At 46.8% G+C, this 121,896-nt stretch overlaps 6 protein-coding genes and 1 pseudogene across 26 annotated transcripts; 3 read left to right on the top strand and 4 right to left on the bottom strand.

Moving 5' to 3' along the window:
- Positions 1–6,850: 6,850 nt before the first annotated feature.
- Positions 6,851–36,575, bottom strand: LOC308224905 (nucleolar protein 8-like). Of its 9 annotated transcripts, none has more exons than XR_013957608.1 (21): positions 36,486–36,575; positions 35,818–36,001; positions 35,527–35,589; positions 34,498–34,576; positions 34,041–34,188; positions 33,233–33,301; positions 30,982–32,913; positions 30,576–30,692; positions 29,162–29,281; positions 28,811–28,895; positions 27,832–27,976; positions 26,116–26,199; positions 25,409–25,686; positions 24,412–24,538; positions 23,897–23,967; positions 23,174–23,256; positions 22,665–22,855; positions 21,005–21,043; positions 10,442–10,524; positions 7,063–7,895; positions 6,851–6,971 (listed from the first exon to the last, which is right to left on the bottom strand). XR_013957608.1 is itself a non-coding variant. In XM_080625239.1 (17 exons), the coding sequence occupies exons 1-17, from the start codon at positions 36,510–36,512 to the stop codon at positions 22,802–22,804; spliced, it is 3,666 nt and encodes a 1,221-aa protein (XP_080481365.1). In that variant the 5' UTR covers positions 36,513–36,575; the 3' UTR covers positions 15,619–22,801. The 9 variants fall into 9 exon arrangements, 3 of the variants coding, with proteins under 3 accessions (XP_080481365.1, XP_080481366.1, XP_080481367.1); XR_013957609.1 differs by having other exon boundaries at positions 6,946–7,038; positions 7,152–7,895; XR_013957610.1 differs by having other exon boundaries at positions 6,949–7,895.
- Positions 36,576–39,873: 3,298 nt separating this feature from the next.
- On the top strand, positions 39,874–43,915 carry LOC308225068 (DALR anticodon-binding domain-containing protein 3-like; the record flags this gene model as incomplete). The annotated part of the gene is given in 13 exon segments (XM_080625528.1): positions 39,874–39,895; positions 41,340–41,399; positions 41,402–41,409; positions 41,509–41,631; positions 41,850–41,920; positions 42,266–42,324; positions 42,633–42,721; positions 42,805–42,925; positions 43,030–43,055; positions 43,059–43,088; positions 43,177–43,290; positions 43,511–43,579; positions 43,799–43,915. Coding segments are annotated over 13 exon segments (909 nt in total).
- Positions 43,916–44,239: 324 nt separating this feature from the next.
- On the bottom strand, positions 44,240–49,030 carry WDR6 (WD repeat domain 6). Of its 3 annotated transcripts, none has more exons than XM_080625890.1 (6): positions 48,962–49,030; positions 46,470–48,891; positions 46,040–46,135; positions 45,751–45,867; positions 45,452–45,570; positions 44,240–45,337 (listed from the first exon to the last, which is right to left on the bottom strand). In XM_080625890.1, the coding sequence occupies exons 1-6, from the start codon at positions 49,026–49,028 to the stop codon at positions 44,847–44,849; spliced, it is 3,312 nt and encodes a 1,103-aa protein (XP_080482016.1). In that variant the 5' UTR covers positions 49,029–49,030; the 3' UTR covers positions 44,240–44,846. The 3 variants fall into 3 exon arrangements, 1 of the variants encoding a protein (XP_080482016.1); XR_013957700.1 differs by having other exon boundaries at positions 45,200–45,337; positions 45,452–45,607; XR_013957701.1 differs by lacking the exon at positions 45,751–45,867 and having other exon boundaries at positions 45,200–45,337; positions 45,452–45,607.
- A 124-nt stretch (positions 49,031–49,154) lies between these two features.
- LOC308225137 (transmembrane prolyl 4-hydroxylase-like) lies at positions 49,155–64,982 on the bottom strand. 4 transcript variants are annotated; one of them, XM_080625654.1, is made up of 9 exons: positions 64,719–64,982; positions 64,285–64,645; positions 56,189–56,379; positions 55,552–55,648; positions 54,001–54,163; positions 52,197–52,382; positions 51,254–51,344; positions 50,691–50,814; positions 49,155–49,466 (listed from the first exon to the last, which is right to left on the bottom strand). In XM_080625654.1, the coding sequence occupies exons 1-9, from the start codon at positions 64,962–64,964 to the stop codon at positions 49,246–49,248; spliced, it is 1,680 nt and encodes a 559-aa protein (XP_080481780.1). In that variant the 5' UTR covers positions 64,965–64,982; the 3' UTR covers positions 49,155–49,245. The 4 variants fall into 4 exon arrangements, 3 of the variants coding, with proteins under 3 accessions (XP_080481780.1, XP_080481781.1, XP_080481782.1); XM_080625655.1 differs by having other exon boundaries at positions 64,564–64,645; XR_013957673.1 differs by lacking the exons at positions 49,155–49,466; positions 50,691–50,814; positions 51,254–51,344 and adding exons at positions 52,493–52,742; positions 52,835–52,980 and having other exon boundaries at positions 52,356–52,382.
- On the top strand, positions 56,437–61,127 carry LOC308225138 (secreted frizzled-related protein 5-like; the record flags this gene model as incomplete). Its single annotated transcript, XM_080625657.1, has 4 exons — positions 56,437–58,728; positions 59,130–59,302; positions 60,232–60,318; positions 60,793–61,127. The coding sequence occupies exons 1-4, from the start codon at positions 58,403–58,405 to the stop codon at positions 61,125–61,127; spliced, it is 921 nt and encodes a 306-aa protein (XP_080481783.1). The 5' UTR covers positions 56,437–58,402.
- A 242-nt stretch (positions 64,983–65,224) lies between the features above and the next one.
- Positions 65,225–99,966, bottom strand: ARIH2 (ariadne RBR E3 ubiquitin protein ligase 2). Of its 7 annotated transcripts, XM_080625358.1 has the most exons (16): positions 98,475–99,757; positions 96,162–96,233; positions 95,720–96,066; positions 82,804–82,871; positions 81,047–81,110; positions 78,671–78,818; positions 77,882–78,003; positions 76,928–77,037; positions 75,824–75,941; positions 74,994–75,044; positions 74,870–74,891; positions 73,212–73,363; positions 72,002–72,145; positions 70,799–70,867; positions 69,566–69,649; positions 65,225–69,112 (listed from the first exon to the last, which is right to left on the bottom strand). In XM_080625358.1, exons 3-16 carry the CDS (start codon positions 95,966–95,968, stop codon positions 69,041–69,043), a joined length of 1,473 nt encoding a protein of 490 aa, XP_080481484.1. In that variant the 5' UTR covers positions 95,969–96,066; positions 96,162–96,233; positions 98,475–99,757; the 3' UTR covers positions 65,225–69,040. The 7 variants fall into 7 exon arrangements, 6 of the variants coding, with proteins under 6 accessions (XP_080481484.1, XP_080481480.1, XP_080481482.1 ...); XM_080625354.1 differs by lacking the exons at positions 96,162–96,233; positions 98,475–99,757 and adding an exon at positions 99,830–99,966; XM_080625356.1 differs by lacking the exons at positions 96,162–96,233; positions 98,475–99,757 and adding an exon at positions 99,777–99,910.
- Positions 99,967–100,256: 290 nt separating this feature from the next.
- Positions 100,257–110,451, top strand: LOC308224959 (mitochondrial carnitine/acylcarnitine carrier protein-like; annotated as a pseudogene). The gene is made up of 9 exons (XR_013958969.1): positions 100,257–100,389; positions 101,298–101,390; positions 103,347–103,474; positions 105,639–105,729; positions 106,462–106,579; positions 107,671–107,743; positions 108,307–108,416; positions 108,857–108,982; positions 109,497–110,451. The product of XR_013958969.1 is annotated as a mitochondrial carnitine/acylcarnitine carrier protein-like (transcript).
- Positions 110,452–121,896: the final 11,445 nt, after the last annotated feature.

The raw sequence follows: 121,896 nt of genomic DNA, 5'->3' as shown, positions 1-121,896 counted from the left end.
GTACCCAAGCTGACATCCCACTGAGATCTTTCCACATTTGCCTCCTCTTACGGACCTGCAAAAGGCACAGCTCGTCACAGCTAATAACATTAATGAGACTTCTATTGGGGTTGCAACACATTTTTGTATTGAGAACATTTGGGCACTACTATTTGCCTAATTATTCCTCACCTAATTAATTATACTGGCAGTTGTAGATCTTCAGGTACATAAATACTCTCCTGTGTTTGTTCAAGTGGAAAGATTCCCTGTAACCCAATATATTGACATTAGCATAAAACCAGCTGCATAACCTCCACCCAATATGGAAAATACTGGAGCTCCCTAAAAAAAGTGCGTTAAAAGCTCCTTAGACTTCTATGCTTTCCCCAATATAAGTAGTTCCTTGTTTTCAAAAGTATATTACAATTCTTATTTGCTCATTCAGAGGGAATAACAAAATTCATCACTCTGCTACGTTACTCAGCACTTACACATACAGCTAGGAATGAAAAGAAAGAAAAAGTACTTGTGTCTAAGTGTAATATTTTGTCTTAATGGCTTTCATTCCAGTGGAGACACAGAGAACTCATTCACCCAACTCTTCAGAGGAGAGCCCACAGCACTGACTACGTCAGCCTTGTGAAATCTGGCCAAAATCCACTTTTAGGGAGATCCACAGAAAAATGGATTTCTCCCAGCAGGAAAAAGAACTTCACTCTGCAAAAGGACAAACCCTCTACAACTGACCATATGCACAATTCCATTAACAGTTAACTGACTATCCAAGCTTCTGAACTGACAAATCACTTACCATGCCAAGCTCTCCTCCCCAGACTATCCATTCCATGCAATATATTCACTTTAACACACACTTCAGACTTGAATATTTTTCGAACAATTACAAATTACAATAGATGAATGTCTTCAGTAACTCCATGTCACCAGTTTCTGTACTTCCCAATGTGTGTACAACCACCTTGTTTGGTTTGGTTCAAGACTAGTAATATACATAAAAATTTGCTTTTGAATGCCAGAACTATATGCGCCAGCAGGTAAGTATTTCAGCACTATGGGCAGAATTAACTTTTATGAAATGACAGTCAAAAATCTGGGGACATATTTATGGCTAGTAGCTCCCTTAAATCCCATCTTGAGTTACACAGAGTGTCTTGGGATGCCTGTTTGTGACTGTCATTCAGTTATATCTCGGGTTTGATAAGTCTAAATATTCACATCATTTTGAGAGTTCTCATTATCACTGTACTTTTAAAACAAACATCTTACGACACAGACCACCCATAATGTCTCTATTGACTCTCCCTTATCACAGACTAAATTCAGGTTTCCAGTTGGAAGCCATCAGCTTTGAAAGAACTGGTTAAGTATTTTAATGAGGTGCTGGCTTAGAGCTCCAATTTTAATACTCAGAAGGAACAACAGCTGATAACTTCCAGCCTCCAAGGCTACATGACACATTATTTTTTAAGAATATGAACAGGATTATTTAATGTTACAAAACAGAATTAGACTTTTCATTCTCTGGGACTGTAAAATTCTTTCAATGTGGATTACCATTAGGTTTTCCAAACACTATAAACATTATCAATTCTACTCAATGCAAAAGCTTCCAGCTGTGTCAGTCTTAAAACTGCAATTAAGAAAAAAACCATGCCAATTAATTGAAGAGCCTCACAAGATAAAGGCAATACAAGGTTCTTTCTGAAGGACACTTCCCAGTTAATATAAGACTCCTGTTTAATTGTCCAGCAGTCAAGAGTATTCTATTACTTGGCATTCTTGCTTAATTGGAGTTGTACAAACAGAATGACTCTGCAGCAGGTTAGGCATGGATTTTACATTAGTCACCACAACATAAATAACGTATTTGAAACCTCAGCTATGGATACAGCAGATTATACGCACAACCAAAAAAAGAATGCTTCCAGAATCATACCTCCTACTATCCTAATTGTCAAAATTAAAGGATACATGTTCCCAGAATGACCCAAAATATGTCCTGTCCTACTCCCTCACCTCCAATGAGCAGAGGCTAATCAGTGGGTAGCACAAGCACTGGTAAGAATGTAGTCTGGGTTAAACTACTATAAACCATGCTTTAGCTAGGTATTTAGCCTGGTAATGAATTTGCTGTAAAACAAAATGTAAGAATAGCCCTTGTACTAAAAATGCTGAAGTGAAAGGTGTATGTCTTATACAAAGCTATGTGGAAGTAGAAGACTACTTTAACCACCTCAACTTGCCATCTTCCTCTCTGCCAGGGTGCTACCATCTCTACTACAGAGTCAGCAGATCATGAAAGTGCTATCTTATCATTCAGGCAAAAATTCAGACAAGTTAGCTCAGAAAACCAATTTATATTGGGAAGCTTGTCTAGCTCATTTTGCCTGAAGCAGGTTACAGGACACTCCCATCACCCTTCTAGGTACCTTGCACATGGCAGCAGGTAACCAGAAGTGACAGGCCATAAATGAAATAAACTACAGTGGATTAAAACATTAGATATTGCGAATTTCTGTTGATATTTTGGGGGTACACATTTCCTCATTTCTGTTCGCAAGAAATGAAGGTGAATTCTACCTGATCTTTTCAAATTCCTCTGCACTCAAAAAAGTCAAATTTTAACTAAAAGTAGTAATAATTATGAGAACTAACAGTGAATTAAACCTAATCCCCCCCAAGCCAAAAAAATCCAAACCAATGAAGCTTGCGAACATCTATCCTCCCTTATGTTTCAAGGTTTGTTATTATTATGCAACAGGAATGAAGGTGCTCCATGTCATCTAAAGACATGTGATCCCCTTCCCTTTCATCATATAAACAAGATAATTCACAAGAGCTGGTTCAAGTTCAAGATTACAGCTATTTCCCAACAGCTAAGCCAGGCTGTGATTTAACCATGCCATGGAGAGCACGGCTTGGCAGCTCAGACACAGAACTGCACACCAACAAGCTCACACAGCTCTGCTGCTGCCATGGCTAACCTGTGCTCAGAAACATGATGTGGCACCACCTAGGGATCCAAATTGCTCCAAGCCAAAGCCAACTCAAGTATTACTTCACTGTCACCCTAAAACTGGAAGCACACTACCAATGTAGCCAAGCTGCCCTTGAGCACAGCCAGGTTGAGCACAGCAAAGCTCTCGAGGTTCTGCTGCCCATGATTTGCCCTTGCAGAACCACCTGGCTGTGCCCATAAAATCACAGTAACAATGAGGTTGGAAAAGACCTTTAAGATCATTCAAGTCCAACCTCTACCTCAGCACTGCCAAGACCACCACTAAATCGTGCCACTAAGGGAGGGCTTCATCTACACAGCTTGTGAACACTTTCAGGGACAGTGATTCCACCACCTCCCTAATATCCAGTCTAAAGCTCCCTTGGCACAGCTTGAGGCCATTATTTTCCTGTCCTATCACCCGTTACTTGGGAAAAGAGAAAAGCCATCTCCACTCTCCATCCTCCTTTCAGGTAGTTGTAGCCCACGCTGCGCTGGTCAGCATTCCTTGCTCCAAGAATGAGGAATCCACACAGCCTAAACACAGGGAGGCTGTTAGGCCTGTTGCTATGGGCTACAACATACAGGATGTATCCTATCCAGATTCTTCTATAATCAGGAATTACAGCCTTATATATGTCCCTGGCAATGGTGAATTCACTGTACATAAATTGTGAGTCAGTCCACATTCTCTCCTAACAAGAACATGAATTTTATAACATTAGAAAGTCTCCAAGAGGCAGCACTTCAATCAATTTCTGATTACATAAGCTAAGTTACTCTTCTGAATAAAGAATAATGATTTAGCACACCAGAGTAGTTCCTAGATTTTGCATGTGGTTTCTTGCCATTTTCTCTCCTGCTAAATGACAGAATTCACTGATTTCTATTTTGTCCCAATTATTTGTTAACTAAAAGCATTTCTTCTTATAAGCTTAACATATAAAACAAACTTCTGCTGTCATATGCTTCACCAATTATGATCTTTAAAAGTATTTCATATATACACATACAGTAGTTAAATACTGCAATGTCATAGAATTTCCTGGCAACCCCAGTATCACCAAAACCATAAGTTCAAAGAAATATAAACAGTAAGATGAGAGCAAAGCAAACTGTAAAGGTCAGAATCCATGCTAGGATGATCAAATGAAGGCAAGTAACCAAAACAAACGATCACATTTCAGAACACTTAACTTAGCAGTTTCCCAACTGTTAACTTCCTAATACAAATTATTTAATGTAGATTAATAAATATTGGAAAGAAAAATGGAAGACACATCACAAAGATGATACGGCAAAGAGAACTGACAGGTCTTGGAACACCACTGAAGAACAAAGTCGCACTGTCCACGGCTGTGTGTCTTTAAAGACATTACATGTCAAAACCCTAGCTCTCCAACTAGTAACACTCTCTGCACCTAAACAAGAAGCTGCCTCTGAGGAAGTATGAGCATGCAGCTTCTTCAGCTTATGGCCCTTCACAGAACACCACAAAACAAATTACTCTCATACAGTGGTAGGGCGCCTTAGGGAAGGAGGCAGCGAAGATTCCAGAGGAGCACTGATAATTTTGCACAGCTCTATTTATGTAATGTTGTAGAATACAATAAACATAAGCAAGAAACAATCGCAAATATCTGGAAGATTTCTGTCAAGTGCTAAACTCTGCAAACCAACCTGCTTCCTTTCTCCCCCACTTCTGTCTTAACAGCCTCTCCCAGCCACCTGCTCCTCCTACATCTCTTGAGCTGTCCCTGGCACGAGACTACAATACATCTCAAATCAACTGCCACAGAACAAGAATTGGCCAAAATCCTGTGGCCAGATGAGCACTAGGCCTGGCACTAGCTACACGAAAAGAGCACATGCTCCTTTAAGCATCAGCAAGTCTTCAGCTTAGTTTCTACTGTTTACAAGCAGGTAAAAACAAATAAGAAAGTGCAGTGCAGAAGAAGATATGACTGAATATTTCCCTAATAACCTAATACAGATGAAATGAGACATCACTAGCAACTGTTAGATGCTTAATTTTAGTATCTTACCTTTTATCAGCAGCACAAAAGTCAACATTTTCACAAATACAGTATTTTACCATCTGAAATATGGCTTTAGATACCATTTCAGGGGAATGATGGTTGCTTGTTGTGTTCAGAGTCAGATCTAGGACAGCTGGTATTCCACAGAATCCTTGAAAGCATCTGAATTAAGTGGCTAATGAACATTGCACCTGGAGGCTTTATAGGACATTTTAAAGCTTGTGCATACCACAGAAAAGCACTTGGACTCTGAAGTGGACTATGACAGTATTTGTATCTATCTGGGTAGGAGGGATTACCCTCTCTGAATATGTTCAGTAAATTCTGAATGTCAGTGTGTCTTAAATGCCAGCACTCATCAGATTCAGCTGATCAACATTTATTTGTGAAATAACCAGCTAGAATAACCCTCCTAGTTTCAGATTGCTACTTCAGTGAGAATGCTGACAACCCGCTCATACACAGAAATCTGCTCCTTTTCAGCACTTCCTTATTTTGCTGTCAGTCACTGAGGCTACTCTCAGTAAACTGGCTCAGGGTCCTGGCTTCATAATCATTTCATACCATACCGAACCTAAATAGAGGAAGCCCTCATATGAAATAGTTACAGCACTTTTGATAAAGGAATGAAATGCAAACTTCACGCTATCTTTTAAGAGGCTGGTGCCTTCTCCGCTTGTACTAGAAAATCTGCACTTTCTGATCTGATAATAAAAAGAGCAGCAGAATAAGATAGGGATCATGGACCTAAGATTGCAGAGAATAATCCTAATACTTATTTTCTAGAACTAAGCAATATGAAATGCTAGGAATATAAGCAGGGAGGTTGTTTAGGTTTTGGTTGTTTGGGGTTTTTTTTCCTTAACAGAGAAACCAAGAAGGGCAGCTGAGCACCAAAGTGCACTCTGGCAGCCTGCAGGAGGCAGGCACCTCATTTTTATTTGTAGCTTTAAAAATTAATCCTGCTGCCCAGGCTAGTGTTGATCTGCCCTATTTACAGCCACAAGGAACCAGAGACAAACACAGCTGAAGTCCTGCAAGACCTGGCAAGCCAACGTAAAGGCACTGCTTTATTATTAGCGGCGTTCTAATGCTTGAATCCTCCATCAAAGAAGAAAATCACCAACGGCAATTAAGTATGAATAAACACAAAGCACATTCAAATGACCACCTGAGGCGCCCGAAGGAGACTGACATTAACCAGCTTCACACTCATCCTCCTCAGCATAGGCCTGAACCACCTTTGCGTCCAACCACATTCGACAGTTGTTCCCTTGAATGTTGCTTGTTTTGTTAAAAATCAGAAGCTCAAAACAACTGTACAATTTTTGAACCTAAAAATAGCTCTCTAAATTGTCTAATATATTTCCCACTGTCCTGCACTAAGGCTTTTATCTTAGGTCAGAACAGAAGAACTCCAGACCCATGCCAGTGTTAGATACAGAGATTCGTGAAGTGACGTAAGGACAATAACAATTATATGTTGGGAGGTTATTTCCGACGAGCAGGAAGTTCGGGGGGGGTGGGTGGGTAGAGAAGTCAAATTGTGTCCCAAGAATAGGAAGGAAAACTTTTTAAAAGTTTTTAAAATGCACTTCTCCATTTTATCTTTCTTTCTCCCCCAAGACCAAAGGCAAAGATCTCGTGATTCTTCTACATCAAAAGAATTCATATCTCTATAGAATTAAAATGTTTTTATTCTCCAAAATAGTCAAACTACAAGGTTTTACTACTGAAACGTAAAAATGAAAATGAAAACATGACCAAAGTATCCCTCAGTTCAATTGCAAGACACATAAAACGCTACCTGACAGCGTCAGTTTTCCATGGCAACGAAGTTTCACAAACAGGAATGGCATGCTTGAAACATTCCTTTAGAAGATTCACCACAGTTGAAAAGCTGAGCAGGTTGTGAACAAATACAGTGATCATCGCTGCAGGAATTGTATAAAGAAATCAACTCCTTAAGCACTCTGCATTGCAGTTTCAGTTAATTATCAACTAGAACAAGAAAATAAAATAGACCTTGGCTATCAAGCCGAGACCGGAGTTTTCAGGAATGAATCATTTTGCCATGGGAATGGGACAGGACTTCCACAGAAAATCCTACCCACCTTCTGCCCGAGCTTACTAGCACAAGTATAGAAGTGGCAACAGCGGTGGCACCATCTCAGGAAGATGAGCTGCTGTTCCCACTGTTGCTGCACATGGTCACGCACTTTGTCTTTTCCAGGCTGCAATTTGAGAGGTTGAAAATAATCATATAGAAGGCTTTTTGTTGGTGTTGTTACATTACACTTCTAACTAATCTAGGAGCCCTAAATAGTTTCATTACAAGCTGGGTTTATTACATCTCCATCATGTAAAACCTACTGTATTTAAACCTAAGTTTAAAGCACTACTCCAATACAGAAGAAACATACTTTTGCGATTACTTTCGAACAAACATTTGTTAGACTACAGAACAGTATCAAACCTATCTTTTGTCAAAGATAAATGAGGCTGTTCCATTTGCCAACACATTTTTCCCACTGCCTCCAACAGCTGTAACCTGACAACGACAGCAGCAATAAGTTAACTGCCAAGTCAATCCCACAAGTTTTTATTCATTTAGAATTAAAACCAGTGACTGCACTTCTTAAGCACTGCTCCCTCTCCTTTTCTTGACAGTACAAAACACATCATGTATACTTAGCATCTCGTATACTCCCACTCAAGCTGTAGAACATGGCAGCATCCAAGCATCCACAATTTTCTGCATTGAGGCATAAATGGATTGTAACTCATCAGTCAGTTTGCTTTGCGAAGTAGGTATTACAGGTCACACACATGGCAGGAGAGTAGTGTGCAGAAGGTATCTAGGAGATAAAAATCTATGTGAATCTACAACAGAAAAGGTACAGGTTTAACCTAGAAAAGAAATAAAACACCACAGCTGTCTTCAAGACACTATAGCATGTCAAATTCAGCTTTGCTTATGCTTAGATGACCTTTCTTGGAAGGGCTGTAGCTATTTTTTTTTAATCCCTTCCAATTTCAGCTTTTTCTAAATAGACTAGAAAAGAACTAAGCCTGCAGATGTGCATTTTGACTAGTATTTTATAGAAAAAATAACTTCATCTGTGAGGCTTATGAAGAAGATATTCAAACCAATGGCTTCTCTGTTACCTGTGCTCTTTCTCCTCACTATGACTGCACTTGGTTACTTGTACTAATGGCACGGATGACAGCCAGCCTAAGAACAGGAATTTAAAGAGCTGCAATGTTTTATATCCCATTACTTTAAGTGTCACATGCAAAATTAAGCTAGTATAAATAGCTCTCTACTACATGCAGGGGAACTAAAATAAGATCTTGCATATTGGATGTCTAGTACCAGTGATCATGTTTGTGAAAATGACTGTACACCAGGTACTGCATCCCTAGTGGCAAAAATGCCTTCAAGGGGAGAATCCAGCAGGGAGAAGACTGTAGAAACTCGCGTTAGGTTTTCAGGTATTGTGCAGTGTGTGGGCATCTGCACCAAGGGAGCAGCCCATAGAAGGAGCAGGAAGAGGAACCCGACACAGAACAAAAGTTTTTATGTGATAAACATACGGACAGAGGTCGTTTGGCATCAGACACACGGTACCTAAACTAGATAACTTGCTTGAATAAAATGCTTTAAGTCAAATAACACCTAAAGCGTTAGAGTCATTTGTCTTGTCTGCTTATGTCTCTGGAACATTAAAAAAAAAAAAAAAGAAGAAAAAAAGGGTAAAAAAGGAGAAAAAAAGGAGAAAAAAGGGAGAAAAAAGGGAGAAAAAAGGGAGAAAAAAGGGAGAAAAAAGGGAGAAAAAAGGGAGAAAAAAGGGAGAAAAAAGGGAGAAAAAAGGGAGAAAAAAGGGAGAAAAAAGGGAGAAAAAAGGGAGAAAAAAAGGGAGAAAAAAGGGAGAAAAAAGGGAGAAAAAAGGGAGAAAAAAGGGAAAAAAAAAGGGAGAATAAAGGGAGAAAAAAGGGAGAAAAAAGGGAGAAAAAAGGGAGAAAAAAGGGAGAAAAAAGGGAGAAAAAAGGGAGAAAAAAGGGAGAAAAAAGGGAGAAAAAAGGGAGAAAAAAAGGGAGAATAAAGGGAGAAAAAAGGGAGAAAAAAGGGAGAAAAAAGGAGAAAAAAGGAGAAAAAAAGGAGAAAAAAAGGAGAAAAAAAGGAGAAAAATGGAGAAAAAAGGAGAAAAAAAGGAGAAAAAAGGAGGAAAAAGGGAGAAAAAAGGGACAAAAAAGGGAGAAAAAATGAGAAAAAGGGAGGAAAAAAAGGAGAAAAAAAGGAGAAAGAAGGGGAAAAAGGGAAAAAAAGGGGGAAAGAAGGAGGAAAACAAGGAGAAAAAAAGGCTCGTTAACCAAGTGTTTAACTGCTGCTCTGTGCTGATGAGCTCAGCACTCCTTTAGCTATAATTTGACATGTTTTGCAAAGCTGGTGATTGTGAGCATGAAGGGGCTGAGCATTGAACAGAACCTGACTGTGAATTTGTTTCTCTGCAGCTGTCTCAGCTGTGCTGCCAGGAGAAAGCAAAAAGCAGCGATGAACACCCCGATGAACTGCTGGTGAACCGGGAAAGCAGAAACTACAAACGTGAAAGTATATGCAATGAGCTTGCATTGTAAAGAAAAGACTATTTTGAGCAATATTCTATTTGTTTTCTTAGCAGGAAGGCTAAAGGGCTCAAAAGCAAGTGCTTGAAGACTTGCATGTATTTTGGAATATCTAAGCATGTCTACACGTGGTCTGATTTGCTGCAGAACTCCGTGTTCAGCAATTTGGGGGGGGGGGGGGGAAGTGTTCTCAATGTATGCTCAGAAAAAACAAAATTAGGCCTTTTATGGTTTTGGGGTTTGATTTGGGGGGTGAATATATTGAAACGTTATTTGGAATAAGAAAAGTTACTGGTGTGGCATTCTCTCTAAAGAACCAGTTCTTGAAATCATGATTAGAAAGAGATCTCCAGCTTTCAGAAGTAAGAATACTAAAATTTTCACTTTTTCAGTTGCAAGGAAAAAACCCCCAAACCAACCCAAACCTTACAGCCAGAAAAATCTTGTTTGAGCTTTACAAGTCTGCAAGCCCATTGCATTAAGGTCTAATTAGTAGCTTCCTGCTATTTAGATTTGTTAGTACTGAAGGGAAAGATAAGTTATCTTCATGGAAGGCAAAATTAGCTTAAGGAGGATAATTAAAATGGGGTTTAATGAGCCTCCTACAAGATACATTTATGGAACAAAGACATGAAATCTTGACACGAAATAGCCAAGGTTATGTGATCTCCTAATTTTTGTCCAACAACAAAGTGGCATACAGCAATAACATACCATATGTAAGGCGGACACTGCAGCAGAGTTGACATTTTTAGATGGCTAACAAACCTCCACTTACCCAATTGACGCAGCTTGTCAAAATTTATCTTGGCTCTGCAGTGGTAGCATTCATATCCTTTAACTGAAACAAACAACTGAACACTGAAAATTCATTACAGTGATTCAAACACAGAGTAGAGGCAGAAATTAAATAATTAAAAGTTAAACATGAACTATAAAGTATGGAAGAGAAAGAAGTTAACAGAAAACAAGAGGGTTAAAATCTTGATCTATCAAAGCTTATATCAAAGCTGCTGTATAGTGGTTTAATTTACCAATCCGCACTCTCTTTTGCCGTTGTCTTCACGACTAAGGTATTACAGCTTTGTATCCCATGATGCCTGTAAGACTATCCCAGCCAATGTCAGTTTTCCAACACATCTGAGACACTGCTGTTACTAGGCTAGAATTATTTCACAGTGACAGCTCAGAGCGGGATATGAAGAATATATCCTGACCTTCCTAATCTTCCCTGTCAGAAAGAATGAACAACAGGTTCATGTGCCACCTATTTTGTTTCCTAACTACTGTTCAGGCCTCATCCAACTTACTCCACTAGCTTGCAAAGCTTGGCAGAACATCAGCAAAGGACAGGTACAGTCAAAACACCAAGCAGGTCTAAACTGTACAGCATTTTTCCCTGGGATACTGTGCAGTTGTCTAGTATCTCCTCGTAAGAGTGGAAAGTAGAAACTGGACAGGGAGAGCACTAACTCTGCTCATCTCATGGACCATGGTCTATCTACAAAATGGCAACTTGATGGTTTAGAATTTTGTTTTGGTTATTTGCAGAATAGTTATTTGCTTTCATAATGAAAGTAACAGAATCAATGTCATATTCTTCTCTCTTCCCCCCTCCTCTCCTGCGCAATTGCACTAAAGTTTTGAGTTTCTTGACATAAGTTCTTCTATTGCTAAGAACAAATAGAAGGCACAACTAATCGGTCGATGACTTTTTTCTGGATGTATACCTACCTACTGCACACTTCCTAAAAAGCAAAAAGTCTCATCTTCAATCTTGTACATGTCTTAGTGATCCATACAGAAATCAATGACAGGTACACTAGTTACAAGAGCAGACCCAAGTACCTACTACATCTACCAAAAAGAAAAACTATAATTCAACACTATTGAAATAGTACAGCATTCCATATTGATGCTACACTAAGAAACTAGTCTTAGAGCCTAGTTTCACTGTATGTTGTTGAAAAGCACCACAGCAAATCTGCATAACTCCCTCATGTACAGTACGTATACTCCCTCATCGCATGGCGCCCAGAAGGGGTAACTATTTCATATCAATGTCACTTTTATAGACTGCTGACTGCTTTATAGCACCTGCAGCAGTTTTCTTTCTAGCTGTGTAGCATGCAGCTATCACATGCGGTTACATCTCTCTGCTTGATGACTTCTTTTGAAATGTACTATACTATGCCTTTCCAAAGCAGAAAAATGCAAAGCATTCAAGTGTCATTCAATGAGTGCTCAGCATATAGCCCATTTCTTCACTTGCCTTACGAGAACCGCAACAACACAGATAAAACTGGACCTTGCAAAAGCATCATGCTTGGACATTCAGTTGAAAAAAAAACCCCACAAATATTCTACTTATGAAATAAGTTCAACATTTGCACACCTGTTTTTACAAAATCAAAAGAGCAAAGGACTTTTAAATGATGATACTTCACATTGTTAAGCAAAAAAGAGTTACCAAATCACAGACTTAATACTGACCATTCAAACAAAGTAAAGGTTCTACTTGTCTTCAGATAAGCACTAGAAACACCACACGTAACACTTCAGTGAGCTTATTCTTTGGAAAGCGGAATGCTCATGTCCCGTATGTGCCACATGCTGTTGTGTGATCACAGATCAGTGTCCTCAGCTACCTGTCCTCAGCCTACCTTACAGCTGAGCAGCACAGTATCGGTTTTTTTGTCTGTGGATAAGACAGCATTTAAAAACCAAATGCAAACAAGATTATGGGATATAAAATACCATAAAGCTAAATTCAGCGACTAGTCAGAAACAGCAGGTCAGGTTACTCAGCAGCACAAAAGGCCTCTGTGTTTAAGAACCTGCCTTTTAAAGAGGTACTGTGTATATCTTCCCTGCAACTTAACTGCTGCTACTGTAGGTTGGACTTCATTACCAAAGCAGGGACACTGCTTGCTACCAGATTGTTAAACAAATCTGATAATTAGGCTGGAGATGGAATTGCCCCAGTTGCCCTAGCAAATGAAAAATTAAGTAAAAGACTGCTTTCCCTCTGTTCCAAAACACAAAGTAGTGGGCAAGACATTTAAAGATCCCTTTCTTCTGTATTTCTATTATCCAGTGCCTCCAAATGTCTCAAACACGTGGAAGGTGGGACCAGAATCCGGTTCCTCAATACCAGCTTTTCTAACTTGCATTAACTCTTAACCTCTCTTTCTTTACAGTGCAAGGTTACTTGAAGGCTACATCTGCATTAGCTGTCCAACCCCCTCCATCTCAGTACAGGAAATGCACTAACGTTAACGGCATGTGATTCAGCAGCCCATAGTACAGCATGAGTTACGCTGTGCTGTGTGCTGCAGCTTTCCAGGACTCCCATTGCTGTAGCCTTGTGAATCAAAACGGATGTTGGCAAACTGCAGTAACTGCCAATAAAGTTTGTTCACTGTCTCCTAAGTCCTCTTGAAAACTCTGTGCACAGAAACTCAGGCATTTTATTCAGCTACACTGTAAAGCTGGCACTGCTGAATAGCCTACAGAGAGGTGGAAGGAACAAATTACAGAACCGTTTCCTGGCAGATAAACTGAACAATTAAACAGAAAAGGCTTGGTTTAACCAAGTTCTACTGCGCAAACCAGACTGAAAGCTTCAGGACATCTTCTTAACGCCTGCAGTTCAGAAGCGGGGCAAGGAAAGAGCATATAAAAAATAAAAGCAGAGGAAGCACTACAAATGCTTCCACTTCATCTGACATCTCTGGATTGGCTTGGGGAGCTGTTGCTACACAAACTCTGCCTGCTCCTAAGTAAGTAATCCTAGTAAGCCTCACTCTCTGCTACAGCAGACTAACAAAGCAGCATGGCAAGTTTTACCAAATGAGAATATCAGTGACTTCCCCACCTCAAGCTAAGAGAAGTAACAAGTTTGCCTCAGAACATACAACTCCCTGAAATGAAACTGTATACAAGCAGAAAACCTTCATCTACACACATTTCATTTGAAGCCATGCAAAGTTCCGCTATATCAGCTCTTGTTTCCAAAGTGATAGAACATGACTCAAATTCCTGCCAGTGTCTTTTCCGATAAAACCTGAGTGATCATTGTAAGAAGGAAAGCAGAGACCAAGGTGAGGCAATTTCCGAAGGTACTAAGCTGAAAGTAAATTAAACTCCCTCCTAAAACAAAAAATTGAAATACCCGTAAAGGTTTGTGGGGTTTACTTGGATTTTTTGGGTTTTAATTAAAAAATGTTTTCCCTTTTTCTATGACCTGTGCATTAAAATCAACTCCCACAAGACCGTACCTGAGACTCTATAAAATCTCATCTGTCCCAGCATTAATTGTTCTTATTGGAAATCAAGGGTGTGCCCTAGCCCAAGAAGAATTGATGCAAAAAAAATACCTGCTGCTTAAAGATATGAAATGGAAAACATAACAAACTACCTCTTCAGCTCCTAATGTAAGGCCAAGCAATGCTGTATTTGGAACAAACCCCAGAAACTTAATAAAATTAACAACTTGAATGTTCTGAGAACCAATATGCTTGAGCCAGCCTTGAGCACACCCTGGGATTCAGCAGTGCACTTGATCATGAAAAAGTAATATTAAAGACCATCAGTAGTGTAATTGTTACAGCTTTAAGTGTCACCTTCAAAAGGAGCAGTAATGTAAAAGACCTTGGATGCAGATTTCAACAGTCAGTGGGACTTGAATCTCCACCACTAGACCTGATTCATTTGTGGTGAAAGGGAGAATTCTTCACCAATTACAAGAAATAATTGGCCAAGAAGTCATGAGCCCTTTGTAATGAGAGTTAAACACACGTGGCAATTAGATATCTGTACTTTTGGTATTGCAACAGTACACATTAGATCCATAAAACAAGTGCATGTACAAACATGTTACTAGTAAGCTGAATTCCTCAGTTCTGCATAATGCAAAATAGCAAACAGAATTTTATTTCCTTCGAAGCTGTGCTTGGACATAAAGCATGGCTTGAACTCCACCAATGCAAAAAAAGGTGGTGACACAGACGAACAGCAAATAAGGCAGGCAGTTACATATGACCCTCCAGCTTCCTTACGGCACCTTCAGGGCAGGTAGAGAAAGGAATGCTGGCACGTCTCAGCTGCTTCCATGCACCATCCAGTGGCCATGGCTGCACAGACAGGAGATTGTGGCAAATGCCCTGTGACCTTAAAAATTCATGGATTTCTGAAGACAGAATCATAGAATAGTTAGGGTTGGAAAAGACTTTAAGATCACTTAGTTCCAACCCCCCTGCCATGGGCAGGGACACCTCCCACTAAACCATGCACCCAAGGCTTTGTCCAACCTGGCCTTGAACACCGCCAAGGATGGAGCATTCACAGCTTCCCTGGGCAACCCATTCCAGTGCCTCACCACCCTCTCAGTAAAGAATTTCTTCCTTATATCCAATCTAAACTTCCCCTGTTTCAGTTTGAACCCGTTACCCCTTGTCCTATCACTACAGTCCCTAATGAAGAGTCCCTCCCCAGCATCTTTGTAGGCCCCCTTCAGATACTGGAAGGCTGCTATGAGGTCTCCATGCAGCCTTCTCTTCTCCAGGCTGAACAGCCCCAACTTTCTCAGCTGTCTCCATACAGGAGGTGCTCCAGCCCCTGATCATCCTCGTGGCCTCCTCTGGACTTGTTCCAACAGCTCCATGTCCTTTTGATGTTGAGGACACCAGAACTGCACACAATGCTCCAAGTGAGGTCTCACAAGAGCAGAGTAGAGGGGCAGGATCACCTCCTTTGACCTGCTGGTCACGCTTCTCTTGATGCACCCCAGGAATCCAGTTATAAATGTGGAACTAAAAGAACAGAGGTCATCAATATTTTAATAATGACATAAAGAATAGTTTCCTCAGCATCTAAATTTCAGTGGTGTGTTGACAGTATTATTAATATTATATTTAATCAGTATTTCTTCACATCTTTTTTTTTTTAAATGAGAATTTTATCTTGAAGTTACTGGTTTTGATAGATGTATGAACAAATATTTTCCTACTCTTTTGAACAAGTAACTTCACCTTGATTTCTTTGCAATAGAGCTGTAACATCTTAGCCCAGTGTTTGCTTCTATAAGGAGCACCATAAGTCACAATTGTTTTCATGTCAATACCATCATTTAATTAAGCTTTATAGTCTCACCCTCCCATTCAATTCGTGCTTTAAAACCCTCTAGTTGGAGGTGGGAGGGAAGTATGAGGATATTTAAAGAAGGAAAGGATTCCCCTCAAAGGAAGGGGAGCCCAAATTAACTTAATATCTAAAAATTAATCCCCAACTACCTCAAAAACAGAAAACAAACAAACAAAAAAATAACAGAGAAAAAAAAACCACCAAAACCCCCCCCAAGACAGCCCCATTTAACTCAGCAGGCACTTGTTTCCTTCCCAAAATGTGTTTATAGGCTATTGGCTACTTTTCCTCAGAGGAATATACATCAGCAATAGGTACATCCATCCCTTTATGTACTGTCTAAGCACTTAGTAGTAGGCTTAGCCTCATCAGACTTACTTTTTGCACAATAATCTTCATTCAGCTGCTTGCTGAGGTCTCTGCCTTGCAGCTGATTTTGAGCTTTCTAATGTAAATTCTGCTTTAGCCTGTGACTCCTTACAGCTTACAGTGAAAGGACTGGCTTAGAATTTCTAAGTACAAACTTCAAACAAAATAAATAGGCTGCCTAATTAAACCTTAACTTTAGGAAAGACTTACTGCAGTGTTTTCTGAACTGCCCTAATCAACTGTCATGTACTCTGGTTTAAAGCAATATCCTGCTAACCCCCATTAACATCTTTATTGAAAATACACAGATTTCAAGTTAATTCAAATTACTGCATCTTATATGCCAGATTCATCTCAAAGAAGCTAAAAAAGTATTTCTAAGGGCAAGAATATTTTTAGTTTATGTATAAGCAAATGTTAAAATAAATAGGGCATGAAAAACATTGTCAAGATTTTTTTCTGGTTTTATTTATTTATTTATTTTTTAACTACTTGGCATAACTCAGTGTTAAAAGGCCAAAGATTGAATCAGACAAACCTAAGCTCTAGACACATATTCCAGCACGGAGACCCTCTTACAATCTTCAAATAACCAATTCATGAACATCTTCACATCACATTCCTTTTTCTTCTTTTAAGCGTAAGAACCTTTTCAAGCATGTATCTGCTTTGTTCTTTCTTCTTTAAAGAAAAGCACCCAAAAAATCCTTTACTTTTTTAACTGACAATAGTCTTCAAGAACACTTACAAGGGACAGGCCCCCCTTTTCTCCTTTTAAAGAATTACTATTTTCATGATGCATTTTACAATGAGGGAATAGATTATCTTTCACAGAACATGAATACTATTAGGATACCATTGTGGAAAGTGGCTGTATCATTCAGTTAGCTATATGGCGTTTACACTTAACAAAGCACAAAATGAAAACAGAGAACAAAAGCCAGACAGCAAGAAAAACAAGGATTGTAGGCAGAGGTGGGGGGTGTCCCAAGTTTTCTTAAAAAGTATCACTTTTCAAAAACAAACTACATCAAAATACATACGTTTGAAGTGAGCACTTGAGAACTGAAAAGCAAAACCACGCTAATCACACAGTCTAATAAAACTGATGTTGAAAAGAGCTGTAATTCCCAGTAGAGCTGCTTCTAGAAACATAGGAAAAATTAAACCTTACTAGAAAAGATATTGACAAATATTGAGAAACTTCCCAAAGCATCCCTTACAGAGATGAAAGCTGTGCATGAAAGGTTTATTATCTGCTGCTCCAGTTGCACTGGATCATAATCACTGATAGAAAATGTAAGCCACAAATATATGGACGAGGAGAAGACACTTAGTATGGCTAGGAAGTTACAAACCTCTCCATGCCAAAGAACAGAGTCATTTGAAGGTATCATTGGTTGTTAGAACAAAAATAATCCTTTGGCTTCTTTGCTCGGAAACCAACCACTGGGTACAACCTACCAACTAGCAAGTTGTGCTTTGGATGGTGCCAGCCTGGTTAACCATGTCCTAACTCTGCCCTCACCTGACAAGAGCTGGTTCTCTGGGAGCTAGTGTGGATTAGGCCCCAAAGGAGGTGAGCATGGTAAAGCTGGCCAGGGGGCCAGGAAGGACTTCAGTACAAGCATGAGCAGCAACCAGGCATTGTGCTGCTTTGTTTTGACACCAAGAAGCTGTAAATCATGGGTTCTCCCCGAGCCCATTTTGTGTTGAGTTGCTTGGTGCTACTACAATCAAAGTGCAAGAGCAAAAAAAAGCCAAAAATTAGGGAGTTGGATCTTTGCTCTCTACCTGAATTCCAGCTGGCAAAAACCAACACAGGACATACCTGCCTCTTTGTACCTGCCATACTGGTACCACTTAGTTCCACAATTATAACTTTATGCTTACGGCTCATTATTCCCATTAGGAAATTCCCATTAGTTTAAGCTTTCATACTTTTTCTCAAAAAACCAAAAACAAACAAACAAACAAAACCAACCAAAAAACCCCCAAACCCCAAAAGTAAAACAAAAAAACCCCCAAAACCCAAACCAAGAACAAATAAAACCGAACAAGACAAAAAGAACCCCAAATATCCTCCCCAAAAACCAAAAATATCCCTCCCCTCCCCAATCTGTTGGTCCTATGATCCAACATGTCAAAAGCTTCTAGATATAATGAGCAAATGCAAATCTAACTTATTAACGCTACCACAGTAAAAGTTGACACCATTTTCACAATCAGATGTTTAAAACAAGGATCTTCTACACAGCAATTACCTACACTGAGATTATGGGCATATTTGCATTCAGAAAGTCCTTGGTTGATAGTAAAAATAACCCCAAAGTTCTTGGTAGACATTTTAAGGAATTTGTATCAGTCTAAGAGTCTGAGACTGCCATTCTCCAGGGCAAATGGATCACAGCCAAATACATTAACATATAAACAAATTAAACGGAAATGATTCTTCATTTTTGCTCAGCAACACTGTAAGTAAACATGCCCAGTCATCTTCTTCTGGTGCGAGCTACAGCACCAACAGTTTTTGCAGAAAGCAGACTGTTAACCATTCTCACAAGTGTGTGTGTGTGGCTTCTTTTTTTAAGGCACTGCTCACTCAAGTGTTTCAGCACTTACCTGCCTGAGATGAAAATAAGTCAGCAAGCCACACAGAATTATCCCTTATCAGCTCAATCATGGAAACTTATGGTGCAATGTAATATTAGTTACCTTAAGCCACTTCTGTGGTTAAGACTTAGCACATTATCTTGCATTGGACATAGGATAAGAATATGCACATGCTCACTACCATCTCATCTGACAAGCATCTGTTCTTTTAAATACAATATCTTCATCAGAAGCAGCAGGATGATACTTTTGTGTTTTCACAGGTAAAGTACATACCTAGGGCTTGAACACAGGACATTAAAGTACAGCTACTGAAGAGCTGTTCTGTATTAACCAACACCAAGCAGACCATTAGTCAGTAACAAACACAGGCTAAAAATACATTTTTACTGGGGTCTTAACACTAATGCATGGTACCTTTCTGTTTCCAAGGAAAGAAAACTACACGCTTTTGCATTCAGTAGCAATATTCTGCTACACTGCTAAATACATAAAAATTTAAATAGTTCAGTAGCACGACCTCAGCAATTTATGTCCTAATGATTTGAACGCTATTTTCACTCCACAAAGTTGTACTGCTGTGCTATATATAGTGCAGTAAAATGACCATAGCAGACAGGCTTGAGCCAGCTTTCACTGCTTCAAGTTTTCAAAGCCCCTTGAGAAGCCTGGACACTTGTTCATTTAAGTAACTCACACTGACCCCTGTGTTACTATTTGAGTACTGTTGTACTCAGTCCAGCTGGATTAAAGCTAACTAGTGATATGCCTTCTGAACATAGCACAGCCATAACCTCAGGCTGCTGGGACCTTTAGGGAGAAAGTCCTCACTCTCAAGTGGAACAACCTATTTCTGGGTTATACCAAATGGATGTTAATAGTTCTGCAGTAATGAAACACCAGTTTACATCAGCACCTGTCTTCAGCAAAGAGAAGGCTAGCGATAGCTTCCACAGTCACTCCTAAAATGCTGCCTTGCTCAAATCACTTTTCAATGGTGCTTCAGGCATCAGGCTGTCTGGTAAAGAGCACAGGGAAGAGTGACATCAGGTGGGGGAGGAGAAGACAACAGTCAGCTATTACATAAACGATAACTGGTTTTTGCTCCTGGAACAGACTGGTCTCCTTTTATCACCATCTTTCACACCTTCCCCCCTTTCACACCTTTCTCCCTACACTGCAAGGTCTGAAAGCACACACAACATGCTACCAATTTTGCTACAGCAAACAAGGAGCAAGGGAGTCAGCAGGCATATCTTTTAGTCTCTGATGGATTTAGTATCAGCTAATATGCACTCAGGTTCAGAAAAACACAACTGCCAATCTAAACAAGTTAGTTCCTTGCTTTGTGTGCATGCAAACGGGACAACTACAGTTTGCTGAAAAGGAAGGCATTGTTCTTCCTACCTTCTGTGTGAACAGACTGCAACAGCACAGAACTAGCTATCCTGAAATACACACAACAGCACCACCAGATGATGAAAGCTCCACACTTCAGAGAAGGGAATACAGAGCTAAGCAGGAAGTGGCAGCTCAATAAACACAGCCCTGCAAAAAAAAGTAAAATGCACACCAAGGAAAGAGCAACGGGGACGATGGAAAACACTGTTTGCCATCCATCCATCACTGAGTCCTCCTCAGGACCAGCCACCAGCCCACTGGCCTGGACACCACTCTGCCGCCCACAGTGCCACAAAGCCTGTGTGCCTGGTGCTGCCACCAGGTAGGAGCTGGCGCGGCGCTTCCCAGTGGGTATTTCTTTAGCCAGTCATATCAATTTAGTAAACTGATTTGATACAGCAGTCTTGATTTTCAAAATATTCCAAGGTCCTCAGTAATCTGAGTGATAAGGCTCCAGGAAAGCACTAATTGTTAGCAAAGCAAATTAGCCATTTACTGATAGCATCAACGCTGATCCACGCGTAAAGTGCAATTTGACTAGAAAGACGATTTTCTAGCAATGTGCCACTGCATAACATTCTCTCCTGCGCAGAAGTAGTAAGGGAGTACACTGCAAAACATTTATTCAAACTAGAAGGCCCTCCTAGCCTTAGAAAGAGAAAGGATCAGCATGACAAGAGTTCAATTAAAGGTCCTCACAAAACAGCCTGCTAGCAACTTTCTTTCCACAAGGATGTCTTGTGGAGGAGAGAGCCACAAAACAACAAAACACAGAAACCACTACCACAAGAAAATAAGAGCGAAGGACATTTACCTTCAGAAGCTTACTGCACCCCGGCTAGGACCCAGGCAACTGAAGAAGGAGATATTTCATCAATTTCTGCAGGTCTTTGGAATCAGTGCTGCAGTACAAGCCTCAGTCCAGTGACAGGAGGAGTCCCCAGGGGACAGCAGACCAGACTGTGGGCTCAAGGTGAGTACTCAGGCAGCAGTCACTTCCTCAACAAGCACCGCTAAGTCCTGAGACCACTTTCCAAGACAAAACACCAGATGGAGCCTTGGGCACAACCAGAGTAGGAGAAAAGGAAGGTGACATCCCCATATTGGAGAACCCAGGTCCAGTCCAGGCAATTCAGGACCAAGACAGGAACCTTAAGCCCCCAGAAGCCCTCCTCCAGTACCAGCCGGCTGACACTGCTGAGAATGACCAGAGGCTTCCCAGCCTGCTTCCTTCAGCTCCTGCCTTTAGAGCGTCCTCAGCCACCCTCTTCTACCAGCCACCTTCCAGGCCAGACTCTGGTGCTCACGGTTCCCTTCTCCCCAGGCTTCCTGACATTTCGCTCAGCCTTCCGATGCCAGGGCATTCGAGAGCTCCGTCACCTACAGAGCTGACCGGTGCCAGGGAACAGAGACCTCGGTTCACAGCGATGCTGTGCATGGCCACAGCCCTTTGACCAGCTCCACTCCAGCACCGTTGCTCGGGAGTGCCTCGGAGCTCACCGCGCAACCCCCTGAAGAGCACGACCTGCTCTGACCATGGCCACATCTCGCGTCTTCCCAATCACAGCGGTCAAGAAGAGGGGGACAAAGTGCTGCCGCCGAGTTCTCTTTTGGGCCCTCGATACCTTCTTCCCTTCCTCACTGCCTTGATACCTCCTTCCCTTCCTCAAAAGCCTCTCAGGTTCCCTCCCAGCTTGCCCTGCCTTCCTCAGAAAGGACACTGCCCCCTACTCCACTCAATCAGTTTTCAAGCTGCATTAAGACCTATCAGGACAGCACTTGGGGTGCACAGCACCTGTAAGACCACCTGTAGTTTGCCTGAAGAGCAAAGGGCTGTTTGAATCTGTACAATCACCCTGCGGGATTTCCTTCATGCCTTGTCCCCCATTATTCTTTGTTTCAGCCTTCCAGCCCTCCACCAACTTGCAGCCGGGCTGGGGCCAGGAAAGTACTGATGGAGCCTCTCTGCTCAGCACATATGTTCATTGGGTGCAGGAATGAGACCTCGTATGTACTAATATCCTTCATTCAACAGCAAGCATACCACACCAGCAAGATCTGTCCTTGATATTTATTGATGTTCACACTAAATTATGAAGTTAAGAAATCAACTCTGAAGAAATACACTTGTGCCCATTTCAGACATATTCGCTGTTATATATGTGTTTTCATAAAGTTTTGGCAATTTTTTACTCTGGAAATAATGCATTCCAAATATCTGTAAAGCAATCTGAAACGGATCTCTATTATGATGGGCAGATTACAGTATAGAGGGTCTTACAGGCACAGAGCTACCTGCCTTTGGACAACACTGCTTGGCACTGGGGGCTAAGAACATAGCAAAATAACCTGGTGTTGTCTCTGTTGCATGATCACAACAGGAAAAAAAAAAAAAAGGCAAAAACCGAAAAACAAACAAAACAAACCAAAATGCCAAAAAAACCCACCCCACACCAAAAAAGTTCACCACAAACCTGCAAAACGAAGTCGTTTCCAATATTATTTCCTATTAGACCTTTCAAAAACAGTTTCTGAAACGAAATATTTTCTGCAACTTCTCCAAAGAAGAAATACAAAACTGGTCTTATCTGACCAGTAAGATAAGAAATATTTAATGTTTTGCTTTCACTTTCCTTCTTGCATCCTTATGCTTCTTCCGGCATTCCTGAAAAGATTCAAATTTGAGCACGATATTACGAGAAGTTTGGAAGCTCATGTGTCCTGTCTTTATACTTTTTTTACATGAAATCACTGGTCCTATACAATACAGAGATTCAGTAATTTACCTGACTGGACATCACAACATGATGTCATAAATACTTTTATTATAAAACTTTTTAGTTCTCCAGCAATCACAAAGCTTCAAGCCCATCTAAAGATCATAAATTATTTGTCAGTGCAAATTAAGGAAATCAACAGCTGTGTTCCCTCATCATGCAGAGCTTTCAGCCAGTTACCAAGTAACAGATGTTAAAACACTCACCTCAAGCAATAATCTACGTCTGTCTTCCCAACCATCTCTTTCTTCACTGAGGTCTACCGATTTACAGAATAACTTAGGGCCCTCTGCACAAAAAGAATAAATAAACGTGGTTACACCCTTCTGAATATGCTCCTCTTTGTAACTCTCATGAGCGACACAGCAACAAAGTCAGCAACAAAGTTCTTCATATTCCTCTCTCGCCCCCACCACCACGGGGGCCTCCAGCAGAAATGTTACCTATTACAGCCTTGCGTCCTAAGAAAAACAAACAGCAGCAGCAGCTTTCCTTGGTACGCTCAAATAGAAACTGCACTGAAACAGCATTTGTTTCATTAGAAGCTCAGCACCACTATCCCGCATCTGCCAAGAAATTGGCTAGAATATCAAAAGCAATTGGGTGCTTGTTGGGGTTTTTGTGGTTTGGGGCTTTTGGCTGGTTGGTTGGTTGGTTTGTTCTTGTCTTTGCTTCAGGGATTGTTTCGTTTTCTTTTTTTTGTTGTTTGTTTTTTGTTTTCACTTTGAAATTCATGACATTCACAAGAAAAACCCCCACAATATTTTGCAACAAAAACCTTGTGGGCATATGTGGCTGATACGAAGAGTCAGTATTTTTAACAAGAATGTCAGAAACACAGAAAACAATTAAGCATCAGATATATGCCTGAAAGGATCCAAAATGTCTAGAAAACTTGTCAAAAAGAGGGTGACTAAGTCGTGTTATACCTCTTAGGCGTTCATCATCTTTGGAGAAGAAGAAAGATCTAGTACGTTCTGTCCGTGGTAAAGAGAAAAAACTAGAAAAAACACAAAGGAAGTTCAGCATCCTAAGAGTTAGTGTCAAATTCCATCAGCCCAAGCTGTAAGGCTCCAGAGAAATAGTATCTCGGGCAGGACATTACGCCACAGTAACCCAATACAACCTCCGACAAAAAAACGTTTCTGAAGAAAACATCACATGCGATTTGACTTTGGGCCAAACCCACTACCCAGCTGAGTTCTCATCACTGAGCTAGAAAGTCAGCTTTTCTACTCAACAATCATGTGTGGTATTGGCCTTTTTGACTACTACATTCTGTGCAGCAAGGAATGGTTTCCACAGACGACTGCACTTGTCCAGAGATGTGGAATGAAAATGCCAGTCTCCCCATGAGCCAGGTGCTGTTATTAATATTCTCATAATTGATGTTATGAATCAACCCACCATAACCAAAGAGACAACAGCTACAAATAAAACTTGCATTTCTTTGTCCCTTTTGCTTTCTGATGCCTCAGGCTCATCGTCACCCTCAGAACTGCTGTCTTGGAAACGTGGATCTTCTTGCCATTTGACTTTCACAGGTTTTATTGTTTCAAGTACGTAGGGCTCTGCAATAATAGCACAATTAAAAAAAACCTAAATTGTCACATTATTCCCATACTTGCCAATACTAATACCTACTTCAGAGTGAAATAATTACATTGGAAATGACAGCTTTAAGAACAGAAACCTCCCCTCCCAGTTTTTCTGTATCCTCAGGGTAGGTATGAACTGAGTTTGCTTTCTCATATGTCACAGATTTCGCCTTCAAAATTTGTAACTCGTGCCATCACACCATAAGCAGAGCGCAGCAGTCAGTCTGGGGCTTGTTATTAGGGTCCAGACCTCTATCAATTCTCACCAACCTCACAATCATCAGCTGATTTGGAAGTAATGGTGCCTCTTCATGTTTTTAGCTTGCAGAAGTTGTAATAAAAGCTGTCTTGCACTGTGATCTATCTTAAAAAGTTCCTTTGCGAAGAAATTCATAATGCCAGAGTCTGTGTTTAAGCTGTATTATTTTCATGTGTGTATTCCTCCCTCTAGTACACACAGCCAGTTGCTGCACTCTGAGAGCATAATTTATTTAAAATCTTGATGGTTTACATGAAAGCGCATTTGACTTGTATGTCACCTTTTTCCCTGTTTAAGAAATTTAGTGGATGACAACAAGTTTATCCACTATTGTTCTAAAAACAGGTAAATTATAGATCCTGCTCAAAACATTCCTCTCAAAATTCCTCGGATGCAAGCATGGATTAACTCTGTTTAAAGTAGAATCTTGACAAGCATCAGAAAAGATTGTAGCAATAATTACTGACTTCTGCCTCTGAAAAGTCACCTGGGCCATGAATTTCTCTGCATGATACAACTCCATGGTATCTGACATAAGCTACCCATCACAAGTTGCACTATTATTATCCATGTTCTGCTGTTACCTCCTTTCACGCCTGACTCCTTCGTATCTCCAAAGAAGGAAAACTTGAAACCACCAGACTCCTCAGCTACGTTACTCCTGACATTAGGTCCCAAGTGGTCAGGTGGGGTAGAGTCCTCCATATCATCTTTGTCCCAGGGTGTTTCTTCATTTTTGTATGATTTGCTCTTTGAAGATCCAAACAACTCTTTTAAATCAACAGCAATATCATAATACGTTTCTTGAGACACTTCGGGCAGTTTCTCACTCTCTTCCCTCTCCTTCTTCCTTTTAGCTTTACTGAAATGAGATCGTTAAAGAATGGTAACACTGCATGTGTACTTTTAAAAGAAAGGTTCCCATAGAGGCAACCTTGCTATTAATATCTTCTTACACGTATCCAAGCAAATGAAATGGTAAGAGATAGTATTTTTTTCCTCACAGATTTGCAAATCTTAGAAGTCCATGACTTGAAGCAAAGGGACAGCCTGAAGGGAGAAAATTAAGACAGAAAGTGGTGTGCAGAAGTAGATGGACTAGAAAGAAAAGATGACATTATATGCTGGTTTTAGTGCTCACAATTCTTACTGTCTTTTGATTTTAGCAATAACAGAGAGAACTGAAGAAAAAACAGAGTGGTCTCCAGAGTTTCAATGTCAGTCTTCTGCTACAGCCATCTTTCCACAGGAAGAAATGTCACAACCCTAGTTACCAAGCTGTAGTATTTACCTCTCTTGTTCTGTAGCACTTCGTTTCTTTTCAAAAACTGCATGGTCCTCTCTTGTGGGATCATAGCGGAGGGCATTAATATCTCTATAAAAGCAGAAAGAAAAACCATGAGGTTGCTCAAGTGAAAGCTACCCTAAACCTTTACAGTCAGATTCAAATTCACATTGACTTCTTGACCAAAATAGCTCCAAATCAATGTAAAGCCTAACTGGCATTTAGGAAGTACCTGGTAGTCAGTGACTGGGTCAGGAAAAGCTATAAACAGAAGTGGCTTTAATCAAATTGATGTATTTACTATAAAACCTAGACCTCAAGTTGTATGTGTTATGCAGTAAGTCTCTACCTGCAGCTGTGTATCGTTTGAGGAGCTACAGCAGTACAGCTATCCATAGCAATAGATCTCAATTTCTTCTAGTACTAAACAGTTCAAAATTCAAATATTTGAGGGGGAAAAAACCCCTAAACGAAAAACAAAACCAAAAAAAGAAAATACCAACCCAAACTCCCAAAACCACACACAACTAACCAAGAAAAACCAAGCACACATCCATTATGCCTACCTTCCAAAACCTAAACAGTTTGAGGACTTTCAGCTAAAGCAGTTCAAGGTTTAGATAAATCCCAACACTAGTGTAGCAAAGCCAATGCTGCCTTACGGCAATGCAAGAAGGCACTCACTTATTTCCCTTTTCTCACCTCTCCCTAAATTAATGCTTGTAGCATAAATTAATGACATTTAAATAGTTACACACTGTACCATTAACTGGGTACTAGAAAACACCATAATTCACAGAACTGTCCTAGAGATCACCTTTGCAGTTGCACAGATGATTCCCCTCTCTTGCTTAGGCTTTAGAGAATGCATTAAAATCTGTACAGAAGTAATTAACAATTAAATACGACTGTACAGTGATCACAATTGGTATTTAGCAGTCAACAATCAACTGATAAAACTCCAATAGTGACTGTTGTTAAAAACTGTGTGTGCTACCCTTAACGCTACTAACTTCTACCAGTTCACTTCACAGACCAGTTTCTGTTAAAGGTCATAGTTAAATCTCACCATACTTCCCACAGCACATTTCCAGACCTCTATCATCATTCTCTAATGAAGGCTACAGCATGCCCAACAGCAACATGTAACAAAGTCCTAATCTAATGAAGAATTAAAGCAGAAATACAGATAAATGAATATAATAATAATAAAAAAAAATAAAAGAAAAAGGAAAAAAAAAATATTAAAAAAAAAAGAAAGATACAAATTCTCCACTGAAAAAAGGCCTAATCACTTTTAGGCCAGCAAAAACAATACCCTTAGACTCTAACTTTGGTAGCACTTAATAACTTACTGACCTACTGCCCAACTCTCATGTTCTTCGTGTAGCCACGTTAGGTTTGTCTCCACAGAGAACAGAAATGTGTCTTACCTAGGCAAGAACTTGAAATGTTGATTTTTCATAATCAACGCTCCGATCTATTAGAAGAAACTCGAGCAGGCATCAATAGTATTTTTGCATAAAATAACAATAATTATCAGTTGTATAATCTATCGAGACACTCAACTTGAGAAACTGCATTGAAGACTAACCTCAAATGCACACAACAGAGAAGGAAACACTTTCCCTAATCAGCTTGGTAGAAAATTTAGTTGTGAAACATGGGCAAAAACTAAGCCTTCCTAAAATTCCTTCTTCATTGATAACAGACAATTCATACTTGAATTTCTTAGCACTCGTGGCCTTCTTTGTCAGCTTAGGGTGTTCCAGGTTGACATTCAAGAGACTTCCCAGGATTTCCAGATTTTTCTTTTTCTCTGCAGCAAGCTCTTCGTCCTCATCTGCCTTCAAGATGTTTGTCTCTGCTATAAGAAAAATACATAATCTTTCCCCTGCTACCACTTGAGTAAGCCTGCGATATCTGATATACTGCATTACTATCATACTACAAGTGCTCACATTTCAAACACATCACCTCCTTCATTTTAAAGCTACTTGGAGGCTTTCTCCCTTGCACTGCAGAAAACCAGATCCATTATTTAACTTTTTCTCTGCTTATATCACATAACTGTACAACTACTTGGCCCCTGACAGATGCTGGACAGATGATCACATTGAAGCAACAAATGGAGTAGCAAGTAGACAAAAATTTAAGTCTCAAAACCAAATTCTAGATCTTGAAAAACTGTTAAGAATTGCAATTTTGGTAGGGGGTGGAAAAAAGGAATATTTTAACATGTTTTCCCTTTTGGCTTTTCTGCCTTGTGCTGTTTAAAAAAAAAAAAAGAAAAAGAAAACTTCTTTCTTTGTAAGGCTACCAAATCAGCCGTTGGACTGCAGGATGAGTACAAAATTGTTTATGTGAGTGTAATGGTCAAAACATTTATCTTAAGAAGTCACTACTTAACTCTATGGAAACATGGATAAACACATTCTGGGATCATCCTGAATTACAAAAATATTTTCAGGTGCTGACTGATGTACTAAGTACATCTCACTCAGCTCTTACAAATACTTCTGCAACACAAACATTTGAGAAAACACCAATGTATACTATGCACAGCCACAAGAGCCAAGCTGGTTTTCTTAAGAAATCACCAAAGTAAAAGTAGTCCATAAGTTGTTTCAAGCATCCAATATTAAGGCTCCATGATGTAGCTCTATTACTGTCATTAACCAGGAAATAGGAGCAGGTTTACCTTCTTCTTCACTGTCACTTTCAAGGAATCGAGCATCCATGCGGAATCTTTCATCTGTGCCAAGTCGTGACTGCAATTTCAAGAGCTAACCAAAATGAAAGACACTACTAAGCACTGAGGAAAATCATCAACATTCAGTAACTTCAAAGATGACAACATCAGAGAAACTCCTCCCACTCCACAACACATATCACTTCCTCCATGGCTGCTGTTTCCTCTAGTTCAGGGAATTCCATTGCAGTTTTGTCAAAATCACATTCAGCAAGCATGCAAACCCACGTGTGATGTACTTCTGAAGCAGCGTAACGGAGACTTAGAAGATGACTAAGTTACAGTAATGGGTTCACTCACTTTTTCACCAGCTTTGCCTTCAAACTGGGGCTTAATCTTGAATCTCTCAGCATCCACATTATCTTGCTCATCCTCACTGCTGTCAAACAGTCTGCTCAACGTTTTAGGAGCAGATTCATCCTTTGATAAACAAAAAGAAAACAGAGAAAGGCAGCAGTTTACATAAATTCGAGAAAATAAATCAGCATCAGCTTTGTTCATGTGCTTTCCAGTTTATCTGAAGAAGTGTATTTCTAGAACATGCAGCTCACTTACTGACCCATGCGCTTCAACTCCTATATTGTACACACAACTCGTACAATTCTGTTTTACAGTTAAGACTATTAAACTCTAGCATAGACAAAATATCTATGTAAAGGGTAACTTGGCTTTTACAATATAATTGGGTATAAAACCCCAAATTTCTGATTATGTCAAGGGAGATACTTAAAGATATGCATGTCAAACTATAACCTTTCTAAACAAGCCTCACTTATGGCATAAACTCAAGGATATAGTTTAAGTCAGTTGATCAAAACCAATGATTGCAAAAGGTAAGTGCTCCATAGCTTGAAAGTTTTCCATTAATCAGAAGTTCTTTTAAAGAAAGGAGAAATTATAGGGCATGGATTCTAAATACAGGGTAAGGATAGACATCGGTGAAAGGAGTGATAAACAATGATAAATGAGAAAATGTTTTAATTACATAGTGAAAATGGTCAGAATCTTACAACATTTATGAAGAAAAAAACCCAACAAAAGTAAACCCAATGGTCTGACCCTTTCGCTGAGATGTGACTAAGAAAATATGGCACAAGAAGTTCTCTTCCAGTGAGTACTTAATTGTGCTGAAAGCAAGGCAGTAAAATCCTGAGGAGTCTGCTAAATAAGGTCACAGGTGCAGTGTATGGAGGAAGTCCCACACAACTTACCTGGACCCCAACATCACTTTAAAAAGGCGACATTGCATTAATACAGTTAATACAGATTCTTCATCCACAGGCTTGGAAAGACCAGAGTCCCTCTATAGTATTCAACCCAAAACTCTTCCCCCTCCTTTGACTAAAAGCAGTAACATTTCAAAACTAATTAAGTTAATTAATGTAACTCAAGCACTCTTTGTCTTTTCATCCAAGTCCGAGTATCTTTCACACGAATCTCAAACTCCTTACACATTCTCAAAGTTCTCCAGTTTTAGCAGATGCATGGTAAAATTCTTTGAAACCTACTCCATGTTACCAAAAAAAAAATACCAACCCAAAAAAAGAGAGAAGAATCCTTCCTATTAATTCAAACCTGACCCACTTTTTCCTGTCATTTCAGTACGAAAAACAGTCTTCAGAAAAAGAGGCATAATCATATGGAATACAAGGCCCAGTCATACCCATATGGAATTACTTTACAGAATACTGGACTTGCTCCCAGTAACACTTACGTCCTCATGCATATTTCCCAAACTGGCATCTTTCTTCAACGTCTCATCTACTTCAGCTTCACTTTCCACATCTGAATGAAATATCACGTGCTTACGCTTGCCTGCTGGCTGGCTATCCTGTGGAAGAGTGAAACTCTCAAGTCAAACTTAGCAAATACTTGCTACAGTCATACACAGCATCTAAAAGACGTTTCCCTGACATGAAAGAAGAAATCTACTATTCCTCTTGCAACTCAAGACACATTCCAGGAATTAGCATTCATCACTTTATATACATTCACAAGAAAAGTGGCGATGTTAATCAAAAATTCCAAACAATGATTTTTAAAATATCTTAAACCACATCTATTAATTCCCTGTTTCTTTTACTGCATAGTATTCAGAGGGAAGTTGTAAGTGTCATTACCAGATTGGAGAGAGCTCCTTGAATGAGTTTCTTCTGTAACTCTCTCTCTCTCTGTCTCTCCCCTAGAGCTGCTAGCCTCCTTTCGTTATCCTGCAACTGTTTCTTTTCTGGTCTACATTCCTTTGGAGCAGTAGCATGAAGAAAAAGCTCTTTATTTTTCAGAAGGCTTCGCTTCCCATCCTCACGTTTATCAGCTTCACATTCTGGATTTTGATTGCTTACATACTGCTTTGATTGTTTTGAAAGTAGCCTGGGGCTTTTCAGTTGTCGTTTAGTGTGTTTCTGTGACACTGCAGCATTACTATCCACGTCATTGCTCTCATCTTCACTCTGATCAGTATGAGGAGCAGCATAACCATGCTCTGAATTTTGCCTGAATCGTGTAGAACTTGCATCTTTGTTCTTTCCTTGGAAGTGTGGCCTGGACACAGGCTGACCTCTCTCATTTGCAAATGACACAGCATCTGACAGTTCCTCGTGCGGTTCACAACACGCAACATTTTGTTGCTTTTTACTGCAGAGTTCAACTGAATATATTTGATGGTTCTTTTGCTGTCTTTGAGATGACTCCTCCCCACAGGAAGAAACACAAGCTTCAAGATCTAATCTTTCTACAGACCTCTTCTCTAAACCAGTGCTGTCACTGGGTAACTCTTTTTCACAAAGGGACCCCATTCCTCTGAATGGCTGATATTTCAAATGCAAATTATTTTGTCCCTTGAAACTTGCTTCATCAGCATCCTCCTCCCCTGCCAAAATCGCAGCAACTACATCTTCAGGACAGATACATTTTTTCCTAACTGCAGGGCAAAATTTTGAAAGGTTTGTTTTATTTCCAACATTACCCTTAGGATATTCTTCAACACCACACAGACTAGAGCTCCATGTACTGTCTAATTCTTCTCCGCGTGCTCCAGTAGCTAATGATTGTAAGTCATCCAATGTAAGATCTAAGTGGTAACAGTTTTGCATCATGCATTCATAATCCAAACTGCTTTCAGACTCCTCTTCCTCAGGATCTGAACAAGAGCTTTCACTATCACTTGTCTTTGTTGTACCGTTACCTGCTGTGCTCTGCAAGGCAGCAGTTTGGGTTTTTTTCTTTTTGCCTTTTTTTTCAACATATTCTTTTAAATTATGAGTTTTTACTGAGGATTTATTTACCAAATCGCTTCTTTTCTCAGTTAAGATTTCTTCATTTTCCACCTTTACCAGTTTGCAATCATCTAAAACTGTAGAGTTCTTGTTATGCAGATGTGGAGTTTTACTTTCAGCAATAATTTCATCTGTACCTTCTGACTGATAACCATTATCACATTCCACAATCTTTTTCTCTCTGAAGTTTCCTTTGATAGCTTGCTTCATGGCATCTGGATTGCTTAAGGACCAGTAACTACTGTATTTTAATTCAAAATTGTCCCCAACAATTTCCAAGTGGTCACTTTCAGCCTCACCATTTTCAGCTTTCTGTACTTCTCTCTCTACCATTGCTCTGATTTTCTCTTCAGAATCAGTATCACTCTCAGAAACACTCGTATTATTTTGAAGTGTAGCACCAGAAACATTGCTTTCATCTGGTAATATGCCTCTCCCAGATACTTTACTATTAAGACTCCTCAATGGAGGCAATTTAGACTTCTCTTTGGGTTTCCATTTTGATCGTTGATCTAGCTGTGGTGAGCTTGTGGTTTTTGAACTTGACTGGCACCCAGAGGGGAGAACTACTGCTTCATTCAGAGCCTCACTGCCCAGCTGCCTCAGTTTTTTAGGTGGCTTCTTCATTGCAGGTGACTCCCCTTTCCGCTTTGTGTTTATGCTGTCACCTCTCTCTTCCAAGTGCCAAGAGAGCTCAGAAACAGGAATGGCATTTGTCAAGTCTGGCTCCAGCTTTCTAAGGTTATGGCAATATTTTGATGGGTCATATTTCATAATGTGAGTCTGAGTTAAGGAACTAACGCAACATGATGCTTTCAGCAAGCAAACTTCCAGTCTTTATGAACAGGCTGGATTCTGTGTGAAAGGACAACCCAAGAGTCCTTTTTCATGTCAGAACCTTAAGCCTTTAAGCAGCTGACTAGCATCTAAACAATGTATTCAAATCACACAAGCCTACTTCAAGATTTACTTAGGGAATCCAGTGAATCAACATTGGCTACTATGTCACACTTCCAGACTGCAAAGCAAATGTTTCCTCGTATGACAAAAGAAAGAAGGGAATCGTGCCTATGCCCAACCAAGAGGAAAAGGATATTTTCTTTTTCTGTTGATTCCTGAGGTGCAGGACAGGCAAGACTCTTCCAAATTTGCCAACAACCCATTTCTGAAAGACAAGAAAAATAACCAGTGTAAAACAAACATGGAATGAAAGTAACCCTGTAATAAAACAAGATGCATATTCTTGGATAACAGAAACGCTCATAAAGAACCATCTGTGACTAGCTCTTTTTTTGTTTACTCTCTTCAGTGAGATTTATTTGTACAGAGCAAGTTAGTCAGCTTCCTTCACAAAAAAAAAACCCCAAACCCTAACCCCCCCATCACCCTCCAAAACCACTCAGTGCTCAGCAAATAACTTTGAAAGCTTTGCAGGAAGTATAATCTTTGTTACCCAAATGTTTATGTTCAGTGCTTCCATTCCAAGTCTTACTTTTACAAGCATGTGCAGACCATGACCCTGAATGTGCAGAAGCACAGAGATTAGCTCCTGACAATCCAGATGTCAAAAATGTATATGCTGTATAAAAAGAAGACACACACTCTGCCTACATGCTTTTAAGGGGGACACAAAGATGTTTCCAACATAAAGGAGTAACTTAACATCACAAAAGAGTCTGATCAAGATGATTTTTAGGTGTTACAAAGAACACCAGGAACATTCTACACAAGCAGTAAGTCTACACATAAGGTATCTCCTTAGACTGCTTTTCACAAGTTGGACATTTCATAAAGGCTTCTTTACATAAAGGGTAGAGATTTGACATAAACACAGATGTAAGAAGCCCGTGCCCAATTCTGGCTTGTGTTTTGCTTTAGTTCTCTTCACACTTGCCCCACCATACCTTATGATCTGGCACCTCTGTACCTGGTACTGCTTTCATAAAGAAGTCCACAACTCCCACCTTTTTCAGCGATTCTAACAGAGACGTTTGGCCATTTCTCTGTGGCTTTTCTTTCTGCAGCTTTGCTTCCTCCCTCTCCCTGGCCAGCCTGTACCAACAAACACATCATGCATGATAAAGTCTGCCCGTGTGCTAAATTACAGCTGGCAGTGACTCTGTTCCACAGAACAGTAACCATTCATACCCAAAGAATTAGCACATCTGCTACCTTTAAGGGAATAATGATGCAAAACATGTTGCAGTATCTAATGAGCATCAACAGTGCACCAATGTCAGTAAAATCTAGAAAGATTAAGAGCATAGCAGTCGAAAGCACAATCATAATACTATCAGATAATCAGAAAAGGGGTAACTTCAGCAGCAACATATATATGTTTTTTTTTAAATTCATTTTTACCTGTGCAAGAAGCTTTCTTTGGCCAACTGAATTTGCAGTGTCCCCCCTTTCCATTTTGTTTTATTTAAAACTGTCATGCCTGTAAAACGGGGAGATGGGAAATGAATATTTTCTACATTAAAAAAAAAACAAACCACAAACCAAAAAAACACACCTCAGGCTTAACTATACCTTCTTCTAGAAGTTTCTTCAGCATATTACTCACTTGATTTAAGTTTGTACATGAAAAGTCTAACACCCAAGTCTTAAACAAGAAAGTCCACATCCAAAATTCAAATTCTGACTTCAAAAGACTCATTCAAGTCATTTAGATACATGTACCCTGATGTTTCCACATACTGTCAGATAGGCTCTTCTTGACTTCACTTCTTGTGCACTTTGAAAAACACAGTTAAGGACTACAGAAAATCAGAGAGGAAAAACAGTGTACTTGGAACTTCAGGATGCAAAGTGTCAAGGGCTCTTAAACAGTCACTTTCCAACAACTTTCCCATTCCTAAGGGTAGCATATCCTACATAAAAGTGCATATTTCCAACTCCTCTCTTTGAGAACAGGCATCTTCACGTGCCATTTTGCTGCTACACATTACACAGGTGGTTTTATAACCCTGCAACTAGTTTTGTAACCCCATGACATTGGGATTTGTAATACTGCTGTAACAGGAGCATGCTTTACATAAACTCTTCTCCTGGGCTTCCTCTCATATCAAGTCACAATGTTTTTACGGACCTGATGCAGGTGTTTGAAGCACATTTCCCATAACTCTTCCTTCAAGGGTTACAACAAATTCATTAAGTCACTCATCTCAGTCACAAGAAGCCTTTTTAATGTGCGTACACCTACTTAGAGCTCCTGTAAAGTAACTTAAATAAAACTGTAGCTTATAGGGAATGAACATGACAATACAAGGAAACAGGGTCCAGCTTGACCACATCCTGATCCGACAACATTAGATGCATTTTCAGTAATGCAAACTGGCTCAAAACCATAAATTACTTAAAAAGAAATGAATAAAATCACATACTTACACTTTCTAAGATCTGCATCTGAAATATTGACAGTGATGTAAGCAAAAGATTTCAGAGGGTTCCCTGGGCAAAGAGAAACACTCAGTTAATTTCTGTGTAATTTCACAGATTCCTTTAAAACTGAAAGCTGAGGATAATGTGTGTCATAAGCAAAACAAACAACAACAACAAAAAACCCAACCCAATAACAAAAAAAGCCCAACCAAAACCATTTCACACACAAATTAAAAACCAATTCGATTTAAAAAGAACGGTTCCAAGTACTTTTAAAGATTGACACAAAGCTGTTACCCTGATCATCTTGTCTGGTAATAATCTCCGTATCCAAAACATGCCCAAACTTGCCAAATCTTTCCTGCAGCTCAGCCTTAGACACCGCATGGCCAAGCCCTCCAACATACAAGCGTTTCGGCACTCGCTGCATCTCCACGTGGGAAAGCCCGGCTGCGCCAGCTGTCCCGAACTCTCCGGTTTTCTGCAAGAAGACCAGCACTGGTCACCAGCACTGACACAGGAGGGATTAACGCGTTCATAGCACCAAGCCGCGGAAAAACTCGTGCACCAGCAGCGCACCACACAGAGCGTCGAGCTCCAGCCCAAGGCAGCCAACGCCGCCCTGTAACGGGAGACCGTGAAACCGGGGTGAGGCCTCCGCCGCCGCCGCCGCCTCAGCACCAGCCACCTCGATACCCGAGGGTCCTCACGGGACGCCACCACCCACCCGAACCTCCGGCAGCAACAAGTAGCGCGACGCAGCTCAATTGATGTTCCCCCTCGCAGTCCTTCCTGTGGCACCGGGGAAAAAAGGTTCCGGCAGCTGCCTTTGCAACAGTGTGGGCAGTACACGAGGTTTGGGTTTGGGGCCGGAGGAAGGTGCGAGAGAAACGCGCTAAAAGGAAAAGCGGAAAACTTTCCGCAAAACACGAATAAGAAACCAGCAACAGAAAACAAAGGGCTACCTGACAGAAGAACGCTTGTAACACCATCTCCAGCAACGACCGTGGGAACCACCGACGCAGGGACTATGCTTCCGGATGGGAGTATGACAGTGAAACCAACACCTCCGCCTGCGCAGCCGCAGTAGTACCGACCGGGCCGAAGCGGGCGATTGGGCAGTTGGAAGCGTGGGGCGGGACTGCTCTAGGCCTCCCAAAGAGACCGCGCGGGACCGCCGGGGCAGCCGTGAGGCCTGGAGCCGCCCCCCCGGTGCTGTGGCTGCAGCACGGGCTGGGCTGCAAGGGCCGCTTCCGGCTTTTGCCCAGTGAGGTGTGAGGGGTAGGAGCGAAGCCGAGCAGAGCTGCACCTTGCAGCTCCAGCGGTTTTACTGCCCTTCGCCTCGAAGTCTGTGGCTCTAATTAGCATTCCACAGTTCCTTAATCACGTTAGCTTTCCCTATAGTTTTCCTTAAATCCTACACTCCATGCCATGTGAACATCTCTTCATCATGAAGACAGCGCTTTTCAATTAATGCATAAAGAATGACTTCAGTGTAAAATTCACCTGCTAAAAAGGACTCTTGCCATCTTTATTACAGGACGACTTCCCTCAATAATTCACCTGTGACACCAGGACAAACACCAGAGCCTGTCTCGGCCACAACCAGAGTAGGAAAAAAGGAATCGCGGAATAGTTTGGGTTGGATGGACCTTCAATGGTCATCCAGTCCAACACCCCTGCAATGAGCAGGGACTTCTTCAACTAGATCAGATTGCCTTGAACCACACCTAGCCTGGCCTTGAATGTCTCCAGGGATGGGGCACCTACCATCTCTCTGGGCAGCCTGTGCCAGGATTTTACCACCCTCATTGTAACGAATTTCTTCCTCACATCCAGCCTCCATCTTCCCTCTTTTAGCTTAAAAGCATTACCCCTCATACTATCACAACAGGCCCTGCTGAAAAGGTCTCTCCTGATCTTTCTTGCAGGCCCCTTTTAAGAACTGAAAAGCTGCAATAAGGGCTCCTCAGAGTCTTATCTTCTCCAGGCTCAAGAAACCCAACCTTCTCAGAGGCTCCAGAGAAATAGTATCTCGGGCAGGACATTACGCCACAGTAACCCAATACGACCTCCGACAAAAAAACATTTCTGAAGAAAACATCACATGTGATTTGACTTTGGGCCAAACCCACTACCCAGCTGAGTTCTCATCACTGAGCTAGAAAGTCAGCTTTTCTACTCAACAATCACGTGTGGTATTGGCATTTTTGACTACTACATTCTGTGCAGCAAGGAATGGTTTCCACAGACGACTGCACTTGTTCAGAGATGTGGAATGAAAATGCCAGTCTCCCCATGAGCCAGGTGCTGTTATTAATATTCTCATAGCATCAACCCACCATAACCAAAGAGACAACAGCATGCCTGGAGGATACTGATGGCAGTGATGCCATCTCCCTGGCCATACGGGTGCTCAGCAACTTACTCCCGCTGCTGGAGGGGGAGACACTCAGCCTCAGTGCCCTTGCCGTTGCTCCCAAGCTCCGGTTGCTCTTTGACAATGAAAGGCTGGGGGAGAGACTTGTGCCCCTGCACCGGGCACCTCCATTCACACCTCACACCCCAGCCCTGTGCTCTGCAGGGGGATGCTTTGCCCCACTGCCCCATCGCTGCCCTTGGTGGCTCTGTACTGTCCCCCATCCCCTCCCCGCATGGAGTAACCCTGGCTTGGCATCCCTGCTGCAGGAGTTGGTGGTGGCAGGATGGCAGTAGGGCTGCTGAGCCCCAGCCTGCCCTGGCAGCATCTCCGAGCCTGCCCGGGGTCTCCTGCTCTGTCCCCCAGCCCTGCTGGGCAGATGCTCTGCATGCTGCAGCTCGCTCCCATTTGAAGCAGGCTGTTTTGGGAACATCCATCTCCACATCAGCCCCCTGTTTGCCATGGGCTTGGGGCTGAGATCCTTCTCCCCCAGGAGTCAGACACTGTGAGGCAGCTCTCCATCTGCTTATTCCAATATGTGATGGGGCTTGCGACGGGTGCTGAAAAGAAGAAGATGAAGAAGGAGATGTGGGAGAGCCTGCTGCCGCTGGTCTTTCACCTGCACGACCAGAAAGAGAACGTGGCCGAGGTGGGATTCCCAACCAGATCGGTCCTTTGGGCAGGGCTCTGGTGACACTGGAGCCTTCAAACCTGTGTCACCATGAGGTCTAGCTTGCTGAGGCCCTAGGACCAGCCAGAGGCCCCCTCACCCACTGCTGCCTTTGTCCTCCTGCCTCCTGGATGAAGAGGGTGGTGGGTCCTTTTCCCACCCAGCTCCCTCCACACAGCCCCTGGCATGGAACATGGGGCCCTGCAGCCCCAGAGACAAGGCTATTGCTCCACAGCAGCCTGGGGCCACCAAGGCCAAAAGCTTGCAGCCCCAAGGGGCTTCCAGGCAGAGAGGGTGGCTGGCCTTATCTTCTGTGGTGCTGAGCCTGGTGGCAGCACCAGTGCCCAACTCGCACATCTTCCCTATGGGGACTGGGACAGGCTCCGAGCCCTGCTAAGAGAGAGGACACAGGGTGCTGTCCCTCCAGGGCTGGTGGTGGCATCTCTTCCTCTTCCCAGGCCACCCAGGAAGCCCCCTACTTCTTTGGCTTGTTCTTGAAGTGGTGGGAACTGACAGAGCCGGTCCTGACTGCGGAACCATGGGAGATCAGTGGGTGCCTGGTGAGCAGAGCCCCAGGGCTGCAGGGATCCACACCGGGAGAGCCCTGCCCCATGCCCAGCGGGGAGGATGCAGGGCTGTGTCCCGCAGCTGTATGCACCTTCCTGGAGCAGGCTCTGTTCCATGCTGTCCTCATCCCCAGGGTCCCTGCCACCAGAGTGGCACCCCAGCATCAGTGGTGAGCCCTGTGCTCCCTCTGAACCCGAAGGCCACACGGTGGAGAGCTGGGAATGTCCTGCTGGGCGTAAGAAGGGTGGCCCTGGATGGAGGAACAGCCAAACACAAGGGGCAGTTCTGTGCCAACCCTGCACCCTTCTCTCTCCAGCTGGAGAGGAAGAGGAGGAAGACCAAGGACTTTCTGCACCAGAGTGAGCTCTACCTGCAGAGCCCACAGGACATCCTGAGGCAGGACGCTGTCAGGTTCATCGGTGAGCCGTGAGCCCCGCATCCCTCCCTCTGACAGGATCCCTGCATCCCAGCGCAGGACCTGCAGAGCATCCCTTGGTCCCCTCTCAGCCACTCCTGCGTGCACACGTTGGGCTGGCAGGAGGCTCATCCCCTCCTCAACACAGCACCCCAGGGTCAGCCCTCCCGGGGGAGCTGTGTGGCCAGGCGGGCTAGGTGCTGGGGTCCCCGACAGGCAGCGGGTTCCCCAACATACTGCGTCCCCCCAGGGCTCATCAGACAGTACGTGGATGAGTGCAGGATGACGGAGTACATCAAACGGGGTGAGTGAGGGCAGTGGGGAAGAGGAAGGACTCTGGCACAGAACCGCCCCAGGCAAGGAGGGCTCTGCTGCCAGCGCGTCTATGGGGAGAGCGTGTTTGTGGAGGGGGGTGCTCCTGACCAGCAGCCTCCAGCTGAGCCACCTGCCCGCTGGCTCCCTCCCGGCCCTGGGGATCATGGGGTGTAATGTGCCCTGCCTGCAGGGGACACAGGGCTGTCACCTCACCTCTCCTGCTTTGTCCCCACAATCCTTGAAGGCCCAAGAAAAGACGCCAGCCCCCTGGTTTCCTCCTTGGTGACTCAGACCGTCCTCATGCTGGAAGAAAGAGGGATGAGTTCAAGGCTTAGCCTATAGTGGCTGTGCTCATTGCTGCCGAGGGCATGGAGGAGGAGGCGCTCAGCCCCCAGCAGAGACTTGCGAAAACCTTGTGAAGTTCAAGAAAGCAAAGTGCAAGGTCCTACACCTGGGTCACGGCAATCCCAGGCACAGCCACAGGTTGGCTGGAGCACCCCCCATACAATGACAGGCTGAGACAATTGGAGATGGAGAAGGCTGCGTGGAGACCTCATAGCAGCCTTCTAGTGTCTGAGGGGGCCTACAAGGGCATCCAAGTCTCTGACTTTTCATCAGGGACTGTAGCGATAGGACAAGGGGCAATGGCTTTAAACTTAAACAGGGGAAGAGACCCACTCCCACCTCTCTCCAGCCTCCTTTTAGGTAGTCGTAGAGAGAGAGAAGGTCCCCCCGAGCCTTCTCTTCTTCAGACTAAAGCCCCGCCAAGCTCCCTCAGCTGTTCCTCATCACACTGTGCTCCAGGCCCTTCACCAGCTTTGCTGCCCTCCTCTGGGCCCGCTCCAGCACCTCAGTGTGCTGGAGGTACAGTGGTGAGGGGCCCAGAACTGAATGGAGGATTTGAGGTGCAGCCTCACCAGTTCCCGGTACGGGGGGACAGTCACTGCCCTGGCCCTGCTGGCCACAACATTGCTGATAGAAGCCAGGATGCTGTTGGCCTTCTTGTTTGCCTGGGCACACGCTGGCTCATGTTCAGCTCCATCAGTTAGCACCCCCAGGTCCTTTTCCACGAGCAGCTTTCCAGCCACTCTTCCTCAGGCCTGGAGCTTTCCATAGGGTTGTTGTGATGAAATGCAGGCCCCGGTATTTTGCCTTGTTGAACTTCATACCACTGGCCACAGCCCATTGATCCAGCTGGCCTGGATAAGGGTGTTCTTCGCTGGGTTGGAAACAGGCTGGATGGCTGAGCCCAAAGAGTGGTGGTAAACGATGTTGCATCCAGTTGGTGAGCGGTCACTAGTGGTGTCAGGGCTCAGTGTTAGGGCCAGTGTTGTTTAATATCTTTGCTGATGATCTGGATGAGGGGATCGAGGCCACCCTTCAGTCAGTTTGCTGATGACACCAAGTTGGGTGGGAGTGTTGATCTGCTGGAGGAGAGGAAGGCTCTACAGAGGGGAAGCTGCAGTCCATGGCTGAGCTGCAGCAAGCTTCTCTGAATGTACAGTGAGTAAGCCTGTGGCTCTGCGGGTCCCCCATTTCACAGACATCATTCCCTTCTTTCCATGCAACAGCATATGAGCTCCCCACTGTGCTCTGCTGCAGGCTGGAGGCCAGGGGAGCTGCTGCAGCATCGTGCATGTGGTGACCTGTGAGGCCGAATTCCAGCAGCAGCAGCTGGATCTGCTCTGGAGTAGTCTGGATCCAGGATCTCACACAGCTTTGCAGGTGAGGAACCTCCCACCCTCCTCACTGTCAGCCTAGCATCCTTGCGCTCAGCCGGCCTCCTTCAGTCCCTGCACTAGATGAGTTTTAAGGTCCCTTCCAATCCAAATCACTCCATGATGCAGACACAGCTGGAACAGGGCTGGCTTCAGCCCAGTTCAATACTGCATTTTGGTGGCGCTTCAGAGTGTCTGACCCCCGCCCCAGCCTCTCTCTCTCAGAAATACCTCACCTGTGGGCCAGTGAAGGTGACAAACCCCTCATCACCCATTGGGGCAGACCAGTATCTCCAGTAAGTTGGTGTGTAGCAAGGTGCCTACTGTGTTGCTCTCTTGCCAAGGCTGCCTGTGCTCTGCTCACCCCATGGCCACACAGGCAGCCACGCTGATTGAGCTGATGAGCATGGAGAGTTCTGCGCAGTTCCTTTAGTCTGCTTTTTGTGGTCTCAGGGCTGCTTGCAGAGGACTGGAGCTGCTCAACCCCAGTCCCAGTGTCCTCCAGCAGTGCTGCTTCCGTCGCCCTCAGCGCTGCCAGGAGGAAAGGCAGCAGCAGGAGCTGGGTGCTGCAGTGGTGCAGGGTGGAGGGTGGTATCTACCCTGGGGTGACCTGTGTCTGTGAGAGCCTGTGCTCCTCCCAGGCTCCAAAAGCGCCAGGTGCACAAAGCCTCTGTGATAAAGTACAGGAAGCTTGCACAAGGTGGGGGTTTGCTCTGCAGCTCCATACATGGGTGCTGCTCCATCCCCATCTCCACCACTCCTCTCAGTCCCCCCCTGCTATGTGATGCTCCCTCTTCCCTCCATGATGGACCCAGTGCTGATCATGCTTGGGGGAAGGTGTGTAATGTTTCACAGCACAGAGCAGCACCTGCAGATGGGGCCCAGGGCTGGTGTGGTGGTCCCCAGCTTCCACTGGAGCTTCCTGGCTCTGGCAGGGGGGTCCTGCTTGCGTGCTGGGGTTGATGGTTCATGCGAATGGAGTGATCTGTGCTAATGCCACCTCCACAGATGAGGCCTGGACTGAGGTGATCAATACCCTCACAGCGGCTGCCATCACGTTTGAGATGCTGAGCACTGCTCATCAGTCAGGTAGGACAGTGGTTTGCACAGAGACAAGCCGTGACAGAGACATGCGCACAGCAGTGGAGCAGCTTGGACTGTGACTTGTCTCTGCCCTCAGATCACCTTGGACCCGGAGGACAGCAGCATCTCCACGGGAGCCAAGAGCAGCACCTTTGTGATGTACAACTGTGTCCGGCTGGCCACGCTCTTCGACACCTTCCAGCAGGCTGTGGAGCAGGGTGAGCACCACCTGCAGCCCTCATGGCCACTGCGGGGCTGTTCCTCATGCCTGGAGCCACAGGGCTTTTTTAGGCACAACAGCAGCTTCCCGTCTCCTTTCCAGGCATGTACCCACCTTTGTCACCACCCTAAGAGCTGAACTTCTCCTGCCTCCATGAAGAGGGGAGTGCTGATAAGGGGAATGTGGGGACTAGCTCTAGTGATGCTGCTGGTTGGGAGGACCCAACTCTCTGACACAACCCTTTCCCAGGGCGAATGGCTCCTGCTCTTCAACTGTCTTTTGCCCTTCCTTGAAGTCCTGCAGCAGGCAGCACAGCTGCTAGCACCCACCAAGGGGATCTGGATCACAGCCAACACAGAAGCAGTAAGTGCACATGCCATAGCACCCATGGGTGCTGCTCCACCAGTCCCAGCCTGGGGAAAGGCTACCTGCTGGCCACATGCTGCCCACTGGTGAGCAATGCAGGGGCAATGCCAAGGGGAGAGTGCAGCACCCCTGGGGCTGCTCCTGCTGTGCTTGGGGTGGGGAAGGGCTGCCAAGGCTGGTCAGACCCCACCAAACCAGCAGAAATTCTGTCTTGCAGGTATGCAAGTTCCTGATCCAGCTAAGCATGGATTTCAGCTCCTACTACAACGGGGTGCGTGCCCTGGGGGTGAGTTGGACATCTCAGCCCTAAAGTCCCGGGGCTGCATTACATGTGTAGGGCAGCCACATGGGAAACAGGCTTTGGGGTGCCTGTAGCACGATGCAGCCCTGCACCAGTCCCTCAAGGATCTGTACACAAGGTAGAGAAGCAGCAGTGCCTCCAGGGCCAGCCTGTTGAAGGGCCATACAGCCACCAGCCCCAAGTCACTGCTTTTGTCCCCATGAGCTGTTCCCTCATCTCTTTGAGCAGATGTTTGCCTGTCTCCAGCTGCTGACAGCAGTGCAGGATGTGTTCCACAGCACACTGGGCACACTGCACCTCCCACCCCTCAGTCAAATCTGAGACACCCCTCGAGAGCCATGTCACAGTGTGACAGGCACCAGGACACCCCACCACAAGGGGAAGGACAAGGGCATGTCCTCCCCAGAAGGGCGAGGGGCTGCCCCACTGTCAGACAGAGGGGTCGGGACATGCCTCAGCCCATGAAGTTTGGGTGTTTGGCTACATGCACCTGGTGGGCCATGTCCAACCAGCAGAAGGGAGGATGCTGGAGTGCCCTGCAAACCAGACTAGGGAGTACTGGGAGAAGTAGCACCAGATACCACACACCACAAAGCCAGGCACCAACAGTGCTTCCCTCCAAGCTGTTTATTGAAGGTTGCTTCTTGCTGGCAGGGAGCTCCTGAGGCTCCCAGCTCCTGTTGATTCCTGGGGCCCAATACATTTGTTGCTGGACAAATGCTTGTGTGTGTGCCTGACTCTAACAGAGCACCGTGTCCCACGTGGGGCTCCAAAGAATCTGTCCCTACTTGTGTCAGTACAGGCCTCAGCACTGCAGGGGCAGGGCTGTTTCACAGGGCCCTATCCCAGAGACCACAAGCTGCAGCCTGCCAAGTGCGGCAGCATTGCCTAGTCTTGCCCCCCTGCTGCCCTCAAGCACCCTATCGAGCATGTTCCTCTATGGGATTAGGGCTGGAAAGCCTGGACATGGGTTCCTCTCATCTTGGGGAGGAGAAACTCCTCCTGCGCAGGGAGGGCTGTGGACCCCACTCCTCCTTTATTGCCTGGGGAGCTGCAGCTTGTCCAGGAGGGGTCACCTCTGCTTTCCCCCCTGAGATCACCAGTCTTGAGCACTGCAGGTGTGGCTGCACTGTCCCCAAGGAGCCAAGCATGCCTGTGCCCTCAAGGGCACATCAGCATGGAAGCTGGCACAGAGGCTGCAGTGGTGGGCACGGCACAAGTGCAGGGAACCAGTTGGGCCACACTTGCCCTGCTACTGGGGAGGCTCTGATGGAGGGGGCTCAGGGGGGATTGTGCCACGCAGCATCTCCAGCCCCTGCCCGCAGAGCACACAACAGAGCCACCGCTCCCCATCGGCCTCCACCACCTCCCAGCAGTCCAGCTCGGCCAGGTCGGGCACATGGAAGAAGGTTGTGCTGAGCTCTTCCAGCCCGCCCGGGCCGCGCTGCCAGAGAGTCAGGCGCTGGTCCACCGAGGCGGAGAGCAGCAGGTCTGGCCGCAGCACCCGGATCCCCATCACATGCGCAGCATGGGCACAGGGCTGGGCCACCCGCTCCAGAACGTGCAGGCAGATCCCCGCCATGGGGTTGTCCCCATCTAGGGTGACCTCCAGCAGGCAGATGTGGATGGAGCCGTCGTCGCTGCCGCTGGCCACCAGGTACCGTCCCGCCGGTGTCTCATAGATGTGCAGGCTGTTCACGCCACAGCTATGGGCCATCACAGTGAGCAGTGGGGCTCCCAGCGCTGGGGAAACAGGGTCAGTAGGAAAGTGATGCTCACCTTGGTCATAGGGAGCAGGGGAGCCACCAGTGTGGCATCCACGGTAGGCAGAGCGGAGCCACTGGCCACTGCACTCACCCAGGGGCTTCACCTCTTCCTTTGCTTCATTCAGGGCATCCACTGCATCTGCGATGGGGCTGGTGATGTCCCAGAAGGCGATGCCGCCGTCAGTGGCTGCGCTGCACAGGAGGTGCCTCCTGGAAGGGAGGTGTTGGGGAGCCTCTGGCCACAGCCCTGAGGGTCCCCACTTAGATTTAGGAAAGCGGAGCAGCCACAACAGGCAGATTTCACCCTTCCCTCCACCTGCTGCCACCCCTGCAAGGACCAACACTTCTCCCCAGAGCCCCATGGGCTGCAGCACAGCGTTCCAGGTTCACCTCTCCCCTCCTGCCAGTGTGTGCAGGAATGCCTCCACCTTCAGCACACAGCGCTGGTGGTGAAATGACTCCGCCACCAGCACCAGCTTCCGGGCGGCCTCCAGGAGCCTGAAGATCCTGCAATGGAGCAGAGGACAGTTGGATGTGTGAGAAAGGGGCTCCCTGCACCTCTGCCTCCACTGCCCACCGTGCACTGTCCTGCTCCTGGCTCAGAGCAGCCTCCCCTGTGGCGCCTGCTCCCCTCCGGTCATCAGCCCCAGCTCTGTTCTCCCTCATGACAGCTTCTCACCGGACCGATCCATCACTGCAGGCGGCAGCCAGGAACTTCCAGGGAGTCGGCATCTGCTTGGTGCTGGTCCCAGGTATGACCGAGAGGGACATATACCTGCAGGAAACACATGATGCTGACCAACACCTCAGTGATGCCTGTGGCCTAGGGTACAGGAGGCCCAACTGAGCGGCCCAAGCCTAGCACAGGACACAGCTCTGAGCACTCAGAGGAGGTACAAGGAAAGACCAAGGCTTTCTCTAACCCCTAAAGCCCCCAGGGCTCAGCCACTGGACATAGGACACCAGGGATGAGCACATGAAACCACACCATGTCCTTCTGCTCCAGCTGAGCCCGCAGCCACACAGAGCAGGTATCCCAGTGCTATTCCCAGCACCCTCCTGGACCATGGTCACCGCTAACCCCACCTCGAGCAGGCCCTGAGCATTACCTTGTCTCCGGGTCCATCTTGACGAGCTTGTGCCTGTTCTTCTTCCGCTCCCAGTGCTCGTCCAGCCGGTGGGAAGCCACGTGGATGACCTGGCAGCTGACAGCACCTTCGGAGGCCGGGTCCGCGGCACACAGCAGCCGGTAGCACTCGATCTCCGCCCGGCCCCCCGCAGAGAAGAGCAGGGTGGACAAACCCTCATCATCAAAGCCCTCCTCACCAGGTCCCACAGGACCAGCAGGCACCAGCACCCTCACACTGGAAACATGGTCACTGAGCCGGGCGAGTGGCACAGCGGCCTGGGAGCACTCACTGAGCACCAGAACACAGGCCGTGGTGTCCTCACTGCCCGTCACAAAGACGTTAACGGCAGCACGGCCGGGCACCTCCACCGCCCCCAGGCGCCGCACGCAGGTGATCTCCCGCCCGTGTAGTGATGGCAGCAGCACCTGCTGCTCGCGGGGCTCAATCCCGCGCTGGTACAGCAGCACATCCCCACACCTGATGAAAGCAATGACCTCGGCCTCGGGGCTGCTGCAGTAGCTCCAGGAGCGGTGCCCTCCACCGCAGGGGATGCAGTGGAGGTTTTCACCCATCCGGCTGCTCCACATCACGAAGTTGTCAGCGTGAAAGCCCAGAACCAGCAGGTCCCCGTCTGTGGTGAAGCGCAGCTCCTCGATCCACTGCAGCCCTTTGCAGGGCCTGTGCTTCCACAGTACCTCCAGCTGCTGGTCCTGCACACGGAGCTGCCGGTACACCCCGTCCCGGCCTGTGCTGTAAATGTAGCCCCCATGGCAGGTCACTGAGGTAACCCCGGTCTTCCCGTGAAGCCCAAAGAGCACCGACAGCGGGGCCTCGAGGGGAAGAGCTTCTTTGTGTGACAAGCAAGACAGCTCCAGTTCGCTGCTGGTAACCTCATAGACCGGGTTGGTGGCATCCTCGACAACCGGGTCAGTGCTGCCGTTGGCAGTGTTGGTGCTTTCCACAGCCTGTCCTGAGGACCTGCTGCACGGGAAGAGGAGGAGGGACCCCCGGCGGTCCCCACAGAGCAGGAGCCCTCCCTGCGGCAGGAATGCTGCACAGGTATGCCAGCGCTGCTTGCAGAGCGGCAGCAGGTACCGTCCCATGACCTGCACCCGGGGCGCCCGCCCGGGCCGGTGGGTGACATCCAGCCACAGCATCTCTCCGTCGGGCCCGGAGGCCAGCAGGGAGGAGGCACCGGCGGGCAGCCCAGGGCGGGGGGCCCAGCCCAGCCCGCGCACGGCCCCCTCGAACAGTCTCAGCTCGGTGGTGTCCCTGGGGCAGCTCAGGGCGAAGAGCAGGAGTCGCCCATCGCCACCGGCCAGGGCACAGAGCATGTCCTCCCCACCGGGCAGCGGGGCGCCCGCCAGCACCGCGCGGGGCCCGCCGGTAGCGGGAGGCAGCACTGGAGACCAGCGCCCCGCCGCCGCCTCGTAGGCCGCCAGCCCGCCCGCCTGGCCCAGCACCAGCACCCGCCGCGGCCCCGCCAGCAGCACAGACCGCGGCCGCAGCGGGGCCCCCAGCGCCGCCACCGAGGCCGCGGCCGCTCGCCGGGGCCGCCAGAGCCGGACGCCGCCGTCGTCGCCGCCCGTGGCGAGGAAGCCGCCGGCGGGCCGTAGAGCCAGGGCGCGCAGAGCCCCGCGGTGACCGCGCCGGTCCCGCCACACGTCGCCGCCGCCGTCCCACTCCAGGCAGGCGCCGTCCTCACCGGCGCTGACCGGGCACTGACCCCGCAGCACCACGGCGGCCACCCGCGCACCGTGCCCGTAGCACACGAGCAGGCAGGAGCCGTCCCCAGCCCCATCCCCGCCGCCCAGATCACCCACAGCCCAGAGCCGCACGCTGCGGTCCTCGGAGGCAGAAGCGAGCAGCCCCCGCGGCGCTGAGTAGCAGAGCGCCAGCACCGTGCCACAGTGCCCGCACAGCCGCCGCTGCGGAACCTGGGCCGCCGCCACCCGCCACACCACCACGGGCCCCATCGCCGTCCCGGCCGCCAGCGCCAGCCGCGTCCAGCCCGTGCCCGCCAGCACGGCGCAGCGCAGCGCTCCGGCCCCGTCGCAGCTCGCCCGCCGCAGCCAGCACCCGCCGCCCCGCCACTCGTACAGCGCCACTGCCCCGCAGCCCAGCGCCAGCACCAACCGCCCGCCCGGGACCCACCGCGCCTCCCACACCCGCGCCCGCAGCTCCCGCGCCTCGCCGCCGCCGCACACAGCCAGCCGCGCCCCGCCGGCCCGCACTGCCAGCACCGCCAGCCAGCGCCCGCCGAACACCGCCACCCGCCCCGCCGCCGCCCCGGGGCCGCGCTCCGGCCTCAGCCCCAGCACGCTGGCCTCACGCAGCACGTTCCGTCGCGCCGCTGTCCCGCCTCCGCTGATCCGGAACGCCACCACCTCCGGGCCCGTGCCTGTGGGACACCGCGTCAGCCTCCGCTGGCCCCGCTACCTCCCGCAGCCCCAGCCGGTCCCGGTGCTCACCCGCCAGCAGCACGTCCCCCGCGAACTCCAGCGCCGTCACCGGCGCCACCAGCGCCACCGACTCCATGTTAGCAGTGGCACCTCCACCCCACTGATTGGCAGAGACCGCACCACTACCACCCCGCCGGCCAATCATTGGCCGGGTCCCCCGCGGCCCCGCCCCTAGAGCACGCCGAGGCTTTACATCTCTACGCTTTATTGGTGCGCCGCGCGTCATCGCCCCCTCCAGCCCAGCGCGGGAAAACGCCACGTGCGCGCCGCCGAGCAGCCTTTTCCAGTCAGCTCTACAGCTCCAAGTGCATCCCGCTGTATGCTTTATCCACTGTCCACTCGCCCGGGGCTCCTGGGGCTCCAGCCGCCGCGTATCGCTCCATCTCCTGCTGGAACTGCAGCTGGCGCCGCCGGTTGGGGTCCACGTTGATCCAGTTGTTGGCAATCCACTTGGTGCCCTGCGTGACCAGGCAGCCCCCGTGCAGGGCGAAGTCGTCCAGCTCTCCTACCCAGCCTGTGGAGCAAAGCCATGTTACGAGAAAGTGAGGAGTGCTGCTCTCCCACCAGGGCACTGGCTTGGGTTTTGGCTCGGGTTTTGGCTGAGGTACATCTTACAGGAGTTGGCTCCTCCTGGCTCCCCTCCATCTTAGTGCTACCCCACCCTAGCACCTACGAGGAGTGCACCAGGGCAGGCTCCCCAAGTGCAAAATGCTCGTTGCTGTCTTGTCTCCCCCCAGCACAAGGGACTCTCACATTCTGCATCCCAGCCACTGTTTTTCTCAACTCTTTCCAAAAGGGAATGGCATGGAAGAGACGGGTGCTGCTGTTAGAAGGCCTGTAGAAGTCAGGCTCATGGACACATTACAGACTGCATTCTAGCAGTTCTAAATGATCCTCTCTTTAGAGGTCTCATGTTATTTTCTGTAGCAGACTTGCATCAGCAGCCAGCTTCCATTTCAGAACAATCTGCTCATAAAAACACAACAGGGCGCTTCTTGCAGGACAGTGATGATGTTGATTATTGTCATCCAGCAGTCCAAACACTGGTCTTGTGACCTCCTCTGTGGATTTTCTAGAGATGGAAACATGGGCTTCTCCCAGCAGACCTCCTTCCACCCCTGTTCAAAATCTGCCATCAAAATTCTCTGGAGTAACTCTCCAGCAGCCTGGGAGGTTCGTGTCAATCCCCCAGCCTGGCTGTCAGGCAAAACCATGCTGTGCTTTGGGAGAAAAACAGCTCCGAGGACACATCACCCAGCTGCAGCTGAGCTATAAAGCAGGAGCTGGCCCCAAGCACGGCAGAGCCGTGCATGGTGCAAACCGTGCCGCCCTGTGCTGCAGAGCTGATGGCCGTGCCTTTGTCTACCTCCCCTCTGGGCAACACCACATCAGTGAAACATTCTGAATTGCAGACCAAGTTCCAGCAGGAGTTTGAGCTCACACAGTGGGATGGCAGGCAGCTGGTGATGGCTACTGCAGCCAAGGTCTTTGTTTGCTAGCTGCTAGTCCTGTCCCCTTAAAGCATTGGAGCCACTGACCTACTGCCTGTAAACAAAGGCCTTTCAGAGTCAGGAAGCTCCTACCCAGCTGGTGACAAGTAGACTCTATAGTTCCCACTAGCAGGCAGCTACCACCCCTTGGTTCCCTTCTGAGCTCCCAGCCACTGCAAGAAGATGATGGCCATCACCTCCTGCAATCCTACCCCTCCCATGAGCCAAGTCTTGAAACCAGCTCATACCTTCTCCATCTGACAGGTAGTTGTACCAGAAGACAGCAGTGCCTTGTTGAGGTTTCACTCGCAAATTGCCCTTGTTGCAGTTTTTCCGTGTATCTCGCAGGTCCACGTCGTTCTGAATCAAAGACTGGCAAGAAACCACAGAGAAGGTGATGCAAACAGGGCTGGAACGAAGTGCATGCACTGGGCTGCCAGTGCTCACCCTGCCCTCTGCCTGACTGCCCCACAGGGACAGCTCAGGGCTTTCACAACCCACCCGCAGCAGCCAGTTTCAGGCCCCTGGAGGTCCATAACCTGTTTCTGAGCAGCCACCCAGTCTTAACACATTGCCTGACAGGAGCACAACATACCTTCTAAGACTTAGTCTGAGGAAACCTGTCCAGACAGAAGCAAGCAGGACCCATTATGGCAGCAAGGCCACCAGACCACCACTTGCACCTCTCTGTGCTCATATAAGCATTAAATGTGTTCCAGGCTCACACACCAGACCCCTTCTGCAGCCGTAGAAAATAAAGACACTCAAAGACTGTCTCCCTAAGGGTAATGTGTAAGTCAGATTCATTTACCATCTCTTCGTATGTCCTGTTGTCAGCTATAGGAAAGACTGTTTCGCCTCCCCCAGTCACGTTGTTCAGGTAGAACAGTACCGTCACGTACCTGAAAGACAGAGTGGCTGTCAGGGAACACAACTGGAACAAGGGGCGATGCACAGGGGCTGTCTATACCCTGTCCCTCCACTGTACATACAGTGGTTCCTCCAAGACATCATGAGATATGGGATTTCTTAGAATCCCAGACTGGTTTGTGTTGGAAGGGACCTTAAAGCTCATCCAGTTCCAACCCCCTACCACGGGCAGGGACCCCTTCCACTGGAGCAGCTTGCTCCAAGCCCCTGTGTCCAACCTGGCCTTGACCACTGCCAGGGATGGGGCAGCCACAGCTTCTCTGGGCACCCTGTGCCAGCGCCTCAGCACCCTCACAGGGAAGAGCTTCTGCCTAAGAGCTCATCTCAATCTCTCCTCCGTCAGGTTAAAGCCATTCCCCCTTGTCCTGTCCCTACAGGTGCTTGTCCAAAGCCCCTCTCCAGGTTTCTTGTTGGCCCCTTTAGGTGCTGAGAGCTGCTCTAAGGTGTCCCTGGAACCTTCTCTTCTCCAGGCTGAACAAGCCCAACTCTCAGACTGTCAAGCTCTCAGCTTTGATGATTTGCATCATCAGCTTTTCTCCAAGAACAAGACAAGGACAACAAAGAAGATCCCCACTCACAGCAGTGACAGTGTGCTTCTAGTCTCTGATGGGGATGGCCCAACAGCTCTGCAGAACCACTCTGCCCTCCTCGCGTGGACCCACAGGATTTGCCCACCAACCCCTTTAAACCCCTTCATGCCAGTGATCTCCAGAGCTGGTTTACAAGCCCACCAGCCAGGCACTGACTGCTACATGAGGTGAGGCCAAACATCTCTCACCACCTCTCCTCTAACATGTTCCAGATTGTTCCAAGGCAGACCGTACCGGCAGGAGGTCTCAAAGGGAGCGCTTTCATTGGCAACCAGCTTCGTGTGACTGCAGGCAGTCTCGGGGAAGACAGGGCCACTGTCCATATGGGCATGGTAGTGCCCTCCTTGGTCATAGCGCACAACCTGGAGGGGCTCACTGTGCTCCACGATCTCGGGGGGCAAGCGAGTCAGGCGCATTACCCTGGGGAAGAGGAGAGCAGAGCAGGTGAGGGGAAAGCACCAACACCAGGTCAGCCACTACTACCAAGCAGCAAATGAATCTAGGGAAAGAGAACCCCCTTCCCAACAGACCAGAGAGATGGATGGGCTGCAAAAAGCACGCCAAGAGGCAGACTAGGTCCTTAGAGATCTGTTGGACCATTAGCATCAGCTCAGCAAGTCATTATTAAGGTTACTTCAAAACCAAACAAAAAACCAAAGGGTGCATCTCCAGCAGGACTGCTCTGAGGAAGACTTTGCTTGCTCAGCAAGATCCCTTGTGTGTGTGTCCCTGGAGCCTTCATGTGCCATCTCATCACTTCTCCGGACTCCTGCTCACCACCTACAGACCTTAGGACAGTTAGCAAAGCACAGGGCCCCTGCTGAGAGTGAAGGAGAGACTAGCTCTAGGAATATTCTTGTCACCTAACTCACCTTTCCCTGTTGCCTTTTCAGCAGCCTCCCTCCCAGGGCAGAGGGGCACTGGAAGTGACCAAGGAGACCGGAGCCCTGCTGCTCTGGGATTTTTTCCGCTGCTACATCTGAGATCATCCCCAAGGCAAGCAGGTACGTCTCGAGACCTGCCAAAGAACACTCAGAGCTCTGAGAATCTGGACCGGTGAAGCCCTCAGGGCAGGTGCAAGGGGAATGTGGCACCCAGGCAGGATGGCAAAGCCCCTCTGAGCACCGCACAGTCCCGAGGGAGGATTAACAGCCTCCTTCAGTGCTATGTCTTCACATCCTCATGTAACAGCAGCCAAATGAAGAGCATAAAAGCAGTGTGCTGACGCCTGTGCGCGCTTGCTAGCTGGCACGGAGAAGGTGGCAACCACAGTCTGCTCTAATCAAGGCAATATGTGACCCCATTCTCCTGCTGGAATGTCCTGAAGAAAAGGAGTAGCCAACAGCCGTTTTCAAGCCTCGGGACAGATTTTACCCACCCATGTTCTGGGCACCACAAGAACAAGAGAGTCTCCAGCCAATTATCTGAATCTCACCACAGCTAAATGACTTGGCCTGTGTGCTGGGTTTCAGTGCTTCTCAGTACCAAATCTGAGATGAAGGGAAGGGTAAGAGGTTCTCCTCTCTGCCGTGAGCTGCCCTGTGATACATGTGCTCAGAGGATTAAACTAACTTGGCTTCCTTGAGGTGAAATTGTGCTTGTTAAAAAATCAGCTCTAAACAGCTAAGCCAGATTTCAGTGAAATGTGTGAGTAACTAAAGCAGATGACAGCAACTACTGGCACCTAGACAGCATTGGAAAGGGGCAGTTTCTCCCAGTAAGCTCATTTACTAATTAGAATGAATTACTTCATATAATGCCAAGTCTCCCTGATTTTATAGGGCTGTTCCCAAAAGTGAATGGAGATGCTGCAAGGGTTGATTTTTCTTATTCCTTCTCCATGGGACAGCAAAAAACTTTGTTCTAATGAAAACCTCCTCTCCCCCTTTTGGAGCTGCGTTCATTGCTCTTTATACTCCAAAGACTTTTCACACAATTAGGAAGTGTGAATATTAGCAAGCCTGCTGCTGCTTTTCCCAGCACATGTACTCCTTGTGCCTACACAAACCCAACCACACCTAGGCTGCCTGGTCCTTACCTTTGCCGTATGGATCTCATCACCTGGTGAGCCCCCTCGCCCTGGTACAGCCATGTGTGCTGGCTGTTGCGCACCAAGTCACTCATCTTCACTTTCTGGCTTCCCATGTACTTGTGGAAATCATGGATATTCAATTGTTTGAACTCCTCCAAACTCAGCACACCTGTGGGAAGAGAGGAAAAGCTGGTGACAGTCCCACAGGTGTTCTGTGCTGGTATAGTTCCTGGTGTTCTGGACCCAGAGGAGCCACTAGCTGAGGGCACTGCAGAAACTGCCTTCCTCAAACCAACCCCATCCACACTGGAGATCAGGTCGCAGAGACCAGAGGATGCAGCACACTGCACTGGGCTGCCCAGCAGCCGGCACACATCATGGGCTGCGAGCAGAGCTCACCCAGACAGTGAACCCAGTGCTGCTGTGGTGCCAGCTTGTCTCCCTTGGACAACAGCACTCAGCCACCAGGGTCAGCCTGGGGCAGATCCTTGGATGCCAGTGGTCATAACCAAATTATCCACCATTATTATTTCTAGTGTCTCCGTGTCCCCACATTCCCCCTACTCCACACGGGTCTTTCATGATGCAATGCCACATCCAGGTTGTGACCTGGTCTCTCAGTGTCACATACCAACCTAACAACAGAAGGAAGCAGCACTCTGGAAGTAAGGTCCTGCCAGGAGCATGTTAACAGGACCTTTCATTTGTTAATGTCTGGAATGGTGGAAAAGCCACGGAGGACTCAGACATACGCTCCTACCCCTGCCAAGAATGCCACCGGTGCCCTCCGGATATTTAGGCATTCACACGGGTACTGCTTCAACTCCAAAGCAGCTCCTCCTGAGCAGCTCTCAATGCCAGGTCACTGGAAGACAGCATGCAGAGCCTGTGTGTTCACTTAATTTGATTAGGAAACGGAGAGTTGCTTAATTGAGGCCACTCTAATTAGAGCGGCAGAAGTTAGAATACACATCCGGACCAGCAGGAGCCCTTGGGAGACCAGGGGCAGGAAGAGCAGAAGTGTCATCACAGAATACAAGAGTTTGCAGTGGCAGAGATGCGGGTCAGCAGCAAAGGCTGACCAACAAGACCATCTACACTTATTGAGGCCTGCCAGGGATGGGGGGCTTCCAGCTTGTTGCAGAAGTCTCCATGAAAACAGGGTGGAAGTGGAAGGCACCTTAACACCTGCAGCCCACGTAACAAGAGCTACATAGTCAGAAACTGAGCAGTCTATCAGACCACAGGAGGTCTTATAGCAGGGCATGAACCAAGGCAGGTATGAGAGGTGAGAGGGAGCAGAGAGCTGTGTTCTGGTCCTGCTTCTGCAAGATCCAAGCCCAGGAAGTAGAACTAGTCTGCAGCTAGACTGGTGATGAAGAGGTTTACACTGATTTTACTTTTCTGACCAGTCTCTAAAGCAGTGTTATCTTCCTTTGAAGAACACAGGTAGAGAAACAGGCCTGGACAGGGACATTGCTCCTGCTTTGCCCCACATGGCTGTGCAAGGTGGCAACCATGCTGAGGGTGAGGGCATTTCCATGGAGCTGCTCTTACCATTCCCATCAGGATCAGCCTTGACAGCAGTGTACATCTCCCGGATGTTTTCAGGGGTCATCCACCTGCCATTCCCAAGCCGGGTGTGGGTCAACACCTGAAATGCATAGATGGATCAACACGAGGCACTGGTTTCTTGCACTACCAAACCCTACAGATGCCCTGCTTGAGGCCTGGTGGGCTCTGCTCTGCAGCCAAGCGTCAGCACGTCTCTGCAGAAAGACTGCAGTGAGAACCATCTGGCAGCAACACACAGCATGTGGCTGATGAGTGCTGTTATTTCCAGTTTAGGTCATGGCAAATGACTGCTGGGACATTGTTAACCAGTCCTGAAGTTCCTTCTCTTGAAGGGAAAGTAAAACCCACAGCACCAGGAACGTTTTACCCAGCATATTCAAAACACATCTGCCAAGGACCACTGCTGCCTCCCAGTAGCAGCACAACTGCTGTACACCTCCCTAGAAACTTCCATGCTGAAGGCCAGCACAAGTCTTGAGACATAGAATTAAGCAAGTACTGACTGGAATATACTGGGGTCTGGCCCTACCCAAGCACATGGGTAATGAAGAGACCATCTGAGTAGGAGACCTCTGAGAAGGTGCCCAACAAACATCCCCAGGTCTGTCCCACACTCTACCTCTTTGAGCTGCAGCTGCCCATCCTGGTTGTGGTCCAGCAGATTGAAAATATCCATCTGGCTGATTTCTATCATTTCCATGGCTTCCTCATAGTCATCCGTTGGTAGAATCTGGCTCTTCTGCAGCCCCTTCAGCTGGGCCAGATGAATGATGAGCTTGCACTCCTCCTCTGTCAGGAAGTCAGGAATTTCTGCAGCAGAAGTGTAAGCAGCAACAGACACTGAGGAACTGTTATAGTGAGACCCCAAACCAATGGCAGGGCACTCAGAAAAAGGAGAAAAAAGGGGGGGAGGTGGACGGACTTTAGGAACTGACTAAGTTTGGGACATTCAAACACATCTGAGCACACACCATACACCTGCGCTGCTGGCGGTGGGTATTTTTACAGCAGCAGTTCATAAATGTTTGGATGCTGAGGTCAAGCCCTTAAACTCTTTCAGAGATACCACAATGGACAAAGGAGTGAACAAACACCTGCGTATCACCACATATTATCACTTCAAAGGTGACATGTGGATCACAGTCTGGGAACTGCTGCTCTACAGGAAGAGAGGAGAGAAAAGCTTTGTGATGGGCAGTGGTGACCGCAGGGTTTCAGGCTTCCGTGGTCTCATGTGGAGAGGACAGCGCTGTGACCCTGGCACAGTGAAAACCAAAGAGCAAGGAGAAGACTTTCAAGCTTATTCCCACTCATGCCCTTGCTTCCCCACTAAAAAGGGTCTTTAAGTGCACTATTAAAGGGGAGGGCACTGCACATGGTGGATGCCACATTCCATACTGAGGTGCTACCTGGGTGTCATTAGCTTTTCTTTGCAGCACAAAACCAGCAGCAATCAGGCAATAGTAGGAGCCCAAGCAGATTTAAATACAGATAAACAAATGACTAAGAGATTTCTCACTGCATAGTGCAGGGGGCACTTGCAAAGTGCTGGCAAGGTCCTGTTCCACAGCAGTTATGCCGTGAGGTTGAGAAGATCCTTCTGGCTGCTGTCTGCCACTGCCATGTCAATCTTGTTACCAGCTATTGAGGCTTTTGAAGGGGAAAATCAAAAACACCAAAGCAGGACAGGTTTAAGTGCTCCTAAGCCAAAGGTCCTGTTCTCCAAATTGCAGCTCCCTAGAGCTCCTGCAGGTATGTGCCATGGACACATTACATCTCAACTACTGCAACCCTCAAAGGGTGGAAAATAATAGTTAGTTACTTCCATGACCTGAAATCAACCCTATCAGCTCAAACTGTCAATGAGCAGCTGGCTTCTTGCTAAGTACAGACCAGAACTAGCCCTGTGGAAAACCAACTGTTCCTGGGAAGCCCCAGCAACACAATGCAGCTGCCTGTATCCTTGACACCCTCTGAGGAAACAATTTCCACTACTGGCAGCACATCCCAGAGGATGCTTCAGAGCCAGAGCTTCCACTGACAGCTTTGAACCCCATACCACACCACCAGAATGAACTGTGCTGGCAGGCAATGCTCCCAGTATTTCCAGTTCCGTAAACTCCGCTATAATAATGATAGCTTCTGGAATCTTAATTATGTGCTGGAAGAAGGACAACCCCTCTCTCCAGAAGGATTTCTGAATGAAAGAACAACTTTCTTAACCAGAAACCGTGCTCTGTCACACAGGCTGCGGGGTGAGGGGGTCCGGGAAGGTGTTGCCAATCCCATCTGCAAACAACCTGGCTCCAGAGCTGCAAATTAGTTCCTCTCTACCCTCAGCTCTCCCAAACAGTTAACTTCTGGCTGTGAGACCATCCTATCTCCCTGCCCACTCAACAATAGAGCCTGCTAAACAAATGCCTCTTAATTGACTTTGAGCTTTTACAAAAAACAAAAGGGAGGAAAACACTGGGCCTTATGAAATAATGACTAATCCTGGAGCTAGAGAAAGGGGAAGGGTTGGAGCACTGGTGTCAAACAGAGATTCAATCTTGGCTGAAAGAGCCCCAAGACACATGGGCCAAATCATTCATCCCTCCCCAAGTGCCCTCATTTCCACACCTGCTGATCTAAGCCAAACCCCTGCTAAAATCCAAACAATCAGGGCCGCTGGCAAATGAAAACTGGAGCATTGTCTTCCCCATGAGGGCTCTGAAAGGGCTGCACTTAATGAGGATAGACTGACAGAGAGGTGGCTCCTAGGCTATAAAAGGCATCCCACAGTCGGAGGCAGCTCATTCCGGGGTGTGCTGCCTGTCTTCCTGCTCCAAGCATGGTCACAGCCCACTGCAGGCACCCCTTGAGGTTGGGTGGCCCATGGCTGCTGGGCGTCCTGGTGTACCTGCTCCTCTGGGGGTCTCCAGGGGCCTGGGCGAGCTACCTGAGGAGATCCTCCAGCTGCACACCCATCCCGCTCCGCATGGCCTTGTGCTACAACATCGGCTACTCTGAAATGAGGATTCCCAACCTGCTGGAGCACGAGACCATGCCAGAAGTGATCCAGCAGTCCTCCAGCTGGCTGCCCTTGCTGGCCAGGGAGTGTCACCCAGATGCTAGGATCTTCCTCTGCTCCCTCTTTGCACCAATCTGTTTGGACAGGTAAGATGTTTTTACAAGTTATTCCTGCTGTCTTAAGTAACACTCCCTGAAGAGCACAACTGCATTTGCCTTCCGAGAGAACCCATGCCCAGTGTGACCAGTGCTGTCCCCAAGAAGCTGTGTGTCCCTCTTTGAAATGGGCAACTGGATTTCCCAGTAGGGACCATCCCTCTGAAAGTGAAACATGAGCATTCCATCTCTCAGGAGCAGGAATATTATGTTCCCTGCTGTGGGCTTTTCTGCTCTCCCCCCACAGGCACTGTTGCCGTCTCCCCCAGCCACCCCTCTCACACACCACAGTCGCTGCTGGTACCCACCAGCACAGCCCTGGGCAGCAGCAAACCCCTCCGCCTGCTGCCAGGAGGAGCCCAGAGGTTCTGCAATCCCCATCCCCTCCCCAGGCTCATCTACCCCTGCCGCAGCCTGTGTGAAGCCGTCAAGAAAAGCTGCGCTCCCGTCATGGCTTGTTATGGGTACCCCTGGCCCGAAATCCTCAACTGCAACAAGTTCCCTGCTGATCATGAGCTGTGCATCGCAGCAGTGTCCACGGATGAAAACTCCACCAGTAGGAGAAGTAAGTTTGGTTCTTTTCTCCTATGTTTTCCCATAGGCAACACTGAAAGCTCAGCGGATCAGCCTGTGCCTTGTTTATATTCCCAGAATTTCTGGGTTTAAGCTGTATTTAAAGAAGTTATAAATTCCAGTTTTGTTCTCTGTGGGAGCGCCACTGTGTCTGGAAAATTAGTGTAACATTGACTGCAGCTTGTTCCCCTCTCTGCTGTATTCATTAGCTCCCTGGGTGTCATCAGACCACGCAGGGTTTGGGGCAAGGGGAAGGAATTGCTGTCAAAAGCCTAACGCCCAGGAACAGCATGAGAGCTCATGGCATGCAGGCTCCAGGCAGTGAGATGTGCTTCCAGCAGGGCTTTGGAGCTGCAGCCCTCATCTTTCAGCTGTGTCCAGGGTTTAAAAACATGCAAAAAAGGAGAACTGTTTTGTAAGCCTTGTCTTTAAACATTAGGAAACACCACTAAGGGGCATGAGCCTCTGCAGACATGTCACACCAGAAAAAAAGAATCTTTAAGACTGAAAGACTGAATTAAACACCCACATACTGGTGAATACTGGGGTAGATCCAAGAGCAGCTAAGGGGAAGACAGACGCCTCATTTCAGCATCACTGGATGTAGTCTGGCCATACCAGTGGTTTTACTGTTTCACTCACACTAGGAGATCTTTACCAAGCATTTTCACTGCTGCTTTAACATGCAGCAACACACACAAGCCAAAACAAAGCACAACAAGCAGCATCTGCCCCAGCCACAGAACGGAGAACTTGACATTTCCCACCCTGGCAATCAGATGTCCCTGCATGGCCTGGGTAGCTCAGGAGGAAGCACCACTCAGGAACAGCAAGCCACCACTTGCAGATATCAAAAGTATCATTATGCCTTTTCCAATGATGCTTGACAAGGGTGCTCTAACCAGATTTCTGTTGCAGCAGTACCCCGAGCCAGCTGCAAGGACTGTGAGCTTGAGGAAGCCAGCACTGCCAGGGAGATACTGGAAAACCTCTGTGCCAACGATTTTGGTGAGTACAACCCCCCCCCATCCTCTCAGTTGCTGCCGTTCCCTCTAGCAGCCACGTACTGGCATGGACAGAAAATGGCTGCAGCTTTTACAGCAGATGCCAGGGATTTTAGGTATTAAGCATTTCCCAGGGAAGTGGTGAAGTCACCAACTCTGGAAGTATTTAAAAGATGTGTAGATTTGGCACTGAGGGATATGGTTTAATGGTGGACTTGGCAGTGCCGAGTTAACAGTTTGACTCAATGATCTTAAGGGTCTTTTCCCACCTAAATGATTCTCTGATTCTAAAAATGGTGTTCAGTACTGGAAACTAACCTCAAATGAGAACTTTTATAAGCTCACTGCAATTACAAGGGATGGATGTGTCACCACTTTACAGGAACAGCACGAAAGCCTTGCGCTGCTGTGTGATTAAGTAGGTAAGAGCTATATGGAAAGTAAATAGAACTAACAGCTCTTTTTCCAACCCCTATAGCAGTGAAAATACGAATCCTGAGGAAGAACGCCACCACTACCATCTCAGACTTCGACCTGGACGCCTCTAGGGTGGAGGTCCTGAAACATGGCCCCCTCCTCAGAACTGAAGTCCCCGGCAGGCTCCAGCAGTGGCTGGACATAGATGCGACCTGTGTCCACAACATCATGAGAGGCACACACACAGGCGTCTTCGTTGTAAGCGGCGAAGTGCAGAGTGACAAAGTGGTGGTGAACAAGGCCTACGCCTGGCAGAAGAAGAACAGGAACCTGCACCAGGCAGTGCGGAGGTGGAAACATCACCGCTGCCCCGACCAGGCTGGCCGGAAGGTCTGAAAGGTCTGAATTCCAACAATAAGAAACTGCTCCCTTCCCTATGGCTAGAAAACTCCTTTCTCTGGAAGTTGGTGTGTTGGAGATGTACAGTCAATATTTTTAGGTGATTCAAAGCAGTCATAGTCCACAGATAGGGCCTCACTACACATCTACAGATCCCTGTTTTACTGAGACAGAGCTTGAGGGTGCAGGTTTAACCTGCTCCTCACACAAGGCTCTGCAGATCCAGGACTTGCAGTGGATGGCTTTGTATAGGATCCAGAGTCACAACAAAACCAAACTGAACTCTGCAGGCGAGAGACCTCTGGTGCCAGTTCCTCCTAGTTCTTGTCATCAAAGTCGATAGCCATTTCAGCTTCACTGTTTGAACCTGAGCCACTGATGCTGTCCAAGTGCCTGCTTGCTTTCTGTCCAGAGAGATTAGACAAAAGTCTCCCTGACCGCTAAGTGATGCTGTTTGTGTAATGGAAAAAATACTTTACTCTTGAACAGTTTGAGATAAATTAAGGGGGAGACAACCCACCCCTGCAACGTCTGGCCCCTTAAAGAATTAATATTAAACTCAGGCTGTCTCTTCAGCTTGCTGCATGAGGATTGATAAGCATCTTCAGAGGTAAAAGAAACAGCTGTTCTCAGGCAGGAAAGGCAGACAGCAAAGATAGCGGAGGGCTTCTGCATAACAGGGAAGACCACTTTTTAATACCAGAAATTCAGTTTGGATCCCCAGTAACTGGGATATCGAGATCTCACAGGAACCTTGAGAAAGAGCAGAGCAGCAGCTACTCGCAGTTGTGATAAAGGAAGGGGAGAGAAACATTACACAGCTGTATGGCCTTCCTTCTGCATGCAAAGACAGAAAAGGTTGAAAAACTCAATTTCACCAAGTTCTCTGCAGCTCACTCTCACCCAGGTAAGCTGGGACTAATTCCCTGCTGTAGCTCTACGATCCAGACCAGAGAGCAGAAAACTGCAAATCACCAAATGAAGAAACAAGCTGGATTTCTACGGCCTAACAAAAATGAAGTGGAAAGTTTTCCACACTGGATTAAACTTGGGACTGAAATAAAGGGAAAAACAGTTTTTCTGTGTGGTTCACGCTGCCTGCGGTCTTGGTTGTGGGCAGCCACCCGGTTTGATGGAGACACATTGCCTCCCTGTGCTCGTAAAGCACACCAACAACCCGTGATGTGATCTCTTCAGCTTCAGTGTGGGCTGAGATGAGCCCTCAGACGCTCACATTGAAATTCAGCTGCGCTTGACATTTGTACAGCAATTACTTCTATTCCCTGAGGATCTGAAATAAAACACAGCCAGATTTCCTAGGTTTTAATTCTTGCCTGCTAGCTTGTCTTGCAAATTGCCATCCAATCCACAGAATCCACTGTCAAGTGATGCTGGCAATGGCAGCATCTTCTGAACTATGTTTGGAAAACACACCAGAACACATAAAAGCTCTGAAGGTTAAAAAGGCTTTGTCTGATATTTGTTTTCTATTAATAGGATTATTTGATCACTAATGTTTCCTAACTAAAAAGTGCACAGATGGTCTGATTTACGAGCTTTAGAAATGATGTCTTGTAGCCAGAGGCGGGGGAAAAAATAGGGCAGGGACTTTTTCATAGCTCCATGAAATACACTTGGGTTCAATGCAGATGACTTACATCTAAAAGAGAAACCACAAGTTCCCCTATGGTGCCGGTGCCATACTCCAAAGCACAGAGCTCACATTAAGTCATTAATGAGCTGTCCATTGCTTTAGTCCCACTACAGCCCAAAGTAAAGATCACAGACCAGCCACTTATTACCTTAAATAGGCTCTCACATACCACAACACTTTGTGTTAAGTAAAATCTCAGGAAATTTAAGAGTTCTTGTTTGCTAGTAACTTCTGGGTTTCACACAACTGAATACACACTTCCACTAATTTAAACAACAGAGATACAATAAATCGGGGGTGTTCTTAAACCAGATGATTTAGATTGGTTCTGCTTGCATAGATAGAGAAGCCTCTGGAAGTCTTTTAAAGTCAGAGCTGGCTCCTGGTAGGTTTATCTGGGAAATAAGAGCTGTCTTGCTTGAAGTTTCTAAATAGGGGCCTCCTTATCAGAGGATGAAGGAGAACAGACTCCATGGGTCAATGTCTGTCAGACACCATCCTCAGGGAGCGAAGCTTCCCCTGGAACCAATGGTGGTGCCGGAGTGACAAGTTAAAAGCTGTGGGATTACTGCTGCCAGGACCAACCTGCCTCTGAGCAGCTTCAGCACCATTCTCACAGGCCAGGATCAACTCTTGTACTTAACTGGCACCTGCAGGGCAGAGAAGGTGGAAACAGGAGTTTTCCCAAGTGAAAACCAGAACTGTGGTTCTGGTGATGGCACTGGGTTTGTGATTGCTGTGGGGTGTCAGCTCCGGACTGGTGTCAGACAGAAACCCAATCTGAAATTTGCAAACCGTAACTACCACATATGTGGAGATGCCGAAAGAACTCTGTATATTTCTTCCAGATACTTATTGCATTGAGTTTAATAAGAAAGCTACCTGATTTATGGTCAGGCTTTCAGTGTCTATATTCCATTTGCAACTGGAAAAAACCCTCTTTATGTATTATTGAGAAAACATCTAAAAGATTCTCAATGTTGTTTTTCAGACAACAGATTTCTCTGGCATTGCAGTAGTAGGAATTTTGTAATCATCTGTCCCCAAAAAATCAATTTGCATATTCTCAGTGGATGTCCAGAACACAAGAGTTCAATTAATGAGACTTTACCAGTCATCACAGAAAGGTAAAGAAGGCTTTAAAACATCTGGAAGAAGGATGTTGTCTGGCTGCTTATCAGAGCAGCCAGAAATAAAGGTAAATCTGGAACAAGACGTAAAATGGTGGCAGACATTAAATCTGTCAATTCCCCTGTCAGTCATTTTCTCAGCACTGAAGCACCAACACTAAATTGCTTTATCAGCATTTATTACCAAAACTTTGGGGATCTCTTGCACCTTCCTAACACTGAGCAGCTTCTTCAAGGTCCTCTTCAGAGATCTGCTGCCTGTTCATGGAATTTTAAAGGGAATATGGAAAACCTGGAAAGGTTTATCTTCCAAATCCTTCTAAGTGGACCACCCAGAAAAGTCACCCCTGTCAATACCGTATCAAAATACCTTGAATAGAATACTCGTTATAAGGCAGCGCCGGGGAGAAGCGAATACGGCAGAAATCGTTTCCCTCGTGTAGAGGCAGCGGGAGGGGGTGAGGCAGGACCCTTCCATCCTCGGAACCCCCATCCCTGGCGGCCGCTGCCAGCCGGGACCGGCGGGCACCGCCCCCGCAGCCCCGACACCGGGTGACGGCCGCGCTGACACCGCAGGGGAAGGGGAAGAGGAGCCGATCCGCCCGCTCGCGGCGTGCCCGGTGCCCGCCGCTGCGGGGCCGGTACTCACCGAAGAGCAGCGGCTTGAGGCTGAGGGTGCGCACGGCGTGGACCCTGCCCGGCACCAGCTCCACCCGCTGAGTGTGGCCCACCTGCGGGGGGAGAGCAGCGGTGAGCGGCGGCCGCAGCCCTGGCCCCAGCATCACCCCCCAGGCGCGGCCTTGCCTTGATGCCCTCGAGGCGCGGGAGGGCGCGGGCGGGCGGCGGCGGCGGGGGAGCGGCGGGCGGCCCGCCGGGCTCTCCGGCGCTGAGGTGCACGAAGAGCAGCAGCCCCAGCACGTTGAGGACGTAGAGGTGGGCGAAAACCATGAGGACGAGGAAGTAGGGCCGCGAGCACACGGGCCTCGGGCGGCCGCCGGGCGGGCCGGGCAGCGGGGGACCCTCCGACCGCGAGGCCGCCGCCGTCGCCATCGCGTCCCCCGCGGCCCGCCAGGCCTCGCAGCGTCACCACGGCAACCGGCCGGCGTGCTGCGTCACCGCGCCGCGGGGGCGTGGCGATGGCGGCAAAGAGCTCCCATCCCATCCCATCCCATCCCATCCCATCCCATCCCATCCCATCCCATCCCATCCCATCCCATCCCATCCCATCCCATCCCATCCCATCCCATCCCATCCCATCCCATCCCATCCCATCCCATCCCATCCCATCCCGAGCCAGGACACCTCCAGAGTTAGAAATCACGATTTATTTCAAATAAACCATGGGCACACCGCTGGCAAAATGTCTCCTGGGTTGTTTTTCTACCCTTGGCCCTCTCCGGTGCCTGTAAAGGAAAGCAAGGGGCAGCAGCACCCCGTTGGGCCTGGAGCAAGGGAAGGCATTCCCAGAACAAGTGCCACATTTAAAAATAAAGTTCTATTTTATTATTTTTTCCCCCACTTGCTTAAAAAGTCATAAAACTTGAGAGTGCAAGAGTATAGTACAGAAACCTCCTGCGGCCCCCACCCGGCACAGGCAGGAACAGCAGTCATGCAGTTCGTGGTATCCGTAGAAAACATTTTCTTACAGTCTGGGAAGCCTGAGGACTATTAGAGATGAGGCAGCCAACGTACTAACACGAGCGAAGCTGAAATAAAGAGGATGGGATGCAAGGATGGAGGTGTCAGACTGGTGCGGGGACTGGAAATGGGTGGGAAAACTAAAAGAGAGCAAACATTCCACAGTTGTAGCAGTAACACACCAAAGGGAAGCTCGTACCTTAGAATTAAGGGCTCCTGAGACGCCTCCTACTCACCTACATTCATAGAATCATGCAGTGGTTTGGGTCGGAAGGGACCTTAAAGCTCATTCAGCTCCAAACCCCTGCCACGGGCAGGGACACCTTCCACTAGACCAGGTTGCATGCTTCACCATCCTCATAGTGAAGAATTTATTCCTAGTATTTAATCTAAATCTACACTCTTTCAGCTTAAAGCCATTTCGCCCATGTCCTGTCACTACATGCTGTTGTAAATCTCATGTAACCTCACTGACTCAAAAAGAGCTGTGTACCTATTGGAGGAGAAAAACGTGGCCTCGTCTTTTGGCACTGAGAATTCCAGTCTCTGGAATGTGACAGTGTCAGTCACTCCACACAAAGAGCCAACAGTTCCCAAGCTCTGCAGGTTTCATCTCAGAGCCTCTGACTTTCTGTATGACACCACAACAGCAGTCAGTCATCCTGCCTGGGCTGCAAGTCAGTCCTGTTGCCTTTCAGAGTACATGAACAGGATCTGCGTGTACAAAGCAGGACTTTAAGCACCTTCAGAACGGGTGTTTTGTTTTCTTTTTCAATAAATGAACTGGTTTCAGGAAATTTAGAAGAATTAGGGGGGACACTGTGCAATATTTATTACTGTTCCTTAGCAAAGCATCTTGGCAGCCTGTTCAGAAAGTCTGGCCACAGCTGTATGGTTGGGCTTGTCTATAAGCAAGGATTCATAGCAAAGCATTTTGTGGGGGCACGGGAGAGGGAGTAAGGGCAGCAAGCAGGGAGGGAAAGAGACAAAACCCCATTCTCATCTAGCTCAAAGCTGGACATAACAGCAGGGAGAGTTCTTTGGGATTAGGGAACCCAACATACTTGTTCTGCAAAATTTGGTGGTGTGATAGTTACATTTAGACAAGAACAGCAGCTTTTATCCTAATTAGTACTTTGCACATTACAGTTTTAAAGAACAGTTTAAACATTGATTCTAGGCACTGCAAACTGCTGGGTCCTGGCAAGCCTTACCCCATGCTGTCCCTTCCCCTGGATGCAGTGTGCCCAGACTTTGACAGTCATTTGGGAAAAGGAGGGTAACAAAGAGTCTGACCTTTAGAATATACCATGAAGAGGGCACAAAGAGGCTGCTGCTGGGAGCAGAGGAGGGAATGATGTCAGGAGGCAGTGGCTGGAGCAATGACAGAATACAAAGAGCCATGGTTATGGAGCACTCTTCCACAGCAAGCAGCACTGCCCCCAGAAACCACAGACTCCCTCCCTGTCCCTACCACGCTCCCTGGCTCCAGCTCTGCAACTCCACTTTACCTTCAGCTGCCTCTGTTGTAACTCCCACTCCACTGCCAGCAGCTCCTCAGCAGTGAATGCCTCCATTCCCTGAGGATATGTCCCACACCAGGGAAGGCAGGGAGGAAGGAAAGGGCCTCTCAGTTTGAAATGTTCTGCTGTGTACTAAAAGCACAGCCACAGCATTAGCTCCTATGACAGCTACTCCTCTTGTAACTGCTTGTTGAAATGCATCTATCCAATTACAACTGCTGCAAATCATAGAATCCCAGGATGGTTTGTGTTGGAAGGGACTTCAAAGCTTATTCAGTTTCAACCCCTGCCACGGGCAGGGACACCTTCCACTAGAGCAGGTTGCTCATGTCACAGGTATATGAAAAAGGCTCCAATAGTTTGCTTATTCTGACATGCAGTAATTTAGCGCTTCCACCCCCCTCCAGTTTAATCTTTATCAAGTGACATTGTATAAGAGCAGTACAGGGATGCATCACAAGCAACACTTCCACATACAGCATGGAAGACAACCCCACGAGTTCCCCGCAGAGGTGAAGATTTCCTCAGATCAGACTCCAGCTCCACCTTACTGGCTGCAAACAGCATGTTCCTGGAGCAGGTGACATACACGCCTGTGAAATCTTAGCATGAGGCCTGCTTCCTGCAGCAAACAGGCAAGGCTCAGCATTCAAGTGACCTTTTCCATGTTAACCCCTACTAAGATGAACTAGGTTTTCATATTTTTATTTTAGTGTATATTTTACATTAAAAAAAGAATGTTAATAAAAAAGCTCCACATGCTCCTAACAACCAATTTTTCTGATAAGTCCCCACCAGTATCAATACTAATATACAAATAAATTAATTTTGCTAATTTTTCTGCCTCGCTTGGTGCAGGCTCTTCACAAGCAGTGCACCTGCATTCAAGTGTCCATCCACATTGCCAACATGTGCCAGGGAGTGTGTTGTACATAAACCTTCCTCCTCATAGTAGCAGTGTTTAGTCTCGTCTTGATGAACAGGATCAGATTTTCTGAGTCATGTTACCCAGCAGGCACAAATAATCTTTACCAGGCTGCAAGGCACTGTTATAACATGGATTGTTTCACTCCTCAAAAGCCCCAAGCCTTGATTAACAACTGTATATTACTATTCCCTCATCACTCACTTTGGCAATACAACATCCTCCCCACAAAAACAAGTAAAGCAAAAAAATCTATATGGAAGACCTAAAAGTTCATCAACTGCAGAATCTGACCGGACTCTAGGCATATCCCTCAGTGTAGGTCTCTCCCCTACAATTCCTCTGTTTGCTTTTGTTGGTGTAACAAGATTTTGCACGTTTGTTTGACAAGAAAAGAGATGTCACATGTCATCATCCTAAATCACGGCCACTGCTGGTACTGTTGGGACAGACACAGCAGCAGCCACTCAACACCAGCCACTCTCCTCGTGCAATGCCAATGCTATAATGCCCTGGTTAAAGGAGCATCGGGAAATAGCTGAGATTTTGTAACCTCCTTCAGTGCCTAGGAGGATTTTTGGGTTAGAGGAAGGGAGAGGGGGGGAAAGCCCATTAGATGTACAAGCAGATTAAGGAAAAACACTCCACTGCCAATTTACTTTTAAAAAGGGTTGTGTGTTATTCTAAGGTTTGTCTGTATAATTGTACAACCGTTGAAAATTACATAAATTGTAATGATCTAATACTATTAACAGCCATTCAGAGAAAAACTTCCTCCCCTTCAGAAACCATCAAGGGCAGGAGGGAAATGTCCCAGGAACCATGCCAATCTGAACTCTGGCCTCTAGGCTGGCAGAAACAGAAAAAGAAAAAGAACAAACTGGACTAAGATGTGGTGTTTGCATGTGTCTGACTTGCAAGGGGAGGGGTGGCTTTGTCCTTGGCCGTGTTATCCCAGAGGCAGTGCCTGCTTATCCTGGTGAAGCTGCCATCACTTCACTTGTTGCTCTCACCCCTGCACTTTGTCACTTCTTCCTGACTTATGTGTCATGGAAGTCTTTCAGCAGGGTCCTCCGTCTCTGCTCTGCTATGTGCATCTGATTCTCTAAGTCCTGGTAAAACAGAAGGTAGAAACTGTCAGTACAAGTTCCCCAGAGAAGAGCTCATTTTCTTTAGGGAAAGACTAAGCTCTAGCCTGAGAAGCACCAACCTTCATGCACCACATGCACTCCGGATCACAAGATTGCAGATCCTTTTCCTTTTGACAAGGGCTCCCTCTGCAGTTACCTGGCTCCTACTCTGTTTAGAAAGCTACACACTTAAGGATATCTGCTCTTCACCAGAGGGCTACATGCAGCTTCCTCCAGATCTTTGTTGGTCCTGTTTCAGTCTGCAGGAGATTTGCTGCAGCCCTCTCCCATTAGGCAGTGAGCACTTCACTTTTACATCTGCTGGCTAAAGGTGTGTTTCTGGATGCAATTTCTCAGAATCCTCACTTAAATGCCTTAACAGTGTGAAGGCCAAACAAAATCTGGCCAACAGGCTCAAGCAAGCAGAACACTCACCCCTCTGTCATAGCTGTCTGCTCGCTCCACCTTCCATGAAAGATTTTCAATTTCAGCTTCCAGCTGGGCCTGCTGGTATTCAAACTGCAGAAGGAAAAATCAGAGACAGCAACAAGAAACTAGTTTAGTGGAGCAGTTTCATACCACACACTACACTTGAGAGCAGACAAATGTGTTCTGCTGATAGTTGTGCTGGCAGAACAGGTTTGTGCCTCCTCCTTATCCACCTTCAGCTAGACAGCATCACTCCTTCCAGCAGTTTCTTGTGTAAGCATTCCCAGACCTGCACCATTGAAAATTAATCCAGTCAGCCCAAAACCACCACAAGTGACAACTCCTCATTCAGCTCATTTTGCCACAAACAGGTCACAAAATGCTCTTGTGAGCAGCTCTGCAGGTAGAGCAGAGGGATATTAGGCAGAAGTTCTTCCCTGTGAAGGTGGTGAGGCGCTGGCACAGGTGCCCAGAGAAGCTGTGGCTGCCCCATGCCTGGCAGTGCTCAAGGCCAGATTGAACACTGCTTGGAGCAACCTGCTCTAGTGGAAGGTGTCCGTCTGCGTGGCAGGGGGTTGGAACTGGATGAGCTTTAAGGTTCCTTCCAACACAAACCACTCAGTGTTTTTGTGTGACTGTTAACCACTGCTGGGAGCAGTAACTTGTTACACTGGCACAGTCAGATCCAGCAGAGAACATCTGTCCACAGCCTCAAGAGAATACACATGATGTTGTAGGGAGAGATTGGATAACAGGTTTTACTGGACAACTAAGTCAAAGAAACCACCTCTTCAGTGATTCCAGGGTTGTTTTTGGACCTGTCCAGCCTGTGGTATGCACCAAGCCAGCAAGAAACAGCAGGAATAAAAAGCAAAGCTACACCCTTATCCAAGGCTGGAAAAGCTATTCTCCAGCAGCTCTTCATATGAAATATGGCCCACAGCACTGTGATAAGTCTTACCAAGGAACAAATGCACACTTCCAGCCTCAAAACATTCTGGATAAATTGCTTGTTAGTGGAAGTGCAGTGAAGTGCCCTGGGAAAATAATGTAATGTATCAGAGGACTGAGCTGCTGGTAACTCAAAGTGAAGAGGAAAGGTGCAAACCCACCTATTATTTGTCCTGTCCTTACCTCAGACTCAGCACTTATATGTCAGACACTGCCAAGCTCTGGAATTCAGCCCAGCATACTGCCAGCTACAGCATAAAAAGTTATCAGCACAGAAAAAGTTCTTACCAGTTTCTTTCTGGGACCAGACTCCATGTAGTAGGCATATGGGTATGTGTACTGCAGGGTGTAACGACACTGTTGGGGAGCGGGAGGAAGAGAGAAAAGAAGGACAAGAGTCTCAGACTTGGAAGCCAGCACTGTCACATTTGTGTGACCACTAAAGGCTAAGAAGCCACCTTCTGACACGGACAACTGGGCACTTCACAGTGGAACTTCCTATATTTTCCTTGGAAGAACTTGTGCAGTTAAAGTATAACTTCACAGAGGTGACTTCCAAATGATTTTTGGCTAGTTCGTGTCCTAGACCAGAGGTACTGCCCCACTGCAAGGAGAAATTTGATGAAATATAACAAGGGAAAGTGTAGAGTCCTGCGTCTGGGCAGGAACAACCCCAGGTTCCAATATAGGTTGGGGAACGACCTGTTAGAGAGTAGTGTAGGGGAGAGGGACCTGGGGGTCCTAGTGGATGGCAGGATGACCATGAGCCAACACTGTGCCCTTGTGGCCAAGAAGGCCAATGGCATCCTGGGGTGTATTAGAAGGGGGGTGGTCAGTAGGTCGAGAGAGGTCCTCCTTCCCCTCTACTCTGCCCTGGTGAGACCGCATCTGGAATATTGTGTCCAGTTCTGGGCCCCTCAGTTCAAGAAGGACAGGGACCTGCTGGAGAGAGTCCAGTGCAGGGCAACTAAGATGATTAAGGGAGTGGAGCATCTCCCTTATGAGGAAAGGCTGAGGGAGCTGGGTCTCTATAGTTTGGAGAAGAGGAGACTGAGGGGTGACCTTATTAGTGTATATAAATATATAAAGGGGGAGTGTCATGAGGATGGAGCCAGGCTCTTCTCAATGGCAAACAATGATAAGACAAGGGGTAATGGGTACAAACTGGAACACAAGAGGTTCCACTTAAACTTGAGAAGAAACTTCTTCTCAGTGAGGGTGACGGAACACTGGAACAGGCTGCCCAGGGAGGTTGTGGAGTCTCCTTCTCTGGAGACATTCAAAACCCACCTGGACACATTCCTATGTAACCTTATCTAGGTGTTCCTGCTCTGTCAGGGGGATTGGACTAGATGATCTTTTGAGGTCCCTTCCAATCTCTAACATACTGTGATACTGTGATACCCAAAAGCTCTAAATTCCCTTCTTCAGTGTTGTGAATTTAGCACTCTGGTGTGTATTTTCTGTGTGAACCAAGACACCACTACTTACCTTTGCAAGTAGTTTTGCAGCATTTTGTAGGTATTGCCAGTCTATCCATGTTCCCAAGTTGTTCATAACTCTTTCTTGAATTTTCTCCTGGATTCGTTGGTACGTCTGTGCCTCCAGCTGTAGGCTTTTGTTGTGATTCTCCCACTGCAAGGGGTGAGGGATGGGAGACAGGGAAAGACAAAAATGGCATGAGACCAGAGTACTGCTGCCGTAAAAGCACAAGCTCTAGCAAGCAGAAATTGAACTGGGGCAGAAATCCAGCAAGGCAAGACATGCTGTGGGAAAGAACAGCCAGGCAGCACCTCCAGCAGCAAGTGGTGGAGGCTGTGTACAACAGACTGACAGCAGCAAAGAGCAGGGAGCAAACCCAGCTCCTCAGAGTGGGAATGCCCTCTGGTCACACAACGACCTTGTGTCTAACAAGATGAATAGTAAGGGTGATTCCCCTACTTAAAGGATTTCTATAGAAAGGTCAAGAGTTTAACATTTAACACAGGCTTAGTGAACTCCAACATCTGTGTGCACATTGTAAACATGGCCATTTCCTAAAACCCATTGGTCTGGAGAGCCAGGAATGAACACACGTTTTACCACCAGATTTGGCTCACGGTGTGAAGAATAAACTCGTTTTAAGTGGGAAACTGAAATGCAGCAGCATTTAATCTCTATCACATTCTCTTCTAGAGATACTGCTCTAGAATTGCACTGTATGGCCAGGTGCATCGAGCCTGCTGTGTGGACAGAGATGCTCTGATTGCAGCTTTTAACTATATGATTAATGTGAGGGAAACTTTGCTACAGCTACTGGAGCTTTGACCATGGCAGAGTTGGTTTAGTCTTTGTCTCTATAAAGACAGACTGCAATGAAATGAAGTTCTCTGGATCATGGAAGGAAATGATTGGAGCAATATCCATCTACTGCAGCAGCACTCAGCCTGCAGGAAAATTGTACACTGGCACACAGGTAATACTTATTTTCTCTAGCCCAAGGAAATACAGGACCAAATGTGATTTGCTTTGGGTACAACATTACTGGTTCGGATGGGACTTACAGGGCAGGATTTTGAGTGACAAAACAAACAGGGCCTGAATACTCTGCACAGATTCTCTTTGGGCAGTTTTTTGCACGGAGATTGCTGGCAATGACCTTCGCACCAGGCAGGGAGCATTAAAAGGCTACAGCAGCTCTGGCCAAGGAGATGTCTCCTACCCTCTCAAAATAGAACAAGTACTTCTTAAGGGCCTCCCTGGCCTGTGCTTGCTGACTCTGGTTTACAATATCAGGATTCTCTTTGTACCGACTGCATTCGTAGTACTCGCTGCCGTGAGTCTTCCAGTCTCCCAGACACATCCAGCAGAAGTCTGCAGAAAACAGTGAAAACCCCACTGTGATGCACAGGAAAAAACACCTCCAAGAAAGAAAAGCTTCAGGAGACACAGCCCATCTGTTCTCAGATATTTCTGCTAAGCCAAGAGACATTTACATTTTGCATCATCTTGCATAATGGAACACAACAGTGAGCCACAAATACCAGCCTGTCTTGAAGATTTTCATTGTACAGCCTCCTGAGCAACTATGGAAAGTAAATCCTAAAGTGCTGCATCCTGTACACCAGGACCAATGGGCAGAACTGTAACTGCACTGTGCACAGGCTGTCAGTCTCGATTAAAGAAGAGGCAGGTTACAATCTTATTTGCGAGTTGCATCCTCCCCGCCACAGGCATACTGCCCCATGTGCACCTCTGGCTGAATAAAACTTGATCAAATCCAAAAGTGAACTAACTCATGCAAAAGAAACTCTGCCCTCAGTTCTCTCAAGAGGGGAACTACCCAAGTAACTTCAGAGATCAGTGGTTTATGACACTTCAAGTTAGGAGCTAATGAATTGGGAAGAAAGTAGAGGAAACAGAGCAATAGCAACACCCATGTGACAGTTTCCTGCTTTAAGACTGAGGCTGTGAGTGTTTTACTGGGAAGAAAAAAGGAGGAGATTAAGTTGCTACAATAGGAATCACTTCTGTGTTACTCGTAATTGTATGTCCAGAGATCACCAGCCTTCCCAACTACTAGTCTCTGTGGTACCTTGGCACTTGCCTGCTCACGCTTGTCATACAGCTTCATCAAAGCACATCCAGTGCTGCTGAGCACCCCAAAGCAAAGGAAATGAGAGAGGACAGTAATTTCTAATCATCTTCCAGAGAAGGTATTACAATATTTCCTAGTGGCACACTTCATTGAGAGGGCTGAATTCAAACTGTCTCGCTCCAAGGCAACAGGAATTAATTCTGCCATGAAAATGTAAGTGCAAGAACATGCTGTTGTTTTGTAGGACCACACAATTGGCCAAAGATGCTCAGGCTGCTAATTGCACAGGGGTGGACTGAGAAGTCCAGCAGCTGACGTTACACAGAACAATTCACAGCTCCTGCAGTTTCAACTGGGTTGAAGCTCATTATTTCCATCACTAAGCAGAAGGGCTTAAGCTGATCTGAGTAAATGGTTCAGTTCTGCCAGTATTTTCAGCAGATGACAATTACATAGAAAGCATTTAATATGCTTCTCTGAGATGGATTCCACTGGTAACACTATGGCAGAGATGGAGATTTCTCGATAGAATGGACACGTCACGGAGAAGGAGTCAAACCAGCACTGAATCAGAATGCAGCTGACACCACAGCCAGTGGGAAAAAGTATACAAAATAAAGGCATCACGCTCCAGTCTGTAACTAAAATTCTGTTCACCTCTGGCTTGGCAGAAAAATATTTCAGTCAATGTTCACAATTCATCTCCATATCGCAAAAAAAAGAGAAAAGAACATCACCACTAACAAGCCCTGCAGAGAAAACTTCTTCCAAATCCAACTTACCATGCTTGCACTTGGAGCATTGCTGAAAAAAGAAGAGACAGGAGGCACTGGTTAGTGGAAACTGTGCGGGGATAAATATATGCTTAGAAGAAGGAAGGTCTGATGTGTTCAGGGAATTGCTCACCATGTGATTGCAGCCTCCATTCTTTTCAATACAGATATTGCACTTGGGACACTGGGGAAACAGAAGCATTTGTTAGATACAACTCTGCCTCTAGCAGCTTTCTGCAGAATGACAACACTTGTGTGATTATTCCCCTCCTGCTTTTCTTTTTATATATATGCATAGGCATATATGAGAAAATTAACATACGTACATCCTGCCTCCCACCCATTCCTGACAGCTCCATTTACAAAGGAGCTAACACAACTGAAGCTTGTGGCCCATTAGCACAGTCATGTTTGTCATTGGCTATGGTAGAACAAGTGCCAGCTAAGAACCATTTTGAAGTCAGGCCACAAAATCCCCAAAAGACATGAGAAGTTCCAATCTGCAGACAGCTAATGTAGAGGATATAGGTAGTGTATCTATAACTTTAAAAAACAATTCTACAGGTAGAGTGCAGAGTATGTAACACTACTTCTTTTTCTTTGGTCTAAATCTACTAGAAGCACTCAGTTTCTCATTCACAGACTTCATCAACTCCATTTTGCTGTCCTTGCAAAATCAAGACTTTATCTCCCTCACCTTCCAGTTCACAGTACTCCAAAGTTCAGGTTTAAAACATCACTAGTGCCTTATTTGGCACTGACTCTGCACTTACTACACTCTCTCCTTCCTACATTTAAATACGTCTTCACCAATCATTTCAAAGATATCACAGACCCTAGGGAGCTGTGAGGATCTACAGTCAGTGAAAAAGCAGCATACAATGCTATGTATGCGCAGAACTGTATCTTGCTTTCCAGGCAGGACTCGAGGACAAGAAAAAACATGCAGGTGCTTGCCCTTACATCTTTAGTGTGAGCACTGATGTAGTTGGCTGTTTCGGAGTCATCTGCACACTTGGTGAGCCATTTCCGAATGGTAGCACAGTCTGTGGGTGCGTGGTACATCTGCCGACACTTAAAGCTGAACAGGGGAAAAAAAGACATATTGATTTCCAAGGAATGGCTCAGGAATTGAGGTTTTCATGATGACCAAAATCTGGGAGGCCAAGCAAGGATAAGGGAGGCAAATGCACTTGCGTATTACTGGAGTGCAAAGATCAAGGCTGAACTCCAACAAACCCCCACCCTCTTGTGCAGAAGCTGGACTCAGGGTGAGAGTGAACTGAGGTGTTTTCTGACACATCCCTCCCTGGACCCTACCTATGTCTGCTCTAGCATGACTGCAGAGGCCCGGGGCATACCAGTGACTTTAGAAGTAGCCTGACTCCAGTGGTAGATATCAGACACCTGCGCTAGCATGACCTGACCAGTCCCAGGTGAGTAAGGGCCATTTATGTGGAGATATCAGTAAGCTGGGTCTCTAAACCAGTATGTATTGTGCTCCACATTCTCAACAGCAGTGATCCTGGAGTCCCAGGAGCAGAAGACATTGCAGCAGCCCACAGGCTATCTCTTTTATCCGGTCCCACATACACTTGAAGTCAGATGAGGAACATTCCCATCCAGCAGAGTATTCTTGCATGAGCCTCAAAACACACCAGACACTCTGGGAGTCAAATACTTGTAAAAAACTTAAAACTCAATACCAGCAGACAGCGGTGAGTCCTCTACATCCATTACCAGAATCTCTACCAGTCACTATCTCTGTACCAAACACTGTAACCTAGCCAAGACAAGAGAATGGCAGAACCCCTTCATTACTCAAGCCCTGCATTCCCTGGTTGTCAGAGCACCCAGCTCCTAAGGAGTTTGTGGAGCAAGAGGATGGCCAACCACCTGCAGAAGTCAGATCCAAGTATCCAATTCCTCAAGCTAACTCAAGTTACAAACAACTCCAGCAAAGCATTTGAGATGTTTCTACACTCTAAACCTGTTGGCAAACAAATGGAGTAGCTCTGAGGACAGCATACACTTCCCCCATGATCTTTAAGCTTCTCTGCTTCTTACCAGAAGACCTCATTGCAACGATTGCACTGCACTCGTCGGGCTTTTGGCTCTTGTACCTGTATAACCATAGGGCAATCTGCACCAGGACACAGCTGCAGCTGATAATGGCTCTGTGAACATACCAAGGTGGTAAGATCAGTGGTGGGTGCAGAAGAGCATTATCTATGCAAGTTTCACCACTCCTATTCTCAAAACTGTACAAGTCAATTATCTCTTGCTGAAAGAGTGAAAACTGTCACCAGGTTTGACAGTTTTCCTCTTCTACACTAGGAGAGGGAGTATTACTTACAGCCTGTTCAGGACAGGGAATTCAAATGGAGTGTTACAGATCAAGTAAGAACAGCAACACAACCCTAAGACCCCATCAAGTCACTGAACAAACAATTTTATTCCATTTGAGCTCTTTCCCCCTCCCCCTCCTCATGCTGCAAAATGTATTCAGCTGCTCTCCAGTGGTGGCTATTCCCTCCCAAAGGGTCTCTTATTGAAGAGAGGTGACACAGCTCTTTCATGCTACTTCTTGAGTGTTCCCAGTTACCAGGTTGTTCCTGCACTTTCAACCTTAACAACTGCTGCTTTAATTTCAAAACACTCACACAAAATGTTACTGAAGAAATCAATTCAGTTGGGGCACACTAAGATGGACTTGTTTTAGGTTCCAAAAAATATCTATGCAAGAGCGAGAAGGACTTTAAAACTGATTGAAGTTCTCAGCAGCAACATTCTGAGAATTCTGAAGCACCAGCCAAGGAGTTAGTGGGTGACCTTAGAGCAGAATGTACTTTGGCAACCTGCTGGAGCATTTTGTCAGTGAGACTGTCCTACAGGAGCAGCCACATCATGTTTCTCAGCAACACTTTTGCTGCAGTTACTGCAGTTCTAATCAAAGATGCAAGACACTTCAAATGAGATTTCTGCAAGTCATTGGTGAATTGACTGAAAAAACACACGTACCTCCACATAATCCCTGAAGAGGTAGCGCCTATATTTGTCTTTCAGTTCTTCACTAGGCAGCAATGGAAACACAAAGTCTTCTGGTGTCCGAAGTAGGCAGTCCTGAGCCATGCAGGAGACCCCTGAGAAAAGAAAGAACCAGTTAGTTTAGTACCAGTTAGTTTAGCACACTGCAACTTAGACTAAAAAGTGAATGCACACAGAGCATTCAAGGCAGTTTCCTAGGTACCATCTGTTGTTGTGGCAAGAGGGACACAACTGTGAAATAAATCTATCAGGGCTGCTGAAAAGCTGAAGCCCAGCTGTCTTCACCAAAAGATGACAGGACCACATGTGCACCCAGAACCAGCAAGTGCTTCAAACACTATTCACAAGGTCAGATATTTCAAGTATAAAATTGCATGTTACTGCCATGTCTGCATGAAAGACAGGCTAGGAAAAGCCCAAAGCAACTCTGGCAGCTATGGGCTTCTACCCAACCCAAAGTGAACATGATTGCATTCGCAAGCACTCCAGAAGCAGTGCAATGATATATCATGAGAGAGGCAAACTCCAAATGCAGCAGATTTGCAGCTTCTAACCTAGCCAGGAGTAGAACTTTCCTGGTGGTATGCCAACACTAACCAGGGATTATGGAAAGACCACTAGTTCAAGTTAAGTTTGTCACAAATACTCATTTCATGCACCATTTTCTCATTACTGAGATGTTTTAGACCAATTCAGCCAGTCAGCATCAGAATGGCCAACATGGCAAACACAGACCCAGCACCATATCCACCTTGAACTCACCGACTCCAACACCATCCTTGACGAGCACTGTACAATGCTGCTCCCAACAGCTGCGACAGAACTGGTGCTGACAAGCCAGAGAGAGCAAGTTCTCCTTCCGGACAAACTGCATGCACACAGCGCAGTGATGGGAGGAATGTACCATTGCCTGGGAGAGAGACAAACCAGCATTACAGTGAAAGCATCCCAGCTCTGCCAGGGAATTCTCACCTCATCCAAGGCACCTCCATTGTGACAATGGTCTCTGATGAGCTGCAGGGCAGAACAGGTTCATAAGGAGCTGCTGTGCTGGGATGCTGCACTGCCCTTCTCAAGAATCTCTTTAATTTCACAGAGCACAACAGATCAATGGTCACTGAACAGCTCCTGCCTCTAATACAGTGCTACCCAGAACTCACCTTTACTTTTCTGGTTCTTACTTTTACCTTGTTTGAAAAATGAGGAAATATATCATGTTGTCCTTCCCTGAATTTACTGGTACTATTAGCTGGGTCAGACTCTATCATTGTTCCACAGGCCCTGGAGAGCAGCTAGAGCTGCAAGCAGGCTTAGCAGTGCCCTTTACTGGACAATGATTTTGGGTAAGAGGAGAGGCAACAGAAGCTGCAGTGTGTGTACAGAGGAAAGGGGGCTTGCAGACCATCATCTCACATCTCTTCCATGCATGCTACATTTGGCAAAGCAGACATCATCCCTTCAGCTGAAAAGGATTAGAGGGTTTGTTTCAAGTCAGGCATAATTCTGCTATAGCTGCATCAAACCACTGAGAAGCAGCCTGGATCTCCTCTTGGGTAGTGCTGAGCTAGTCCCTCGACAACAGATCTAGCCTCTCACCTCACGCTTGGCACCTGAAGAACTGGGTCTAGCACAGCATCGCCAAAAGAAAGCCTCTACAAAGCTGTTTGTTAGCAGGAGTTTATGTTCCTATTTCTCCTTTCAAAGAGAAGTCATACAATCACTTCTCATGTACTTAAACCTTTGCTACTCCTGAAGAAGCTTGCGTGAGCTTGTGAGACAGCAGCCGTCAGTTTCCATGCCAGAGCTGCAAAGAAGCAGCTGCATGATCCACAGCCACACACTGTCTGAGAGCAAGACCACATGAAAAAGGAAATAACGTGACTCTGTTCTCAACAGTCTCACCTATGGACCATAACAAGATTTACTGAGCCTGCAACTGTGCTGACTGCCTGGATCAACTGCTCTACTTGAACAGCACATGCACTGCCTCAGCCCTTCCCAAGCTCAGCCTCTGAGCTCACCACCATAGCTTCTCCATACACAGTTGCCCTACAGACACTCAGTAGGAGCATCTGCCCCCAAACTATCATCATCCTGCATTAGGAGCTGAAGCACAGAGCAACTTGCTCCAGCACATACAAAAAGACTGGAATGAATTACCTACCAAACCAAGTTTGTCAAGACTTAACCTTTTAACTGTAATCTCTTCCCAAAGTGAAATCATCATTGCAGTGGAGAGTACTTAAGTGACAGCTGATACAAGATTCAGACAAATCTCAAAATATATGAACTAATTTGCAGGTATGTCAAATAACAAAGACTTTTTCTGGACTCTAGGCAGATACTTGGAGTCCATGAAGCTTACTCCTGTCAGCTGTTCTAGATGCCAAATCAGACTTTCAAAATCTACCCTCTCCCCCAACCCAACAAGCGTTTCTCAGATGTAATATTTTACCACTCAAAATCTGTCACATGGCAACGTGTTTCCTTCGGGGTAACTGTGGATTGTACCAAGACACTCACTGTGAATGAAACCTGTAAACATGCAACACAAAGTTTCTATTTAAAGAGGGAAAAAAGAAGAATACCTAAAGACTTGTATAGCCCTGGCTGCAAAACACAAGCTGTTGGTTCAAACAGCACCACTGACTGGCTCAGCAGCAACAGCACTGGGAGATTTGGCTTAAGGATTCCTGAGCAGAGCAGTGTAGCAAAAAATCGTAACAACATGGAAAATAATAATAATTATTAAAAAGTCTCTGCTCCAGTCACAGACAAGCTCTGTTCATCCTGGGCAGCCAGAGCTTCCCTTTAGTGTCTTTACAAAGATAGCATAACTAGAACAGGTAGCCAACCCCATGCACTCTGCCTCTTCCATTGTGTACCATCACTCATGCCAAAAAGTTGATCTTAATTTTCCTGAGGCAAGTTAATTCTTGAACACTGCTCTTGAAAGGTCAGACACCTCTTGAATGTGTTCTCATTTAAAAAGTAAACCCAGCATTGAGTTAAGGTGTTGGACCTGAGTTTGTGAAGGGTTAACATGGGCCAGATTACGCCATTAGTAATGCAATCCTCCAGTGAGGTGGGTCAGAGGTGTCTGCCAAGCGAACAGACCAAAATAGTTAGCATACTTACATGTTTGGATGAGGTGGGCTGAACTCGTGCTTCTACTAGCAATTGGGCAGCATTAGACTTGTGTCTGAAAAGACAATTGAAGAACGACCAAATCAATCTCTGAATACATTTTGCTTTGTTAAATCGATCTTTCTCACCTGAATAAATAATAGGCTCTGAGCAAATGGTAGGGTAGGTTTGCATAAGGAAAGGGGAAACGTGTCCTCTGTGAGGATCCTTCACAGTGACCTGAACCCTCATCAACACATTGAGGTTTTCTTCAAAATCAGAAACAGGAACAATACTTCTTGCAGTAATGGATTAACATTTCCCTCCTACTCTTTGATAAACATTTTCCTACAACTCTCTTCCTCCCCCTGAAATATTATTTCTGAAGCTCAGATTTTCTATCCACACTCCTGGAGGAGTCCTAAGCCACTGCCCATAACAATATACTCCAGTGAGGCTCCTGTCTGTCTCCAGCTCCTTTGTAAAATCAAGCTACCTTGGTTAGGTCTCACTTCAACTTCAGTCTATTATCCAGGTCAGTATTTACTCTGTGACAATTATCACCCTTTAGGCATATGAAGCTGTCTATCAGCAGCCTCAGAATTAAACATGCTTTGCTCTTTGTGATTTCCATTGCAGAGAAATGTTTATATTTCAATGAATGCAGAAATAGCAGCATCACTGTTGTAACAGTGCTGTAAATCCTCCCCACTAGCACTTTTCAGTTGTGCTAGGGAGCTTTTATTTGATAATGTCACTTTGTACCAAGACAAAAGCCTGATTACCAGATCAACTGAAGAACAACTTGCAAAGTCATAAAGTAAACCCTTCCCCAAATTTCCTCTTGTTTAAATTTCGTTAGTTAACCTGCAGAATCACCCTGAGCTGCTATGCAGGAATCTCACCCTCCACATTCCCCAGAAAACAGCCTTCACAGGATGCACAGTAAACCAATGAGCCCATTGCGAAAGATGCTGCAACAATATCCATATACGAGATGCATCTCCCATATGTTCTCTGGATGAAGTTGTTGGCTACACGGCCAAAAATGGCATGGCAGCATGACTCAGCCTGATGTGGTCTCTATTTTCAGACAATGTTCAGTTCTGAGCCAGTATTTGCTGGAGGGGCTGTCAGACAGCAGTGCCTCCTGACACACTTCCCATATACGCTTGGGCAGAGTTCGAACCCTCCTTCTGAAATCAGCTGGAGGACTTTGTTACAGTGACACTGACCAAGCAACAAAGGGGCTGCACTTCTCACTTCTCTCACACCATCTTCGTCTGCTCTCCAAATGCCAGTCAGCTTGGAGAAAAAAGCGTAGGTTCAGAAGGAGGAAAAACGTCAATGTGAATGTACTAGTAAAGAATCTATCAGCGTAGGGTTCAGTGCTGCTTCATGATTTATGGCTCATATGTTCAAAACAGAACATATGTTATCTTTATATTTGTTAAAATAGGGAAATACAGATGCACCACTCTCAATCTGTTACCTCAAAGTTTAAGCTTCATGTATCCACAGGCTTCCCAGCATGATACCAAGTCCTCAAACTGAAAAACATTTGCTAGCACTACCCTCTCCTATTTACAGACTTCTTATCGGCAATGCAGCCTCAACAACGCAGCCTCTGCTCCCTGAAGTGGACTGTGTGGCATGATTCAGGTTCAAAGACCCACGTCAAAATGACACCTATGGACCATCCTGAGCATTCCTGCAAAGCAAGGAGCAAAAGCATTAAGCACAGAATAAATAAGACTATTTACACTTACCTTTCCAAAATCTCTGAGATTTGCCAGTGGAAACTAACTAATACTAGCTTTGCAACAGCATGTGATACCTAGGTAGAAGAGGAAAAAGTCAAGTTAGGCATGTTTTGAGGCCACACCTCTGCTTAGGTCTATGATTTTATAAAACTAGCAAGTTGTATAAACTCAGTGCAATACCCCCACAATACTCAATTCCCATTGAACTAATAGATATAAAGTTCACAGCCAGTGCACCTGCAATACACATGTGGGAATGAAGCATGGAGGTACCCAAACTCACATACTCAGTCACAACAATACAGAGAGGAAGGAATCAAGAATTCACTGGAGTAGCTTAACTGCTCATAGAAGCCCCACATCCAGTCCTGGCTGTGGCCACCACTTGAGAGGCACAGACCAGGCTGGGATCAGGATCCTCGCTGAGTGTGGAAAGTAGGAACCACAGGGCAGATGGATACCACTTACTGAGCGAGAGGAGCAGTAACATGCTGCAAACACAGGTATGCTGTGACAGCAAAGGGTAGGGAAAAAACCAAAACATTTCCCCAAACCTTCACTGTAGAAGAGAAAATTATATGCTGGACTGGAATAGAAAGATAGGAAGCTACAGTGACAGGCTATTTCCATGCAGAGTTGTTTGCATTATATGGACTCCTGGCAAACACTGGCACAGTCCATGCTAGCCCCAGCATTCTCTAGAATACTGCAACATGATATTTAAAGTCATGTTACAAGGGTACAAGCAAATGAATTCTCCTTTGCATCTATGCATTACTTTATTTCAGAAGGTAACAGACTGGTTTGCTAGCACAAAAAGGCTGGTACCCACCAAGACCAAAGGCATCTGCTGAGCTGCTGGAGGTTCAACGTGCCTCTCAACCCCTTCATGCCCTGCAGTTAAAACAGAGCATTCAAGACACCTCTTCCAGGGGAATTCCTGGAAGGCAGGCTCATGAACCCTGTCTCCTTACTCCCTTCTGTGCTAGGAAGCATGGGTGCAAGCCCAGTGGTCTGTACATTCTGCATTCAAACAATCTCTGATGTTAAAGGGCACTACCTCTTATACTTCAAGACAAGCTAGCACCAGAGCACCTCTCTACCATACATATAGAAAACACAACTCCTTCCATCCTAGCTGAAGGAAGAGTTCCTTCCCACCCCCCTGCCAAAGAAGCTGTCAGTTCAAATCATCAGCTGAAAAGCCATAAGCCTTCTTGAATTCTGCCAAAAATGAACCACAGGATCCGATATACTGGTAATACAGATACACAAGAACCACATCATAACCCTGGACGGAAAAACAAGCAATGGTCACTCCTAAACAGACAACTCTGCACACCTAGGAGCAGCATATTCATTACTCTTCTAAATCTACCTCACTGAAGAGGTCCAGTTTCACAACACAACTGACCTATTCCTGCCACATGATACTGCCCTGGTCTTACACTGGCATTTCTCAGCATTGGATGGTGGATTCAGTGAGCTAAACCAGTGTAGCACCAACACACAGCACAGATGGAGTTTTAGCTGTCTCTCATCCACTTCTACTTTGTGATTTGCCCTCTTTGCTGGCCACTAAGACATCCTAGTAATAAAAGAGTAACTTTCAATGTTTAGATAATCCCTTTTCTAGAACTGAAGCATCAGCTCTCGTGTGTCACCTTCCTCAACTTCACCGGTGATGTGTCCCTCAGAAAACAAAGGCTGTCCTCCCTCCCGGCACAAAAGCTTGGGATGAACTGGAGCGTGCCAAGCAGGGCTGCTGCTGACAGCACATACAGTCTGCTCCAGTTTTCCACATTAAGTGCCACTGCCAGCCTTGGATGGGTTTGTTATCTTAAGCCCCCAGCCTGGCAGACCCAGACAGATACCTTTGACTTGCTTGTACAAGGAAGACATCTGCATTTCGAGTTTGTAAAACAAACAAGCATGAAGAATGTGGTCTCTACAAGACTGGCTTCCTGCAAATGCAAACCACACACTAATGAATCACTCTCTAACAGCAATGAAATTATCCCTCAGTAGCAGTAAGGAAGAACTACCATCCTGACAAACCACCTGACTGAAATATATCTAATGGATGAAAATGAGTATTTTTCAGCTGGGTTTTCAGAGCCTGAGGTGTAGCATCCATTGCAGCATCATGACTCCATGAAGTTACTTGTTCCCAGACAAGGAACCAAGTACATTCAAGAACGAAGATGTATAAAAAGAGACATATAAATACCAGCATATGCATTTCTGAGATCTAACAAACTATCCTAAGGGAATCAAATGCTTTTGAAGTCAAATTGTCAGGCAACATGTGGAATTAATGCTCCAGAAAGATGCCAGATTAACAGATCTAGAAGAATAATAAAGCTTCTGTGACCATTTCTATTTCGCTCCAACCGCAAACACTGACAGGATCAGCTGCAGGTAGTGCTAATTTCATTACTTTTATCATAAAAGCAGCCAAGAATAAAACATTTTCCATTCATAAAGCTGAATTCATCTCATTTCATAAAAGCCCTGAAGCACAAAAGTTTTTGATACTACCTGGCTGGAGTACATGTCATCTTGTACAGAAAAGTCCCAGAGTCAGCAACGTACCCACAGTCTGCTTGGCATGGCAGGACTAGTTCTTACATGATAAAGATAGACAACATACAAACTGGAAGAAAAAGGAATGGGAAAGGAGGTAACTGATGAGGCTGGGACCTTGCCTGCTGTGTGGTCTCACCCCATTATAATCTATGTCCTGCTCACCACCAGCAAGGCTTGGAATTCAGAAGGCAAATGTGAATATACCATCAGGGGACAACACTACTGGAGAGATTCAAGAAAACAAGCATGAAAAGAAAAACAACCATTTAACAAAAGCCTGTTCCTATTGACTAGCAGCACCCTCCAATCTCTTCAATGATTGTACATTCACAACGAGTGAATGATTGTACCAAGTCAGCCAGTTCTTCCACAACACCACCCCAGAATAATTGAAGTATTTCTATGTAAGCAGGAGCCAAAACATGCTGTGTGCAGAAAAATACCACTGAGATCATAAGTTGGGTCCACACGGACATAATTTATTACCTTACAGTACTGGAGAAGTAGTGCACAAGCAGATACTACTGGCTGGACTATTCAGTTAGAAGACATCAATGCCCCCTCCATAAGCACCCACTGCAGCCTCTCAGCTTAAGAAATATAGTCTTGATTGCTGTCTAGGCACACTGTCCAATACACCATTTCCTGGATAGTCAAAAACTTCACACAATAAGACATCTCAAAATTACAAAACACGTCAGAAAGAGCTACGATTCAGTCTCCTACCAGTCACTGGGTGCCACAAGAACCTCAGCTTATCCAGGAACAATAATGCTTTCTCTCAGACACAGAACAAATCATGGCATCATAGAATGGTTCGGATTGGAAGGGACCTTAAAGTTCCAACGCCCTGCCACGGGCACGGCCACCTTCCAGCAGGTTGCTCCAGCCCCATTCAACCTGGACTTTAAATGGTCAGCTTTGTTTAAACTCTCCTATTCTTGTTTCAGAATACTAAGACTCAAAAAAGATGGAGACACAGCCTACTTGGTGTCTTGCTGGCAGCAGGTCATTTCAGTAAAACAGAAGGCACAGAAGGGAATGGCATATTCTAGATGTTGCATGACTATGTTAGTTTTTGTCTGCAACTGATGAATTATGCCAGTACTTCCACATAACTTGACTTCTCCAGAACTCTCCTTGCTGTGATTAAATTTATTAAAGTTTACAAGATGAAAGCTGAAAGCAGTAGACATGCTACAAGATTTCTTTCTTTCCCTCCTTTCCATTTCTCCGTTTTCTCACCACCAGCTTAAAAGTTTAAGATCATCAAAGATTAGCTCAGTCTAAATCTGAACCTGAAAATTTGAAGCTGAAAGAAGCCTGAAGACCAGGCTTCTTTCTTCATAATGGGGTAGCAAAGCTGAGAAAAAGGATATCTCATCCAACGTGCCATTGCCAATTGCACCTTAAAACAGGAATCTGATCACCACAGAAGCCTCTTCCAAACCTCTGTCAGCTTAACTCTGACTTACCAGTGATAGGAGGCTGCTGATTGCCAGAAACGGGCAGCAAATGCTACTGTTTATCACCGTACTTTAAAAGGGGTGCAGTGCCTACGCATACAGGATGGGTGCCAGGGAGAAGCTGCATCAGGGAAACCCTCTATAGGAGTTGTAAAAAGAGTTTGAAAAATTTACAAAGTGCTGGATAAAATTAGCTTCTGAAAGTAGAACAAGGGAGAAATGTCACTGCATTAAACACACATCTATTTGCTCTCTGCAAGACAGCACAGTATTTATTTTTTCTTATTATTTCTATCACCATTTATCGCCCGGGTTCTTTACCCTCCAAGATAAGCAAAACTCTCACACTTTGAAGTGAGAGAGTCTGGCACTCTTTAGGACAAGACTCTATCAAAAGAACAAAAACATCAAACCAAGAACAAAGTATCAAAAAAGCTCTGCAGGGGCCTTGTGTTTAGAGAGCTCCAAGACAATTGTGCCTCAACTTGCATCCTTAGATAAGCTAAACCATTTGAAGAGCTGAAGCTTCGTGCCTCTACAGCAGAACATCTTTCCAGCCATGCCACTCTGACAGTTGCTAATTCAGACAGAAACGTTTCCTAAAAGCTCAAAAACCACTGGCTTTTGTAGAGCTTACATTCTACAGAACCCCCTCATGCATATGTATGTTGCATGCATATTTCATGAGTTCATTTCACTTCCCTCCAAGGGATGGCCTATTTTTTGGAGGTGTGTTTCAATCCTCGCTTTCACAGAGATATGGTATCAGGAATTCAAAACAAGAATCATCACATGATTCTCAAAGAGATTCAATTCAGAATGAGTTGGAGATATTATGATCTGGTTGGGGCTGACATCCCACGACTTTGCACCAAGCTGACAATTCCTGTTAGATCAGGGTTGCTAAGATGAACACAAACCTGGCATGAAGAAATGCAGCTTCTATTTCTTGTCCTTCCCCTAATCAAAGTTTTTTATCCAAAGAGATTTAAGCAAATAGGATTAATTTTGAGAAGCATTTCTTTTAATCCATGAATGGTTTTTGTTAGTTCTACAAGGAAAGAATCAACTTGGGAAGGTATTGGTTTATGTGTTACATCAAAACTTCTAAAAACCCACTCTTTAACCTTTTCAACAGTAAAAACAGACAACAAGAGCCTCTGAAATTGTTGCTAGTAGTGAGCAACTATGGGCAAAGTAGAAACTGAACTGAGATGGTGACAGAGTAACGCCTTGGAGAGAAACCATAATTTGTACTGAATAATTCTGCTGAAGAAAAAAACCCTTCAGACATGCTTTATTAAGGCTACTGAGGTAAGGAAAGTGACCTGCAGATAGAAAAAATACTGGTTTATACACATTTCTCTTGTGGAAAGGAGATCTGACTCCCTCCACACCCCACTGGAAAAAGATTTCTGACTGCCCTGTTTTTACTGGAGGTTTTCTCAGAAAATTGCAGAAATATTAGGAATTAAGAAGAAATAAAAGGGCAACCAAAAAGCTTTTCTTGGACCACATTTTCTCCTTTGCTCTGATCTACCTCTCTTTCAAACAGACTTCCAATATGCAATCCTGGTAGAAAACTCTTGAGGTTGCAAGGACTAGAGCTGTGATTAACGTCACATCAGTGTTCAACATCTTGTCAAAGGCCTCTGTACCTGTTACAGGTTTCTGAGCATTAGAAGGCTGTTTATAAAATTGAATTCAAATTAATTTCACTTATCAAGGATAAAAAGACAAAGTCACAACAAAATCAAATACCCTGTTCTTTTAGTTTGGGTTCAATCAGGCTTAAAATTGTCAGAGCGAGCCTTCCACCTTTTCACTCACAGTACTGCTTACAATTTGTCTGACACTTCAGGCCCCCTCCTGATTACAGACTGCAGGGAAAGAAATACATTTTGGAATTTGTAGTCTCAATACCATGGAAAAGGTTTGACAAGCAGCAGTACATGAGCTGTACTTCATCATAGGGTTTTAATCTGTACCCCGTTACTCACCCTCTGGCATGCAGAGATCTGGTGTCAGTTCACAAGATCAGAAGCATATTAGGGAGGCAGAGTGTAGACTGGGAATGACAAATACTGCTGGTGTTATACACATGATTTGTGAAACCACCAGTGCATAACCTAGCTGGCCACATACTCAAGAAAGGGGATCTTGGGTTAAATTCTAACTCCTTCCCCACACTTACACATTGCTTTAATCCATCCACTCTCCTACACAGGACAGCAACAATTTCGGCTGCAGCTGCCAACAAACAGGATCAGTAGGACTCAGCTAGGAAATCTCGGCATACGCATTTCTCAAGCTGTTAGGCCATCCTGAGGAGATTCAGAAATAAATTACAAAAACTAAGACTTGAGCAAGATGCTATGCCAGAGGCATTACAAAATAGCTATGAGATTCCTTCTTTGAAAGATTCAGAGCAAAAGAAATGCAGCAAGAAAGCTGTAAGATAAAAGACTGACATGAGACTCCCCAGCTGTACTCACTGCAGCTATTCTTTCCAACCTAATATAGTGTTTGAGAGCATCAGTGCCCCATGCGCGTTACACTGTGCTCCCCATGTGCTGTCAACACACTCCATGGCACTCAGCTCAGCCCCTGCCTAGGTGTTTTCCCAGCAAAACTCAGAAGCGGACAATTCCCTCTGGTTGACAGGAAGGAGGATGCTGAGGATGCACAGGGAGGAAGCAAAGGGCAGGTAAGAACCTGAGTCCACACAACTGTGACTCCCAGTCACTCAGGATACAGGGCTGACAACTCACACTGGAAAGCACTGGTGCCTGCACGCAGCAGGGCACAGGGTTTAGCTAAGCGTGCAGTGAGTATTCCCAAACAACACAGTCCTTTCCTTGACAATTCCAGCTTCCAGGGTGTTTTTCTTCTGTTATAAAAAGAAGTGAAGGAACAACTGTGGAAGCCAGTGTTTCACAGCACACAGCATAGCTCGCTCCCCCTGCGCCATTCTTAACAGGCACAACACCCTCGTTTGGCAATGTGCTTTAGCTGCTTCATGGCACTCCTGTGATCCTGTTGTCCAGCTGTAAGCTTGCAACATGAAACAGCTACTGAAAGATTGTTTTGGCATATTTAATGACTTGTGTCTCACCTCTACCTCCCACCAAGATCATACTCATCAACAGCTGTGAACAGACTTTAGCTCTGCTCCCTGCAGTCACACTGGCTGCAAGATACACTTAAGGCATGAATCACAAAGAAATGTGTGGGTTATAATCACCCTCCACATTCGCAGCTCATTTTCCCAATCAAGTTGAGAATTTCAGCAATAAGGAACAAAACTGATTTCTCTCCTCAAATGACTTAGAATCATAGAGTAGTTAGGGTTAGAAAGGACCTTAAGATCATGTAGTTCCAACCCCTGCCATGGGGCAGGGACACCTCACACTAAACCATGCCACCCAAGGCTCTGTCCAACCTGGCCTTGAACACAGCCAGGGATGGAGCATGGACTTCATGAAATTGTCACAAGGTCAGGGGTCTCCAGGCAGCTGTTACCTTCCTGGCCAGAAGTCTATGAAAACCTACTACACCTTCTTTTCCTAAAGACCTTTAGGAGTCAAAATAAAGCACACACTAATGACAGTTACGGACATACTCATGCTCCCTTGATGTTTAACATAGTACTCAAGTACAGGCATTCTGAAGTTTCTATATAGCAGAATTTCCAGGTTCTTCCTGCTGAGAAACAAAAAGTGGGTAAAGAACAAAGGTATGGCTCAAATGTGTGTGCTCCAAAGGCTTCCAGCTTCAGCCTGGATGCCCCACATAATGTTGGCTTGATATTAAAACACAGAACATGCTACAGAGATAAACCTGACTAATCTAGGGTTTACAGGTACTTGGAAATAGCATGTTATCATTGCCAAACAGCACCAGAGGGGCTCTGTGGAGAAGTCAAATTTGCCTATCAGGCTCTACCATTTATTATAAATGATGTTTGAATATTTACTGTTTACTAATATATACTTACATTTACCAATGTTGGCTCTTATGGACATTAACTTTGAACATAAATTTTTCAAACTCTGTTCTTATATATGCATGTTAATATTTCAAGGGGCTTTCATACCTCTCCTGTACTTGAGGAACTCAGGTATGGCTCATCTTTTATGACTTCCATTTTATGTTGCATGTAAGTTTAATGAAGCCATTATGGCACCAAAAAAAATGACAAGCATGCCACACAGCAGGTTTGTTCAGATAAGCACCCCACACCACGTGCCTGGTCATGGTCTCCACAGCAATGCAGGGAGGCACACGCTGGTGTCCTCACAACTGGATCTTTACGGACTTTTTGGGATCGCATTGAACGGGCATTCTGCAAGTGCCAACTCCTGCGGGCAGGGCTGCTCACAGAGGCTGCCAATCTCCATGCAGATGACTCTGGATCTGCTAAACATGGTATTTGAAAAGGACCGCTGCCAGCATCCACCAGGCAGCTCTAAAACTCACTGTTCTGTGTCAGCGCAATTTGAGTGTGGGGAAGTTTCAGAGGGACGTGTTTTTCTGGCAAACACTAATTTCGTTGCATTAAAAGATGCGACAACAATGAGGTGAGCAAGAACATATGAAAAACTGTTTTATCTCTGAAAAATCCATAGTGGTAACACGGATTAACAGATTCAGAACTATGTCATGTCATCAAATACTTTTTGCATCTATCAAGTTTTATTCTTCAAGCAACAGGGCTAAAAAAATACCTCACAACACAAGCTGTTATTTCAAGAAGCAGAGGAAGCAAACTTTTTGCTGTCTGGTAAATATTTGCACATTACTTGCTTGAGCAAACTGAAAATTCCAAGTTCTTCAATTTTACAGTCCCTTTGGTTTTCATGGAACTACTACATCAGTATCACTTGCCTGTAATACACAACTATCTTTTCCTTGTTCCCTTGTACATGCAGAAATACCTTAGCTTCGTGACCGACAATCAGCTTCTAAAAAGATCTATAGCCTATGAATAAATCATTACTTGACTGTAATTATCTAGTGGTTTATATCACCAGTTTTAAAAAACTACTGCTAAAAACTAGAAAGATCCATGTCACCCCTGAGACACAGCAACTACTGCCAGTCATGTGGAACAGCACAGATATGCCAGACTTGCATCCAGATGCCCAGCAGAGCCAGGAAGCGTCATTCACAAACAAAACCAATATGACATCATCACAAACTTAATTGCTTGCTAGTGACAGGGTCAACTTTGTTTGCACAACTGTTGTCTATCATACTGTTTGTATGCACGGACTGATACTGCCACACCAGGATCCACAATCACTCAGTGACCACTGACAGTTATCTTGAAAACAAACTTATTGCTATGCTATTTCAATTCATTATTTTTGAAAGATAATGGAAGTTATATCTACTTTTGAAAAAGAACTGTTGTAAGTCCTTTCCTGGTCTGCAGGCAATACCTGCCATTCTGCTTTCAAGAGCATTGCCCTTAACAAGTGCTGACTGTTGGCCAACTGACCTTTTGAGGAATGAAAAGTGATCTGCTTCAATTCACAGGCCTTTTGGTCACAGAAGCACAGTTTTGGGTATCAGTTTGAGATTTTCTTCTGGCATACTGCAGCAGAGATAGCCTGTCCTAATTTTAGTCAGGGTATTAACTGAACCCTTCACAAACAGGCCTCCAGATTAACAGCACTAACCCAGAAGCAAACATTTCTTCCTATTTTCTTTCTTTAGTTCTTACTAAAACCAAAATGAGGAGAAACTTTCACAGTACCACTTGCAAAGTCCCTCTTGCTTCTGCATGGCTCTCAGATAACCACTACCATAGTTGCAAACCTGCCACACAGCACAGCTGATTCCATCTACCACTAAGTTGTTTGTACTGGTTTTTCTATGCTCTAATTCCCCACCAGATAAAAAAAGGGAGTCAGAAAAATTCAAGGTAAAAGTTTCCTATAACAATAAAAGATGCAAGAACATACACCTACCTACAGACTGGGTTTCATGCTTTTATCAGATTTCAGCTTTTCACTGAGTTTTGTTTCTCTGGCATAGATAAAAAGCAAGCACTGCATTCACACTTTTAACATATGCAGGGCCCTCACATCTGACCTGAGGTTCACCACCCAATACAAGGTTTGCTTGCTCCTCTGTTTAGCTTCAGTAGGAGCGAGAACAAAGTCAGCTGTAACTCATGGGCAATTGAGTTAGCCAGGAGGGTTTCCAAGGACGATCACTCTTCACCTCCACACTTTTAAGAACATAGGAATTCAACAATCAGCCTGAAACAGCTGAAGAGGTTAAAAACCAAATGTTGAGGGTTAATAAGCATAGCAACTGAAATACTATTTATTTAGATTATTAGTAGCTGGTAACACTACAGATTGCAAGTATGAAGACATAAAGTTCTGAATACCCATTACTGGTCTTAAAAGTGTATAGACAATATGTCACAGAGAAAAAAAACATGCTCAATACCCCCCAATTCAACCTTTGGAAAGTGACTCACCTAATGACAATATAGACTGTCAGAACATTCAAACATGGCATTGAGTCTATTTATTGCATTCATTTTGTTTCTTTGCTTTAGGAAACTGTATTAGTCTATTCATTTCTTATGATAGCAAACTGCTCAGATACCATACCATGCATTGCCTTCAATATTGTACCTCTTGAAGAATCTTCAGTTTACCTTCATCTCTGTCAGCAACTCTGCCTTAATTCCCAGCTAATGCTCAGACACAACCAGTAGCTATCACAAGGTAAAGGAGATTAAATCAAGAAAACAAACTAGTGTGCTCCAAAAGAGCCATTACCACTATCCAAAATCCCAAGACATTATGAAAAGTAGTCTTCAAAAGGAAGTTTTTAGAGCTCAAGCAAGTTAGAGGGAAGAAGTTAACACAGTTCTTACAAAAGTCTGCCTTTGTTTACTCATATCCATTAAAACAAGGGAAAATAACGGTAACAAATAGCTTAACATGTTCTATTCAACTTCATTCTCCTCTAAGCTTCTTAATTCAATGCAAATTCTTTCCACTCCAGTTTGTCTCAGAAAACTAACAAAATGACAAGTTTCCTCGGAGAAAGAGAGGGGAAGGAAGAAACAGGGTCACTGAAGTATTGTGAGAAAGTATGCCAGGAAATGAAAAAGCACATGCTGCAGATCCACAGCAGATTTCCAAGAAAGGAACAATTCTTGCACCACTGCTGCTAGCAAACAGAGAGTTAATGTGGCACTTCAAGAGCTAAGGTCTTTGTGGCTTACAAGATCACAGTTTTTCAGGTTTCTACCCAAATATATTTTTACCTTCTCATGCACAAACCAAAACGTAGCACTTGATGTAAGCATATTCTTCATATAAATGGATTAAATGTTTCCTGCTTGGATCATATTTGGGGTGAGAGTCAAGCTAGCAGGTCGGTATCATCTCGGCAGCCCAATGAGGTCTTCAGAATTCTTGGAAAAATTATTTTAGCTCTGGAAGCCTAATTTTAAAGACTAAATAAAGTATTGCTTTTGTTAATTCAAGAGAGCAATATGGCAGGGGTCACCTTTTTGAAGAGGGCTTCATTTGAAGGCAAACAGTAAGGAGCAGAAAAGCTGTTCTAAATCTTTACTTAATCGCTAAGAACCAAGGGCAACTGGCAGCTGGACCAACTATTCTCATTTGTTCTTTTCCTTTGCCTCCCTTTTCTGACAATCTGCAGAGAACAGCAGGCATTCAGAGCTCCAACTGCACATTCGGAAGAAATCAAAACACGAGTTTGACAGTCAAGAAAGAGTAAAACTTAATTTTCTGAGATGGTGAATGCTGCGAACAAGCACACAGACAGCAAAATCAGAGACGCAGCACAAAGTATGGGTGCTGTTCAGAGCCTGTTGTTTACAGGCTTCACAGTCCTATTGTTATACTGCTTCTATAGGACACCGATGGCCAAGTAAGGACCAAGAGATCCCTGTCATTGTTTAAAATTAGGTTTGATTCATACCAAATAAATAGGAATCAAAACCTATCCAACATGGTTTTTATATGCTGCAATCACCTATCCCGTTTTCAAAGGTTGCTCCAAAGAGCAAGCGGTTGGAGGTCTGTTACAGAGTAGATGCATCAGTAATTTCCACCCAGTGTCTACATCTAGACCTTAGAAAACTCTGCCTTCATCTGACCAGCACTGGGACTGAAGCACACTGACAAGGCAGAAGGGGAACCTCTTACTCTTACCCTGTAGTAAAGTGAATTGGTTGCACAAAGAGAAAGAAAACTCTGTAAAATTTTTATTGAGCATAATACCATGGAGCTGACTCACAGTGTGACTCTTCTGTGAGGAATTAGTCACTACAAGAGCTGGCAAATGCATTGTACTTTAATTGCTATCACTGTAATGGTAGGGTTAATAACTGGCATGACACCTGATCTGTCTTTGAAAGTCTATGATTATTTTCTCAGAACCAACAAAGAAAGGTGATTTTGTTAGAATTACAGAGTTTCAGCATGTCTTCCTATCTGTCAGATTCCTCGCACACAGCTGTACCACTCTGCACCATTTATGACTCGGTTTGTTTCTTTTCTATATATCCTCTTTGCATTGCGTTAATGCAAAGAGTTGTAACTCAGGAATTTTCGTTATGAAGCTCAGCTCTGTAAGAAAAACACAACCTGTAAGAATTAACATTCAGTAAGGAACATTTTTTAGGCCCCAGAACCAGAATGCAACAATTGTAAACCTTGGAGTCAGTTTTGAACTAGGGACCTTTAATAATGTTCCTCCAACCCCCCCATAACAGGAGCATCGTCACAGTTTTTATTTCAAAGTCTATACTCCACATTTGCCTTTTCAATCACAGTCTTATTTTAGGGTCAGAAACCTTTCCTCACCTTTAACGTGGCAGCCAAGCTGGCCATATGTTCATTCAGAGTGCTCTCCGACTCCTTGTAAGTCAGGCAGGTGAACTGATACTCCTCTGGATCAAAGGCGTCTGCTCCCTGCTGCTCCACGTCGTTAGCTACCCCATCATAATAATCCTCAATATCCCCAGGATCCTCATCCTCTTCCTCCTCCTCGCAATTAGGGTCATAATCCTCTTCATTGCTGTCAGAGCCCTGGCTGTTCATGTCCACAGACATCTTAATGTCCTGTCAAACTGCAGACCAGGAAAGCAATTGCAGCTTCTTTTTCTCCTCCAAACTTTATCCTTCTTTTGATTTCATCTGAGTTCTGTCTCCTAAGGGGGGAAAAACAGTTTTTTTCTGTTGCCTAAGGAATTGTAAGAGAGGCCACGTCAGTATCATACAGGTGATCAAACAGCCAGGAACGAACCGATCCAGCGGCCCAGCTACGGACGATTCTGCTGTGCAGGTCCCCGGTTTGGATCCACTGTGACTCCTGTACCTGCAAAGCCAAAGCTGCTCTTACAGGCAAGGTCTAAAATCTCAGACTGGTTTATTCCATTGTATCCTAGTTCTCGGAGTGGGCCATGAGACTTTGGACACTTGGAAAGCAGCTGCGTCACCTTCACTACAGATCTTTTCAGAGATACACAACTAAGTTTATGGTATTAAGTTTTTACCAACACCCTGAAGTGCTGCAGAAAAGCATCACATCCATTTCATCAACAGCAAAAATACAAACCCCTTAACTATGACCACAGGAGCCAGAAAGGCCACCTGTGACGCCCTGTACAAGTTCACATTGCTTCAGAACCACAAGCATTGAGTGGGACTTTGGAAATTAAGACAAGCAAACAGATCTCTCACATACATCCAATTTAACACTCCTCAATACTATCTCAAAAGAAATGGTGAAATTCATCAAGCTCTTCAAGTAGGTTCTACTGGATGTGATGTAGTTTGGGTTTTACATCTGAGAGGGCAAATAAAATTATTCTCTCATTTTATTACCTTCCAATATATAGTTTTTACCTTCTGAGTGTAGAAATTTATGCTCTTGTTGACTGCTGTTATTCAAGAAGATTCAGAATAGCCAACTGAACTACAAACCTTCTGCTGTGTAACTAAACCATATGAATGTGAGTTCTTAGAGGTTCAGCAGCAGAGCACATACCAACTTTGAATTGTGCCACCTCATCTGTAGTCACAAATTTTCATTTTAAACCAAATAATTTAGTTTTAAGAAAGAACATATTAAATACAAGACTTAAAAAATGCTGCAACTGAATTTTACATATAAAATTATATACATAAACACATAGCTTTGTTTTCCACAAGCAGCATGCATTGCATTTCTTATACATGTTTGCATTTTGCATTACTACGTTGTTAGCTCTGTTACCCAAATATATTCCCACTGTATCACAATCTGTAGCTGCTGGGGAAACCATGATCAAGCTTTGAGAATCCTGACTTTAGAGCACAGGAAATCACAACCACAAATTTCATTACTTTTCCTCAACTTGTTTGCTTTCTGTTTCCAGCAACCTGTCCAAGCAGCACAGAATAACAAGGAAGAGATGTGATGTACAACTAATTCGAGGGGCAGCAGATACAAACTTCCACTGAGAGAAGATGAAGGCTAGCAGCTAGTTGTATTATCCCCTGAATTCTGGTATCCATTCCCTCCATTTGCCTCTTGATTCCTCAGCCATCCACAAAATAAGTAGCACACAAGCATTTTAAAGCACTGCTTCCCATTGAGCTTCAGAGGAGCAGAGGCATCATCTCTCCATACTGGAAAGACAGGCATGAAATCTGATTGGACAGACACAAGGCAAACCAAAATCATCCCTCCCTCTACCCTGCTTAATGATTAACTTCTGGGCTTAATCTATATCAACACTGACTTCCTGCATAAAAACTAATAGATCTTTACCTGCTACACCTTATGTTAAAGGAATAACTGTGAACACTCCTACAGAGCAATCAATAGCCCAATGTGCCACAGCTTTTGTTCAGCCAACCTGAGAGCATCACAAAGCCTAGGCAAGTTCCACCAGTCAGGAAACTTCCAAAACTCACTCAGATCATCCCACACCCTAGAGGTGGAACAAAAACCCCAAACACTGCGTCCATTTGCTCTCTCAACACCTGGTGAGTCCCATCCAAGCAAGGAGATGTTTTTAGATATCCAAGTAGAATAACAGGCCCACCTGGTACTTCAGCAAATACGTACCAGCCACTGGGGAGGAGGCTCAGAAGAGCACAGAAATGTTTCTCTGTGCCACTAACACACTTACTTGAGCAGAGGAACTGTCTGCATGGCCAAATAGGCCACATCAAGCAGAAAACAGTCTGCAGATGGGATACTTTTCACGACTCCTGTCACAACACTCTAGGAAAGAGCTCACTTCCAGCATAATGGAATGTCACACAGATGTGTGGAGAGAGGAAAGCTAAGGCACAATCTCAGTCGACAAAGCATAGCAGGGTACTAGGAAAACGAGGAGCAGAACTCACCCAACACTCAGCCCAATGCCCTCATTCACGAGCAAATCACAAGCTCTCTGAAGATAAGGCAAGACACAGGTATACTTGACAGCACTAGCTTTTAAGATAATAAAGATGTTAAGCTCAAAAAAGAGGGTCTAAAAAGCAAAGAGTACTTAGATTATATAATTACCATAATCCCCCAAATCAGATTATAAAATTTTAAACCGTATTTAGCTTGCTTTCCTACCCAAGGGAAAATGAGGTCCTTCTTTACCACCTTCATCCATGAGACTCCTTCATCTTCACTAACACTGGTACGATTTAATCCCCTTGCTCTCTCCAGGCTCCTTGCAGGAACTTCCAAACACACCCACCCCTATGCTCTGCTGCCTGCCAGCTCCAACAGAGATGCCCTCTTGCTGGCTCCTGCTTTGCAAAAAATCTTCTCCACAAGGTCTTCTGAAACAAAACAGCTTCAAATATGACACCATCAGTCTCCCTCTGATCTTACTACCATGTATCTTGTCCCACCACATCATTCTCTTCTGATTTCTTGCCCTGTATCTCTACCTCTGTGTGATTTCTATCATAAGTCTTTTGAAGGATGCACCTCTTCTTTTCTTGTGGTATTTCTCAGCCATCTGAGATGGCTTTTTCTTCTTTCGCCTCTTGATTGATAATTCCAAAACAGAGACATTGTAACTCAAGTCTGTCTCCTGAACCAGTTATCCATCTAAACTGTAAAGAGGCCAACACTATTCTCTGAAACCATCTACAGCTCAGCTCCACACTGGCCATCAATGTTAATCACACCTTCCCTTCAGTCACCCAAATGTGCAATCCATGGATTATCCCCAAATTCTCTATCACACATGCAGCACATACACCTCGCAGTTTCTCCACTGAGATTTTAGATAGGATTTCTTCATCCCAAGAGTGAGAAACTAGAATGACACCCCATGGTCTCCATCACAGATGACTGCAGAGCCCTCCACGTACATCCCTGATGAATGTGCACACTCCTCCCACTGCTCAGTCTTTGTTCATACTAGCATGCCTGCCTTGTCCTTCTCAACTCATCCAACCCATTTCATTCCCATCCTTTCCAATCTATCAAGTTATTTCACATATACCTATGCAAGCCTTCCTTCTGCACTAGCTCTGAGTTCAGGCAGAAAGGTGCCCACTCCATTTAAATTACCTCAGGTCCACCTCTTTTCTAAAGCATTCAAGACTAAACCCTGCTTGTCCCGCACAGCCAGAACAGCAGAAGGGAAGCCCGGGAGAACCGGGAGCTGGGGAAGAAGGGCCAGGAGCAGGGAGCCCCAGCAAAGCCCGTACCCCTGCCCGGCTTCTCCCCGCGGCAGTCCAACCCCAGGACTAAACCGAGCACAAGCCCCAAGGAAGCGGCACCGCGTCCCTCCCGCCGGGCTCGCCCCGCCCCAGGACCTGCCGCACCGCCCGGACCCCGCGGAGAGACACGGACACGGGCCCGGCATGCGGCGGCTGCACTCCCCAGGCACTCACTCACCGCTCCCCAGGCACTCACCGCTCCCCGGCACCGTGACACAGATGGCCCCCACCAGAGCTCCCCGCACTTACCGGGCGCCGCGGAGAGCGGCCGTGCGGCGGCGTGGCGGTCAGGGAGCGGCGCCGGGCTCCTCCTGCCGGGCCACCGCTGCCTGCGCGCCGGAAGCACCGACCTCCACGGGGCGTCACTTCCGCCGGGCGGGGCCCCAGCCCGGAGCACGACGAAGCCCCGCAAGGGGGTGAGATGATGGAGGGGATCGAGCCGGCGGCGTGGGGTCACCCCAGGGAGCCGCCTAAGTGCTCTTAAGAGCCGCTGTCGGCCCAACGGGACCTCAGCAGGTAGCAGCGCTCGATGGAGAGAGGTCCCGCCGCTACTGCCCCGCTCCCGACCTGCCCCGCGCTCACCGCCCCCAGCATCCCGGCGTGCCGCGCGGCCTGGCACTGGGGTAAAGGTCGCGGGGCGGAGGGGGTGGTGCTGGTTCGGCGGGGACGCAGCGTTCTGGCCCCGTTCTTCACCCGCTGCCGCCATGGCGGAGCAGCCGCAGCCCGTGAACCCCGTGAAGAATTTCTTTGCTGGCGGCTTCGGGGGGGTCTGCTTGGTGTTCGTGGGGCACCCGCTGGACACCATCAAGGTGAGGCAGTGGGCGACGACGGAGCCCGGTGCCGTGCGATGCGGTTCGGTCCGTGGCAGCCGGCGGGGACTACGGTTCCCGGCGAGCACTGCGCGGGGCAAAGCAGGGCTGCTTGCGGGCGGTGGTGGGAGGACTACACATCCCGGTGTGCACCGCGCGGAGGGAGGCTGGACGGTCTTCAGGGCCCGGTGTGCGTCGCGGGGCCGGTCGTGCGGAGGGGCGCCCTCTGTCGGTGCGGAAGCCGCCGGGTCCCGTTAGCAGCTGGTTTCTCGTAAGCGTAAAAATAAGGGCGTCGGTGTTCTTGGCGTTGGAAGGAGTCAGGAGCCTAAGGTGATCCCGTCAGGACCGGGCTGCGGCGGGGACCCGGTCCTCTGGGACAAACAGGAGTAAGAAGCGACCCATGGGGGACACAGGATGGGGACACAGGACAGACACATGGAGGCAAATGGGGTGTAGAAGGAGGGTGCACCCACACACCGAATGTGTGAGGAAGTGGAGCAGTGGCACGACAGGTATTGAGGTGGGGTTGTTATCCTGATGTCATCCCAGCAATTAATTCGTTGAATATGTTAATAATTAAATACATTAAAATTTAATCTCATCTCTTCTGCAAAGGGTGAAAGTGGTGTCAATTTCTAACAAGATCGTAAAGTCTGGTCACAAAGCTTATTCTGTAACAGTCATCTCATCATATCGAATGGTTTTGGCTGGAAGGGATCTTAAAGCTCATCCAGATCCAACCCCCTGCCTCAGGCAGGGACACTTTCCACTAGAGCAGGTTGCTCCAAGCCCCATCCAGCCTGGCCTTGAGCACTTCCAGGGATATATTTCATATAGAGGTATTCTCAGAATTAAAGTTTAGATAGTAATATTTAATAAAATGTTGTGTTCATATCCCGTCTCACTAGGTCAAGCTGCAAGCCCAGCTGAAGCTGCAGCCTGGTCAGCCTTTGCTCTATTCTGGGACCTTTGACTGCTTCAGGAAGACTCTGGTTGGAGAGGTACAGTGTTAGCATGTCATCTGCAGCGCCTGCCAAAACCATCAGTTGTTTCTGTGCGTGGCAGGAATGGAATCATGTGGGAATGTTGCCCTCCTGGAGACTACAGCATCCTGGGGTTACCAGTTGGAGTGGTTCTAATTCAAGTTTATAGATGGATTACAAAACTTGTGGAATCCTTGGCATCCACATTACCTCCACGTGTATGTCTCTATTTTGTTAAACACTTTTGGTTCAAAATAGCATGATATTAATGCCTGAAGTTATAGGCTGGAGTGAATATTGGCAGTTGTTTGCCAGCTTTGTTGTTGTAGTCAGTGGAATCTTGCTGTCTTTGGCATTTGGAGTTGTCTCTGGAAATGCTGATATAGACAGGATATCAACTTTGTTGATACAAGTAGTATTTTTACTTTTTTCTATAATGTGTTATACCACCTCCAAGAAGGCAGAGGAGCATTAATAGGCAGTTTATTTCTTTTTCTATTTAATTTTTTGATAACAGAGGGACAGTTATAGCAGTTTTGTTCAGTTTTCAGAAGGTGGACAGTGGTTTTCACTCCTGAATCAGCCATATCATGTGATTGAACCCTAGTCTATTTTGGTTTTAGAAAGACAGGCAGCCTTGGTTTAAAGTCTTGAAAGTGACATAGAATCTGTTTTTCTGCTTCACAAGTTTTCCCAGCCGCTATTTACCACTTGGAAACAATGGCTGTAAAGCCCAACTGTTGGTTTACTAGTCTGAAGTCTGATTTCTAACCATTGGATCTTGTTGGGTAACTAAGATCTGCCTCATGTCCAAAAACTTCTTTCATGATGGTATTAACAGGCCGTTATGCAACCAAAACAAATCTTGCTTCCCTAGTCTCTCCCACAAAGCACTGAAATGCTTTTCTAGCCTTGAATCTCCTGCGTTTTTTAACACCCCTGCTGAAGCAGAGACGTTAGAGCTGAGCCATAATAATAGCCTTGTGATGTGAAGTTCAAAGTAATGCTGCCTCTCGACTCCTACTCAATACTCATCAGTTTCTATGAGGAAAACTATTAAACCTCCCTGCCAAGGCCTTTTGTTTCCCTCTGGGGGAAATGGAAACAGGGAACTCATGGGAATGTTGAGCAGCAGTGTCTGATCTTTCACAGCCAGATCCAGTTTCATTACGGTCAGTTGTGCCTATAGGAGTACAGACACATACTGAAATACAGTAATTTATTCTGGGAGAGGAAAGAAAGGGGTGGACAGACCAGCAGATATTTAATTTGTGCATCTAGCCTTTACCTAGAAAGATAACTCCTTTCTGTTAGAAAGAGTTCAGTTCAAAGGCAAGATAAATGAAATAACTGCTGCTGTTGGGGTCCGCACGAGAATTTTTTCCATGTGTGTAGCCTGCTGAAGGGAAACCTCAGGAGTGTAAATTTGTATGCTGAAAAGGTTTTGACTTGGGGAAGAAAAAAAAACCCAAACAATTTGCTCTTGAACTTGTTTCAAATTGAGTTTGTGTGGGGAGTGAAGTTGTTGAGGTTGGTCTCCCTGGCTCTTCCCTTATTTAAAGAGTGAATCCAGTGTTCTCAGGATCAGTGTCAGAATTTTACACTCCTGCATTTGATGACTTATTAATAAAGCACACTTATTAATAAGAGAAGACTTTCAACATAATCCTTAGGACTATTACTCTGTTGGCTTTTAACTTAATTTCCTCATACTTGAGATATAGGCACAGGATGACCAGTACTGGAACAGAAGGGTATAAGTGGTGCCCATGTTTCCCAGAAAGGACAACTTTCCCTTGTAACAACCCCTGAGCCTCAGCTAAACATGTATCATTACAAATGAACAACTGACCCCGTTATTCCTGTGATTAATTTGGTTGTATGACTGGCACTGTATTGTAGCTGTTCTCAGTCAGTTGATGTGTGCAAAGTCTATGCAAAACCAATTAATTCTTGCGCTCTTGGTTCTTGCAGGAAGTCTGAGGCTTATACAGAAGAATGGCAGCTCCTGTTATCGGAGTGACACCCATGTTTGCTGTGTGCTTCTTTGGATTTGGCTTGGGAAAAAGGCTCCAGCAGAGAAAACCTGATGACGTTTTGATGTGAGTTTCTGAGTTAATCAGACACTTGGGAAAGGCACTCCAGGGCTCTTGCAGGCTGCTGCATTGTTGCATGTTGAGTGTGATGTAAATCTGTCTCCTTTCCTAGGTTATAAATATGGTTCTAAAAATTAAAACACTTGTGTTTAAATGCTTCTGGAAGCGTGGGACTGATAGCACAGGCTAAAAACAGACAGCATGTGGGCAGGTGCTGTGCAATTCCCTTTCTACATAAGAAAGAGCCATTAAGCAACAATTCCGGTTTAGGTGGGTACAGTAGGAGCTATATAATGATTGCCTGCCAACAGTCTTGCTACTAACAGAAGCTATGGGAGAAATAAATTCATGGCCAAGCAGTCTTGATAGCGTTCACAGTACTGGTTCTGTTTCCCCCGTTAGCTGTGACTCTTGCTGTGTCCTTACATCAGGGTATAGTAATAGCCACAGAAATGTTTTATCACTAGTTTCTGGAGGGAGGTGTTTATGAGCAGCCCTTCTCTCAGGCATGTTTGAGCTTCTGGAAAAGAGGTAGGAAGCTAAGAAAATATTGTGTGGTTTTCTACATGCTAACTTAGGCATGAAAAAGCCCCCCCACCCATAAAGTGCTCTGTTAACTAGTTGTGATTTCTGGCTGTACAGGAACAGAGCTGTAGCTTAGCAACATATTCTATTATTTGTGCAATACATAGGAGCTCAGTCAGGAATCAGGAGTCCACTGTGTTAAGCCACGTGTGGTGGGGTGCGGAGATACGGTTTCTGTTGGAGCCTTGCCTGCATGGGGACTGCCCAAGTGGTGTGAGTGCATGTGGCTCTGCAGCACTAACCACTGCTGAGGCAGAGTGAGCTTCCTCTGCTCAGGTAGCTCAGAGGGAGTCAGTGCTGAGATGCTGGGGCACTGTGCACCCCATTTTAGTGTCCTTATGCAGACAAGGCTGAAAGGCAAGACCAGGGGGACAGTATGGAATGGACAGTACAAGGAAACAAATTGGCTGTGGGCTTATTTCCAGCAGCCTAATCCCCTCAGTTCCTTGTGTTTTGTATGCATCATACCAAAGGGATGCTTTAAGAAGCAAGCTGGAGAAGGGCGGTGTAGGTTTTTGAGCGTTTATGTGGAACTCCTCTCAAGCAGAACAGTGGGAGAGAAAGAACAAATAGATGGTGGAACTGTTGTTGTGCCCAGCTGTGCTGTGCTATGGGTGCAGAGTTGACACAGTAAGATACAGTGTGCCTCGGGACATGAGGCTTAAAAATAAAGGTCAGACTCTTAGCACCATGGTTATAGGTCTAGAGACAGGCAGGGTGGCAGTGGTTCCCAGTGCAGGAAAGATTTGGAAGGAAGGAGATAGAAGAGGCTCCTCAGGTTTTGCTCCATCTTTTCTAGGCCTGACTAATCCGAAGGTCAGCTAGAAAACTCAAAGCTTAGTTTGAGCAGGAGGTGCGTGTGGAGTGGTGAGGGAGGTCTGAATGGTCAGGAAGATTTAATGGGAATTTAAGAGTAAAGAAAGGTGGAGGAATTAGAAAACCTGAATAGAATGCCATCTCTTAGGCAAGTGAAGAGAAGCAGGAGGTGTGGAATTTAGTTAAATTGAGATGTTAAGTCATCTTACTAGAGCAGGTAGCAGGAGATTGGACTTGAAGATAAGTTTATGATGCTTCTGTAAGGAATTTCTGTCACAGAGACTTTGCTATGTCAAAGCAGATGTGGAATGATTGAGATGACAGCATCGATGCTGGCAGAGGCTGGTAGTGAGGGACTGAGAGATTACAGAAAGGAGGCTCCTGGCTGCACAAGTAGGAATACGTGTGGAAGCTGGGGTCACTGAGAAGCGTGGGAGACTGGAGGAAGAAGAGACTGCTGGGAGTAAAAATGAATGGGGAATGCTGTAGTAAAAATATGCAAGTATAAGGAATACTAACAAATACAGCGGATATGAAGAGGTGAGTTATAGTTGCTGTGGGAACCAGCATGTTGAATCCTAGAGATGTTAAATGTTTAGCTCTAATTACGCATTGATGGGGCACTTCTGCACCGATCAAAAGCAGTGGATGCATTTCTAGTTCCCCTACTACTGTGTGGAACAGCATAATCTGGTGATAACGGGTGTGTTTCTGCCCTTCATTTCTTATTTACTGTGTGTGCCAATGTCTCTTCTGTTTCCTCGGGCAGATATCCTCAGCTGTTTGCTGCTGGCATGTTGTCAGGCACGTTCACAACAGCAATCGTGGCTCCAGGAGAGAGAATCAAGTGCCTTTAACAGGTAAGGCATTGGATGGTGGTGATCGGAATTTCATTGTAGGGGTCTTCTTTTCCGTACCAGGAACTTCTTTGGTTAGTGTATTTACTCTGTTCTGTTTTTTGACAGGAGACAACTGTCATTTAATGCAACTGTGTCATGAAGCAGCATTATACAAACTCACCATGACAGTATAAGTACACACAGCATTCATTGCTCTAGCCATTTTACAGAGCACAAGCCTTACAGTGTCTAGTATTGGCATTGGCAGATGCCTCGGTTCACTTCAGGGTCTGGAAAAGTCTGGGTTTTTTTCAGTACGGAAATGTTACCTTGACAGGTTCCCAATACAGAACTAAGGAATGCATTCCAAAACACATGAAATAGTGACATGATGATATATTGGAAGCTTTTCTACACATATGAATTGAAGGTGACTTTTTGTCATTGCAAATGTAGAATTACCTAACTGACTTGAGTTGTTTCAGGCTTATACTATGGAAAAATAAGGGCGAACCTAGTCTCTGCATGCAACAGTAAACAAATCCTCAGCTTGAATGTGAGAGAGCTGTTTGAGGAAGTGAGACAGAGGTTTCATATGCAGGAGTGCTTGTGGGATGAGTATGTGCTCCTTCGTGTCTGGAAAGACACACATGGCTTTCTAACTATTAGCTGAATAATCAGGTAATCAATATTAGCTGAATTTCACCAGGCAGAAACCTTCACTAGTCAGAAACTATCACTTTAAACCTTCAGATCCAGGCAGCTACAGGTGAAACTAAATACGGTGGCTCTTTGGATTGTGCAAAACGGCCGTAGCATGAGGCTGGGATTCTTGGCGTGTACAAGGGGACCGTGCTCACCCTCATGAGAGGTAACTGATGGGGATATCATGATGCTTCTTCTGTTGGGGTACTTTAACAGAGGAAGCCTGAAATGTTATCATAGATCTCACCGTCCCTTTAGACAATTGAAGATGCTGTGTCACCCTCCTTTCTTTTTTTTCAATCTGCAGAGCCACCCCAATGCCTTAAAGGGACTGAGAAATAAACATGAGATTCTCAGTGAGTGAGGAAGAGATTAGATGACAAGGATCAGAGGGATATAGAAAGTAATTAAGACCTAAAAAGAAATGAGAGACTTCAGGAGAGGAGCAGAGAGAAAAAAGTGCAAAGACAAATACAGAAGTGTGCTTTGTGTATTCCTTTTTTTTTCCTTCCTTGGAGAAGGCCTGTGACTGTCTGTTGCTGTATCATGCTGCTTTTGAGGAGGTGATTGCAGCAGTTCCGCTTTCTACTCAGTTGAGTATGGGTTATTTTGGCCTGGGATGTCACGACCCCTCTCACAACAACAACAGAAGTAATTGTGCCAGACATTGAATCCTTCATGTGTTTCGATATTTATTCTTTGAGAGGCGTTAGATTGTTCCCTGTACTGGCGCAACATTTCCCAATTTCTGTGCTTTGATATCCCAGTTTAGGCATTCTCACGGAAGTGTAGCAGGCACCAATGTAACTATGACAATGCAACTCAGGCTGGTTCTCCAGTTCAGGCATGAGCTGAGAGAGGGGTGTGGGAGTACCTTAAAAAAAAACCAACCCAAAATAGAATTATTAGAACAGATAATGTGCAAAGCTCCTGAACTGCTCTGGTCTGCTGTGCAGTAATTAAGAAAGCTTAGAGCTGTCTCATCATTAGCTTAACAGCCAGCAGGCAGGTTACAGTCTGACTTGAAAGGCTGCTTGTAGAAGTGCTTCTGAAAGGGTGCCCAGTTCTTGCCTTTAGCACCTGCTCTCCATTGGAAAGTTCAGGCTCCTCTGTCCAGAGGAACAGAAGATTTGGTTTGTAGAGGAGGTTCAGAAAGGAAGCAGGATGTGCTCAGTGGTGGTGCTGAGCTGGCGTGGGGCTGCTCTGCCTCTAGGCTTCCTTTTGCACTACTCATAGTCTTTGCTGTTTACCCACCAGATGCCCCAGCCAGCAGAATGTACTTCGTGACGTATGAGCGGCTGAAGAACATTCTGAGCCCTGAGGGACAGAGGTTAGTGAGATCTCGCAGTCATCATTTTCTGGACTTCCCAGGCACTGCTGGCTAATCTCCCCAGATACAAAGAGATTTAGAGCAGTGTCATCAAAACAAATTAAATAAAATGGTTGCTCATCTTGTGAGTTGGGCTGGTTTGGGCTGGGGTTAACTGACAATCAAAATGTATTCTGAGGTTCTCTCAGATTTGAGCCTTGGATCTTATTAGCCAACTAAGCAATACCTCAAGTATCTTTGTTTTCACCCTTATGTGTGCACAGAGCTGGGGATTTTGGTTGTTGGGTCTTTTGTTTACCTTTTTTCACAGAGCAGCTGTTGTGTGCTGCTGAATGAACCTGTAGGGTGGAGTTAGTCCATTTGCCCACAAAGCTCTAATTCTTGGAAATCTTGCTCAGACTCAGTGCTCTGTGTGTGTCTGCAGCATTGTGCTGCCTTCTGGCTCTCAGCTGGGCTGCGTCTTTGTCACCTTAGTGAAAACAGATGAGAATTTACTTCTTTTTTAAAACTTTCTCTGATTTTGTTTTCTTTTTTCCTTTCCTCCCACCCCAATCCCACCACAGTGTGAATGATCTCAGTGCGGCAAGGATCCTCTTTGCTGGGGGTGTGGCTGTGATCTTCAACTGGGCAGTTGCCATTCCACCAGACGTGCTGAAATCCCATTTCCATACTGGTGAGTTTTATGTCAGCTTGTCACAACCACACTCGGTGTGGTGCTTCGGAAATGGGATGGGCAGCAATGGAAGATGCCATCTGAGCACGCATCTGGGAAGGAGCGTGTCCTGAGCTTGAGACACATATGTGAAGAACCCAAGTATGTTCCTAGCTTTTTAGGTAGTTTGGTGGACTTGATGATGTAGATTCTTTGTGGCAATGGTGAGCACTTACGTCCTGTTTACTGAGCCTTTAGTGAGATGTCTTTTTTTTTGTTTGCTTGCTTTTGACTGAGAGGTAATTTTCCTGAGCAGATGTTGTCACAACACAGCTTAAGCAGTGCTTGGATTCTGGTGTCACCCAGATGGCGTAGCAGGATGAACCTGTTGAAAATCCTGGGCTGTTAAATTAGCTGTGTGACTACCACATAGCTACTCATGTGTTTTGCATCCCTTTCAGCTCCTCCAGGAAAATACCCAAATGGTTTTAGAGATGTGCTGAGAGAACTTTATCAGAGAGGAAGGAGTTGCGTCTCTGTATAAGGGCTTCACAGCTGTAATGATAAGAGCATTTCCTGCTAATGAGGTAGGTAAATTGTGATCCCAGTTGGGGTTTGGGGATGGCCACTCGCAGGGAACGTGGGCAGTCTGCAGAGGAGAGAACTGGCTGATCAGTGTTGTACCCTTTCAGGGAGATTATTCTCTCTGCAAGTGCTTTTAGCTGTTGGTATCTGAGTTCTAAAAATGTACCTTAGTCTAGGAGGAACACCAGATAAACCTTTCTTCAAAGCTTTGTGTGAAAGCCTTTTGTTGACTTTCTCTGATAGTCTTTCTCTACTGACCCTACATCCAGTAGAAGACAGAAATCCGTGGTTAAATTTAGACCAGCTTCCCCTTCAGTAAATAATGAACTGAACAGAGAAGTTGTGCCTTTTTGTGGAGAGATATAGTAGAATTCTTGCCTCTGGTTCAAGACCTTTTTTTCTTCTCTTCCTCCTCCCCCATCAGCCCCATCAGGTGTGCATAGCGCTGCATTCGAAAAACGGTTTGGATCAGGTTTTTAGAATCCTCACACGTTCTGTGTGTTCTCTCTTTTCCAGGCATATTTCCTTGGGTTTGAAGTTGCTGTGAAGTTTCTTAACTGGGTTGCACCAGGTCTATGAAGACTAGGAAGTCTCTGGAAATGAGAAAGGAGGAGACTGCAAGTCTGCCTCTAAGGAATAAATGAATGATCACTTGAAGTTTCAGGAATGATTGCTTGCCTAATACCTTTTTGCCTTCCTCGCGTTCTTTAGGTGGTGCTATGGGCCGTTCAGAAACATAAGCCATAGCTCTGAAATAGAGTTAATGAGGACTTAGAGGTGATTTGCTTGTCTTCTGAGCCAATGTACCACAGCAGTCCTGCTGCTAACAGACAGCTATCCCTATTACACAATTACACACGCTACCTTAAGTCCTTCCTCGTGGAGGACTTTTTAAAATGTAATTCTTTATTTACTGAAGAAACATGTAGCAGTTAATGCTGAAAAGCTTCCTCAAAACAGTTGTTTGGCAGTGTGTACTTAACTCAGGGTATACGTTAGCAGCTGCACGCACTGGTGTCTACAATCAGTGTCAGAGCATTCTTGTCTCCTGTAGTTTTAGTTGTGGCTATTCCTATGTTTTCATCTTATATGCATGTAATGAAGCAAGACAGAATTAAGCAGGGGAGGCCAGAGCTATGTTTCAGGGGGCAGGAGGTGCTACAGATGCTGTACCAGATCTTGCACGCTGATCTTTTCTGTGGAACTAGTAGGGAAAATTTAACAGCACTTCCTAGAGCTCCATTGTTCTGACACCAGGGGGAGTACCTGAAGGAGACGCTGGCTCTGCATCTTGTCTACCTTTATTCTTGCTCCTGTTCCTTGTTTTCTCTTACTATCATTAAATATAATCACATCACATTTTCATTGAGAAATGACTAATATTAAGAAGCAGAAAGGAATTCTAATTTCTCTTGGTTTTGATGCAGTGTTATGAAACTCAATAAAGCTAACTATTGCTTGGCTAGAATGTGTGCTGCTGTTCATTCACTTCTTGCATGGTTAGTTTTGCAAACGTTTTCCAGTTCTTAACTCCTAGATGTGATTGTGAAGTATGTTGTGTTGTGCTGCCTGTAGCTGTTAACCACTTGCCTCTGAGCTGTTGGATTTCTGACATGAGCTGTGGAAATGAATGTTCCGCTCTTCACATGTTTGTTGTGAAAGTCCTGTTAGGAGCTATGTTGCAGATGTGACATTTTAACACTAAAATAACATCTTGCCTGGGGGAAGTGGTTTATGTTTTTCCAGGGAGAAGCCTGGAGACAGATACAGGGGGGCTGTGCATGGAAGCATAGTCTTGATGGCCCACAGGAAAGGATGCTGAGAGTTTGTCCTTGGTCTGGTGCAGGCTGTAGGCCTGTACCATAACGACACAGCCTGCACCTTTGGCTTTCCGTAGGCAGGGTCAGCCTTGAAAGCTTTCCACTCACCCAGTGGTGCTGCAGAAACCTTGAATCCCACTTTCCTTCACAATTCTTTGGAAGGACCAGATGGGAACTTGCGTTCCCCAGAGTCTGTCTTGTGTTTTATAGAGTGGAGTAGCTCCTGTTGTGGGAGAATCCCAGTCACTTGGGGCTGCCTCCCCATTCTTCATGAGTTAATGCTGGTTCAGAGAAGTGGTGCATAAAGGACACTAACCTCTCAAATGGTTTTAAACACAATTCTAGGTTTACTGTGGCTAAATCCAAACTACTTTCAAGAGGACCAGGTCTGTGTTTATGGCTCTGTGCTGCCTAACTCCCAGAGGCTCTCCTGTACTCTGGTTCCCTAGCTGTTCTGGCCACCTTTCTGACTCCTGTGCTGGGGCTGTGATGACTAGAAGCAGCTTTCAGCTTTAAGAAGTGGTCTAAGGATGGATTTTTTTACCTCTCATGTCTTACCCACGTGCTCCAGAAATACTGATGTTTACTGGGAGGGATGTGCATCTGCCTTAAAATTCCAGTGCTAAATTCTGGTGTTAAAACTGCCCATTGCAGCTGCCCTGTCAAATGCATCCTGTTGAGCTCCTCCTCATCTCCTACGAAGCAGAGAAAAAGAGCATCACGATCCTGGTTGCTCTGGGCTGGTTATGAAGCAGTTGCCCAGCAGATGTCTGTCTGGGGCTGCCAGCAGCACGCAACAAACCCGCAAGGTCAGAGTCATGGAAGCCAGCATTGCTGCTGCTGCAGGACACTGCATCTGCTTGTGGCTGCTGCACCTGTCCCGGTTGAAGAGCACAAATTCCACATCTGGGTCAGGACGTGCAGGCAGCTGGAATGGAAGAGCCCCCCACCCATCCTACTGAGGAAGACTGTGACCTCCAGGCTTGGTGATGAGCTGTGTGCTGCAGTCTGAATTCCCTCCCATCCCAGGAAAAGCTGCAGACTATGAAAACCATTCTTGGACACAGAATGTGGAACTAGTAGCATCCTGGACTCACTTGCTGGGATGAAGAGCACAGCTCCTCCATTCGGGCACTGAGGAGCCTTCTCAGTCTGTGTGCTGGCCTGTTGCTTGGTGCTCCAGGTCTTACCTGGGTGCTGTCACCAGCCCAGGCTTGCCCATCTCTGTGGCCTTCAGCACGGCTTGCTCTGAGAGACTGAAATACTCCCTGCACTCTAATAGATCAGTTGTTACTAGTAACCATAAACTGTCTCCCTTCTGCCAAAGTATCCCTTTTAATACTTTTAATACAGCCCATCCACCTCTGCTCAAGAGCTGAAAGACTCCTCTGGTTGCCGTTGCCAAGGCACTTCTCTGTCCTTGACCTGCTGCAACCTGGGAGCTGCAGCACCATGGGGAGCATCTGCAGTCAGAGGGGACACTTAGTGACAGGTCAAGCAGAGGGTGCTGGAAAGCGGCACCTGTGCCCTGGCCCAGAAATCAAACGCAGGGAAGGCAGATGTGAACACATTCTGTTTATTTGAAGTGGGGGACATAAAAATCAGGGGGTGGGGGATGTAGGAGGGAGAGTGGAGATTTTATCTTGATAGTAAAAAAATGCTAAAATGAGAGTAAAATTATGGTAAAAATACTAGTTTACTCTTGTTATAACAGCAACAGAACAACAGTATAACAACAAAAAGCTCCAATAAAACAACAAAACAACTAGAGTATAAGAACAAAACAAGAACAGTATAACAAGAACATGAGAACAACTGTAGAACAAACGTAGAACAATAAAAGTCTTCAACAAATATCAGAGATGCCGCCGTTTTGCCTCCGGTGGCCCAAAAGGCCACTTGGCATCTGCGCTGTCCTCCTCCTTTGGGAAGAGAAAAGGCCAAAGAGAACAGGTTTAGTCACCCCCCTGTCCATCCCAATTTAGAAGGCAGGAGGTGCTGTAACAGCCCCAATAGGAAAACAAGGTGTGATTTCACTCAAGAACGTTCCCATAGTGGTGGGGTTTGCGGTAATTTCGACTGCACCCAACACACACAATTACAGGGCTCAGGGAGTAAAAGACCCAGCAGCGAAGCCCTCCTGGGGGTGGTGAGGCCCCCAAGGGGCAGGGGGGAGCAGCTCCCGGGTGAGCCCTGGCTCCAGCAGCCTCTGCCCTGCTTCCACTGAACGGCACCAGGGGAGGCAGCGCCGCAGCTCCTGGGAGCTGGTAAATCCCAAACGGGTGGGGATGAGCCACAGATGAAAACCAATTGGGATTTGGGGAGGGGGAGAGCCCCAGTCCGCTCTGGACTCCCTGTGTGGCTCCAGAGCACCCCAACATGGGAAAGGGGATAAGAAGGGAGGGGAGAGACTGCCAGGGCTGGAGCAAAAGTTTACGCCTCAGGGAATGTGGCAAAAGAAAGGCAGGAGGGAAACGCTGCACAGATGCACAGAGGTTCGTCAGCCTTGGCTGGGGGACTCTTCCAGCAGGAAGAGTTCCCCCTGTCCCAGCCCAGGCGCTGCTACCCAGCACGGCTTCTTGCCAGCAGCAGAAACGGGGCCTGGCCCCATCGCTCCGGGCCCGCCTCGGGGCTGCTCCGCACCGGAGCCCCCACGGCTGGGGGCCAGCAGCACTGCCCATTACTTAGTGCAGAAATGATGGATCCGTGCCTTGTGCCGCTTGCAGGCTCTGGCCTTGGATCTTGCTCGGGTGGACGAACCTGGAAGCACAAAAGTTGCTCAGGTCTCTGCAGCCGCACTCTGAGCTGGCGCCGGGGCTGCCACCATCCCTATCCCTGGGGGAATGGAAGGGTTTGCATCCCTGGAGCCCAGCAGCTACCACCCGAGCCGGCTCCTACGGCACAGCCTGACCCTTCCGCCATCCCCCAGCCCAAGGGAACAACACGACCCATCAGCTCCTCAAGCCTGAAGCACCAACTCCGTCCTTACCAGAGGAAGCGGCATCTCGTCCAGTGCCTGAGGGACGCTGGCCAGAGCAGGCTGCAGGAGTCCCTGGAAAGCAAGACACCACCGTGAGCCGGGGTGGGCAAAGGAGGAAGAGCCTGGCTTGAGGGACTTGGCAGCACCCGCAGGAGCCGATGCATCCAGTGCATCCAGAGGGGGCAAGCAGCGGCATTTCAGATTCCCCTCCACTTGCCAGGGCTGGGACCTGGGGCAGCAGCGACAGAAACACCTTCCCTTCGCAGGGCAAGGCTCTGCACAGCCCCAGCCCCTCAGGGCTGCTGAGCCCGGGCAGCTCAGCCACGTCTGGCAGGAAAGCTGCTGCCTAAATCTAACCCTGCCCTTCACCCCCGCAGAAGCCCCGTCCACCCCGACTCACCTCCCAACACGGGCGCGCTCCCGCTGCTGGGCTGGGTGGTGTCAGTGAGGCCGGCGGTGGTGGAAGCGGCTTGCCCAGAAGCCACTGATGTCCTGGTCTTCGACGCTCCTGGCCTTGGACGCTGCTGGCCTTGGACGCCGCTGGTGCCTGAGCAGCCCTGGGTGACGACTGCTGGGAGGGAGCAAGAAATCAGGACCCGCAACTTCCCGCAGGGGACTACCCCTTAGCAGAGCCTCCCAGCGTGAACAGCTCACAGCTCCGGCCCTGGGCAACCTCGCCCATCACCCTGGGGACTGCGGGACACGAGGTCTCCCTCGCGACTCTTCACAAGCCTCCAAGAGCATCAGACCCGAGGAGCAGGCAGCACTGGCCCAGGAGCTTCCTCAGCCTGCGCTACACAGGCACCCACTGCCCGGCCAGCCGGGGCCGTGGCTTTCTCCTCCTTGCCGTGCCCTTCGCATTGCCAGTCTGCCCTTACCAGCCTTCGGTCCCAAGAGCCGTTGAGAGCGCTGCCACGCTGCCTGCCTCTCCTCCTCTAGGATCATCTCTGCGGCGGAGTAGTCAGGATTGAGCTCGGGGAACTGCCGAGAGAGAGCAGGAGCTTAGTTCCTTCTCAGGGCAGGCGGCAGAGCCGCTCTGGAGGAGGTGTGGAAGCAGGCCTGTGCCAGACCCATGAAGCCGTGGTTCTGCCACGGCCAGCGCAGAGCTCTGGACCCCATTCATTCTGGCACCGGCTTGGGGCTGAGGCCACGGCGGCATTGCCCAGGCCAGTACCTGCTCCAGCAGCGGGCAGCAGTCCCGCACAGCCAGCACACACTGGGGCAGGGGAGAGCCTCACTTCCCACTCAGGCAAGGACGAGCCCTCGTGCCCCAAGGCAGGCAGGTCAGCCTGCCCGCAGCCCTGCAGGAACTGCACTGAGCACATTCCATCCCCAGAGGAGGGCAAAAGAGGCTGCGAGACAGCGACGTACCAGCACCAGTGGGTGGGTCTCGCCAGGCACCAGCAGGCAGATGCTCCTCCTGCGGGGCCTTCCATTTCCCGGTGACGGTGGTGGGCTCGGGGACTGCCGCCGCTCCTCCTCAGGCCTCTCGACAGCTACAGGAGGAGACAAGTCAGGAGCAGCTCCCAGCAGGGGCGTTTGGCCTGCACCAAGGGGGTTGTCCCTTCTCACTCCTCTCAGGATGCCCATCCTGGAGGGCAGAGCCAGGCACACGGCCTTAAGCCGAGGACAAGGCTGCGATGCCCTGGGGCAGCAGCTGGCCACAAGCGATCCGTGGGGAAGCTGTCACAAGAGCCCGCTGGGGCTCCACGGGGGGGGGCCAGCGGCCCCTCCCCACCTCCACAGACGCTCCTTGCACGCTGCCCACCCGAACCACAAACCCCACAAAGTGCCAGACGTGGCCACATCTCGCACTGTGCCACGGGACCCTCTCCGCGATGGGCACACGGGCTTTCCTCTCTCTTGCAGCTGAGCAAGTGTTGGAATGAGCTCCGCCTGGCACTGGAGCACCCGCGCACCAGTGGCCCATCCCAGCCCGGCACAGACCTGGGCCCCACCTACCCTCACCTTCCTCCGTCTGCACGGCCTTGTTCGCTCTTCCCGGAGTGCTCTCTTCCGGTCGCCGCACTTCCCATGCCCTGTGCAAGCGGGAGAGAGCCAGGCAGGGTCAGCGCCAGGCTGGGACAGGACATGCCAGTGCCACACGGCAACGTCACCGCTGCTGCAGCAATCTGAGCCCTTCAAGCTCCAACCGGCCTGGGCGCAGGGCAGGGATGGATGCTGCCGCTCAGCGCTGCCGCCAGCACCGCAGTGGAACAAGGCAGCAGGGATGCTGATGGACACAACAAGGGGGCTTCCCCCCCACTGGGTGACCCAGCAGCCATGTCTCAGGGGCCTGGAATAGCCCAGCTCCGGTGGAGAGCAGGCCTTGGGCACCGCGGCGCCTGGGAAGGCGACCGCTTTCTTCCTGGCTGGCGTTGACAAGCAGGCACTGGCTGGATGAGCAGTACGTTACCTTCCTATCCAAAGGGGCACCTCCAAGCAGGATCCTTTGCCGGACTGCGGGGACTCCCTCACGCACCTCCTCTTCTATTGGAATGTGGAAGGAGACCAGGAGTAACTGATTTGGTTCAGGGGAGCACTGCCTCCCTTTCTCCTGCTCCCCACAGAGTAAATCCCATCCCCCAGGCGCTGGCTGCCGAGCCCAGAGCCTCTCTTGCTTCCTTCAGCATTGCTCAGCTCCCCTCTGCGATGTCCGTGGAGGGCAAAGTCTGAGCCCCCCAAACCCAATCCACTCCGGGAGCAAGCAGCCTCCAGGCTCTTTACCGGCCGAGGCGACGGGGAGGGAGGATGCTGCTGGCCCAGCCAGAGCAAACCCTTCCCTACTGATCCACCCTGGAGGAAACCTTGCCCTGCACAGCTGCAGAGCTCCATCAGCCACGACTACGTCCCACTCTCACAGCTGCAAGCCCAGCCCAGGATGCGAGCAGTGTTTTAGTACAGCTCGGCAGGGGCTGAGGAGACCCGTGTCAAAGTGGAAACACAGGGCTCCCACTCGTGCTGCTGCCTCCAGCTGAAAAGGTGCCAGCACAGCAAAGAGACTTGGTCCTTTCCTTTCCCCTGGATGTGTCCCCCAGCAGACTGGCCAGGGCAGAGTGGGGACAGCAAAAGAGCTCCGCACTGGGCCGTGGGCTGCGGAGCGGTGCTGGGTGTCGGGCCCCTGGGGAGCCCCTGGGCATCTGACTGTCCCAGCGTACCGGCGGCAAAACGGCCTCAGGGCTCCGGTCCCGGGGCAGCGGGTGCCAGCGGCGCACGGTCTGCGGTGCAGCTCTGCTTGGGGAAAACGGTCAGAGCACTGTTAGTGGCAGGAAGATCCCATCCCATCCTCCCCCCAAGCTCACCAGAGGCAGTAGCGGCGGGACGGGTGCTCTCAGCACGGATGGGGCCCGGCGGTTGGGCCGCTGTAGAGGCCATTTTGCCGTGCCGGCGACACGAAGACAGGAGCGCTGCGGGCTGGCAGGATGGCATCGCACACGAGGACCCCCTGCTCCCAGCAGCGATCCCTGCAGCACCACGCAGGGCAGCGCCAAGGGCAGCAGTATGGGCCCGGCACCGCCGTCGCTAGGCCACCCGTGTCCTTACCCCACCCGTGCCCTGTGCCACCCGCAGCCCTGACAACCTATGTCCCTGTGCCACCTGTCTCTGTATCCCACCCGTGTCCCTCTGCCACCTTCATCCCTGACAGCCAGGGTCCCCGTGCCCCCCGTGTCCCCGACAAGGAGCGTCCTACTGCCACCTGTGTCCTTGTGCCACCTGTTTCCCTGGGCCACCCGTGTCCTTATCCCACCCCCATCCTCCTCCCTCGCTCACCCCAGGCAGTTGCCGCGGGTCGGGGTGCTCACACCTCGGCCGACCACAGCGGCCGCTCCCCCGTTACTGGCCATTTTCCGCCTGACGTGCCAAATGGCCACCTCCCCAGCGGATGGAAGGCGGGCGAGCAGCCTGGGCCTGGGCCTGTACGGGGGCAGCTGCAGTGGGGGAGAGCGCCTGGGGGGCAGGAGCCGTGCTGGAGAGCCCCGGGGCAGGAGGCGCCTGGCGGGCGGGCGGGACCGCAGCGCACACCAGGCACCCCCGACGCTCAGCGCCGCTCCCAGCAGCGATCCCTGCAGCAGGCAGGTGAGCGCCGCCAACAGCGCCACCGGCAGCGCCGACGGCCAGCGCCAAGGGCAGCGCCACCGGCCCGGCAGCGCCATCGCTCTCGCTCTCTGCAGCAACGGCCGCCGGCCCGGAACGCGCTGCGGGAGCCGCGCGGCGGGACCTCGGCAGGCGCCGCGTTCTACAGCTCGTGGCCCTCTTCCACCGGCCCCGCCGTTCCACCCGCCTTCTACCGGCAGCCCTGGGCCACCCGCGCCCCTGACAGCCGGCGTCCCTCTGCCACCCCTCTCCTTAGCCCACCCGCGCCTCTCTGCCTGCAGCTTCCAGAGCCCCGCTGTGTCCTGCCGGCCAGGCACCACGGCAGCGACGATGCCATGGACCACACACAACACGGGGCCCCTGAGCAGCTCCCGGGACATGGCCCTGCCGTGGGCACCCTGCAGCCCAGGGCCCCTTTACCTCACCAGCACAACAAGGGCTTTGACATAAGAATTTATACCTTTCTCTTTCCTGAGCACATCTTCAGCACAGTGCCATGCTCCCCCTCACACAAGCATCCCCATCACACCCACAGACGATCTAACTGTTCCTGAACGTACCTCACTCAAGAAACTGAGCATATGAACATAGGCACTTCACAAACCTTCTTGACAACTCTAAGCTCTTAGCATGTACACAAGCTAAAGAACAGTTCAAAGCTTGGAATGAGCCAAATGACTGCTTGCACTCCATACTTCCTGCCAGCAAGCCCGTTCTTGCTTCAAGGTACTTCCATCCTCTCCCTTACCCTTCACAAAGACACTTGACAACAGAACTCCTACGCTGAAGTTTCTCACTAACAGTCCTTTAGTATCATTCAGCAGGCACTCCTGCTTGTTTCCTTCCCTCTTACAGGTGTGGTTAAGAAGTATGCAAAAGAAAAGAAGCTTCAGCTCCTAAACCCACCAGCCTCTCAATGTAGAGAGATACTCAGTCTTCAGTTTCTGAATGGTCCTAGTAGGCAAAATAATGAGTTAGCGTGCTGTCACTCCATATTAATTCCACATTTAACAAGAAATCCATTGGGTTTTCTCCAAAGTTTTGAAACATTTAGGATTTCCAGGCCACTCGGAAGTAAAATGCAGCAAGCTCGCAACAAGTGTTTCCTCTTCATCTACAAATCAGATCCCTGGAAGCATGGTAGATGCTTCGGGGTGATGCTAAACCTAAGAATTGACACAGACCTCAGTTTACACAGAATCCCAGCCTTGTTTGGGTTGGAAGGAACTTTAAAGCTCACGCAGTTTCAACCCCCTGCCACAGGCAGGGACACTTCCCACTAGACCAGGTTGCTCCAAGCCCCATCCATGGGAGGAAAAACTCAGATTCCCCACCAGTTTAAAAGGACCAATGCCTTGCTCTTATGGCTAGGTTCAGCGGGGGGCAGAGGGGGAAGAGAAATGAAAAAAAATTAAAAAACCCCTAAAAATCACATTTTGGAAGAAGGATATTATTTATTAGAAAACAAGGTGCATATTTAGTAGGTGACGCTCAAGGAAGTGGACCTCCATCCTCTTTACACTCTTCATTGCAGAAGTCACACCACTGTCAGGTGACGAGGAAGTTAAACTTCCTCTAAACGAACTTGCCCAAAGACAACATAGTTCTTGTACTTTTAACAGGGAGACTGGCATCACTATTCTGCCTAAGGGTGGTGAGGCACCGGAATGGGTTGCCCAAGGGACTTGTGAATGCTCCATCCCTGGCGGTGGTCAAGGCCAGGTTGGACAGAGCCTTGGGTGACATGGTTTAGTGTGAGGGGTCCCTGCCCATGGCAGGGGGATTGGAACTAGATGATCTTCAGGTCCTTTCCAGCCCTAACTATTCTGGGATTCTACCCTTCACGTAAAGGAATGCCGTATCTCATCTAGTAGAGCCAAAGGAGGCCTGGTAAGCTGCAGTATACAGGAAGGGGAAGCTTCTTAGTCAAATCTCTGTAGAATCCAGACACAAAACCAGACCCGCTGCTCTCCATGCTAAAGTATGTTTGTAAGAGGCTAAGATTTAAAACCACGAATCTTAAGTATTTGGGAGATGTGACGTTTACAAGCATTCTACACCGTCAGAAACTAAACCATCATTCATTGGTCTTTCTAGATTTATACTTGCACGGTTAATTCAAAGCATGACCAACAGACCAATGCAGATAAGTGAGAAAGATCAAAGACAGAAAGCATATCCTTACTTTAGAAAACATTTGTGACTATGGCTTAGGCAGAGCTGTTGAAAACTTACCTTTCTTTTTGCTTAGAAGCAGAAAGCAGGCTCTCACCTGGTACAAGGAACCAGCCCATGAAGCTGATGAAATTTGTGGAGCACAGCACAGCAGCTATCAGGTAATCTCTCTTTGCCGGACTGTTTCTTGACACAGACACGACTGGACCTTGACTCCCATGCGCTGCAGCAGCTCCTCAGTTCTGCTCCTCACGAGGTGGCTGGGACTGCAAGCTTGTGCTTTCATGCACGCCGGGGTTGTGCCTATTTCCCCGTGCAGAATGCTACCAGAGATGAAGCATCTCCTTAGCACACCAAGCTATGAGTCAGTTTTGGTTTGGGGCTATGAGGAACTTCAATCACATAGGCGGTCATTGCCGCCTATGAAGCCAAGCCACTAAAAACTGACAGGAAATGCTCCTTGCAGGTCCTGCTTTACGAGGACTTTACGGAGAAAAAAAGCTGCGGTCCTGTGTTTTTGCCAAAGTGCTGAAGTGCTGTACCCTGAGGACAAGGAAAAGGAAACGTAAACAGCAGCAAAATAACCCATTGCGCATCCAAGCCCTCAAAGTGCACGACTTTGCAAGGACCTCACAGGAACTGCATATCCAAAATAAACTTCACTAATGTCTCAGTGAGCTGCCAGAGCTAAAAACAGCCCTTCTAGAGAAGAGACGTTTGCTAGACAAGGTACCTTTGACAGTCGTCTGCTTACACGCACTGCTTAACCTACCTAGCCTTGTCCTTGTCACCCAACCACTCACTTCTTCCTTTTACCACCACCTGCTTTGCACTGACCAGGTCTGCCCCAGAACAAAATCCTCTCCAACAAGGTCCTGAGTTTTCAGGTCAAATCAGCAGTTTCAGCAGAAGATTTATACTCCAGACTATTTGCTGCTTTGGGTTTCTTTCAAGGGAGGGAATACCAAACAAACAAACAAACAAATCTAACCAAAAAGCCAACCCAGAATGTTACAGTAAGAGATGGAAACAAAACCACCCTTCTTCATCCCTGCTGGAACTCCGCACATTCTGAATTGGGCAACAGGATTTTTTTCCCTTTCTTTCCAAAAAGGGGCCTGAAAGGAGAAGAAAGGAGGATGCAGGAAGTCACTCTTGTTCTTTCAGGGCGTGTAGATACCTTTATTCCTCGTCTTTACTCAGGCCACTCAGATTTGAACAAGTACTCTGACTTGATTCTTCCAGCATTAGTTTTCCTTCTATAGTCAATGTTTTTTCAGACACAGAACTGCTCACACGTCTTTTGAGCCCTTCTGTGGATTGCAAACTCCAGGAGGTAATTTTTTTCTTTTTTCCACCCTCTTTAGAAAGTTTAAAGTGAAAATTAAGAGAAAACTAATAGCTTAATAGGCTGCTAATAGCAATGAGGCCTGATGGCAGCGTGTGACTCCTGCATGCAGACAAGAGTCTATGGTTGGGGGTTCTTTTAAATAAGCGTGTTTCACACTTCAGACTAAACTGAAAACAAAACCAGCACCTACTGTTCTCGGCCATTTTGTACAATGAACACTCAACACTGCAGTATTTCATCCTATCTTCACTTCATGACCATCTAGTTGCTCATGAACCAGCAGGCATGTTTGATTTCATCATGGGTAAGTCTGTGCAAATTTTATTTCCAGGCAGATCTTATTTTGAGCAACATCTTACCCCTCAGCTTTCTAAGGGATGATTTAGAGACAGATTATGGGCATCTCTCCCCACTCCTGCCCACGGTAGCTCTACACGGAGAGATTCAGGCTGGATGTGAGGAAAAACATCTTTACAAGGAGGCTGGTCAAATACT

This window comes from Psittacula echo, assembly GCF_963264785.1.
Source record: "Psittacula echo genome assembly, chromosome: 9".
NCBI lineage: Eukaryota > Metazoa > Chordata > Aves > Psittaciformes > Psittacidae > Psittacula > Psittacula echo.
This window is presented reverse-complemented; position numbering and strand designations above follow the sequence as displayed.

Excerpts from the sequence above, each read along its gene's own strand:
- ARIH2 (XM_080625354.1), bottom strand. The coding sequence starts at position 95,968 with ATGTCTGTGGACATGAACAGCCAGGGCTCTGACAGCAATGAAGAGGAT. Across the intron at positions 75,045-75,823 it reads TCAGTGCTCACACTAAAGAT|TGTCCCAAGTGCAATATCTG; the intron begins GTAAGGGCAAGC and ends CTGTTTCCCCAG. Across the intron at positions 69,650-70,798 it reads CTGGTCCCAGAAAGAAACTG|TTTGAATACCAGCAGGCCCA; the intron begins GTAAGAACTTTT and ends TTCCTTCTGCAG.
- LOC308225137 (XM_080625654.1), bottom strand. The coding sequence starts at position 64,964 with ATGGCGACGGCGGCGGCCTCGCGGTCGGAGGGTCCCCCGCTGCCCGGC. Across the intron at positions 64,646-64,718 it reads CGCGCCTCGAGGGCATCAAG|GTGGGCCACACTCAGCGGGT; the intron begins GCAAGGCCGCGC and ends CTCCCCCCGCAG. Across the intron at positions 55,649-56,188 it reads GGCAGCTGCAGCTCAAAGAG|GTGTTGACCCACACCCGGCT; the intron begins GTAGAGTGTGGG and ends TATGCATTTCAG.
- LOC308224905 (XM_080625239.1), bottom strand. The coding sequence starts at position 36,512 with ATGGTGTTACAAGCGTTCTTCTGTCAG. Across the intron at positions 28,896-29,161 it reads AAGGCAAAGCTGGTGAAAAA|CTCTTGAAATTGCAGTCACG; the intron begins GTGAGTGAACCC and ends CATTTTGGTTAG. Across the intron at positions 26,200-27,831 it reads ACGAGTGCTAAGAAATTCAA|AGATATTAATGCCCTCCGCT; the intron begins GTATGAATTGTC and ends CTGCTTTTATAG.
- WDR6 (XM_080625890.1), bottom strand. The coding sequence starts at position 49,028 with ATGGAGTCGGTGGCGCTGGTGGCGCCGGTGACGGCGCTGGAGTTCGCG. Across the intron at positions 45,868-46,039 it reads TGCAGTGATGGATCGGTCCG|GATCTTCAGGCTCCTGGAGG; the intron begins GTGAGAAGCTGT and ends GCTCCATTGCAG. Across the intron at positions 45,338-45,451 it reads GGAAGAGGTGAAGCCCCTGG|CGCTGGGAGCCCCACTGCTC; the intron begins GTGAGTGCAGTG and ends CTGTTTCCCCAG.